Consider the following 101,984-nt stretch of genomic DNA (forward strand, 5'->3'; position numbering starts at 1 on the left):
TTTGAAGTAATCATCAAATATCAATATTTAATTATACTATTTATTGTTGTTTATTTTTACATTATTTCACATCTCACATAACTTTGAATAGATCGGTTCTCGGTTCTATGTTTATGGAAGCATTATTTTTTTTAATTTATTTTCATTTTAAATGTTGTAAAACGTCACAGACCTTGCAGAAAACAAATATTTCTTTTTTATAATGTGACTACGTAAATGCAGACCTCGAAGAAAATACCAAGTTTGCCTGTTTGTAACAATAATTTATCAAATATAATCAGAAAACATTATTGACCATAATAATCGATAGCTTCTTACAACACTTCATGGTACGCAAATCATTTCATAAATATTTTGAAAGCTAATATTATTACTGATGGGTAGCCTTTGAATATTAATGCTAGCTCCTATTGACTGCTAGTTTCACACTAATCATTCTTAAATTATGTTTCAAACAGATATTGCAATATTCAATTCTCTTTATGAGATTTCAATGTTGCATGATATGAATTTGAATTGTCAGTTTGAAATAGGATGTTATGATAAAAACAAATGTATCATGACAAAGGTTTGTCGTGCTTTTTTAATTCCGAAGTAATTAATTAAAACAGACTTTTGCAATACAGTGTATTTTGTTCCCATAAATTTTGCTAGTAATGATAATATTAGGAATATATCTTACTCTGCGATTATTCCACTTGACTAATTTTAATAATTCATTCATTGATAAAATGCATGTTATACCCCGAGGGGTTGACGGCATATTGACAATACAAGTATGTATACATTGCAAACATTGTCAAAACTATATGTATGCAGGTAGTGTGTCCGATGAAAAAAGAAGTAATTATAAATCAATTTTTTATGCAATTTCGAGGATTCTGGGAAAATATTATTTATATCTTTTACAAAATGACTTCGTAAAAATTAATAAATTTTACATGATAAGATAAGATAGGTTTTATTTTCAACCTTATTACTATTACTATGTTTACTAATTCTATTTTCTCTTTGAATTCATTTATATCTACCCCTCCCTATTTTCAAGAAATTGTCGCATTTTACATAATATTTTCGATTTAAGAAATTATTTTTAAGTTGTATTTGTCTATTTCATAATTTGTATCAATTCTAATGTTCAAAAATAAATTTCTTGTTTCATAAATTGTTTTGGTTTGTTCAAGGAGTATATCGTCAACGATTTTCGTATTTCTTTTCTAATATTTTTAGAATAAACTCTTCTATTGTTTATTTATTTCATATCGGTTGAGAATAAGATTCTCTTATTGGACAAAAAGGGGTCACATGACATTCATTATCCTTCAGTAATAAATTCCATCGGTCATTAACAGAAAAAAACGGACCAGAAAACTGGTCGTTAAACAAACTTTTACATGATAATGACCGGTGAGGCGTGGTTTCTGTCTGATAATGACCGTTGGGACATGGTTTCCGTCTGATAGTGACCGTTGGGGCGCTCAGTCATTATCACTATCTTAGTCAATACCACTGTCCTATGGGCAGTCCATATATCACGATAATGACCAGTTTTTCAAGAACTATTATATACATAGTGTACTCTATTTGTGTCTGTTTTCTTTGTATTGGCTTTACTTTCAACATACGAGAACCATACACATGTACCTTTGCTTAACCATTTAGATAAACAGAAAGCATCATTTAATAAAGGGTTGCTTTCATCAATGGATATTGATGCTAAGTACTTCAATGATTATATTTCAATACAAAAAATCTAGGAGATACTGGGCTAGTTGACAGATTATTTACTTAGCCCCTAGTGCATATTTGCCACATCGACAGACAACCATCACTGAACAACATGTTCCTCACTTAGGACAGATGCCAAACAGACGCAGCGGGTTTAAACGTTTTAACAGGTGCCGTTCTTAATCCTAACCAGAAACAGAAGCACAACACTATTACACGGAAATACACTCTATAAAATATTAATTGAAATAGCTTTACTCGATCATAAACATATATTAAAAATACACTTGATCATAAATTTGATCTTTGGCACAATATCAATACAATATGTAAAATAATGCACCAAAAAAATATGTTTAAGAGGCTGTCCAAGTAAATATCAGGCAAATCCTATGGTATGGATGGCACACCATAATTTTGTCCCACTGATTTTTTGGTTCAAATGCAATGTTTATACCATACAAAGGATGTATATATGAAAGATATTTTTAATAAACAGTGGATGGCTCAGAAAATGATTTTAAAGTTCACTATCAATGCAACAAAATTTTGTTCAAAATTTAGAGTTGTCTCCCCTTTTCAATTAATTTTCAGTGCTTTCTATGTATTTTTGTTTTCTCTTTATGTGTTACAGTTAATAAAAAAAAAAAAAAAAATTTCGAGAAAAAATTAATTTGTGATATGAAATAGGTGAGAAAAAAATTGAAAACAAAATATGTCATGTGCCATCCACTGCCTGGTTTTTCTATGGACACCCTCTTAATAGAATAAAGTAACTATAAATATAATAATTTTGTTGTTTGGAGTATGGAAATGTGTTTTACAAAATAATTTAGTTGTTCATAGCAGAACAGTGGTAAAAAAAATAGTTAAATACACTATTTTTACATAAAAAAAATTATTGTATTCTTGTCTTTAAAACGTTTTGTGAATTGAGACAACTAAAATTGTCGCATTGCAAATCATTCCACATCTTTTTTTTTTTATATTTTTTCAATATGCCCTTTTGATTTTGTTTGTTGACATATGTGTTTGTTTTATAGGGATTAAGGTCATAACACAAAAATGACTGCTGCCCCCTATTTTGGACATTTGTACCTATTATGTCTGTTTGTTTTGTTCATACATTGTTGTCAATATAACAGAATGGTATTCGACATGTGAATGGATTAGCTAAATATATAACTTTAAATATTTAAAAAAACTGCAGCAAATTTTAAAAAGAGGATATATTTGGTCTGTTTGTCAGATCTGAAGTACCTGTTTTGGTACATCCGAAGTTACGGGAACCAGTTCTTTCTTATATGCCATGTAAGGTCTGTTGATTTTTTTCAGTAGAAGACACCATAAAGTGTTGCTTTGACATGCAATGATTGCCACTTTATTTGAACTTAAAATGAAAGAGGTGTGCCTGGTTGAAATGGAGGAATTTAACATAGAAAGTAATGGGACCATGAATTAGTGATGTACTTCCTTTATATGGCTAGAGGTATAGGTGGGGGCGATATCGCAAAACATGTGTAACCGTGCCGCAAATCAGGAGCCTCTCGCTTTATGTTGGTGTTTTTTTTAGTTCATTTATTTTATGTTTTGGAGGTAAGTATGATGTCTATTTTCACTGAACTAGTACATATTTTTTGAGAGGCAAGCTGAAGACCAATTCGGGTGCAGGATTTTCTCGCTGCATTGAAGTCCCATTGGTGTCCTTCGGCTGTTATCTGCTCTTTGATCGGATTGTTGTCTCTTTACCATATTCCCTTTTTCCGTTCTCAATTGTATTGAATCGATCGAAATTCACTCGAAATATAATAAGAGTTGAAGGTAGCTAATTAACGACTTTTCCTTTATTCTTATAAGGCTAACTTATAACAGGAACTTCTAAGGCAGAAAGAAAAGAAGTTAGCAATATCTTTTATCTTTACTTTCATCTTTATAGATGATGATCTCACACTAAATAATTTAAAATTTGGTCATCTATCCCATCGAACTAGATATAAAGGATACAACAAACAGTTAATGCTGCTTCATATCATGACTTGCATCTAGAAATTAACAATGAGGGCCGCTTTACGACAAAAGATACGATATCAGCTTCCCAACTTTCCATTTCTTTGTAGCAACATTCCAGCAGCGCCTGCATTAGGAGTATATATCTCTAAATTTATATGCTATTATCGGGCTTGTATTTCCTATCATGATTTCCTTGATAGAGGGTTGCTGCTTGCAATGAAGCTATTAAACGAAGGATTCCAAATGGTGTAGTTGAAATCATTCCTTAGTAAATTTTACGTACGCCATCACGATTTAGTTGACCGTTGTGGATAATCCGTTTCGGATATGATCCTTATGTCGAAACTACAATCCCGTTTCCTTTTCACGAATGTGACCTACCGAATTAGACTATGTACTAGAAGTGTAATAACATGAGCAATATGACAGGTACCTCATGTGAAGCAGGATTCGCTTATCCTACCGGAGCACCTGAGATCAACCCCAGGTTTTGGTGTTTAGTCTTAAGTTTTCTATGTTGTGTCTTGTGTTCTAGCATTTGTCTGTTCGTCTTTTTTATTTTTTAGCCATGGCGTTGTCATTTTATCATCGATCTGTGTACCACTTGTGGCTTATGAATTTTGCTTTTGTCGTATAAGTTGCATGTAGTTATAACAGGAGATGTGGTCTAATGGAATAGAATACTATAAGGACACAACAGTATACAAAACACAAGACGGAAAGTCAAAGACTAACTCTTCAGTTTCAAACTGAAAAAGTCATTGAAAAAAACGAAAGACTACAAAATACAAATAAAAACACTTAATATATAGAAAAAAAACTGGGTAACACGAACCCCACACAATTCGTTTGTAACATCTTCCAAATGGTAACTACATCGTGCTCTTCTAATGGTATCCGTCGAGTCACCCATGCTAAATACAATTATGTGTGGTTACAACAATCGCATCATATTCGTGTTTGTCATAGTCACCAAACTTGCAATATTTAGTGAAATGACATCATCCACAACGTTGAGTTGCAGATAAGGTGGAGTTGAAGATGACGTGGAGTTGATGGATAGAGCTATCATCTTTTCATTCTTCCTTGGAGGCTTCTGTATGAAATCATCCTCATAGAAATGAAGGCGCAAGTCGGCTATATGAGAACCGAAGTTAGTTCACATATGTTTGTCGGTTTTTATTTTAACTATTCAGTGTTATCTAATCACAGAAGTCGGATTGCATCACGATCCAGTTCATGTGCATGTAACACGACATGTGAAAATTATTATACATTAATAGATATTGTGGCATGATGTTTAAATCGAAATCTGATTAGAATAATTGGAAGGTCGTTTCTGTACGATGAGTGCGGAGTAGGGACTGCTTTCACTTTCATTTCACCAGAATTAAATTCTTGGAGTAATGAAGCATTCAACATGATCAATTAATTCATGAAGCACATGCATTAATTATCCAGACTTGCATTGCATTCTATTTCAAGTTTTTATGTTATTTCAATTGGTAACAGTCTGTCCCGTGTCCTGAAATCCTTTTGTTTTTCATTCGAATCTTTCGGTTAAACTTCATGGTTATATCACTTGTAGTTTCTGCATTAGTACATGCCCTAGTGTTAAACAAGAGACGTTCGTTTGATGTGTTTGATTTTGCCATTTGATTGGGGACTTTCTGTTTTGAATTTTCCTCGGAGTTCAGTTTTTTTGGTGCTTTCACTTTCTCCCCACAAACAAGAGACGTTCGTTCGATGTGTTTTATCGTTTGATTTTGCCATTTGATTGGGGACTTTCTGTTTTGAATTAATATATACAAATATTTTCTATGCATTATGGTCTTCGATTGCCACTCCTTGGGGATGATTTTCCTCTTTTAACAAGTACGGTTTACAACTCAGTAGACTTCATTTTGGATTTTGCAACATTTGCTTGATTTAGAAGTCCTGTCTTCATATACCGTATAGTTTCAACTTTTTAAATGTAACCGATGATACTTCAACAATAACAAATGTGTTGATTTTTTTTTCTACAGCTCAGTTTGAGTTAATTATAAGTACATTTCTAACCATTGATAATACACACAATCAGATGAATAATTACAGATAGAAAATAATAATCAAGAAACACTTTGAGAAAACTAAGCCTCTATGTGAGTAGGTTTTTTTTAATCATTGTGTCAGTATACACGATTGTTTCTAAATTCTAATCGATTATGTCTAGAATACAGACTTAGTAATCTTCAGCAAACATTGATCTATTGAAATTGAAGTGAAGAAATTTCTAATGAATATTTTTTTAATTTGTCGCATCAATTCAAATTTTACATAATTTATTGATGTAACTGTAAATACTAGATATATTTTATTTATTATGTTTCATTCTCTTCCTCATGAAGAGGTGGCATGTAAAGTTAGACTTTAATTATTATGTTCACTGTAACGGGAGTTTTTTTTTGTAACGATTTTTACTTGCATGAATTGAAATTGTATAATGTTTTAAAAATCTATTTACATTTGACGTTCGTTTTAATTATGTTTCACAGTATACGGATGCGCAAGCAACAAAAGAAGTCCCAAAAGAGCCTTCATGTTTTCCTTCTATAAACCTGTCAAATATGAAATCAGTAAGGGAGACTAGTGTTTGGTGTGCATTGTATTGCGACGAAGTCTCTTAGAAAAATAATGTCTGTTTTTAAAGTGAGACCCAAAGGTATACTATTCCAATTCCATTTTCCTTTGTACTGGCAGAAACATAAAATACCTGTATTGTTTTATATAATCAGTGTTTAGATACAGATGAAAATTTTTGACACTAATGACGACAATAGAGTTTAACAAGAAGCTGTCAGAGTGACAGCAAACCGAATTTTAATGCATGAAAATAATATTTGCAATTTTGGATCCCCAAACAGAATCAAGTAAACTAGAGGCTATCAAGAGCCTGTGTTGCTCACATGTATCAACTGTGGTTTTTGAAATCATGTAAGATCAAGTTAAACCATAATAAATAGCATTATATACCTTAATAAGCACCACGATGGGTGCCACATGTGGAGCAGGATCTGACTACCCTTCCGGAGCACCTGAGATCGCCACTAGTTTTTTGTGGGGTTCGTGTTGTTAATATTTAAGTTTTTTTCTATGTTGTGTCATGTGTTATATTGTTTGTCTGTTTGTCTTTTTCATTTTTAGCCATGGCGTTGTCAGTTTATTTTCGATTTTTGAGTTTGACTCTCCCTTTGGTATCTTTCATCCCTCTTTTATAAGTTATAAAAGGTAAAATCACTAAAATACTGAACTCCTTTTCGTCCCTCTTGATTGAGAACAAGTTTGGTTAAATTCGGACCAATAGTTAAATTTAAAGCAGGTTATCCCCATTGTAACCATACAGTAGTGACTGTAGACCCCTTATCATTATTTGAATTAATTTTCAAGTTGTGACCATTTGATATTGTTTTTACTATTTTCAAGTTGTGCCCATTATATATTGTTTTTTACAATTTTCTCATAAACTTGTATAATAGTCCTTATATTATGTTCTATTTTAACCCTTGTTGGTTGGATGACAGTGTCATCGGGTGCATTTTACAATCAAGATACCCTATTGAAAATTGCTGCTCAGTTTAATTCTACTAGGCTCAGTAGATTAGGTGGAGAAGATTTTTTTACGAAAAATTGAGAAAAGGTTATGGGCAATAACTCCTTATGGGGTCAATTATCAAAATCAATCCAAGTATCGTTTTTTCCAAAATAAAGGTGTACACGTCAACAACGATAAAAGCTTAAATGATGAAAATTGATTCAGACCTTCATTCCATAGAAAATAACAGATTTCGTCAAAGCGTTTTTAAGTCCTTGCAAGGACAACGCTGGAAGTATCACTTTTCGCTACTAAAAGTTAAACAACACATCAAAGATAAAAGATAAAATCTTGAAAACGAAACTTTACCTTGATTAAGTCACAGAAAACAACATATCTAAATTTAAAAAGATTTCGTCTCAGAGTTTTTAAGTTATTACACAGACAACTACCCAAATATAACGTTTAGATACTTAAAGGTCTACAACTAATTAAACAACGATAAAAGCTTAAATCGTGAAAATTGATTGTTGAACTTTGAGGGGGATTACTTGGCCGTTTTTATAATGATTATTTGATTACCAAACCAAAATCATTTACAGATACATTCTACATAATAAAAGACTTGAACTTTTAGTCTTTTATTACATCAGCGTAATACCTTGATATTACAGAACAGTAGAGAGATATCATCCAGAGGAAACAAGTAACTTGGTTTCTAAAAACGCCATCTTAATAGTAAACGTCCACCAGCAGTGGCATCGACCCAGTGGTGTATATAGTTATCAAATGTACCAGGATTATAAATTAGGACGCAAGACGCGTTTTTCGTTTACACAAGACTCATCAGTGACGCTCAAATCAAAATATTTATAAAGCAAAAAAAGTACAAAGTTGAAGAGCATGGATAATCCAATTTTCCAAAAAGTTGCGCCAAATACGGCTAAGGTTATCTATGCCTGGGATAAGAACATCCTGCTGTTTTCGAAAAATTCAAAGTTTTGTAAACAGGAAATTTATAAAAATGACCACATTATTAATATTCATGTCAACATGGGCAGGTGATACCCTCTGGAACGAAACGTCCACCATCAGTGGCATCGACCCAGTGGTGTAAATAGTTATCAAAGGTACCAGAATTATAATTGAGTACGCCAGGCTCCCGTTTTGTCTACACAAAACAAATCAGTGACGCTCATATAAAAATATTTATAAAGCCAAAAAAGTACAAAGCTGACGAGCCTTGAGGATCCAAGTTTTAAAAACGGTGTGCCAAATACGGCTAAGGTTATCTATGCCTGGGGTACGAAATCCTTAGTTTTTCGAAAAATTCAAAGTTTTGTAAACAGATAATTTATAAAAATTACCACATTATTAATATTCCTGCAACACCGACGTGTGGATTACTGGGCCGGTGATTCCCTCGGGGACGAAACGTCCACCAGTAGTGGCCTCGACCCAGTGGTGTAAATAGTTATCAAATGTACCAGGATTATAATTCAGTACGCCAGATGCGGCTTCACAAGACTCATCAGTGACGCTCATATCAAAATATTCGTAAAGCCAAACAAGTTCAAAGTTGAAGAGCATTGAGGATTCAAAGTTTCCAAAAAATTGTGTCAAGTACGGCTAAGGTTATCTATGTCTGGGATAACAAAAAAAACCTTAGTTAAACTGTAAACCGACATATAAAACCCAGATATTCTAGGCACTCGTTCGACTAAAACTTGAAAACTCATCTGGGGTTTTATTTGGGGGCGAGTTCATCGTCGATTATGCTTATACCACAATAAAATTACCAGCACTAGTAGAAAGTATGACACGAACAAGATTGATGATAATGTACTAGATATCATCATCTTTAGTTTGTTGCGTGTTACCATCATAAACCACAACACACCTTGGGTTAGGGACGACAGATTCACTAGGGAATTATTTTTAATAAAAAAAAAAAAAAAACGTTGACACCAAATTGGATCAATGAAAAGATATAGTTCTAATTCGCACAGTGCTTTTCATTTGGGTTGTGTTACGCAATATATGTTGCTATTTCTTAGCCTACATCAAGGCTGAAATTCTAGAATTGCACGTTTTTTTTAAAAATCGCTGGGTGCTATTCATTTTCGATGTTTAAATACGCAGCAACTGTGTAATTACTTTTCCTTTGTCAAATTTGAAATTGTAATATTAAATCTGCTCAAATTGATCAATGCTATTAATTAGAAATGTATTTCTGTGTAATCCCTGTTGTAATAACTGTTTGTTACCTGTGAAATTTTAGTATTGTACCAGGATATTATACCAGGAACATATGTATACTGTTCCCAGACTGTACCAGATCATATCACACATTACTCTTTACAGTCAGGATTCTACTTCATCAAAATTATCTCCCCCTTACGCCAATTCAATTTCACAATCGTAGAAAAGGAAGCCATTGTAAAGATGACGCGCTGCCAATTTAGCTCTTGAAAACCGATAAACGTATCCACATAGCACCCTTACGATCCTTATATGTCATTTGTATTTTACAGACAAATGCATTTACTGCATTGAGTCAACATCAAACTATTGTCTGATCGGTTGTCAGGTGAAATTTTTTAAAATTCATAAACATTTAAAAAAAAAAACAATTAAATATTTCGTGGAAGGGCAGACTAAAAGTTTTCAGTGGTTGAAGAATATAAACCCTAATTATCACACATAAAAGAATATGTTTTTTTCGAAGATATGCATTTTAACCATCAAACTTAAAAGACTGTTGTCAAGTACTTTTAGTAAAAATTAGCTTTTCGAACAAACCTGCTCTGTTTTTTGTGATTCGTTAGAAAGGAATTTCACTTGTTCCATACATTTCATCTTTTAGTACTGTAAATTTCTTATGTTATAAAATCAATCTGTAGCCTTGATATATAAAAATGATAGAATCTGACGTGGTATAATGTAGCAAAAACTCTTGCTTTATACGTTTTCAAGACGAAATTTTCAACTCAAACACGCCCAAACATAAAAAGGTATGTTTATCGATTCTCTTTTTTCGATACAATTGTTGCCCATTTTTTTTTTTTCTTGAGTCAGATAATGGAAGGGCAGACACGAAAATTAATGAACTAATAGATTGATATGTTTTCCGTCTGTGGTAAAAAAAAATCGGAGGTTATGCATTTTCTACTTCCAACTTGATAGATACCCATGTTGTAGACTTGATATCTGATTGTTCTGCTTACCTTGGTAATAGATCAATTGAAAACTTATGCAAATGGTGTTTATAAAATAAAATACTTCGTTAATGAGCAGAAAAAAATCATTTTATTTGTTTTTATTAACTTTTAAAAATTTTGTTACTACATGTATAGTCAACATTACAGCAAGGATTTTTCTCTAACAAAGAGCTTTGATTTTTTTGGTTGTATTTCAACCGGGTTTCCGCCTGTTTAGAAGCATATCTGAGCAATTTTTTTAAATATGTCATTTTGATTATTTTCAATTATACAGTGAACAGATTTTTTATTGGGAATAAATTGATATGATTCATTGTACATCATCATAATCATACGGATGAAGGTTATCTGTTATCCGGAATATTTAAGATACTTATATTCCAAGTTTCTTTGTATGGTGTACTTGACCGTAATGATCAAATACCCACTTAAGAAAGATATTTGACAAATGGCATTATAAGTATATATACAAAAAAAAAATTATAGTATGAATAATGAGTGCTGCAATCATGTCCACGTTAACAAATGAATAGTCTATTTGTAATTTGGATAACTGTTCGAGCGTCACTGATGAGTCTTTTGTAGACGAAACGTGCGTCTGGCGTAGATACTAAATTTAGTCCTGATATCTATGATGAGTTTATTTACAATAACTGTGTCGATGCCACTGCTGGTGGAGATTTATTTCCCCGAGGATATCACAAGCCCAGTAGTCAGCACTTTTTGTGCTGACATGAATTGTCATTGATATGGTTATATTTATAAATTTGCTGTTTATAAATTTTTGATTTTTTTGAAATACTACGGCTTTTCTACCTCAGGTATAGATTACCTTAGCTGTAGTTGGCAAAACTTTTAGGAATCAATGCTCTTTAACTTCGTACTTTATTTGGCCTTTACTTTTTTTTTATTCGAGCGTCACTGATAAGTAGCAGACGAAACGCGCGTCGGGCGTATATACTAAATTTAGTCCTGGTATTTATGATGAGTTTATTTACATTGTCATAAATCAAACATGAGAATTTGAGTCAAATCGGTGAACATGAATTTGACAGCTTAAACTTATAAACCTTCAATTTTAACTATAGGCACATGTCTTTGAAAGAAATCTTTGTTTTTCTTCAGAGACAAGCAAGTTCCTGTGCTTTTAACAAGTGATTTTATGAATTCGATCTGTTGATACTATTTGTAATGCTTTTTTGTTATTTAATGTTTAATTATTCGAGGTAATATTTCGTCTTTTTATCCGCTTTGATAAGTGTTCGTTTTATCTATAATTTTATATTTCTCCGTACTATAGACAACAAATTCATTTATTTTGTTACAAATATTTCCATTCTTAATTTTAAATTGTATACCTTATAAAAAAATATTGTCATTTACCTGTGTATGCTATTGTATATGGCTGTTTTATTTCAAGATTATTGTTGTTTTTTTTTTAATTGTTTAACATCTCACAGCGGTATACTACTGTTGCTTTTATTTATTCACCCTTTATTTAAGTTTATTGAGTTAGTATTTAAATTGAATAATAGATCAAATTTATTCGTTCAGTGTATGTTCACTTGTGTTAATATGTCTATTGAGCCCAGTAGTCAGCACTTTTTTTGTGCTGTGCTGACATGAATTATCATTGATATGGTTATATTTATAAATTACCTGTCTACCTCAGGCATAGATCACCTTAGCTGTAATTGGCAAAACTTTTATTAATTTTGGTCATCAATGCTCTTCAACTTCGTACTTTATTTGGCCTTTTTTACTTTTTTGGATTCGAACGTCACTGATGAGTCGTTTGTAGACGAAACGCGCGTCTGGCGTATATACAAAATTTACTCCTGGTATCTATGATGAGGTTATTGAATGAATTAAGCCATTACAATTTATTTTTTAAAGTGTGTCTTTCTATTTTTTGATGAAACGCTAATGTTTCAGTACATATAGAATCTTTTGAACCCGCTGCATTTGTTTGCACCTGTCCTTTATATAGCTATTTAGTCAGGAAACTGATGTACAGTAGTTGATGTTTGTTAATGTGGTTAATAAGTGTTTATAGTGTCTCGAGTTTTTTTGTTTTTTTTTATATCAGACCGTTGATTTGTCCGCTTGAATAGTTTACCACTAGTCATGTTGAGGCTTTTTATCGCTTTCTGTTCATTGTGAGCCAAGGCTTGGTGTTAAAGACCGTACTATGACCTATAATGGTTGGCAAAAATTTAAGGAATTTTGGTTCTCAATGCTCTTCAACTTCGTACTTTATTTGGCATTTTTAACTTTTTGGGATTCGAGCGTCACTGATGAGTCTTTTGTAGACGAAAAGCGTGTCTGGCGTATATACTAAATTTAGTCCTGGTATATATGATGAGTTTATTTGCTTTTACACACTGTGACTTGAATGCAAAGTTGTCCCTTTGACACTCATACCACATCTTAAGAATCTTATATCTAGTTCAATGTTTCTGAAGTATGCAAAGGCGATACAATTTTTTTTTTAAAATACCAAGATCCTTGACCATGCAGATAATTCACAAAAAAATGTGATATCATTAATAATTTCGGATACACAATTATTTAAAATCTCTCTTCACGTATACGGCATGTTTTGAAAACGTATGTAGGGAAGATTAAAAGTAATAATCTATTTCACTTATAAATAATTACATTCGATGTATGTTTCATTATAAAACTTTATTTGTATTGGCTAACTGCACATCACGTGTTATTCCGTAAGCAATTGTATCACTCAATAAAACTTTTCGTTCATGATAACACGTGGTCCCACAATAAAGTGCACAGTTGAATAAAATACAAAAAAATATAAAATTCGTATTTTCATGATCATAGCTAAAAAATGTAATTATAAGTATTGAATGCTTCTTTTTGTAACTTTATAGGTTTGTAAAAGCGTTGACCGTGCGCACATTTTTAGTATGAAGCGCTTCCGCGCTTCATACAAAATGTACTTCGGTCAACGCTTTTACACCCCAATAAATTTACAAAAAGAAGCATTCAATTCTTAAATAAACCTAATCATACAGTATTTATATATATATATATATATTATAGGTGGACAGAACTTCTGAATGAAGCAAATGTTGCAAAATTGAAGGAGTAGTCGACTGAGTTGTAAACAGGACTTGTAAAAGAGGGAAACATACCAAAGGAGTGGCAATCAAAGACCATAATGCGTAGAAAATATTTGCATGTTATATATTACACAGTTGAAACTATTTCTTTCCATGTAATTTCAATGCATAACATTTCAACAATAAAAAAATATGTTGATTCTTTTACTGCAGCTCTGTTGGGAGTAATTAAAAGAACATTTCTAACCATTGATAATACACACAATCAGATGAATACCAGGGGCGGATCCAGCCATTTTAAAAAGGGGGGTCTCAACCCAGGACTAAAGGGGAGTCCATCTATATGTCCCCATTCAAATGTATTGATTGGTAAAAAAAAGGAGGGTTCCAACCTCCGGACCCCAAACCCCTCCCCTCCCCCCCCCCCCTCCCCCCCCCCCCCCCCCGACCCCTGGATCCGCCAATGAATAATTATAGATAAAAATTAATATTCAAGAAGGACTTTGAGAAAACTAAGCCTCTATATGAATAGGTTTGTTTTAATCATTGTGTCTGAATACGAGATTGTTTCGAAAATATAATCGATTATGTCTAGAATATAGGCTCAGTAATCTACACCAAACATTGATCTAGTGAAATTAAAGTGAAGAAATTTCTAATAAATATGTTTTTAAATTTGTCGCATCAATTCAAATTTTAAATAATTTATTGATGAATGTGTAAATACCAGATATATTTTATTCAGTGTGTGTCATTCTCTTTCTCATGAAGAGGTGTCGTGTAAAGTTAGACTTTAATTATGATGTTTACTGTAATGGGAGTTATTTGTAACAATTTTTACTTGCATGACTTCAAATTGTATAATGTTTCATAAATCTATAAATTAACTTCGTTTTGATTATGTTTCCCAGTATACGGATGTGCAATCAACAAAAGAAGTCCCAAAAGAGCCTTTATGTTTTTCTTTCTATACACCTGTCAATAAATTAGTAAGGAAAACTGGTGTTTGGTGTGCATGATATTGCGACGGTGTCACTAAGAAACGTGAACTTTGTTATAAAAGTGAGACCGAAGGTATGCTATTCCTATTCCATTTTCCTTTGTACTGGCAGAGACAAAAAATACCTGTATTGTATTATATGTCAGTGATAACGATAAGATATAGATGAACAATTTAGACACTAATGACGACAAAAGAGTTTAACAAGAAGCTGTCAGAGTGACAGCAAACCGGTTTTAGTGCATGACATAGTATTTGCAAATTTTGATCCCCAAACAGAATCAAGTAAACTAGATGCTCTCAAGAGTCTGTGTTGCTTACATGTATCTACTGTGTTTTTTGGAAATCATGTAAGATAAGATTAAAATCATAATAAATAGTATAATAACCTTAATAATGATTGAGAACAAGTTTGATTAAATTCGTCCCAGGAGTTTTAAAACAGGTTATCCACATTGTTTAAATCAATTTTTCAAGTTGTGACCATTTGATACTGTTTTTACAATTTTCCCCGTACACTTCTGTAGATAATAAACCCCTATGTTCTATTTTTTAACCCATGGCTCCCATGTTGGTTGGATCACAGGGTCAATGGATGCATTTTTTTCAATCAAGATACCCTATTGTGGCTTAGTTTAATTTTCTACTTGGCTCAGTAGATAAGGTATTGAAGATTTTTGGAAAAGATTTTAAAAAATCACGAAAAGTTGTGAAAAATTGGGAGGGCAATAACTCCTTATATGGGGTTTATTACCAAAATTAATCCAAGTATTTCGTTTTCCTACATAAATATGTACAAGTGAACAACGATAAAAGGTAAACTCGTGAAAATTGATATAGACCTTCATTTAGTCACAGAAAATAACATATTTCGTCAATGCGTTTTCAAGTCCTGGCACGTACAACGCTTGAAGAATCCCTATTCGCAACTAAAAGGTCAACAACTCATCAAATATAATGCTGAAATCTTGAAAATGTTTTCAAGTTATTGTAGAATACAACTACCCAAGTATCACTTTTCGTGGGCTCCTTAAAGGTCTATAACTAAACAACGCTTAAAGCTTAAATCGTGAAAAATGATTCTAGACCTCAGTTGAGCCTCCTCATGGGGTTTTTGATTTTATGATTACTTGGCCGGTTTTATAATGATTATTTGATTACCAGCTAAAATCATGTACAGAAACATTCTACATAATCAGACACTTGAACTTTAATCTCAGCTTAATACCTTGATATTACAGAACAGTCAAACTGCATATGTAGCCAACAATTAGACGACATAACATCCAAAAGTATCAAGTCACTAGGTTTCCAAAAACGCCTCCTTAAAACAGTAAACCAACATATAAAACCCAGATATGAAAAGCACTCATTAGACTTAAACTTGAATACTCTTCTTTTTTTTGGGGGGGGAGGGGGGGGGGAATATACACAACCGATCCGTATTCAAAATAGAAATGGTCCAACGACGAACTGTTCGGTGTACCTGCAACAAATACCACACTATTGGTAGTGTTTTTTGAATATGCTTACCACAATAAAATTACCAGCACTAACTAGTGGAAAGTAGGATACAATTGATGCTAATGTACCAGATGTCATCATCTTTAGGTTGTTGCTCGTTACCATCATAAACCACAACACAACTTGGTCTAGGGACGACAGATTCACTAGGGAAAGGATCAATGAAAAGATGTAGTTCTAATTCGCACAGTGCGTTTCGTTTTGGGTTGTATTACGCAATATCTGTTGCATTTTCTCTACCTACATCATCTCTGAAATTCTAGAATTGCACATTTTAAATCGCGTGGTGATGTTCATTTGGGATGTATGAATACGCAGCCACTGTGTTATTACTTTTCCTTTGTCAAATTTGAAATTGTAATATTATATCAGCTCAAATTGATAAATGCTATTAATTGGAAATGTATTTCTGTGCAATCTCTGTTGTAATAACTGTTTGTCACCTGTGAAATTTTAGTATTGTACCAGGATATTGTACCAGGAACATATATTTACTGTTCCCAGATTGTACCAGTTCATATCGCACATTAATCTTTAGAAGCATATTTATCTAAAGCAATTTTGATTTTTTTTTAATTATACAAGTGTTCGGTTTTTAATTGTATAACTGTACAGATTTTTTTTATTGGGAATCAATGATATGATTCATTGTACATCATCATAATCATACGGATGAAGATTATCTGTTATCCGGAATATTTAAGATACTTATATATATTCAAAGTTTCTTTTTCATAATACTTGTGTTGTTTTATGCACTTTTACGCGTTTACATAATATATGTATTTTGTACATGACCGTAATGATTCAGTACCCACGTAAGAAAGATAGTTGACAAATGGCGTTATAAATAGGTAACAAATAATAAAGAATAGTATAAATAATGAATGCCACAATCATGTTCACGTTAAAAATTGAATAAGAATGCAAAGTCAGCATATGTTATATGACTATTGATTACTACTGAGAAGAAAAGAAAAGCTTTTGATTATTTATCGTATGTAAAACACAGAGAGTTCTTACTTGTTAACCAATAAAAATCAATTAGACTTTGTAGTTTTACCTGGATACGTACATGTAAGCCAAATTTATAACTAAATTCAAATTCAAAGTTTTCTTTTTAAAGCCGATATTCAATAAACTACTTAAACACAAGTTCTAGTGAGCTTTTCAAATCGACTGATTAACAAAATATGTAGACACATACAAATGTCATGACAAAATACAATTTTAAACATATAGTGCATAGTAAGATATCGTAGATAATATATAAAAGGCATTGACCTAGAATGGTTTATTTAAAAAAAAATGTTATTTGGATGGAGAGTTGTCTCATTGGCACGAACCCCACATCTTCCTATATCTATATGCAGGGGCAATTTAATTTGCCGGCATGCAATGATGCAATGAGATTTCTATTTTTTTAATTTTTTGTTATAACATACAGTTAAAAATTCTGAGTTCTTATTCTTATGCAAACATGCATGTGGCATTTAAAAACTAAAAGTAGAATTGAGAATTGACTGATCAGTTTAGAAATAATTTCAACTACATGTTAAGATATATGATTCCATTGCATCAAATGGGTGCTAAATGTGTTTTTTTCTGTTTTTTTCTTGTTATAAATTCTTAATAAGTATTTACACTTTTGCTGATATTTTTTTTTAACAATTAGATGTGTTTCAAATGTTGTAAGATGTTTTCTTATTTAACTAAGTACTGGTATATCAGTAATTATTTGATTCTTTTATGTTGACAGTGCGGCACATTTTCAGTTATAAAACCAGGTTTGATCCACCATTTTGTATTTGAGAAAATGCTTGTTCCAAGTCAGGAATATGACAGTGGTCATCCATTCGTTTGATGTGTTTGAGCTTTTGATTTTGCCATTTGATTATCATGGACTTTCCGTTTTGAATTTTCCTCGGAGTTCAGTATTTTTGAGATTTTTCTTTTTTATAGTAGTTTTCAAAAGTACATGTAAATATTGACTATTCAAAAAAAGCTGGCAAATAAAATAATCACTATGTTGATAGTGCCAGTAAAATAGTAATTTCTGTAGAAAATCAAATATACTTTTTTACCGGTCTGAATTTAAAAGATATTTTAATCAGAGTCGTCAAAATAGCCACTGCCTATATAAAACGAATCCGCTTCACTAGTAGGACTATCATACCAAGGATTTGTATACTATAACATGTGTATTGCTATATACAATTGTGTCAAATTCTTGATTCTACTATTATTAAACGTCAATAAAGTATAGATCAGTATAATATCCCAAAGTTATCAAAGTGTATGACTCACTAGTAGTCTTGGGACTCGCACGCTTGGGCAATTTGGCTGGACTTTCTACTTAATACAAATTAAATCAAAATTGTCGATACATAGTAAACAAACTGTAACACTGTCACAAGCTCAACTTAGCTTTTAAAATCGACATTATAATAAATAATGTAAGCAAATAACATGCAAACAAACAAAACACACATATTAAGACATTTTTTTTTATTATTTTCTGTCTCCTTTTATTTTCATTATCTTCATTCACTGATATAATTTTGTTCGTGCGTGTCTTTTTTTTTTTTTTATCTCTATAAATATTTTTTCAGTATCGGTGAAGCTTCCCCATTTTTGCTCTTCTTGATTCAATGGAATTTTTTCCGTATTTCACCAACCGGATCCGGTTTTTAATTACATATTACTTATAACAGGTCAAAGGTTAAAAGATGTTGTCGAGGAAATTTTCTGCAGTAAGTTTTCATAATTTACATTTAAAATATGCACTATTGGTACAAACTTTATATGACAATTTGGTCAAAATGTCTCAGGAATTATTTTAATGAAAAAAGTTACTTATTGACACAAAGCAAGCACGGTAAAAAGTTTTATGTTACGTCACCAGTATCAAAAAACTTGGAGCGTGGAAATTTTCCAGAAACTCTTGTATTCTTTGTAAACCGTTTTTTTTTTTTTTTAAATGAAGTACGAAACTTATTAAAGAATACACGAAGACAATGCAATTCATGAAATTTCGTAAAAACAGTCATAAGTTCTTTTAAAACATGCATGTATCATGTATACACTGTTGCCAGCTGGTTTGATACATTTGTGCCTGCACTAAAAAGGGGGATGGGGGCTCCGAGCGGTCCTGATCCAAAAATCCTCCGCCTAAAATCAAGAAATCTTGAGGTCTCAAAGTTGAAGAAATTTAAATCCTGACATTCCGCATTTTGAAAAAAAGAATTCCCAAAACCCTGAAAGGATCAATTCCAAATTCCAAAGCTTTAAACCCCTGATCCCAGAGCCCTGATAAAGGCCATCCTCCGTCTGCACAATAATGCATTTTTACAGATAGTCCAAATAATTATGACCTTGAAAAGCTTTTTTTTTTAGCAACACCTTCCTACGACTGGTCATACAGGGCTCACGCTACCAGGCGACATGGGCAAGGAAGTCGCTTTCCCAACGGTCACTTTGCTTTCCCCAACCACCAAAAGGGAAAACGCCCTGTTCTTGTTGATACTTGCTTTCAGTTTCTGTCATTGGACATTTACAATTTTTACCAAGTTGATGAAACATCAATTTTTTATTGATAATTAAATCTAGATATAAACGATTCATTATCTTTAGAAAAGAGGTTGAAGCATTGTCTTTGCAGTGTGTAGAAGTTTATTTGATAAAAATACAACTTTTTATCACTTCCTGCATTTCTGCAAGTTCTGGTGCTTGTTACTCGAAAACGTACATCAACCTAAATTTCTGCAGCAAAATAAGTTTGTTACTTCATTTAAATGTGATAAAAATGTCTCCAGTAAATGGTTGCGACATTCAGTTACATTTCAATTTTTCTTTTGTCAACCCCACTTCAAATTGTTATGCAGTAAATTCAACAACACGATGGTGTATACAGGGATCTCCATGGCCTGTTTAAAGTCATAAGAAACCTCAAATTAAAAAAAAATATGCATACGTTTTTTATAACTAAATGGATAGTTTTCATTATACAACTTATGTACATATACTTTTTTCTGATGAAAATTCTTTAATTTGTCCACATTTAGAAGAAGTTTACTTAATTTTAATTGCTTGCCTCCAGGAAGCAATTCGCCGACATATTTGCCGTATGCATAGTGACCTGAGCGTAACCCTCCTCGTAAAAATCCGGTGATCGCAATACGCATGATTCTGTCATTGAAATAAAAAAATATCTGACTAAACATGTTAAACACGTGCTCAATACCCATGCTTTTTGTGATTTGTTTACTATAAGGTGACAATTTGGTAAAGCTTGGCTTCAAAACACGGCATTTAATGAGCAGCCATATTTGTTAAATAAAAACAAACAGAGAGAAAAAAAAACTAGTGCACAGAGGACTAAGTTTATGATATATATACATGCATTGGTTCAAGAAACATAAACATGATTTTTCACTGCTCACTCATTTCATATGACTTTAACAATGGCGCACCGCCATCGTTCAAATGTCTTGCGCCATCGTCAAATGTCTTGCGCCATCGTCAAATGACTTGCGCCATCGTTCAATAGTCTTCCGCCATCGTTCAAAACTGTGATCGCTTTTATAGCCTGACGCCATTTTTTTAGCAATTATAATCAAATGCATGTAATTGCATAACCCTCAGGCGTTTTTTATAGTATAATTGAATACAGTTCTATTAAACGCCTGAGAGATATATATGGATGAAGATCGCTAATCACTTGTACCTGAGCTTGTACAGGTAGATCAACAAACCAGACAGAAGATAGACGATTCATATGTTGAATTATTCAACAAAGTTTCCGCAAATGCCTACGATAATTCAGATTAAATAAATAAATTTATAATCCAGTTACAAAGTTTAACAAGTCAAACACATGCTTTTATTTTGACTTACGCAATCAGCATCCCCCTTTTTAAGAAGTACAAAATAAGACATAAAACAGTAATTATTATTTCATCGCAAATATCTCGAGTACTGCTGTATTGTAACCATAATATAGAATTACTTTAAAAGTTGAAAAGTAACAACTTTTAATATTTCCCGTTAAGGAAATATCCTATTGTAATTCCGAATTCATTTCGTAGATTACAATCAAATTGATACATCCGCGTTTCTGGTTTCATTCGTGCGTTTCATTCAGACTCGAAAGATACATGTTGCATAGCATAGATTTGCTAAATAAAGTCATTAAAACCTTTTCATTTGACAACGTTTGCTTTACAAATCTTTTTAACCTTTAACATAACCCGTACAACTCGTTTTGTCGTTGCTGCAAACCAGCTAAACCGGCAATGGGTTCATGACTTCTGAATTTGAGTGTCCGTGAAAAATAAGCTCCATATTATTTTTAACCCCCATAACAATTACTAAGAATAGCAAGAAAACTGCATGGGGACCTTCGTGATAGCTATTGGTTATTCTCGACTAAGGTAAAGGGAGGGGCATGGCTTGGCCTTTGAAGGGTTACAAAACTGCAATTATTGAAAATATAGGGGGTCTCATTGGGGGGTTCTGATCCCAGATCCCGCTTACTGATTTGTCAAATTCCCGTATCCCGCTTACACTGTGTACGTAAGTAATTCTTATTTTTTTTGTCATTTCCCGGGTCCTGCAAGACCTCATTTCCCATTTTCACGCCACAATAATTTGACTTTCACATGTCACGCTTACAAAAATTCTGCAACCCCGCGTCACGCTTAGACCCCAATGAGACCCACAATATATATACTTCTATATAGTTTTTATAATGGAAATTTAGATAAGCAATGAATTAGCATGTTCACCTATTCTTATGTGGAGGGATGAAATAATTTGGATCACGCTACACTGTACGGTGTAGATACGGTTTCTGATTGTGAAAGTTCCTCCATCGTTCAATTTTCATCCATGGAGATCCCTGTGTATACATGTAATATGCCTACCTTTCTTTTTTAGCCAGCCTACCCAAGTATGTCAACTGTTTCATCTGACAACACCTGATTGGAAATATAAGACTTTGTTTGCCTCAACCAAATGTTGTTAAACTTAAACACTACACTTATTCCCACAAAACACTGCTCTTTGGTGGACTTTGGCTGTTGTCTGATCTATGGTCGGGTTGTCTCTTTAACACATTCCCCATTTCCATTCTCAATTTCATGTTGTTCCAAACTGGGTTGCATCATTTTTGCTGTTCATGAGTATATGTTCCGGACCATATCAGTATCTGGACCATACCCGTATGGTCATGACCATATGGGTATATACTCATATGGTCGGGGTAATCAACACGTATATTTTTAAACTCTTCATTAAGTGTGACTTGTTACGTCACTAAAATGTCATTTTATGATATATATTTAAAAAACTTATAAAAAAACAGTTTCACACACTTAATATTACTTACTATTTGTAAGTACAATTATAAGAAGATGTCAAAATCAAATGAACATATTGTAAAAGAAATTTTATTGTTTAAAGTAGGTGACATCACCGGCAAGGATCATGATATTTTTTAAGACATTTTTGATAAGTAAAATAATAAAAGTGTATGTTTCTTTTTATTCCCTCTATTCTTTATTTCTATAATTCTATTTTAATCTTCATTATAAGACCGGTAAAATAGCATTTAAGAGCCATGAAATACCTACTGCCTTTATTAAATTTGATCTGTGATATTCATTTTACGATATATATTGGAGACCTAGAGTTTTTTAAAAACACGGTAGACACATCGGAATTGTCCGAGTCGATATCACTGCACGCAGTCAAAACAAGCAATCACGCTACATGTATGGTACTGTGTGAATGCCATTGCTAAGTTTACAAAAGCATACACGAATACAATTAGCAATGAAAACTAAGATCAACTGACTGTGGCATCAATATTTAATGTTTATGTAGTTCTGAAATGTAAAACTAATACGTATTATTTCTATTGTATATTTGAAAAAAAATACCTATATGGTTCAAATACTCATATGGTCTGGCCCGTTAATAACCAAACAAGTATAATACTCATATGGTCTGACCATATGCCTACGGTCGGACCATACGCGTATAGTTATGGATTAAATTTTAATCCCTGTTTTACTTCACTATTGACTTTTCAAAAAATATTTCAGGCTTTTGGACGGTCTGTCCTGTCAAGGAACAGCCTTCGTCTGCTATGGACAGGAAATGAACCTTTGGCAGAGGATGATCCAGAAATATTGGCAATTATCAAGAATGAAAAGAATAGACAAATTAGAGGTCTTGAACTGATTGCTTCTGAGGTAAGTCATTTTCTTGACACTTGTTGAAGATGCATATACATGTAGATTTAGGTGAGTGACACTCACATGCTTTTTATAGCCTCTAGTTTAGCTCATTGGCCTAAATGCTGGTATTAGCAGAATGCTCAGCTGCATAATTGTACGTGGACTGCCATTACTGGGGTCCATTATAATATGTTGATGATGTTTTCCATGACATAAAACTTCTCCTGAACTTCCAATATTGTTCCATTCATTTTAAATTTGTTCCTGTGTTACATGCGTTGACATGTTCATGTAAGATGGATACACATGTACAAAGAAACATAGATCGAACCCAATTGAGAATTGCCCTGCTCTCCACTGGCACCCTGCCCCTTTCAATTTCTAGCTGGAGCACTGTTGCTGCAGTGTAGTTTAAACATGTATAATATTCTAGCAACACCAACTGTTTTATTTTAATTTCAGAATTTCACAAGTCGAGCTGTAACAGAAGTTTTAGGATCATGTCTGACCAATAAATATTCTGAGGGTTACCCAGGTGCTAGGTAAGTTAGGTCATTTGTACTGTTCATTACTACAGGAAAACACACTCACACACCAAGCAGGTGCACTCTGGGATAAAGCTCTTCCCAATATCCCAGTGACTCATTTATGTTGCCAATTATTAGGTGTCTTAATTACCTGGTAGGTGAACATTTATAAAGTCAAATCCATAAAATATTTTGTATATGGAACCTCATTGTCAGTTGAAATAGCTTAAACCATTTAATTATGATGTTGTATTTCGGTGTACAATAAAAGTTCTTTAATAGTTATCAAAGGTACCAGGATTATAATTTAGTATGCCAGACACACGTTTTGTCTACATAATTCAGGAACTATTAATTTTCTTGAATTTTAATGTTAAATATAACTGCTATTTTCCCATTTGTTCAACAAACATTTGTGTCATACTTATGTAAAAAACTATTTTACAGAATATGACATCTTATTTAATCAGCTGCAGTGCAAATTAATAGTTGTCACCAACAAGCACTTTTTTGTCTGTCAAATACCTATTTCTAGTTTGCAGATATTTTAAATTTCTCAATATGTTAAGTGAACAGAAAAAAAATTGTCACACTTTTTTTACTCTAACTATTGGAACAGTACAGAATAATTTCATATTTGGTCAGTAGTTTGACTGTAAGTTGATTATTATGAAGTCTTTTTGAATATATGTCAAATATCTACTTCCCTTTCATTAGTACTTTTTTCATTGTATCAAATATATCTTATGAACTTAAACATGTTTGTGACACTTTTATTGGATACTGCTATAAAACAGAGTCTTCATATTTGGTCAATCACTTTTTGAATCTGTCAAACAACTGTAGACTGTTTTCCTACATTTTAATTAGGAGTACATGTAGGGGTAGTGACATGAGAATGTGTATCTTTTATGCACTTTTGGATCTGACAAACGCTTCCTGTTTTGTGATAACTTAAATTACAAGTGGGCGTATGCTTAGTATCTTTAACAATATTCCAATTTTTGTTTTAGTGAAACTGTCAAAGTATTTCTTGCGTTTAGCATATTATTTTATTCTGACCTTGATGTATTTACAAAATTCTGAATTTAAAGAAACCTGTTGAAAGAAAATAATGACTGAATAAATTTGTTTCTATCAGATATTATGGAGGTAACTGAATAAATTTGTTTCTATCAGATATTATGGAGGTAACAAGTTTATTGATGATGTAGAGAGACTATGCCAGAAGAGAGCTTTAGAATGTTTCAAGTTAGACCCAGAACAATGGGGTGTCAATGTACAACCGTACTCCGGAAGTCCTGCTAATTTTGAAGTTTTCACTGGACTACTTGAGCCACATGACAGAATTATGGGCCTTGATTTACCAGATGGAGGACAGTAAGTAATTTAATGCTGCAAATCAGGTTTAAATTTATTAATGTTTTAACATCAGACACAAACCTTACAAAACAATGCACAACAACACACTCAATCTTCAATGAAGAAAAAACATTCAAATTTACCTTTATTATATAATATTTAGATGTAAAAATGTAAGCAACATGTTTAATTGTTTTGTTGGGTTGCTGTCTGATTGACATATATTGTTGGTCTCAAGGTATCTGTATTCATATTAAAAAGCGTACAAAACATATTATGTATTTGATGTTTCAAAGATTTTATGTGTAAGGTTCTTTCTAATTTTCAGTTCTATATAGAGAGAAAAAATAATTATTGTTGTATTAATATCTGCCACTTATGTGAATTAGTTTGGTATTTCCTTTTAAATTTTGTGAAGACTATTGTTGTCCATGAGGTCCGAGTACACAGTTATTTCGTAGTGCATTTCTTTTAGACAATAAATGAAAATTAAAAAAATCCCACCTGCGCTTTCTCAATAATATTTTTACAGTGTGTTGTACTACTTTTGGGACATTGAAATTATATCAAAATTATAGAAAATTTCATCAGCTCTAACTCAAAATATGGATAATTTTATGTTAAGGGGGTCTTGAAATCTTTTGACAGCTTCCAAAGTGCTAATTTTTGACATTTTTTCAGACCTTATCACTACTTTTAATTAAAATTTATGACCCAATTTTTTTTACAGTGTCATTTCACCCCCCTACTTGCTATATGAGGCATAAAACATGGAGAAATAAATTTGGAAGGGGTATAAAAAAAATTGACAAGTAACACACTGTCCACACTAAGGACTATATTCGTGGACAACGAAAATCAAAGGACGATAACTGTGTACTCAGACCTAATAGGATAGATAAAGTTGACCAATCTTAATAAAACTTGGTATGACCAAAGCTTAATATATTATAAGACTGCTTACAAAGTTTCATAGCAATAGGATATATATTATAGACTATGATTAATTCTATATTCAACTTTGCGTGTTAAATTTAGTTGTTTAAATTGAGAAAATTCAACTATCAACATTTGGGGCTTTCAAAATTAAAATATTGCAAAAAAATACATATAAAGTGCCTTAATATATAATATATCATGTATCTAAAGCAATAGACTACTAATTTGATATATCAGACTTAGCATTATTATTCAAAAGTCAAATTTATATGAGCCTGTGCCTAAAAATGGAGGTTTTCCAATGAAGAGGGGCCTTACATGAAGATGTTATATTTTCCAGCAATTTTAAATTTGTGAAGCTTTTTTTATTATAAACAATCCTGACATATGTATTTAATATACTTTAAATGGAAAGAAAACTTACAAATAACATATCATATTAGTTTGAAAGTGTCTTAGGCCAAGTAAGACTGAAAATAATTTAGAGTCAATTTAGGCAGTAGCACATATTTACAGTTAAATATGCACATTGAAACTATATGAAATAAAAATGTGTGTCTTTTCTATCATTTCTATACTCAGGTGACATGATACAATAAATCTGGGCACAAAAAGACTCTTACATTTAACTTTTTTTGCAGACAGTATGGTCTGATACTAAGATTTTTCACTTTTTAGTGAAAAACTTGAATGCAATTTTAGTCTCAACAGGCTTATATTTGAACAACATGCTATCCTACAGAAGTAAAGAAACATATTATGTGAAATTGAACAGGTACAAAAGACATAGTTAAGTGCTTTTTATACAAATTTAGTGAGGTCTATATTATGGACTTCAACTTTTATGTGCTATGCTCCTCACATTTAACTTGATCCAAACAGGGTGTTAGAGGAGGGTCATTTATACAACACATTTTGCACATATTATCTGAGATAATCTTCTTTTCTGTAGATTCAGAGTTCACAAATGAGTAATACAACTGGATTAAAGCATAGAAACACAAAAATTGACACATGAAAACCTGTCAGATAGAAAGTCAGAATGCCACTTATGCATCAAAATTGAAAAAGCTATGAAATGCTTATATTGACCATATAATGCCAAAATTGGGGATTTTTGCAGAAATTCATCAAATAAAAGATTAAATCCTTTAGTTTTATGCTATTTGACAAATTGACACCATCAAATCATTCAGGGAAGTTGCCAAAGTACAGATTCCATATTTCCTGTTTTCACCTCTTAGGTCCGAGTACACAGTTATTTCGTAGTGCATTTCTTTTAGACAATAAATGAAAATTAAAAAAATCCCACCTGCGCTTTCTCAATAATATTTTTACAGTGTGTTGTACTACTTTTGGGACAAATTATATTAAAATTATAGAAAATGTCATCAGCTCTAACTCAAAATATGGATAATTTTATGTTAAGGGGGTCTTGAAATCTTTTGACAGCTTCTGAAGTGCTAATTTTTTACCTTTTTCAGCTGGACCTAATCACAACTTTAAATTAATATTTATGACCCAATTTTTTTTACAGTGTCATTTCACCCCCCTACTTGCATTGACTTGCTATATGAGGCAAAAAACATGGAGAAATAAATTTGGAAGGGGTATAAAAAAAATTGGCAAGTAACACACTGTCCACACTAAGGACTATATTCATGGACAACGAAAATAAATCTTAAGCATTTTGAGAAAATCTTACATGGGGCAAAATTACTATATTGTTTTAATTGGTACATGTATCTGTCTGTTTCAACTAGTTTTTTACCAGTCTTGTTCTTGTCTTGATATTTCTCAACCTTGTCTCAAGCCAATCTTAACCATTTCAACATTCTTAAAACAAGTTGTCTAATACTTGTCAAAAACTTGATAGAATGAAACAGCTTATAATTAAACATCCTTGAATAAATGTATTTTATAAACTGATTATAAAGTTTTCACATGCTTTAAGACTTTATTTCAAATTTGAATAAAGGAAGTTAATATCTATTTAAAATCAGAGCAAATCCTCATATTAACTTTTGATGACTTTTAGATTACCGGTACATTTAAATAATCTGGTTTTGAAATGAGTTCATAAATATAATTTTTTAAGTCCAATTACTTATTAAAATGGTTTAATTAAATACATGTGATTCATTTATATGTTAAAATTAATTCCATCTAAATGCTTTTCCTGAATATTATTGGTACAAATAACTATGACTAAGAACTTTAAAATCCTCAACAAACACCAGAAACAATTTGAATCAAAGTTTTAAAATTCTTATAAACTTTGATGGTCAAGATGTTATAATTAATGGATCTGCATTCCATGTTGGATTATCTTGCCTGATACAGTATCATACATTCAAGTACATTTTGCAAAGATCTATTATCTCTTTATCACTTATGTTGAAACTAGGATGTGTCTATAATCTGCATATTATCTTGGTTGATTGTAATTTCTTTTCCATAAACATGATAAAAATTAAGTTATTGATGAGAAGAGTTTTTAAAGTAATGGCATCATTGCTAGCAGCCTGTGTAAGGCATGTCAATTCACTACAGAGAGAGGGATTCCCCAAGTGTTTATGTTCTAAATAAAGTAAAACAGAAACAATGTCAGGTTATTTTTATGGGCATTATGTTTTCTGGTCTGTGCGTCCGTCTGGTCGTCTGTCCATTCATCCCGCTTCAGGTTAAAGATTTTGGTCAAGGTAGTTTTTGAAGAAGTTGAAGTCCAATCAACTTAAAAACTTAGTACATATGTTCCCTATGATATGATCTTGCAAATTTTAATGTCAAATTAGAGATTTTCTCCCATTTTCATGGTCCATTAAACATAGAAAAGTATAGTGCGGATGGGGCATTCGTTTACTGGGGACACATTCTTGTTTCCATGTATATTTTCAATTTTCAAGTTAAGTTTGACTTATTTCAATGTATTCAATCAATTATTTTTTTCAGTTTAACTCATGGTTTTATGACAGACACAAAAAGGATATCAGCTACTTCAATATACTTTGAATCCATGCCATACAAAATAGATGTAAGTGAATACATATAAAAAGATCTTTAATATTCATGGATATCAATTTTGGTAGGTGAGAGGAAGCAATGAATTTAAATGCCAGACAAATACAAATTTTCATTTACTTTCATAAAGGCAAATGATGACTTCACGTACTAATTATGCCTCATAAAATTGGTACAATTGATCACAACGAAAACAACTCAACAGAAATATATATATATACGATAAAAACTGAAATCTTGCATCAAATATTGAGATCAATAATATTGTGTTCAACGTCTGTATACATTTTGATCAAAGTTGTAATATAGAACAAAATTACTCAGTCTTTTAATACAATTTATACCTCTTTCTGAAAATTGTCACATTCAAACAATAATGAACAATATAATATGTAGAGACAACAACATCTGGGTTACCGCTAGGTGATAGTTTTAGTGAGTCGACATGTTTCGCCGCTAATGCGGCATCATCAGGACAATATTACAGAGTTTACATGTTCATAAAGTGTATATAATGCGGTTGTATTAATTATGACGTAAAAGAATATTCTTTTACGTCATAATTAATACAACCGCATTATATACACTTTATGAACATGTAAACTCTGTAATATTGTCCTGATGATGCCGCATTAGCGGCGAAACATGTCGACTCACTAAAACTATCACCTTGCGGTAACCCAGATGTTGTTGTCTCTACATATTATATTTCCATGAGGTTTTAAGACAACCACAGCATACTTCGGTATCCATCTTGGTTACTCTACCAGCTTTTCCATTAGAAGGTGTTGGTTCACTCGTCACATAATAATGAACAATGTTAAATACCTCTTTCCGTTTAAAAATTGTTACATTAAAACAAAGTTAAATAGATTTAAATTTTCTGTCTGTTTAAAATCAATTACATGAAAACAGGTTCAAACACTTGCTTTTAAGATTTCACAAGGAGTCTTGTGAGGATCATATATTACTTATGTCCATAGTTACTGTTGCATACATGTATAAACATGTGTACCAATTATAATTTTATATACTGTTGATTCATTATTATTTGTTGGATACTCATTAACGTGAAATTTGTGGGCACGGAGAAACCACAAATTTAAATGCTAAACAGTAACAAATGTTCCATAGAAATATATGCAGACTAAGATAAATGACATAATCAAATATCCAAGAAAATGGAAGTTTTCCTCAATCCACGGAAAATAGGCACCCATGAATATAAATGAATCCACAGTATTAGTTTAATTTATATCAAAAGATTTGTTGTCTTCGTTTAAACATTATAAAAAATTGCAGTCACTACTTCATGATTCTATACATTGTCATTGAATCAATGATATTGAAAGTATTAATAAGTTTGTCATTTTTGGACAAGATGGAGCTGAATTGAAATCAAAATCTCTCTGACTTTTCACTGCATTTAAGCTATAGTAATATAGTATATTGATCGTAACATTCTATATTATATCATTGAACAGAAATTTATCAATGAAATATATGCTCAGATATTCATGTCACAAAATAATGTTTTACTTGTCAAGAAAAGTACATAAATAGTTATCAAAGGTACCAGGATTATAATTTAATACGCCAGAAGCGTGTTTCGTCCACATAAGACTCATCAGTGACGCTCAGATCAAAACAGTTAAAAAGCCATAACTTGATCATCTTTAAAAATTGGAGTTATCTTTCTTTGTCCAGAACTACAGTTGAATCAACTACAATATTATACAATGCAGTATTTAATTTTACTTCTCATTGATAAATTAAAGCAATCTTTACCCTTCAATGCTTTGAAGCACTTTTATTTGTTCAGTCTCTTGTTTAATATCATGTTTTTTGTTCTCTTAATTGGTATACTCTGATATGTTTGTGTTTATATTTTCAGCCAGTCTCGGGACTGATAGACTATGATGGTATGAGAAACTCAGCCAGATTATTCCGTCCAAAGATTATTATTGCAGGAACAACAGCTTACTCCAGACTTCTAGATTATAAAGTTTATAGACAGGTTAGTTCAGGAATTTATTTTATATAAGTTTTATTATTCACAAGCTAGTGTTACTGAATAATCCATAGCTTGTACACAGACCTTTGTCATTGAACTCATTTCATGATTCAATGCCTATATAAATAACTAAAGATTTTTTTTAACACTTGCTTGAGGGGGTGGGGTTGGGGGTTAGAGGGGTCCTGATCCAAAAATCCCAGGCTTAAAAACATGGAATAGTGAGGTCCCAAATTTAAAGAAATTAAAATCCCGACATCCCAACATTCAACAACAAAAATACCAGATCATGAAAGGATCAATCCTGAAATCCCGAGCTTAAAAACACTGATCTGACTTCCCCATAAAGGTCTTGCCCCCACCCCACCCCTCTTTGTTTTTCCAGGCAAGTAATTTCAGACAGGATACAACTGATTTTTATACGACCGAAAAAAAATTGAAAATTTTTTGGTCATATATTGGTATCACTTTGGAGTTGTCGTCGTCGTCTGAAGACATTTGGTTTTCGCACTCTTACTTGAGTAAAAGTTAATAGAAATCTATGAAATTCTAACACAAGGTTAATGACCACAAAAGGAAGGTTTGGATTGATTTTGGGAGTTTTGGTCCCAACGAAATTAGGGTCCTAAATTAAACTTTGTTTGATTTCATCAAAAAATGAATTATTGGGGTTCTTTGATATGCCAAATCTAACTGTGTATTCAGATTCTTAATTTTTGGTCCTGTTTTTAAATTGGTTTACATTAAGGTCCAAAGGGTCCAAAATTAAACGTAGCTTGATTTTAACAAAAAATGAATTCTTGGGGTTCTTTGATATGCTGAATCTAAACATGTACTTAGATTTTTTATTATGGGCCCAGTTTTCAAGTTGGTCCAAAATTATTATATTGAGTATTGTGCAATAGCAAGAAATTTTCAATTGCACAGTATTGTGCAATAGCAAAAAATCTTCAATTGCACAGTATTGTGCAATAGCAAGAAATCATCATTTGCACAGTATTGCGCAATAGCAAGAAATATCTAATTGCACAATATTGCGCAATAGCAAGAAATTTTCAATTGCACAGTTTTATGAAATATTCTTTGAAAATTAGAGTTATCTTTCTTTGTCCAGAATAGTAGTTGAATCAACTTAAATCATTGTTTTATACAATATACAATGTATATGCACTTTTACTACCAACTAATAAATTAAAACAATCTTTACCATTCAGTGATTACAAGCACTGTTTTTACATTTTAATATTTTATGATGTATTTAAATGAGTAGTTATTGTTGCAAACTCCGTTAGAAATTTGAATTGAAATCAGTTTTGGAATAAGGGAAAGGGGGATTTCATAAATAAAAAGAAAATTTCTTCAAACATTTTTTTGAGAGGATTAATATTCAACAGCATAGTAAATTGCTCAAAGGCAAACAATTTTTTTTAAGCTCATTGGACCACATTCATTCTGTGTCAGAAACCTATGCTGTGTCAACTATTTAATCACAATCCAAATTTAGAGCTGAATCCAGCTTGAATGTTGTGTCCATACTTGCCCCAACCACTCTGGATTCAACTTCTGCAGTCATATAAAGCTGCGCCCTGCAGAGCATCTGTTTTTTTTTCTCAATTGTTTTGACATATTTCAAAAACAACAATCTTTATTTAGAGAGTAACTAGAATATTTATTAATTTATTTGTACAGATCTGTGATGAAGTAAAAGCTGTAATGTTAGCAGACATGTCACATATATCTGGACTTGTAGCTGCTGGTATTATACCATCTCCATTTGATTATTCTGATGTAGTGACCACAACTACACATAAAACACTTAGAGGACCAAGGTAAGTGTTTTTACATACGTTGTTTTCCAAGGTAAGTGTATTTACATACGTTGTTTACCTAGTGAGTGTATTTACATACCTCGTTTAGCAATTTTTCTGGTTATACCTAGATTTTACCTGTAATAACTCTCCCAAGAGATATTTTTACCACAGAAACTTATAGATAGAATGATTATATTTATTCAATTTTTTATTGCATCACCTATGAAGTAGAGTTCAACATTATTGTCTTGTGTCATGTATTGTCGTAACATAGCTCTTAACATAACACAATGGTAATATTTTTTGCATCATCTTTTTAGCAAGTCACTTTGGAAAATTCATCCACTTTTTTAAATATATAGATATTCTCTTTTTTACATTAAACTGCTTTATCATGATCTTAAACCTTTTTGCCATTGAGTCAAAGATTTATTTGGACAAGAAGTTCTTGACCTCCAATTGCCTGAATGTATAATTGCCAAAGAACAATCTATTACTTTAGGACTAGTCAGTATATGTTATATATCTGAATGCTATATATGTGACCTTTATTCCAGTTAAATATTGGAATAAATAGAAAACATACAAAAAATGCTTTAAACTTGTTTTTAAAAAAATCATTTGATTATATAGAATGTGTTGCCAAAATTTCAACCCATGATTAACTAATACAAAGATAAAAAGTTGTTGTTCAAATTATTTTTATCATTGTATTAATTAACCATTGACATGATTGATGTTTATCTTTTCAGGTCTGGCATGATATTCTATAGGAAAGGTCAGAAAGGTGTTGACAAGAAAGGCAACAAAGTCATGTATGATTATGAAAAGCGTATTAACAGTGGTGTATTTCCTGCTCTACAGGGAGGACCACATCAGCATCAGATAGGGGCAGTTGCTGTAGCACTCAGACAGGTTAGACATCAGCTTGTCATATGGTTTGTCTTGTTTTTGTCTTGTGTCCAGAAGGAATAAAGCGAGACATCCTGGTCACAGCACCTATGTTAGGTTTTGAGATGTGTACTTCACTTTGTGATAAGACTAGGTTGACTCTCAAGATAAATACTACTTTATAATTCAATATTATATTCAAACATAAGAATAAACATAGTTACAATAGTACATAGATACCTGACATCATATAGTAAATCGTGATGGCACATATAGTAACTGTAATGCTTTATGTTCCTGCAAACCTCAACATCCGGTGTGCTGCTTCTGACAGATGTCATTTACTCAAATTGACCTCATGTATCTTATTCAGTAAATGCATATAATGTGGTAAATTATTTGGAACAGCCCAAACAAATCATGACATTGCCAATCAGCTGATATACAATTTATACATGGTTTACCATGGATGTGTACTCAAAACCTTTGAAGAACATCATATTAGAATTATTTGTTTAAAGAGATTTGTTTATTTAATTATTATGGTACATTAGTGACTGAAAAAGATAACCTGATGCCACAGAATTAAGATTTTGCCACTTGTATTGGTCAAAGTATCAATGAACAATAAAAATAACTAGTAACTTCTTATTTAAACACTTTAAAATCAAAATCTCTATGCACTTCCTCTCTAAACATGTGCATGTATTGTATTGAGAGGGATTATTGTTTCGCTGTTATCTGAGAGAGAAAAAAACTAAATCAGACCAAAAAAAACAGTGCATTCACTTCTCGATGTAAAGCATTTATATTTATATCACATTTTGAGGCATTAATATATAAATACTCAATCATGCACAAATAAGCATTAAAATTGTGAATGGAAATGGTTAATGTGTCAAAGGGATAATTGAAGTTTGAGATAGCAAACATCACATGTGATATTTTTATGCCCCAACTACGATAGAAGAGGGGCATTATGTTTTCTGGTCTGTGTGTCCATTTGTCAGCCTGTTTGTTTGTCTGTTCATTCGTCCGTTCGTTCGTCCGTCTGTCCCGCTTCAGGTTAAAGTTTTTGGTCAAGGTAGTTTTTGATGAAGCTGAAGTCCAATCAACTTTGTACACATGTTCCTTTTGATATGATCTTTCTAATTTTAAAGCCAAATTAGACTTTTGACCCTAATTTCAGGGTCCACTGAACATAGAAAACGAAAGTGTTAGTTTCAGGTTAAAGTTTTTGGTCAAGGTAGTTTTTGATGATGTTGAAGTCCAATCAACTTGAAACTTAGTACACATGTTCCCTTTGGTATGATCTTTCTAATTTTAATGCCACATTAGACTTTTTACACAATTTCATGGTCCATTGAACATGGAAAATTATAGTGCGAGTGGGGTATCCGTGTACTTTGGACACATTCTTGTTTTTATTGATATATGAATATTTATTACAAAGGTACCAAGTTTTTGAGAAGAGTCTAGCATGGTAAACTTTTGAGGACAAAGATAAGTTTTTCCATTGTTAAAAATAGCATAGTATATATAGATTTATACCATTATAGGCAATGACTGGAGAATTTGTTGAATATCAGAAACAGGTTGTGAAGAATGCTCAGATCATGGCAGCAGAACTTCTGAAGAAAGGTTATGATGTTGTATCAGGTATGTAGTTAATACACAAGAAGGGAGTATTTTATATCTTTGAAATGAAAGAACATGAAGCAGAAAGTAACTCTTTATTTCTAATCAGTATCTGTCCTCTTTTCTGGGCTTAATAAATTATTTAGAATAAGGCATGCAAGTTCCATTCACAATTCTTTTATTCTTACATAATTTCCAATGAAAAATGGATTTGTAAAACATCTTGAAACAATTGTCTTTATACCAAAGTAAAAAAAAACTATATTCTTATTATTTGAGAAGAAAAGTGATCCTATTAATTTATACAATTTGAAATTTGATAAAGGATACTTATTTGAAAAATGCAAGTTTACAGTACAACTATTTTTTCAGTTGCAAAAAACACTTAGACACTTTAAGAGGATTTCAGTATTATCCAAGGCAAGTCTCTAGAAATTGTTTTAAAATCTTAACTTTTCTTAATGCCTGTCCATGGTAGTTTCCTTATGTCATAGGGAGACCTGTAATCAATCCCAATAGACTATAACAGGTTTTACAGTCAGTTCTCGTTGAGAATGAAAACAATGAGAAGATGACATTTTATTGCTATATAACTTACCTTATCATTCTCCACGACAAAATGAGCAAAGAAATGACATCAAATAGGATTATTTTTAAGTTTTAATATAGTGCTCAGTTCATACTACATTATAGTACATGTATCTTTGAAAATGAGGAGTGAAGAAAGATTTTCATGAATGTTGGATTCTTAGACTTGTTTTAGTGAGAACCCTGCAATCAAGGGGAAACAACTCAAATTTACAGGTGGTAAAATCAGATTTTTGAATCCAGTAAATCTGATCTAGTGTTATTGTGGACATCCATCTTGTCTAGAACTTATCTAGAGTTTGTCAGGTTTTTTGATACTTTGTTTGAAATAAAAATTGTTTTTCATGTTTAAAATAAAAAAAATAATTGTTTTTACACATTTTGTATGGTTATCATGCAGTAGCAGTCAATAAGATTTAGAGTTATAACTCTTCTTAGCACTGATATCTAAAAGAAAAATTTAGAAAGAAGGTTATTAACAATGTTTGATTTAATTAGTAAAGGAATGTAACATACATTTATTTCTCATTTAGGTGGAACTGATAATCATCTAGTCTTAGTAGATCTTAGACCTAAAGGAACAGATGGATCAAGAGTAGATAGAGTTCTAGAATTGGTAGAAATCTCAGTAAATAAGAACACATGTGCTGGTGACAAGAGTGCTGTTACACCAGGTGGTCTACGTTTAGGTGAGTGAAGCATGATCAGTAAAAAGTGCCTGAAAGTTTATGTATTGTGTGTTTCATTTTATCATATTATTGTCTTTTGGTAGGATGCTTATCAGGTAATACACAAGTAAATTTCACTCACTTAAATGTCATGTGAGATTCATTTGAAAGTCACATGAGCAAACTTGCCTTTGAATGTGCAGTTATAAGTTTATAAATTATTCCTGGCAACGTCAAACCGACAACTTTTAAATAAGATATGCTAGATCGTCACCAAGTATGCAGCGTTTCAGAGAAAGGACACCTATTGGTGTTCAGAAAAATAAATATTTCTTGATAGGATCTCTTGTTACTGTGTTGAATTTCTGTGCACAAGTATTAGGTATAAATCTATATGCAGCTCTTCATTGGAGATAATTAGGGCCCCGACTAAAAGTCGGGTCGCCCTATAGTGATCAGTCTGTCCGTCCGTCCATCCATCCGTCTGTCCGTCCGTCCGTCTGTCCGTCCGTAACACTTTAACTTTGTGTCCGCTCCATATCTAGAAAACCGTTATGATTTCATACTTTATACTTTACATGTTTATTAACCACCACCAGAGGGCGTGTCATGATGTATGTACAACTTTTTAGGTCAAAGGTCAAGGTAAAAAAACTTTGGTTTCAGTTGACAACCCTGTGTCCTGTGGTGATGATCATGTCCGCTCTATATCTTGAGAACCCTTATGATTTCAAAGTTTATACTTGACATCCATTTTAACAAACACCAGAGGGTGTGTCATGATGTATGTACAACTTCCTAGGTCAAAGGTCAAGGTCAAAAACTTTTGTTTCAGTTGACAACCCCGTGTCCTGTGATGAAGATCATGTCCGCTACATATCTAGATAACCGTTCTGATTTTATACTTAATACTTAACATGTTTATTAACCAACACCAGAGGGTGTGTCATGAGGTATGTACAACTGCCTAGGTCAAAGGTTAAGGTCAAAAACTTTGGTTTCAGTTGACAACCCTGTGTCCTGTGGTAAAGATCGTGTCCGCTCCATATCTGGATAACCTTTATGATTTCAAAGTTTATACTTGACATCCATTTTAACCACCATCAGATGGCGTGTCATGATGTATGTACAACTTCCTAGGTCAAAGGTGAAGGTAAAAAAAACTTTGGTTTTAGTTGACAACCCTGTGTCCTGAGTTGAAGATTGTGTCCGCTCTATATCTTGGGAACCGCTTTGATTTCAAATATTATACTTGACATCCATTTTAACCAACACCAGAGGGTGTGTCATGATGTATGTACAACTTCCTAGGTCAAAGGTCTGTCTATCTGTTGGTCTGTCCATCACTTACAATTTTGATTCACACTATATTTATTTACCCAACGTTATTGACAGCGGGGCCCACAGAGATGGCTTCCATCTCAATGATATCTAGTTAATAATCAATTTAAGCTTGCATAGACTCTAGTCAAGTGGTACTCCACCTTTTTGCAAAATTTATCACATTGTAAGTTCAGAGGTTTTCTTAACCAAATAGAAGAATATTTTATTTTATGCAAGGAATTTTAAATAAGGATATTTCATTTTATGCAAGGAATTTTACTGTAAAATTAATACAAGTGTTAGTCCATAAATAAATGCTTTGTATACAAGGCTGATTTGTTTTGTGCAGTCATTTCTTTATTCTTATGCAGAAGACTTATTTCTTTTGTAGGTGCACCATCTCTTACATCTCGTGGATTAAAAGAAGCTGACTTTAAAAAAGTAATGGAATACCTAGATCGTGGAGTTCATATATGTTTGGATGCACAGAAGCATACAAGTAAGTCTATTACAATTTTCTATACCACATATTGAAATTCCATTAAAAGTGTTATCACAATTAAAGTTTTTGTTACTCTGGATATTATTTTTTTGTTGGCTACCAATTTTTGTGGATTAAGAAAAACTCACATGTGGATGTTTAATTTGGTGGCTTTGCTGAAGTCTGTATACAAGTCTATAGAAAATATGTCATTCATTGAGCATTCAATTTTGTGAATCACCTGTACCCATGAAATTCACAAAAATGTGTATTAGGGATAATAATGAATCCACAGTATTTTATTTTATGAGTACTTTATCTAATAAGGATGTCCTTCCTGTCTTTGCTTTCAGAAGTTAAATTTTTAGTGTCGAAATTATTTATATTATTATATATTAAGCTATTAAAGATGTTTTGCTGAGAGTAAAGATGTGTTATATAATATTTTGATACATGCTTGATGTAGTTATTTTAAAAATCGTGATGAAAGATGAGAAAACACAAGAAAGGAAGATATTATAGATAGCATAAATTTAGGAGAGAAAATTTTAATACACCAAATGATTTTTAAACAGCCATGACAAAGTTTCATTTAGCAAATGGAAATGCATCAAAAATATAAAAATTACAAAAAACTAACACCGCTCTATCATTTCACTTACTTTTTACATGCTCCATGATTCTGTGTTGATTGTTTATCAAGAATAGGATTGATCACCTTTATCAATTTAACCCTTTAGTTGATTATCAGCTAAAGTTCTTGAACAACAATCACAGAATGTTTTTTTCATTTGTTAATTATAGGCTATAGCTTCTCAATAAATGTAAAACATGTGCACAGAGGACTCAGTTTACTATATATGCATAGATTGGTTCAATATTTCATTAACAGAAACACCAGAAACACATTTTATACGATTTTCAATGTAGATGTCCAGATAATTTATTATAATTTTTTTATTTCAGAAACATTAAAGGAATTTAAGGAATTTGTTATAAGTGATGCAGGCATCATTAAACAGCTGGATTCTCTAAGATCTGAAGTTGAGGAATTTGCTGAAGGTTTCCCCATGCCAGGTCTAGCAGATAGATAATCGTAGAACATAGTATAGCAAACCACAGGACTTTCTGAACTAAGATGGAGTTGTTAAAATAAAAGTGTTAACATTTTTAATCAGTTACATGGTATAAGGTTTAAAACATGTCTTTCTTTAAGATTATTTGTTAATACAATAATCATCACTAAAACTTTCTTTTTTTTCAGTTTAGGGAAAAAGTTATTTATTGGTGCTCTTTAATTTTCATGTACCGGTAATAATTCTTTAAATATACAAGCATAAGATGTTTCTGTAGGTGATTAAATGTATACACTGTGTTAAATGTTACTGCCATGTTAATAATTACAAAAGCAGCTGTTTGTTTTTTACATCATTAGTTATTTTAATTTTACATTTGTTTATTATAATGAATTAAGATTTGAGAGGATATTGTCTTTTTTCAGTTAATGGCATATTTTTAATTGTTTTATTACATGAGATTGTATTTTTTATTTAATGTTCAAAAAGATTTTATTTGTTGAAATTACAAATATGAATGTAAAATAGGTGATTTGCCCTGTATAAAATATTATGAGGATTGTACAAAATAAAATGTTGAAAATAATTTTGGAAAGTTGGAAAATAAATTAGACAATTATACAATGAAGCCTTAGGCAGTTTTCTGGTCTTTGGTCAAGTTGTTGTCTCTTTGACACATTGCCTATTTCCAATTCTTAATTTTATGGTATCTTCAGCAAAAAAAAAAATTCATGAGGATTAAATAAGATATTTGTTTTTCAGTCTGATTGATATACAGATCCAGTGTCCTGTTTTTTGTATTTGTTAGTTTGTGCAAATTTTTATTGCATTCATTGTTAAATTTAAAAAATAACTAATAAGGCCAGTCAAATCCTAGTTACTTGCAGATTTTTGGTAGATGTAAAAAGATTGTCACCAACCCTTATGTGCACCAAAATATTTGACTACCTCATGATACATAGATTATTTCATGCCCTTCTGTGGAGTTCCTTTCAAGTTCACATTATATTTTATGAAATTGATAGGATCTTCAATTATTGGAAAGGATATTTATCTCATACATGTACTAAAATGTCATAGAATCTCAGCCAATAAAAGCATTTTATTGTTACATGTATAAATATAATTTTTTTTTAGGGATTTAAACTTGTTAGGAGATAAGTGTATTTTATAAATATCCTGTATTTTTTTACATTCTGATTTATTTATGGAAAAAAAAGAAGTAAATTATAGTCGAGATTTCATTGTGAAAATTTTGTTTGTGAAATTCAAAAGTTGGATGGTTCAAAATGATGTCATACCTTAAATGGATGAAATACACTTTAAAATCATGTGTTAAATTGTTTCTCAGTGATTACTTTGTAAATCTATTATTCTAGAGTACTACTTTGCAAAACAGTTTGTACATTTGAAATCAAATTAAAATCAGTATTATACTTATATATTTTTCAATGAGATAAGTTGCAAAGCTGTAATGGTTTTATATAATATCTAGTTTACATTATTTCTATGAAGACATTTACACAAGTTTTCTCATAAACGTTCATACATCATTAACACCTTATCCCTTAACATTCCAATTTTTTGATACAGCATTTACTATTCTATTCACCCCTGCAAAACACAATAAACAGATTGATCATTTCTTTAATTAGCCAACAAAAACAATATTCAATATACTAAACTTATTATTCCTAGATTTGCATAATTTATTTTAAAATGATGGAGAGTTGTCTCATTGGCAGTCATATCTTCTTATTTTCAAATATGATAGAAAATGCATTTGTTTTTAATGCACATTTTTGCTATTTTTGTAAGACAAGATTACTAGTCATTTTGAAGAAATAATTGAGACTTCATTAATGTAAATGTATTCATGGTAATATCAACACTTTTAGTAGTTTTAGGTAAAATTATAGAATGTATAGACAGATAATTATCGATAATTAGATAACTTATACATGTATAAGTTTTATAGCATTTGTTTTTATGAGTGATAAATGTTTTTGAGTAAGACATTTTGTCTGATTTATTACTTTTAATACTGTTATTTGTGAAATGCTGATGACAGTTTGAAGATAAAACTGAGATTGTTGTGTTACAGATGTTTTATTTGCAGTTATTTCAAATTCATTCACGAGTTAACTTAATTTTGCTGTGTTACAGACGTTTTATAAATCAAATTTATACACGATTTAACATAATTTTAAGATCAAGTATTGCACATATATTTTGATAGTTTTTTTAGCGTGTTGGAATTGTATCAGATAACCTCTACTTCCAATCTAATATGGCCACCCTTACTTTAAATAGACACTTGTTATTATATTCTAAATAGTTACTGATTTTGACTGTTTAATTATGCTTTTAAAAAAACTTGTGAATATAATTGTCTACTTCAATAACTATGCCCTGCATCTAAGATAATTGTCACTACAGAACAAAAAATTTCTTAAAATTTCAAAGGACAGTGCATAAAATAATCTAAAATAGGACAATTTGAACAAAAGCTATATGATGCTTTGCTCATCAGTTTCTGAATACTATCTTGTGATATGGTACGGCTTGAGAGGACATAATTTTATAACACTAGTACTTAAGATTGTACAATGTATTACATTTATTGTTTTTGATCTACATACACAATGTTACATAGATATTATTATTGGTAAGTATTGAAATACCAAAATATTTTCTTCTACCCAATAGATCATTTGGAAATTTATAAAATGAAGTTGAAGTTTTATTGCTTTTTTAAAGGCAGGTTTTTTACTTTTTTGTGCTTATTTTGCTTTGAAATATTCTTTCTCTTTTGATGTGCACAGTTTACTTAACATATGATTTAAGATATATATTTTGGGTTTTTTGTGTTTAATTATTAACCCTCATATGAAATTTAAACTTTTTTTAGATGGAGTTGTGAATATCTGAAATAAAAATCTGATGTGGTTGTTTTCTTTATTTTATCTTATGGTCTTGTCTTCTTATCTTAGAATGGTTTAAAGCTCTATCTTTGCTGTTGCATTGATGAACATGTGCCTTTATTTGCCTTGAAAATTCTGTCAAAGGGTTGTTACTTATAATATGCTGGTGAATTATACTTGATGATGTAGTATTGTTAATTCCGTTAGCTCTTTTATAACATAAGGGCATACAAATTAAAGCAAGGTATTGACAACCTGAGCATTTCCACATTGCTGTTATCCCCGTAAAATCTTACCATGAAAAAAGCAAAATAACAAAATTATCCAACTCCAATGAAAATTCAAAACAGTCCCTAATCAAATGTCAAAACCAAAAGCTCAAACATGTTAAACAAAAGGAAATCAACTGTTATATTCATGACATGGTACAGGCATTTCTTATGTACAAAATGAATTAAACCTGGTTTTATAACTAACTAATCATCTCTGACACTTGTTTGAAAGCCACATAGAATTCCATTAAATTCACAACCCTGAAGATAGTTTTAAAAACATTTTATATCATTAGACATTAAAAATTCATTTTATATCATTAGACATTAAAAATCCATTTTATATCATTAGACATTAAAAATCCATTTTATATCATTAGACATTAAAATTCCATTTTATATCATTAGACATTAAAAATCCATTTTATATCATTAGACATTAAAAATCCATTTTATATCATTAGACATTAAAAATCCCTATGTCCAAATGAAACGAATTGGTTTTTGTCAAGCCTTCAAATGTTGTAGCAGAAAGCTCAACAGAGAAGGTGATCCAGCAGCAGCGGCAGCATTTAACTAACTTCTTAAAAGCTTTATATTTTAGAAAGTGGAAGACCTGGATACTTCATACTTTGTATATAGATGCATAATGTTACTAAGCTTCTGTCTGTCACATGACCATTGACCTTTACCTCATTTTAATGTTTCAGTGACTGCTTGAAAAAAAAGTTTTTTGTTTTTTTTTGTTATCTTCATTTCTCTCTTATGCGTAATAGGTTAACTATATTTAGTACTTGCATACCTTGCAAGGTCCTGAACCCCATCAGACAGTTTTCACTTGACCTCAACCTAATTTCATGGATCAGTGAACAAGGTTAAGTTTTGGTGGTCTAGTTTTCTCATTTGAATTGTTTAACATATGTTGTTTCAGGCCTATTATAGCTGACTATGCGGTATGGACTTTGCTCATTGTTGTATGCTGTATGGTAACCAATAGTTGTTAATTTCTGTGTCATTCATTCTCTTTTGGAGATTTGTCTCATCAGCAATCATACCACGTCTTCTTCTTTATATCTCAGATACTTGTATGGAAGGATTGTAAGGTGTACATGTCCAACTGGCAGGTGTCATCTGACCTTGACCTTATTTTCATGGGTTCAGAGGTAATAGTTTAGTTTGGGTTTTTTCTTACACAGTATGCAAAAGGTACTATATTTGGTGAATGGAATGATGTTAAGGTGAGCATATCCAACTGGCAGGTGCCATCTGACCTTGACCTCATTTTCATGGTTTAGTGTTTTCTTCTAGTTTTGGTTTTTAGGTAAAAAATTAAAAGTTCTCTCTCTTAGTCTAGAGTTGCTGTTAACTCAACTACAGCTAATGCAATATTTAATTTTACTTCCCACTGATAATTTGAAGCAATCTTTACCATCTAGTACTTACAAGCACTTTGATTTTTTCTAATACTATATGCAACTATATTTGGTGTATGGAAATATTTTATGATGTAATTGTCAGTCTGGAAGGTATTATTTGACCTTGACTTCATTTCAGGGTTCATTGAAATGTAATAGTATATCAAGGTCAAATCTAAGTTTAAAAGGGAACAACTGAATTGAAATTGAACTGTATTTCAACAAAATAACCAACAATCAATCTGAATTTACAGTAACTAAAGCAAATTGAATTTTTTGGATTTTATCCTCAGGTTTCTTTAGTTTTTTTGTTTCACAAAGTTTTTTGATTTCAAGAGTGTATCCTTTATTATTTTAGGAATGCGTTGTAAACACTGATTTCTGTATCGTATGTCAATATCGGAATATGAAACCACTAGGCCAATCATTACAAAAGTTCACCAAGGAAAAACTGACAGCTATGAATAGCACAACAATGTTAAAAGTTTTTACTGACTTTATTGGTGTAACTTCAGTAATTTACAATTGCTTTAATTCATTCAATACTGTATTTTACAAGTTAAGTTTTTCGTCTCCACATTCACACTGTTACAATACAAGTATTTTACAATTTTCAAGACAATTCATTCTTTACACATGTTACAGTATCATATGTTGTTTAGCAAGTGGTCATGGTCTATCAGTTCAATGTTAATATTATCAATAAATTTTCTAAGAATTGGACTGTTTCAACAATCTTTATTGGTTTCATAGGTTTAAACAGTTTGATTCAAGTGATTTTTTCATCAGTTTGAGTTTTACATCAGCTTCTTCCTGAACGTTTGATAAAATTATCATATAATTGAACATTTACAAGAAACTCAATAACATATTTTATTGGGTTATCTACTGCAATACAAAACAGATATATTAAACAGTATAGTACCTACTATTGTCTTTTTTTAACAATGATTTAATAGTTTGTAAATAGTATCAGAATTAGCAGGGCGTCATCTCATAAATCATTTATTTCAAGTATACAAAATAGAAATTAAAAAAATAATTTTCATCATGAATCCACTTCCATTTTTTCTACAGGTTTCTTTTCTACTTTTTTCTCTTTAATTTTTGTTGGTTTAGTTTCTGCTGGCTTTTCTTTTTTAACAGTCTTCACATTGAATACTTCTTCTATTGATTGTAATGGCTTTATAAGATTTTCTGTTGTTGTCCATATATAACATAAATCTGGTTTCTGTGATACAGTTGGATAAGGTCCACTTGAACACTTGAAATACTCTGATGGAGCATGACATACAAACTCCATATACTCCATACTCCTGGGTAAATCCTCCTCTGGGCCTAAAATTGGAAAAATAAACAAATAAATTATATGTAGGTCTTTTGTGCAAACATATTTACCCTTCTAGAAAACCTGAAAAAAATCTCTAGTATTATTTTTTAAAACAAGGTGCACATATTCAATGTTTATTCATTCATTCTAGAATTCTAAAGGCTCTGGTAAAAATCAGGAATTATTATGCAAACTGGATACAAATTGATGCTTTCAATTTACAGCAAAAAAAACAATGAGATTTTAATGGCAGTAAGACTTCTGATACACGTACCAATAAACATGATAAATAAAATACTGATCAAAATAACTATAAACAGAAACATGTGTTTCCTACTGTTATAACATTTTTCTCAAGTAACATGTTAATTTCATCAATAATTTTCATATTCATCAACTATACATTGTAATTCCTTTCATTTTCTATGTCAAGACCATCTTGAATATATGTACATGAATTACTATTATTTATACCTTGGACTCTTTCCGCTTGCATTTATTATTGAAATAGTTCCCCTATTACTAGCATCAAACTTTAGAATAGCAAAACATACACATATTTAAAATCTCAGGTTAAGACCCAATACATACCCATTATATATGTGGTTGGATCAAAGTTCCCTTCTCGACTATTCTGTGTTGGTAATAACCATGAGATTACTGCTGACTTTTCATTATACTGGTCCTGCATAAAACCTCTAATCTGTGCGTAATACACAGACAGGTCATGGTCTACTAAGGAGACTACATCCCCAACCTGGTAATACATTCCCTGTAAGATAAATATGGAATACACAGACAGGTCATGGTCTACTAAGGAGACTACATCCCCAACCTGGTAATACATTCCCTGTAAGATAAATATGGAATACACAGACAGGTCATGGTCTACTAAGGAGACTACATCCCCAACCTGGTAATACATTCCCTGTAAGATAAATATGGAATACACAGACAGGTCATGGTCTACTATGGAGACTACATCCCCAACCTGGTAATACATTCCCTGTAAGATAAATGTGGAATACACAGACAGGTCATGGTCCATGCATCCATAATATAGCATGATCATATGAAGCTTGATACCAAATTTGAACCTGACAAAAGTGCTACCAAAAGTGACGGACTTAAGAAACAGATAGTAGGATGAACCGATTAACCAGTATACATGTACATTGTATGCCTATATAGCTACTCCTTTTAAAAAAAGAGGGGTATGATAAGAAAGACCTGAACATAATACATAATTAAATACTCTACATAAATATAAAATGAACCATTCAAAGGGCCCTGTAAAACTAAATAAAAGATTGTGCAATACAAAAATCCTTAAATTTTCTTTCTATTGAGAAATTAATACTTTTGGAGAAGATTTTCATGTATATGTCATGTCATGCATGTGTACTACATGTAGGTAGATTTAGATAAGACAGTTTACTTTGCAATAAAAAAAAAGTTGTATATAAATTGGCTAAATAGACAGAAAAAATTCCTTAAGATCATGAAGATGTTTTAGCAGGCTTTCAGTAAATGCAGTATACCACCATCAAGTACAAACGAATAAAGGGCACCTTAATACAGAGAAATGTGTACCCATTTAATATGCAGTGGTGTCATATGAAACCAATTAATTCAATTAACTTTAATTTTAACATAAAACAGATATTATATTTACAGTTGTGTCATCTATATATATACATTTGTACATGTAGACATTGTATGAAGTATGAACTTACATCATGAAAAACACTTTCTCCAGTTACTACTGTGGCTACTGCAGTTGGCGCTTTGAGAGGTTGCTGAAAGGTAAAAAATCATCATTCAATCAGCATTGGTTTATATGGTATTACGGTAGAAAATTCAATAAAAAAAAAAAAAAAAATCTGGAAAATTTCCCGAAATATTTCATTGTACTAATGAACTCAAAATTATTCAATTTTTTTTTTGCCGCGTTTTTGAATTTCCGGATCGGCGCAGAAATCTACTTCCCTTTCCGGTCTTGTTGACTGCAATTGTTGAATAAAATGTATATTTATCAGTCTAAGAAAGGAACTTATACTAATTCATTTTAAAAAAAATATCTGATGACAGCGTTTCTTTGTTTACATTGAATATGATGTCATAACTTAAATAACGTCACAACTAAAATCCCTGGCTAAAAACAGAACCAAAATCGGAAACGTTACGGTATTTCAGTTTCTCTTTTTAACATTGTTGATTTTTTTAAAAATCAAAGACTTCGTCCCCATTCACAGGTAATTCCTGCCTCATATTAAAAAAAATGAAGGTATTTCAAAAACTTACTATAAGAAATTCAGTACATGTATGTGATCATGAATCGATATTAGTTTACCTGTTTACATGTATCATAAAATCTACTTTTAAGAAGTCTGAAGATGACAGATATGACAGAAGAAATTAATTTATTTTAAAGTTAAGTTTAATTAACTAGTTGCAGATACATGTAATAGACAGAACCAATTTAACTATATTTTGCACTTACACTTTTCTTAAAAACAACACGTCGACTCCTTCCCTTTGTAGCTAGAGCTCTCGTTGCTGATATGAACTTGTGTTTCGATGGCTTTATCCTAGAACTCTTTCTGAGTGTTGGACCATTACCATTTCCATTTGATTTGATGCCTGTTAAAGTTCCATTCTGAATTTCATTCGTCTGAATGCCACTCTCGTTCTGTTTAATGTAACAAGCATTGCATAATGGATCGCCGCTAGTCGCTCTCCTCCACAGCGTCGAAACATTGCACTCACATGAAATGCAGACTGGTTTCGCCCCTAGCGGCATAATAAGCTACAAATTAGTGTTTTCAACAGGCAAAAAAAATTATTGAGAATAAAGAAATAGGGGAGGTAATAATTATAATCAATGTTAACTGAGCGTTTTTAAAAGGAATAGCTTTTCCTTAATTAAAAACGTAACAATGAGTAAGAGTTTTAACATGCAGGACCTGTAATAGGTATGTCTGCTCCGACTTCGACACGTATTTAAAAATATATGATAATGTATTATCAAAGCGGGCCGTGCAATGACAAAGAGATTGAAAATTTCATTTTGAAATAAATTTAAAAAACAATACAAGAATGCTGTAACGAAATACTAAAGTTATAACATAATAGACTAGTGTGTTATTGCTTATCACACCACTCAAGACAAAGCTAACTTAGCTTACTACATTCATATACAAAGATTACAATGATAATTTCAAAATATTTTTTTTTTAAAGGGGGTGGGGGTAACACATCAAAACCAAACAAGCTGGTACATTATTGCATATATAAGGTACAGTCTAAAGGAGCTATCATTTTGATTTTTCTATGATGGGGGGAGGGCTAGGTCAGGACAGGAGTTTTGAGTAAAAAAAAATGCAAGAGGAGTCACGTCACTTTGCCAAAAAAAATGCAGGATGACAATTGAGGTAAATAAAAAGTTAAGATAATATAATGAAAAAGCAGGACTGAATAGAGAGACAATGTTTTATATTTAGATATGGTGCAAATCTAAATATCTGTATGTACGCAATTTAATTTTCTTATTACCATGTTTGAAATAAGAAAAAAAAAAATTTCAAAATATTAATATCTTCACGTGAATATCTTTCCCTCTCAACTGTGAACACATCTTTTTTTTTATATATAGTTTGCAATAATTTTATCAGGATTTAAAACCTTTAAATTGAATCTTTTTTAACCATGAAAATGTTTACTTGTTCATCTAGCCCTGGGGATCCATGCATTGATGCAGATAATCATATATCACTATTTTTAGCTCACCTGGCCCAAAGGCCCAAGTGAGCTTTTCTCATCACTTGGCGTCCGTCGTCCGTCGTCGTTAACTTTTACAAAAATCTGTTCCTCTGAAACTACTGGGCCAAATTGAACCAAACTTGACCACAATCATCATTGGGTATCTAGTTTAAACATTGTGTCCGGTGACCCGCCAAAACCAACCAAGATGGCCACAATGGCTGAAAATAGAACATAGGGGTAAAATGTTTATTTTGGCTTATAACTCTGAAAACAAAACATTTCGAGCAAATCTGACTAGATAAAATTGTTTATTAAGTCAAGACTTATCTGCCCTGAAATTTTCAGATGAATCTGACGATGGATTATTCGGTTGCTGCCCCTGAATTGGTGATTTTAAGAAAATTTTGTCCGTTTTCGGTTATTATCTTGAAAATTATTATAGATAGAGATAAACTGTAAACAACAATAATGTTCAGCAAAGTAAGATCTACAAAAAAGTCAGCATGATCCAAATGGTCAGTTGACCCCTTTATTGGTTATTGCCCTTAATAGTAATTTATTACCAATTTTTCGTAAATTTTTGTAATCTTTTACAAAAATCTTCTCCTCTGAAACTACTGGACTAAATTTAACCAAACTTAGCCACAATCATCATTAGGGTGTGTAGTTTAAAAAATGTGTGCGGTGACCCGGCCAAACAACCAAGATGGCCACCATGGCTAAAAATAGAACATAGTTGTAGATTTTGGCTTATAACAAATTTTACAGGGTTAACTTGTTTATCTAGTATATCTCTATCTGCCCTGAAATTTTCAGATAAATTGGACAACTGGTTGTTGGGTTACTGCCCCCACCCCCACCCCACCCCCCACCCCATAATGGTAATTTTTAAAGAAAATAAGCCGATTTTGGTTATTATCTTGAATACTATTATAGATAGAGATAAACTATAAACAGCAATAATGTTTAGCAAATTAAGATCTACAAATAAGTCAACATGACCAAAATGGTTAGTTGGCCTCTTAAGGAGTTATTGCCCTTTTTAACAATTTTCATTAATTTGGTAAATTTTGGTAATTTTTTACAAAATGTTTTCCTCTGTAGCTAAAGGGGCAAGTTCATTGCAGATAGAGAAATTGTTGGTAGCAAGAATGGTCAGTAAAGTATGATCTACAAACACATCGCCATCACCAAAACACTATTTTGTCAATAATCCATCTGTTTCCTTTGGTTAATATGCACATAGACCAAATGAGTGACACAGGCTCTTAAGAGCCTCTAGTTATAAATTATATTTACTTTCTGTGTGGCACTTTGTCAAAAGCTCAAAAAGTTTGGAGACTAAATGGATTACGGCCACTTTGTCCCTACCCATGCATTTCTTATTAGTAATGTCTCAGTAGCTAAATTTCAAATGATATCAAATGTGTGTGAATAGATCAGAAATATGTTTCACTCCAATGACTAAATGTACACTGGGGTATGTCATGATACCATATCTGCGAATTTGCATTATAAATAAAACTGTCATGACCAATTAGTGTAATGTGTTTGTGATAATAAATATTGCTTGTTGTCCAGTTATCTTTTTCATGATCATATGCTTGTAATGAGTCCTGTGGGTATATGATCAATTTAAAGATCTTTAAACATACATGTACACTGAATTTACGGTTAGATAATGAGAAATGAACATTTGAAAAAGAGTGTGTCTCATTATACAAATCCTTGGTCTCAAGATATAAATCAACAGTAAGTAAGAATTTGCAGGAGTTATAGCAATGACTTAGTTCCATGTGATGTTTTAGCTTGTTATGGAGCAGCCTAGTTCCCTTCTTATAATCTAGTCAAGTTTAGGTTAGTAATCAGAATAGAAGTTCCAGCAATAGTTAAAATAAAAGTCAATCTACAGTTCATGGATGGTATTTAATTACAAGTTCTTCTTCAAATTTCAATAAGATGCATTTCAAGGAAAATTTTATTTATCATCAAAAAACTATTTTTTTTGGACAGAGTATTAAAAGAATGAACAGGAAGACAAAACAACAACTATAAAATCAACAAGATTTTTCAGTGATCATAAAAATAAAAAATTCAGAGGAATCTAAAGGGCTACATCTTGTACTCATTCAAAGTCTTACTAAAAGTGATCCTTATATACTGGTGTCCACAAATGAAAATGAGAAAGAGTATTGAATTTGTGTACATTTTTGCAAAATTAGTTCACATATATAGGTTTCAACAGACTTCTTTACCTCAAGACATTTTGAGTAGAAAGCATGGCTTGTACAACTGAATTCAAGAGGACAGCTTTGAAAGCTACCTTTTGGTTCATATTTACAATGAAGAAAAACGATGTGGAGACATTGGAGGTATATGTAAATGAGACAGCAACTTAATGACAACAAGCATTCTGTGTGTATTGGGTGGCAATATATAGTCCCAAACTGATTAAAAATTCATTGTATTGGAACAAAATTATAACTTTAAAAGTCTCTAACTTGTCACTGTGAAACTATATAACAAATATTAAGTCAATATCTTCAAGCATGTTGAAATAAAGTGTTGAAAACTTATTATTAAAGTAAATTTCGTAAGATCAAGGACCACAACTTTGCACAAAATCATCAAACTGGAACAAAGTCTTAACTTGATTTGTAACTTGTCATGATAAAAGTATATACCAATTTTCAAATCAATATCTTCAATCATGACAAAAAAATATGTATAAAACGGATTATTTGAGTGAACTTTAAAGTCCAAATACCATAACTCTGCACAAAATCATCGTCTGCACTAACTATATCTATTCACTTCTTCTATTGATGTAAATATATAAGATACAACTGTTGACTAAAATTGTGAATAATCCTGAAACATGTATACCTGATTATCTCCACTTCTTAAGTTTGTTCATTTAAAAATAGCACTACAAGCTGAATGTATGACCAAAAATAATGAACATTCAAAGGGACATTCTTATTCATAGTGTACAGACACTACTATTGACAAGAAAAGTGCATGTTTATATTATATACTGTATATAGCTGACTTTCAGGTATGGGCTTAGCTCATTGTTGAAGACCATATGGTGACCTATAGTTGTTAATTTATGTCTCCTTTGGTCTCCTATGGCATCATAAAACATCTGTTTATATATATACACTATGTTTCTTGGTCCTATATGACTAACCAATCTTTTCTTTCACATTCAACAGATCATATCAATTATAAAATGTATGCCAGATAGTCCGTCTTTACAGTACATGTACTAGAAAACTAAATAAGCCATCAAATCTTGTCAACTTGTCAGATTAGAAACACATTACTCATACAAAAGAAAAAACAGAAGTAGTTTTAAATAGCATCTTTTTATTTTGTTCTTTAACAGGCACATTATAGTTTTTTTCACATTCTATGAAATTTATATCATAACAGAATATAAATACACTTACGATGTACAAGTTATGTTTTAACAAGTTGGTATGGTTGTACACTGTACGAAATATTCACACTGTACAATTTGCACAAAGGATGAATTATGTCCTAATGGTATGTGGGAACACTTTGTTTCATATATATATATGAAAAGGTCATAGTTCTATATTTACCCAGTTATGAATAATGTGTCAGGGGTCTAAATAAGGATGATTTAACCTACCCATGAAAAAACACATTTTTTACAAGAACTTGCAGGTCAACGACTTAAAAAGTACTGTATCCACTCAGTAAATCTGCTTAGTTTGATTGGCACATAATAACTATTTTAACTTGTGGACTATGGCAGATTATCTTTATTTCTCAGAGTGTATAAAAATTACGAAAAACAAAATTGAAATTTTGTTCACTTCAAACTTTGAAAACAAATGTACAATCAGAAAGTATAAGCCAGTCAAATTAAGAAGAGAGTGGTGTGTTAATCAAACTAAATGATACAACTCTTATTTTTCAACCAAAAGCTAACATGCTTTATCTAGATTCAAATCCATGTTAAATATATTTTTTCTAAATTATTTTCAGCCCAAGGAAAAATACTAGTATCACTTTTACAAATTAAAAAGGGTGTACTATAATGGGATGTTCTTATATCCCTGAAATCGTGTTAGGTGGTAGACCAATGAAAATCCTTGTTCAAATAATTAGGTAAACTAATAATTCTTCAAGGAAAGACAGATTTCCTAAACATTGAATAACACTTCTTATATCAAATAACCAAATCAATTGGTAAGGCTTATAACTTACATGCTATGTGTCAAGCATTAGCCCCAAAAACATGTATAATGTAGCATGCATTACGACTAAATAAACACAAAAAGTCAATGAAAAATATTGCAACAATAATGCAAGATCACATTTTTGACGAATAAATTAAGTTATGATACAATGATCATGGATGAGATTCATTTTAACAGCATAAATATTCAATAAAAATTCAGAATTTTGAAAATATACAAGTAGGGTCTAAAGATGTGACAAATGGAATATTTTTCATTTTGGTCCCATTTCGCCACAAAATATCAATGAAAAAATAGTTTAGTTGATTACATGTAAATTAGTGTACAAATTTTGTTTGAACTGTGAGAGTCAATAAGACCACTGAAAGGTGGAAATAGGTACCAAAATATTGAAACATAAATTAAATACAGAAATTTCCCTCAGCACAACACTAAGCAGCATAGATTTTAAGATATAGTATTTATTTTCTCATATGACCAAAATGTAAATTTTTCATGGCGTTTTGTATTATTTTTCAATGTCGTATATACCTTTAATGCTTTACCATGTTTCAGTTTTCAAAATTAATATCAAACAAAGTACTTCTTGTTTAAGGCTTAAAAATCAATAATAATTAATAACTTCTGTTTCTGGTTTTTTCTTTTTCAATATTATTCAGCCTCTTGTGGAAAAATATGTTAACAAATGCACATCAAGACATATTATTTTGTGTAGGATATATATACTGGCACAATGGTAACAACATCAACAACATTTGGTTTGACATAATAATCACACATTAATATCACTGCTTAGAAAGACCATTCATTAAATGAGACAACTTAAAACATAACACTTTTAAAAACTTTCATTTCTTAAAAAATTGAAAGCCTCATTGATTAACAATGTAAACATTTCAGAAAAGTTAACTTTTGAGCTGAAGATTTCACAACTCACATTCTTCTTTTTCTATGAATATTTGCTCCCTTGAATAATGTATTTTTTCAGTTCTGGATTATAACAACTGGGATAGTTAAGTCTTCGTCAAGTAAAATATAATATACTACTCCAAAATATGGTAAGCTTGACATAAAAATGGTTCCCACACCACACCTGCTTAATGATTTACTAGGTACAAAGCAAAAAAACATGAATTTCATCCAGCTGATTTACTTTTCCTTTCATTTTTCTGAGGGTTAGTTAACAGGGCATTTTTGTCATTTTATTGCAGGATTTATTCCGACAGATTCATTCTTAATACAATCCTTTTCAGCGAAAGTTGCAAAATAAGAGCAATAGGGAAACAGCCCAATAATTTACTCTGGAATGAAAAGGATAGTTGTACCTGTTTTATTTTTTTATTTTCTCAAAAAGTAGTTCACCAAAAAATGAGTTGACCACTTATTCCCCATTCCTTACATACCTGACATTTTATTTCAGGAAAAGACATTTTGTACATTCTCTGTTAGAAATGAGGGGGAAAGAGTCTTTTTCTAGTATATAAAATATGATGACATATGACAAATACAGATAATTATTGATATATGTATTCATTTTCAGAAATGAAGTAATTACATGTGAATATGACAAGAACATTTGATCCCAAATCTATATATTCAAAAATTGAAAATGAACATCAGAATAAAATCTGGAATGCAGCAGATTGGTATCTTATTTAGAATGGTATGTAATAACAGAGTAATGGCTATGAAATCCAATTAAAACAGAACAATAATGTTGATTAAGCTCAATAGCATGAGGTATTAACTGATAAAGCATTAGAAAGCAAAATAGCTTTGACTAGTTCTCAAAACAATTACTAACCATCCTTCTTTTCAATCCATCTTAACACAACAAATAAAATTACAAAAACTAAAATGGAAATATTGTACTCATAAAAATGGAATAATTTAAAATGAATCTAAAAGAAGATGAAAAGGCACAACAATGAGGTAAAATGAATTGAAATGAAAATCTTTCTGTCTAAACATGTTAGTTTGGTAACATTAAACAAAAACACTATTTCATAACCTTGCCTCCAATTCAAATAAAGCTGGCCTAAACAAAATAATTTTCTTTACTGGTAAAAATAAAATTTATGTACATCATTTTGTCAGTAAACATCATTAATGCTTTAAAATAATTTGAAAAAAAATGTTTACAATTAAAAAACCAAAAATAAACATAAATTTATGACAAGGCTAAGATCCATGGCAGATACTGGTCTAGAATATTACATGAAAAAATAAACAATTAAATAAATGCACAAACAGCAACTGCTGAAAAATATCACAACTTTGAATTTCTTGTGTAGTTAAAACAATTGATATAAATATGTTATTAGCACTAATGTAATAGATTCACTTGTCTGCTATATATATTTCAACATCATCTGAATTGTTTTGCTGCTTTTTCTTCATTGCAGCACGTTTTTCTGCCATCATTTTTTTCCTCGCATCATCACGAGCTTTGGCAAGTTTCAATCTCTCCGTTCTTTCTGGCGATGATTCTGGTGTTTCTTTTGTTTTTGATACTCGCCTTCTGGAACCTAAATGTACAAGACAGTTAACATATATTAAATTGACAAAAATTGAGAAATGCAGTTTTGATCTCCATTACACCTCACTGTTGAACTATTTTCAATATGGATTATCTCCACTTAGTCCAACTATAAAAAAGAAAAAAAGGTTGTTGTATGTGATGCTCACTTAGAAATATGTATGAAAGATAATCTAGTTTTTTGGTGATTTTTTTTCTCAATAAAAATCTAATTTACAGATCTTTTGATGCTATGTAATTTAACTTTAAAATATACAGATGGTTTATATTTGTGCAAAATGTCTAACACAATTTTATGTGTTATTGATGTAACAATTTCAAAAATGTTTTATCATGCCATCGAATTACTGTTGAATCAGTTTCATTCCTGGGATACCAATTTTCGATCATTTCAAAGATGTAGTTTAACCACAAATTTAAATATTCAACGAGATACAAATTTTCAAAAGCCTTGCATGCAGACTTTAGCATAGAAGAAATACTAACTGATGTTACATTTGGTGTACTGGCATATAAATCTTGGAACAGATGAAATACTTCCAAGTGTTACATTTGGTGTACTGTTATTTATTGATATTTTTTTGGGGGAAAGACTTACCTGGTGTGCCTGCTGGTGTACTGGCATTACTAACTGATTTTGGACTAGAACTAATAGAGCTTTCTCTAGACTGAAAAAAAAGTATAGAATAAATATATAAACAAGGAGATCTGGTATGATAACCAACGAGACTAATGACATTACCTGGCATTGAATTTCATACTTTACCATGATTATTTAAAAAATATGATACCAACAAGTCTACCATTACCAATACACAAAAAGAATTTTTCAATCATATAAAAGTTATAAATGAAACATACTGCAGCAGTCTGTATAAATTAGTCAAGAAGCCAGGACACTTAAAAGAATTTTAGGTTTTCACAAAAGTTATGGCAAAACCATTTCACCAATTGACTCTTTTCTCAAGACAAATGAGAATTCTGTAATTATTTTCAAATACTTTTTGTGTTTTTAATCATTTGATGCAAATTTGTGCTCCTTTGTTTTTTACTTTGTTAATGTATTCATATGATAGAAAATCCAATGTTTAGAATGGTTTATGTTTATATTTTTTCTTTAGCCAAAGTAAATAAATAAGTTGGATAACCATGATGACAGTAATAATCCAAACTATATGAAATAGCATATTGAATGGGATACTTCATATTGTATCTCATGTAAACTTTTTTCAAATATTTCATTTTTAATTTATTTATTTACTGATATGCAATCTTCATTCTTTTACCTATCAAATCTAGTTTCATCAATTTATTCAATGATCAATCTTGAAAAAATAATTGACAATGTGTGCATGGAAAATAGTTGAAGCCCCTGCTTGTATATTACTTAATAAAGGAGGCATATCTCCAGAACAGTCAAAGCAAAGCCACCCAAATTCCTACTTTATCTGCGTTTTGCGATAATTAGCATTGTCACCCATACAGTATGGGTTTTTCTCATTGTTGGAGGCTATAAAGTTGCCGATAATAACTTACACCACTTTATTTGAACTTTAGTGGATAGCTGTCTGATTGGCAATCATACCACACCTTCTTATTTTGATATGTTTTGTATAAAGTTCATAACAATTGAATGAGGCAAACTAAAGTTAGAGAATGGAAACAAATTTTGAAATGTACAATGGGACAATCTACAATCTAAGTCTCTGATGTGAAGCTGCTAACCAACTATATGTCCATATATTCAGTAGTTCCTGAGGCCACACTTAAAAATATTTTGGTTTGCCCAAACCCTACCCAAAGGTTGAGACAGTGGGTTGGTAGGTAGGCATTTTCTTTTTTTTTTCAAAAAAAGAAATTGAAGTATCAGATGTTTATTAGTCTTCATGTCTATTTGATTAAAAAAAAAACTTCTTCAAATCAGGACAATAAAAGAATTTGAGTAGGCAGCTTTTTTCTGGGTAGGTAGCGTTTGGGCAAACAAACCTATTATTTATTATGGCCTGAGGTACTTGAGAATTGTGTGACGGGATTTTTTTTAATGGCCGAAAAGCCAAACAAAGGAACAAACAAGTTGATTACCCTTATAGAGAGGAAGTATAATAAAGCCTTTGGTTTCCATATCAGTAACTACACTTACATGCATACAAAGTTCTTTCCAACCATTCTGTCGTATTAACTCTAATTCTGTGAACATTTCCTCCACATTATCTACTTGTATTTTGATCATCTCCCAGAATCCCTGCAGGTCTTCCCATTTCAACAATTTACCATCTACAGTTGGGTTCTGAAAGTAAATAATTACCATACAACAAATACTCATGGGTGTATAATGATTTATACTAACTACAGAAGCACATGCATATTTTTTGGTAAAACATTTTTTTTTATCAACACAATTTTAAGATTATATTTGCATGTTTTGACTGGATTGCTGTAGGTGAGAGCCTTTATATATGCATGACTATTCTATAAAGTCTGATAATGAGCTTATAATGTGTTCAAGAAGTAAAATGTTCCAATAAAATCTTACCATATGTTCATAACATAAGTCTTCAAACTGTTTAAATTTTTGGTTGACCAGTAAATTGGCTTTTCCAACTGCTGCCCGTATTTTGCCACTTGCTGAAAAACAAAACACTCTGACTATAATCAAGTTTTATTATATATTTAGTTACTTCACATTAAAATGAAATTTAAAAAAAAAAAAGAGATGTGTGTTTATATGTCAATATGATAGCAGGCCTAAAAATACCCCCCAAAAAAAGCATTTAAGGTGACCACTTGGATTTTCAATAAAAAAATGAAAGTATCATAAAATACATATCATGTACAGGTATTAATAAGAAGCAGTGGTATGCTTTCCAATGAGACAGCTATCCACCAGAAACAAAATGAATAGGATGTTAACAAATATAGTTAGTCACTGTATACACTTTATAAATAAGTAAAACACATACCACATAGTAATTATAAGCTATAAACATTGTATTTTGAACTTTAAATCACTGGAAATTAAGAAAATCTGTAATTACATTTAAAAGAGACCCCCCAAAAAATGTCATCAGCAATGTCAACACAAAAAACCTTGATAAACATGACAGAACAACTTTTGGATGGTTTCCTGACTTGAAACCCAAATATTACCATATATATAGCTTAATACAGCTAAACAACAACGAATACAATAGTACAATCTAAAGAACAGGACTACTGGTGCTGTCAATGACAAATGAAAAGTCACAAATAAAAAGCAAAATCAACCCATAGTAAATAATTCTCCAAAGTATGATACTAAATGCAAAAAATGTAAACTGCAAATCTCCAACAACTAGGCATATGGAAATATTGCTGTTTTCATGGTCTAATTAAACTCAATCAACATATGTTGTACTTCCATTTAATAGTAAAAAAAAACACATTGAAATACAGTCCTAGATATAGGAAGATGTGGGATGAGTGCCAATGAGACAACTCTCCATCCAAGTCATAATTTATAAAAGTAAACCATTAGGTCATTGTACGGCCTTCAACATGGAGCCTTTGCTCACACCGAACAAAAAGCTATAAAGGGCCCCAAAATTACTAGTGTAAAACTATTCAAACGGGAAAACCAACAGTCTAATTCTTATTACTTGAAACTTAATATCACAACAAAAATCTAGGTACACAAGGTATGTAAATCACTTTAATCAAATTCCTGAATGCAAAACTCAGAAAGCCTTCCTGATATTTGTGTTACTAAGTTTTAACTGATATCGGATCTGTGTTTTATGGTAACACCTATTTCCTAAATTCTACTATTTATAAACTTTGCAAAGATTTCATCCTCTAAAAATATATAATTGGAATTCCAGTACATTGTAGTAATTTAACTTATCTATGTTAACAATTCAACTTCTACAGGTATTATTAAATCTTATAGGAAGTTTTCTTCTTCTAACCCAGTGACCCCTTTCCCATTGATAAACCTTGACCTTTTTATCCCACTAACAGTGAAATCAACAATCAATATTGAACTCACATGCAGCATCATAGAACACAGATCAATAGAAAGACAACCAGCAGAAAATTTGTGTGTGATTTTTTAAATTATATTAATTAACATGCTTCCTCTCAACTGTAACCCAACTATGTTTTTTTCTAATGAATTGAATACTGTATGAAATTATGCTTGATCGACTAGAATCTAATAGTTAGAGCTACTAATCATTGAAATCAATTAGGACCAAACAAATGATATTGGAATGCTTCGGTAATTGATTAGGACAAAAACAATGTAATTTCAAACATGAAGTTGAAAAAAATCAATATGAGCTCAAAGGAAACTACCATTAAGTATAATATATATATGTATTTGATACACCCATGTAGGGGTTAGGCAGATTTGATGCATCTTAAATACCCTGAAGGGTATTTTAACAATTTGACCTGATGTGTTTATGGAAAAGCATGACAACTGCAGGATATCAAATTACATGTTATGACATCTCGATGTAAGTTAAGAAGATAGAGATCTGTTTTGTCATGACAAAAAAATAAACTTTTTTTCTGAACTAGCGATTTTGAAAACTATTCTTATTTTCCTTCAGGGTGGTCATACACATATAATTCAGCCCAAGCCTCCTTCCTGTTATTTAGTAATCAGACTACTGCACAAGACAAAATAGACATAAAATGTACACCTCCCCAGTCTGTCATGTAAAAATACTAAAATCAGTTTTTTTTGTTATGTAATTGTACCAGTAGTTAGAGATATTTTTTGGTAAATCGTTCAGTTGATTTGTCCCACATTCATTCTAGATTAATCAAGTCTATAATTATTATCAAGTTACAAGTTTTAAAAGTTTTACGATGTTAAGAGTTTTGTTAAGTTTCCAATAACAAAACATTGGATTTGCAGCATCTACAAAAGGTGGAAGCCAATTATCTCCAGATAATCTAGATATAAAATATTTACAATTTTTCTCCTATATTACATACCATCTTCAGGGATATCTTGGCAGTATAAATCAGCCTCTATTTGCCGACACAGTGACACAAGATGAACAGCTTCTGTCTTTGTTACATTTAAATAATATTCTCCATCCTGCAAAACATAAAAAATCTCTTTTAAGTACAATGCTTGGACAGTATTGGTTTCAGCCTATGGTTTGAAATGAAATTCAAATACTCTGGGTTCTTTTTTTTTTAAAGTAGAACTAGTAGAGTGCATTAATTAAAATTCAATTTCATGTGTTCTTCAAGTGCTTATTTCTGTTATTTTAGTTTTTAATTTGACCATCATGACCATACATGTATTATATTAAAGAGTTTTCACATCATGATTAAATGTTCATGTAACAATTCATTACAGTATGAACAAACACATTGTTAGTTTGTCTTGGGAGGTAACCTAAATCTTTAATCATTTTGTTAATTGAATCATGCTACAAAGAAGTTCCTTGTGCATCATGTGTATATCTTTGGGGTCAATTCTTGACAAACAATTATCTTACTAACAAAGAAAGGTGATATGTACAATGTATGTATATATTACCATTAGGGCAAAAACTATGTGACTGTGACATTTGTATATTGTGTCTCATTTGAATATAGTTGAGGTAGCTAAGTAAGGATGGGTTGTCTAGTTTATTTTAAAAGTACAAATCTAAAAATTATAGCAAAAAAAAATTCAAGGAAGATGTTCATTTATAGCACAAATTCAGCATGTTCAGGGTATGTAGCTGGAAACCGTAATCTGACATAAGCTTTAAATACAAATTTGTATCAAATATTCAAGTGTTTCAAAGTCACCTAAATGGAAAATGCAGCTTGCAAGATTTTATATCATGACATTTCAATTTTTTGGTTTTAAAAAGCATCCATATTTTTATCTTGACATTACTCTAACAATCTAGTTAATGAATAAAACTTATTGAAGATTTACCTCTGGTATATAAACAAGAGGCTCTCAAGAGCCTGAATCGCTCACCTTAATTCTTTTGGTTAAATCTCTCATCAATGATTATTTTGGCTTTTCAATTTATTTAAATGTTTTTTGGATCGTCCTATTTTCTTCAAAAGCCAAAAAAAATAATCATTTTCTCCTATGTTCTATTTTAGCCATAGTAGCTATGTTTCTTGACATACAAGGAAAAAAAATATAAAATTTATACTAAATACTCTGAAACTCATTTAGCCTAAGTTTGGCTGAAATTGATACAGCAGTTTCAAAGGAGAAGATTTTTTAAAGTAAGTCAACATGATGAACAAATTGCGAAAAAAGTCCTTAAAGGGCAATAACTCCTTAAGGGGTCAATTGACAATTTTGGTCAAATTGACTTAATTGAAGATCTTACTTTGCTGAACATCATTGCTGTTTACAGTTTATTTCTACCTATAATTATATTCAAGATAATAAACAAAAACAGCAAAATTTCCTTAAAATTATCAATTCAGGGGCAGCAACCCAACAACAGGTTGTCAGATTCATCTGAAAATTTCAGGGCAGATACATTGTAGATCTTGACCTGATAAAGAATATAACCCCAGGTCAGATTTGCTCTAAATGCTTTGGTTTTTGAGTTAAAAGCCAAAAACTGCATTTGACCCCTATGTTCTATTTTTAGCAATGGCGACCATGTTTGTTAAAAGATCATAACTTCGGATACAATTTACAATCTAGATACCCTAAGGAACATTCAGTTAAAGTTTGGAAGTATTTGGCCTAGTAGTTTCAGAGGAGAAGAATTTTGTAAAAGATTTTTAAGATTTACGAAAAAAGGTTAAAAATTGACTATAAAGGGCAATAACTCCTAAAGGGGTCATCTGACCATTTCCGTCATGTTGACTTATTTGTAAATCTTACTTTGCTGAACATTATTGCTGTTTACAGTTTATCTCTATCTATAATAATTCATACCACATCTTCCTATATCTACTTCCTCAAAATTTCCACCATAAATAATTATACTTACCAACTTAGGATCTCCTGTTGGGTATTGTGTACCATCCAACACAGAATGTCCATTTATTAAACTAGAATTTACACTGTTCGTTACATTTCTATTGGCTCTATTATACACTAGAGGTTGAGGACGTATTAATCCAAATTCTGAATTACTACTGATACTTGTCCGTTGAACAGGAGACATAACTTTAGCCATCTCCGGAGACATAGGATTTGAACCTAAAGACGAGGAGCTAGAATACGGTGATCTTGTGTCCTTTTTAGATTTATATGCACTGTATTGACTGTAACGACCGTATCCACTCACTGAACAACTAAGTTTAAGATATGATGGTGTTTTTGAATTATCGGGTAACACTATTTCAGCACTATCGGCCAACTTTGGCATCTCAGTATATTCCACATTGTGACTAAGCGGTGTAACAACTGGATTTAATGAAGATTCTGATAATGAATGATCTTTCTTATGACTGTTTAATACTTTACTGTCATTAGACTTGTCTTTTAGGTTGTCCTGTGTACTACTGAACACAACTTTACTGGGTGTAGTCACGTCCCTACTCTCTTCACTCAGAATTGATGGGTCACTGCCTGAAATAAAAATATATCTACAGTAACATTTTGTTTAATAATATTGAAGATTAAGGTTGAATAAAGGAGCATTTTTAATACTGTTTGATCATACCACAAGGTTGTCATTTTTTAATCCATACATAAACCACAGGTCTACATTTTACAAATTACTCATACATATAAGACCTTTTATGTCAATCAAATCAAAAAGTGTCTTACAATACAAGCCTATGTGTACATTCCAGAAGTAAATGATGAGGCAGCACTAATACTTACCGAAACCATGAAATCAATACAAACTCTGTTTAAAATTAAAGCTCAATCATAAAAAGTCTGCCTTTTTATAAACTAACACTTTCAATTTTGAAGTATTAAAATTCAACACATACCAGTGACAATCTAATCAGGTGATATACAATAGATATCATATGACAGGCCACCCTTGTCACTCATTCATGGTAAATTAATTTACATGATAGGTACAAATGTCACTGAATATTAGGAAGACATCTCAATTACTAATGTCAGTCTGCATATTAGGGGATATTTACATCCATTTTCATTGTCAATCTCACAGACCCTTGAGGATTTGAATCTAACCTTAAAAAACACAATGAAAAGATGACTGAAGTATATTTATCTAGATCGTTACAATGACCAGAGGACAGTTATTGTAGGCTATAACTTTTCTGTATAAGGAATAAGGTACAAACCTTTCATTCTGATCCTCAATTAAAGTACAACTTTGTCATGTACAAAGTGAAAGTAAACCATTTACTTACATCATGTACTAGCTACCATCTGGTATGAGTAATAATGATCTATCTTCAGGCAGTTTGACCTTATCATAAGGGTCAAATTATAAATGCAATGCAATATGTCACTGCAGGGGAAAATATGTCAAATGTTTTGTGCTGAAAATGTGCAATAACTGTAGGGAATATGATTGTTTTTGCATGTCAACTGACAATAACATCAGAGTTTACAGTTTCCTGTTTGTATTCACTCAAGTAGGTTCTTGCCTACATTTTATTGTGATTAAACAATAGCAAATTTAATCTAAAGTCCTGTTTGAAATGTTCCTTATATATACACAGTCTGGAATTAAAATTTAGCAGTTCTTTGATTTAGACTAGAAAAAAACTTTGAGGTTGTAGTTCAGACATTGCTTGGATTTGTAGGATTGGAAAACCCTTCTCAGATCCTCACATTTTAATCTATTACAATTAAGATCAAAACTTATTTGTTTAATGCAACATGCAAATATTTATATGGAAATGTTTCTTAAAATGTTATGCTGTTCTTATAAAGGTTGATTTAAATGTTATGTAGTTTGTGTTAAAGCTTGCAGTTATCTTACTTAATCCTCAGTTTACATTTGTTTGCTGATCTGATAATAAATGATAAATTTCAACAAACATTCACAGTATAGAAACTAAAATTAGCTAGCAGATTTAGAAACAAGTTTATTTTTATATCATTGAAATCAAACCACATTTCAAAAACTTTTCCAACTGGCAAAGTTTGCTTTTTGAAGAAGTTCTCAACCTGTAATAGATCTCCCTTGACTGTCTTTAAGTGCTGTCATCATTACACAAGATAAAGTTCTGAATGAATCATTGAATAGGTTTACAAACAAAACAATCGTCTCAGTTCTGCACCCAAAACCTCACTTCAAAAACTACCCTCCACAAAGGTTAGTACCCATATAACTGATGTAATGATAAAATACACAGATTGTTTGATAATTTGAAATGAATGCCTCAATCTCCCTTTATGAATCAGCGGAATACATATTTCTAAATAAGTCTTTATTCAGTGGGTGTTTAAAGTATACACCAATGTCCTGTATACAAACTATTGATATAATCTACAAATTTTAAGCAATTAAATTGGTTGCGGTGAAAAGCATGTTTCAACACTTTAATAATGCTTTGCATTTATTCAAAATTTACTGCTAACATTTTAATGAGATTATTTGGTGGATTGTATTAATCTTACTTATAAATGAAGTGAAATATTTCACAGTAAATAAAGCTTATAAGTATTAGTAAACATTTTAAGTGTTTGAAAAGCCATTACACAGCTGAATAAAAACATCAATTCAATGCAATTTTATTTCCTGCAATATCCAATGATATATGTGTTTTATAAATTCTGAATTTAATTGTCAAAATCAAAGTCAGGTCTTGTTACCATGGCTATTGAAATGATTTTTTCAGTGGACACATCATTTTAACATACCTTTAAACCACTTCAAATATCAACAGAAATAAAAAGTTTGCTTAAGTTTGTTTCATGATATAAACATCTGACAGCAGAACTGTGTGCATTAATGATATTGATAAGAAACATGTTGATAGCCATCAATCATAACCTGCAGCTGACCCCCATTTAACAACCAGACCAGCCTCTTACTCATAACATGTCCAATGGTCTACCAATTCAAAATAGCTTTCAATATAAGGTGAAGGGTGATAGATAAATAGAATTGTTTTGATTATCTCATATTTCACATAAATAATAAGATAATTGACAGCAGTTAGCTTAGTTTCCAGTGGCAAATATTTCATGCATTTTCAGGACAACCATGGAGTATTAAAAAATGTCATAGTTATGTATACAAAGTAATAGTAGCAATCATATAGTTTACTATTCTTATATATTAGTCTTAAGTTCTCTTGTATCAACATCTTATCACTTATTGGAAGTCACATATGGAGTAGGACATTTGCATTCCAAAAAAACCCACTCACTTAACTTTATTTCATAACATTTGAACAAACATTAACACAAACATTATCAGTATCTAAAGGCTGGTTTTCATTCCTTAAACGGCTATTTTCTTTCTTCCTTTAAAGTTTTTTTAACAATAATATATAATGAAAGAATTTGAGTTTTGGGTAAAGGAAGGTTTCAAATTATTTCTGTTTTTACCCACTCCCACTCCAAATGAGATGGATTACTGTAAATCCTGATAATCTATTACAGCTGAAGCTGATAATATTTGTGAGTCCATAGATTGAGCTGACATTGAATTTGTAAAAATTCCATGGAGTTAGTAAGTTGTTTAAAAAGTAACATGCCCTACCTTCATTCAAAGTGCTGATAAATCCACTGATAAAAATACACACACAGCATAAAGAATGACTGAGCTTACAAAAATGTGTAATGAGTTTGCAAATAATTTATATCACTGCAAGATTTATGATTTTTTACGAATCTGCCAAGATCTTATGGTAAACATGATTTAAATACATTGTGTTTTATATACATGATATATCATCTCTGTATTAATGATCAAAAGAATATTAATAAATGTGTAATTTTTATTTGTTAAAAATAATTTCCAGCCATCTGCTTTAACTAATCTTTTGTAACTGTGCCAAGGAGAGACAGGAAAGTTTATATTTATGAACAAGGCAACCCAATTTATTACCCATAGTCCAGAAACTTATCATCCTAATCTGTAGACCCAAATGATGAACTGAATTAATCAATTTCAGAACCTTGGAGGTCTCTATGACCAACAATATATTGTGTCTCAGTTTAGGACCAATGCTTAACTGAACATAATGAAGATATGGTTTTGAGATTCCATTGACCACAATATGCGCATTGTACATGTACATGTGTAAGTGTGAAATTTTCACTTTAAAACAAATCACTTTTTTTTGCTTTGAGCTTTTAACCAAATGTAACCTATTCATAATACACAAAAATACACAAAAACTTACTTTTTTAGAAATATAAAACCAAACATCTATATCAATAGGTCACCTTGATCTAGATTGCATTCCATTGAATAAAATGAACAATCCATGTGAACCTTCATGATGAACAAAACATTAATCTCACTGTTGCATAAAGAAAGTATGAATGATGGTACAAAACAAAACATGCAACACATAAAAGTTATTTTGAGTTTCTGTTTTCTAAAAATATAAACAGCACCAGCAATATCAAGTACCAATGTCTTCAACTTAAATATGCTGAATACCAAGATTGCACTTCAAAGAAAATTGAATCTGTTATTCCTAATCAAACACTTCAACACAAAGCAATTGCATTATTTAATTCCATCTGTTAGCCTACAAAAGTTTAATTCCAGTCTGTCATTCTGTACTAAATGGTACCAGAACTGATTTTTTTAAACAAAATAGTTTAAAATGAACACTAACAGGTGAAAGTGATGAGTCAACAAAAAGAATCAATAGGCTGATATTAATCTATAGAAATATCTCACTTATAAATCAATGGCTGTAAATTAAGGTGTGATAACAAATCTATTTTCCTTATAAAAATTAAAGATTACAACAGCAACAACCTGTCACTCATGTTAGAGATATGGAGGGGGGGGGAGGGGGGGGGGGGGGGGGGGGGGGGGTATCGACCTGAACACACCATTGACACTCATGTTAGAGATATGGAGGGGGAGGTATCAACCTGAACACACCATTGACACTCATGTTAGAGATATGGAGGTGGAGGTATCGACCTGAACATACCATTGACAGGTCTAGAGGTTACTGTAAGTTCTAACAGCGCATCCCCCCCTATTTCTTCTTTTTCCAGTACCAATCATGTGCCAATCAACATCAGCTGAGAATCAAGGAATCACCCATTTTGGAGGTGCCTCTCCCCCTTTTTTTTTAGAATTTCTTGACACCACAGAAAGTTTTACTGTGAGATTGTTGGAAGTAACTCTTCTTATACTATGTATTCTTCAATCCCAAGTTTTCTTTCAATTTGAATGGAAGTGTTTATATTTTTCTTCTTTTTTTCAAATTAAAGTTCATGCACTATATACAATTGTACATGGGAAGCCAAATAAGTTTGGACAGCATCCATAACGGATATAATTGTCCATTTCATTACAGTAAGGTATTGTTCTATATACACAATCAATATATAATACATACATAGATACTTATAATTGCTATCCTTTTCAGTAATTAATCACCTAATGTGATTCCATTATTGTATCAATTTCTCCACAGACTTCAAAGAAGAGAATTAATCAGAATGGCAGATAATAAATTCTAACATATTGGCCATGTAACCAAGAGGCCCCCAGGTATCATGTATGATTGGCTTCCTTCCTGTCTAGCCATTACATCTAAATGTAGGACCTGATGTAACTGATTGTGTCAGATAAATTAATATAATAATCAACCAGGTAACCAGAAATTGTAAAATGCACAGCTGCAATCTTTAAAAGTAACAATTTTTATTGGAAAATGCATGCCTTGATCATTCTCTGAAACAACTTTTACTAGTAACAAATACCTTCTTAAATTATACATCATTGATTTTAAGTTACGTGCTGATTTCCCATATACATACACATGTACAAATATCTACGAAACTTTATTTAACTCTATAAAACGGATATGAGAAATCTTAAAATTTATAATAATATTTCCTGAAATATTTAAAAATTTCAGATTTATCTAAATATTAAGTGGAATTCTTATAACTTAAATTTTGCAAGATCATGCTTTTTTTAAATGCTGGTTGTGTTTATAAAAATATCATATTTCTAACTCTTGGATATGGAAATACAAATATTTATTTTATTGAACCCTAATGGTATTTTCAACATGTTCAATGAAACTTTGAAATTAAACTTGAAAAAGCTTTTAATTTACATTTACCTGAAGTCATTGTAAAAATATCTTATCAGAATTTGAGTCCACATTAAAAATTCCAGAAGTCTTGAGAGATAAATGTATATTTGTAAACACAGCTGGTCCCCTCAGTCCACTAACATGTAGGTACTTGGTCTTTTAACAGGGGTCTATCATTCATTCAAAACAGACTTGTATATAACATGATTTAATCACTGTGTAATATCTAGCATTCAGGTTCATTCATCCGTGAATTGACCCTCATTGATTTCATAAAGTGTAGACATATATATTTTAAATGCCTTAAATACACATATTAACATAATACCCAATGTTTGAATGCAGAATATATCCACCATTTGTTTCAACTAATTAGGTTCCTTTCCAAGTCTTAAGGTCACAATTATTATGATACAATTAACTAATATAACATTAAATACAAATGTACATCATTGTTTGGGGGAATTACTAGTCTGTCCCTTTTACTTTTATCAAGAAACACAAAATTTGAAATAATTGAAAAATTGTAAAATTATGGAAAATATTATGCTCTTATCTTATTCATAAGAAAAATTTATTGTTTTGTTCCTTTTTTTTTTGGCTATTTATATAACTCCATAAAACAAGCATTTTGGTTTACCAATTTCGTTTCTTATTTGCCAAAGGGACTGTGATATTTGAAACTAATTTCATCTTGGAAATAATAAAATTATTAAGTGTTAAAACATCTAGAGATGATTATTTGTTTAAATTCTGTGTTTACGAGTGTCTAGTCATTAATTAGGACAATACTATCATCAAATTAAATGTAATTGTCAAAAGATGGCAGTCTCTGAGATACAGATCTTCACTTTATACCCTCTCTACATACTATAAAAGGGGGAAAATAGAAATTTTGTAAATGCCCCAAATTAATTTTTGTTAAATCCATACACATATGGTCAAACTCATCGCAAAAAAGGTTTTTTAACAAGTAAAACTGTCACATATTTTACACAACAAATATGTACAAAAACTTCCATGAACAGAGAAAATGATAATAAAATCCATACTAACCACGCTTCATGTTATTACAAGTGTCCTGTTCCTGTTAAATACTATACATATTAGGTCAAAAATCCAATTGAGTCATCATCATCACATCAATACAGTCCCAATTAAAATTTAGTAAAGTATTGGAGGGAATGTCCATTTTAACAATGACTGCCTCTGTCAACTACTTGATCTATTTTTAGAAATCTCCTAGAAATATTGATCTGCAGCACATGGCAATAAAAATGAAACAAAAATGCAGAGGTTCAACTGGGGAAACCTCCAGAATGATGAAAAAATTGTGGAAAACTGATTTATAAGTTATTAAGTGAAATTTCTAAGCCCAAGGATCATAACTCTGCACAAAATCATCAGACCAAAACAAAATTTGATCTTGATCTGTAACTTGATTAAACAATAGACCAAATATTAAATCAACATCTTCAAGCATGAAAACAAAAAGTGTGGAAAACTGAAGGATGGACAGACAGACAGACAAAGTGCAAACCTAAAGTCCTTTTCCACTTTGTTGGTAGGGGACTTATAAAACAATTGTTAACAGCAACATAATTTGATAATCATAGTCCATAATGATCACATTAAATGTCTATGATATTCTGTATTTACCATGCTTCATCATAAAATAAGGTCAAAGTACTGAAAGACCCCCCTCATAGGTAAATTAAATACACTAAATGGAGCCAACACCCTTATGGGTGTATCCAATACTTACAAACTAAAGCTGTTCTAAAGTCAACTAGGTGTTCTTAGTCCACAAGCATGACAATTTGGGTTTAGACATGGTTAGGGAGTATAGCTGTTATTTGTGTACCATATATTGCCATGTCTTTTGAAAAGATAGTTTATTTAGGTTATTTTCCTATCAACTAGTTTATATGTGTAAAAGAGAGAAGACAACAGCTTTGATAAAGAGGACTTTCTGATTGTCAGCTTCTATTTTTTATCAGTCTTCAGATCTCTGATTCAATCATATAATCATTTCATCTAAATCAAATGTACCATCATAATCAGGAAGATTGGCCTCATTTTATATAAACAGATGAGGAAATATTTTTTCCTCTTTCCTGTTCATACATGTACTTGTAACAATTATATATATAAGTTCAACTATTGTGAGAATAACTCTGGAATGATTAAACTAAGCTTCCATTCTTTCAATTCATTTTCGAATTAATAATTTGTATGTCCCTTTGGTATTTTTTGTCTCTCTTTTACTTTCATTTTAACAACTTATTATTGGAATGTCCCTTTGGTATCTTTCGTTTGTCTGTGTCTTTCATTTTAACAATTTATTAAAAACATTCAAAACTGGGTGGTCACTTAATCATTTATACAGGGCCCTGTACTAATAGCTACTGTTGAATAAAAGCTTACCAGGTATATTTAATTGTCAAAAAACAACATCATAAATACAAGAGTAACAGAATTTCAAACAGCAAAGGGTGCATAACAATTGAACAATATGATTATATAAATGGTACCATATCAAAATCTTGTGTTAAATTATGAAAATCTTCACTGGGACAAAGAAAAAACTACTGTTCAGAATAATACAGAGACAAAGACTGTAAATGTTTAATCTCATATTACCAAAACAAGCAAACTTATCAGTTAAAACGAACAGTCCATAACTCATTGAAGCATTCAAGTTTTTGTAAAACAACACATCCATAATCAGAAACCAGTAAAACCCATATTACACAGGAATATACAACTTCAGACAACATTTGGAAACTTAGAAACCATAGGCTCTTATCATAAAACATATTCAGATTACATGTGGTGACAACTGGAAACCAATAAACTATATATGTTCTTGTTATTATTGAGTAGGATATTTTATTTTAAATACATGTACTAGAAAGAAGAAAAAAAATCAATGGACAAATTAATTGTGATCAAATATTTATTTCTAGAATTGTAATTTGTTGAAATTTAAAAAATATATATATATATATATATTCATACCAAAATAATTGATTTTTTTTTTTTTTATATTATAACAGTTACGTGTTCCTTACCTTCAGTGTTGAACAAATAAAAGCTGTATTTACTTTACAGGAAACTAAAATTTGTGTTAAACCAATCCTCTGTAGTTTTGTCAAGGAGCTTTGTATTAATAAATTACCTATATACACAAACTACTATAGAATACATTTACATATAGAACTAACCTTTAAGTTTATATACTGTGTATTAAACACATTAAATACTTCCCTTCACACTTTCAGATCAACACTTTACAATTTATTTATGACGTCAGATTACCTATTGCAAATTTTAAAAACTTCATCATTTTTACATATTTATGTCAAGGATGGTGAATTTCGAAAGGAGTGATGTTTTTGAAATATGATTACGATCTGCCCACAATTTTTATTGTTCAGAAACATTACATAAATTTCAATGAGATAAATATTTCAAACACATTTATCCTAATTATCATCAGTTTTATTCGGTCTTCTGTGGCCTAAAGCAAACCAGTTTATTTTTTTACATATTTCATATAAATCTTTTATGTGTAATTTTTATAGTTTATAACTACAAAGTTTCTAAAAGTAACTTCTGTTTGTCCTATGGAAACTTTTGACTAGCACAGCATCTTGATTTGTATGAGATCAAAATTGTGAATTGTTATCTTTTCAAAGACTTATTTATAGATCTTAAAATTTGAAACAACTGAATACTACACATCTACTTTTGCATAGGTACTATTTCTGTACTAAAAAATATGTAGTACTGGAAATTTACTTTTAATATTTAGTACTTTTTCTTTACTTTATAATTATTGTTATATATAGTAAACGGACAGAAAGTCTCAGGACAGTTATTGCATAAAGTCACAAATGTGGTAGGACAATTGTTCGAATATGTATTAAGAGTATAGTCCCATTTCATGTATAAGTTTTACAAGACATACCTAAATGTATAGAGGTTTTGGAGATATAGTCTGATTTCATGTTTAAATTCTAAAAGACAGACCTATAGAGGATATAGTCCAATTTCAAGTTTAAGTTCTACAAGACAGACCTACAGAGGTTAGAAGATATAGTCCCAATTCATGTTTAAGTACTATGAGACATATACCGATAGAGGTTTGTTGATCTATAGATATAGGAAGATGTGGTATGAGTGCCAATGAGACAACTCTCCATCCAAGTAACAATTTATAAAAGTAAACCATTATACATGTAGGTCATTAAGTGACAGCCTTGGCTCACACAGAAAAGCAAGCTATAAAGGACCCCAACAATTACTATTGTAAAACCATTCAAATGGGAATTGCCCAATTTCATGGTTTAAGTTCTACAAGACATACCTATAGAGGTTTGAAGATATAGTCCAATTTCATGTTTTAAGTTCTACAAGACATACCTATAGAGGTTTGAAGATATAGTCCAATTTCATGTTTTAAGTTCTACAAGACATACCTATAGAGGTTTGAAGATATAGTCCAATTTCCTGCATCTCTATACTTTTCCCATTCAATGCTATTATAATCATATCTGCCAATTTTGTCATAATTCCTGCCAAGACTTGATTGTCATATATTTCCAATCAAAAGTATGTAAGATTGTACAATCAGTTAGCCAATTTTAAACAGTAAAATATCTCAATAAAATTATCCTTGTAATCCTTTCTTGGGTAAAATTACTTCAATTATGACATAAAAAATTTTCAATTTATAATAGAAGATAATCTATAAGCCTGAACATTTATCAGATAAGTCAGGACAGGTTTGACTAATTAAATTAATTACATAATTAATCTTTTAATCTGTTGATGATATTAACACTCACATTAATCATCCTGACATAATTTAATTGCCATAATAAATTTTTAATAAAATAATCTGACCATCTGACAGTAACAAAAAATAACCAAGGTGTCTTAGAATAACTGTGTTGTTACTTTTGTTTCTGTCACAAGTATGATCATTTTACTTATATATAAACAACAAAAACCTGGCTATATTGAATATCAAAATAAAACATGACCAGTTAAAAATATCTCCAAACTTTGTGAATAAATCTAAATTGTTTTTGCACTTCTTGAAACTTTATAAATACATTTAAAAGAAAAACTTAATTGGTATTTGTCTTTTACAAGTTCCATTTTGAAAGTGTTTTAGCTTCAGCTAGAACTAAAAGGAAGAAATATTTACTAGATGTCCAAGAAAAATTACAGAAAGTCTTCAACATCTCTTATAGTGGTCTACCATCAAATATAAATATAGGTAGATGTGATATGATTGCCAAAGAAGACCAAAGGATTTGTGCATGTACAACCTACAACATTGAGCAAAACCCATATGTTTTCAGCAAAGAAGTTATTACTTTTTTTAAAAGTATAGCCAATTTTTAGTATTCATGAAAGAATTTAGAACCTATAGGATCTTAGAAGGTCATGGTATTGAAAAACCTGCCACAATAATTTACCAGTTATACATATATATATATATATTGCTTTTACTGAAATTTAAAACTTCACCTATTCAGAAAGTGCTTTACTGTAACATGCAAGAAAGTAACATAATAACTTACTATAAAGATATATTACACACTTAATGGATGGAACCTTAATGCATTACAAAATTTCAAAATAATTAAAATTATTAAAGGATGCATCATAGGCAGTTATGCTTACACATGTATTTAGAATTCAACTTTATAGTGGTGCATGAAACATAACACAGAGAAAACAAAATTAATTCTGAGGGATAAAAGTTTAGTGTACATTAACAAAATAAAACCTGAACAAAATATACCAAGTCTGCATTAATTTTATTTTTAAACTTAAAATTGGCACATACTACACTAATCCAACTACTTTCGTCAAAGGATTTGCTCATAAATACCAACGGATTTAAATTCTTTACATACATTTATGATTTTAAATCTACATGAATTACTGACTATTATTGTGTTATTCAGCCAATTGTTAACTGTGAATCAAATATTTTGTAACATTAAGTGTTTATTTATGTCAATAAATATAACCTGAAATTGATTACACAGCAATTCATATTTATGCAAGTAAGCTAAACTGATATATTTTCAGATTATTTTCTTTAAGCCATTTACTGCTATTCTATATCCAATGTAGTATTGTATTTTCATAATGTAAGAAATCTGCCATTTTAATTCATTCATTTATGAATAAAAAAGATGCAAACTATTTTTTTTTATTAATGACAAAATTTAGTTCAAAGGCAACAGAGTAGTCTCCCCTTGTGATTCCAATAATATTGCTAGAATAACTTCCCTTTGATTGCTTATGTATTGTCAAATGAAAATAGATGTACAAGAAACCATTGTTTCAGTTGAGAAAAATCAAGTTGAAGAATAAGTTGTTTTTCTAAACTGACATTATTTGAAATTTAAAAAAAATGTGCAGCTTAAAAGTTCAAGAAGCCTGTGTAACCACTCATTTAGATATATATGAGTAATTCTGACTATGTACCTGTCAGATTTTCCACAAAGAAAAGAGTTTGTACTTTGACAGCTCCTTTAATCCTGATCTAGTCCTTTAAACTTTTTGGGGTTTTGGTACATATGATGTTCACAGCAATTTTGTCCAGATCTAATGCCCAATGTTTAAATATTGTATATTTTAATTTGAACATAGAAGTTATTAAAGTGAAAGTTGATTGAGATTCATGTCTTGGTGTCAGACAAATAAACTGTTAAAAAATATCCTTCCTCAGAACTCGTTGAAGAAATAATTATGTTTCTAAAATCCTACACAAGTAAACTGGCTCACTGGAGTTCTCCATACAGATCACTATACCTTATGTCTGTTAACTGACATTTCATTCAAAGTCTTTTCCTTTCTGGTGCTGAACATATTTAATAGCAAAGAAAAGTACACAACAAACTTGCTTTAACCGTGTTAACCTTTTACATTTCTATGTAACTTCCAAAAATTATACAGACATTAGAGATTTCAAAAGGTAACAATCCCTTAATCCTTCAAGCTGAACTTATCCTTATCCTGAAGTGTTATGCTTTTTCTTGCAACACATTAGATAACGATTTATTATAAATCAATACACAACAGACAGATCAATCTGTTATTATAGAGATGTCTGTATCTTACAGAAATATGTCAATCAAGGACACCTCTCTCCTTCCCTGTCTCAAGTTATCATCACATTGCTCTCCTTATCAGACAAATCACTGTGGAAACTTTTATCCCACCAAAATTTAATGTCAGTTAGAGATAATATTTGGATTTTTTGCCTGATTTTTTAGTGTAAATTTTTGCAGACAGATAATGTCTTTTCATTGAGTTTACATTTCAATTGATATTATACAGTGTGTCTTTCTATGTAGTGATGTTACAGTGACAGTTACACTATTGTTTCAGATAAGGGTGAAGGTTTGGTACCATTAAAACGTTTAACCCGCAGCAATTGTTTGCACCTGTCTTAAGTCAGAAATCTGATGTTTAGTAGTTGTCCTTTGTTGATTTGGTTTCTAGTTTCTCATTTTCTATAAAGATTAGACAATTGGTGTTTTAGTTTGAATGGTTTTACACTAGTAATTTTCAGGGCCATTTATACAGTCTGCTTTATAGCTTGCTGTTCAGTGTGAGCCAAGGCTCAGTGTTGAAGACTGTACTTTGACCTATAATGGTTTATTTTTATAAATTGTGGCTTGGATGGAGAGCTGTCTCATTGGCACTCATACCACATCTTCTTATATCTATATAAGACATGTACTCTTAACCTTACCTGTAAAGTTCACATCCAGAGAGCAGTCTCCAATAGATTCATCTGCAGACATGGAAGACGTCAATACCCTTTGTAGAGACTTCCCTGACTTCGGCACCATTTGAACATTGAGGCTAGCTGAGGGATCTGATTGACGTTTAACCTTCTGGTCCCTTGAACTATTCTGTTCATTATTTGATGGAGGAGACCATTGTTTCTGTTCCCTGTTTCTACTGACTTGTTCCCTGTCTCTCTGAACTGGTTCTCTATTTTCTACTCCTCTGTATGCAGATCTAGGAGATTCTACTCTGATCTGAACGTTTGTTGGAGACACGGCTTTCATGGCTTGAGGTCGGTTATTATGCTCCATATCAGAGGGTGATCTATCATTCTCAATTTGTTTCTCTTTAAACCTATTATACACCTCTCGCTCAGACATATTGTTCTGTTCAATGGATCTGAGTATACGATTAGAAGTGGCATCAGATTTAAAACCACCATCAGTATCATCATGATTGAGACCATGGTCTTCTTTGCTAACTGAACCTGATTTAGACTTAGGACGTTTCAATAGGTTGAGGAATGACTGTCTGACTTTGCCACGAGAAAATTGTTGATTAGATCCTGTTTCCGAGTCCCTGCTCATCTGGCTACTTAGACTTGTTTTTGAACCTCTCTCTTTTCGTTGTTTTCTTGACATACGAGGTGACATTCTCCTAAAAAAGTTGCTGATACTACCACTTATTGTTCTTTTATGAGGAGTTAATTTATTACTATCCATTCCATCACGTGATGGTACAGAATTTGATCTCTCTGCCCTAATACCAATGTTTTGTGGTTCAGAAGCATAACGTTCATCGACAATGTTATCAGCACGCTGTTTGATTTCCGTAGAATAATTATCACGAATTGCATGGCGATAGCTTATTGTTCTATCATTTTCCTCCTTAGGTAAAACCTGTTTGGGCAGACTCCTTTGTTTATTCATTGGTACTCGACCATTGGGAGCACCATTTTTCACAGCCCCACTATTTCTCTTTGGTGCATCATTTACAAATTGCCCATCTACATTCTCCTTTTCTGGAGAGGAATATTCCTTGACAATCATCTCGGACATCTCTCTGATACGAGATTGATAATCTGTACTGTTATTGGCCATTTCGTTCTTATCTTCACCTGATAATGTTTGAACTTCGTAAGAATTCGAGCGTCTTACTGTCACAACTGAATCATAAGTAACATGTTTTGGACTTAATTTTCTAGTTAATGGACTTTTTGATCTACACCTATTAGATTTCAGACTAGAAATAGTAGGTGCAGGACTAGTTGACCTACTTGTTGACCTACTTCTGTCGCGTCTCTCAAGGGTTGTTACTGCACTGAAACTTGTTCTATATGGTTGAGGAACCCTATTTATAATTTCGTCCTGCTCAAACTCTGAATCAAAGGTTAATGAATTTTGTCTTGCTGGACTTTTTCCACGTGTTATATGATCGGCTATAATATGAGTGTCTTTGTTTTGTCTTCTGTCTAAAACAGACTGAGGAGACAGGGTGTCCATTGTGTTCTAGCCTGCTGGTCACACTTGTGGACACATTGTTGATGTTTGGTGGTGTAAGCCATCTTGACTGTTTATCTAGAAAAATAAAATAAATAAAATAATAATTAAACATATGTTATTGTATGTGACATTACAGTACCTAAAAATTTATACACTTTGAACCACTCTTGGTGAATAACTAAAATAATATCATCCTGCTTTGTACCTGATAAAGTAACTCCATCTTTGTTTTTTTCTTTTCTTATTTTTTAGTTTCCACACACAAATATAATATATAAGTTTTAATCTCTGATGCATGCATATGTAGAAATAAACATACATGAAGAGAAGTGAGAAAACCTTGTAAGTTGTGCAAACTTTTGTCTCACTCTTTTTCATAATCATTGTTACAACAAAATATGATTAATCTAATCTTACAAGTAGAACTGAGATATAAGCAGACCTCTACAAATATGACTCAGAATTTATAAACATTTTCAACTGTCATGCTTCCTATTTATCTCTGTTAACATGATAAGTTATCACCGCTGACAATATCATAGATAGTGAGGGAAAAAGTAGCTAATATTGACATCAGCTATGATCAGCTATAGTACAAATTGAAAACTCAACATCAAAAGCACAATTGCAAGAGCACCAACTATTTAAAATTAATTCTATATATGAAAAAAAGTTGTGTCATAAATATGTACATCATATCCATTCTTTTCCTTTTAAACATTGAAAGAAGTCATCTCTTGTACTGTGAGGGCTGCAAAAATTGTATCATACCTAAAGAATATGGGTTTATTAGAAAGGTTTCTATGCAATGGTCCATTATTAATAACATATTTGGAAGTTTTGTGCTAAAATAAGGTCATTTGGAAATGAAAACGAGTGTGGAAACAGTATAATAATAAATATTTTCTATTCATTCATCCTTTCATTCCTAATTATCTAACAGTTACATTATTACCTAAATCTCTATATTGTTAATGCATTTGTCAGCTTATTTCCTTGCGATATGATGTGGGCCATCTGTGCAGTGAGTGTTTTAGTGTTAATGGCCTATGAGAAATAAAATAATTTGTCTTCTATTGTTCTTTGTGTTGTGAATTAATGCTATATGTCCTTACTTTTCCATCAAAACAGAATATTAAAATATTGTTGTAACAAATCTTACTGATCATTATTTCCCTCCTATAATTAACATGATCTATTGTAACTTGTTTGACACTGCCAACTGGATTATAAACTACCATTGTATTACTGCCCTAAGCAATGTATGTACAAGAGATGATCATTTGCTTTGTTCTCCACACATTTATGTCAATTTCCCCCCCAAAAAATTATAATTAAATTACTTACATTGTACTTAGTGATTGTTTAAGTTTGCAGTATCAGAATCCAATTGTTACCGGTAAATAAAAATGAAAAGTTGACATAAAATTTTGGTAATTGTATGAAATCTGCTGGCAAGTAAAGAGCTGATTATCTTATCAATCATGTATTTCCACTTTTGGTATCTAGCTAAATTTTGCTCTGAATGACCTTACATCTGCTCCAATCAATTTTCTATGATCAAACTTTTTAATTGTGATGTCAAATTTTACAGGAACTTGTGTGATTTTACATAGGCGGACAAATTTGCATACAAGTGTAAATACATCTATTGTCTTCTAACTTGTTATCCTAATTTACCACCTGTCATTATAACCAACCAGGTATATCTAACAAATTGTTTCATCTACTCATGTTGTAAAACCATCTTTTAATGGACGACTAAAAAGCTTGATCTTAATGAAAAATCTAATTTCAAAAAGATCTAATGCAGAAAAGCTTGTGGGAGTAACAAACAAACTAATTTGAATTAAACAAAAAGATGTCTCCAAACAGATATATTATAACCAGAATATCCCCTCCCCTCCTTCAAGAGGGAGCTGTTATTAAAACAATTATAACAACAGAAAATAACCTAATTTCAAGACCTGAATTGTTGGCCTCTGCACATAAGTTAATAGTAGGGTGGCAAAAGTTTAAGACTGGTGAGAACATGAGGTTAAGGTCAGTGATGCAACACTAGTTAGACTGGTGAGAACATGAAGTTAAAGTCAGTGAGGTAACACTAGTAAGACATAAGTGAGAACATGAGGTTAAGGTCAGTGAGGTAACACTAGTTAGACTGGTGAGAACATGAGGTTAAGGTCAGTGAGGTAACACTAGTAAGACTTAAGTGAGAACATGAGGTTAAGGTCAGTGAGGTAACACTAGTAAGACTTAAGTGAGAACATGAGGTTAAGGTCAGTGAGGTAATACTAGTAAGACTGGTGAGAACATGAGGTTAAGGTCAGTGAGGTAACACTAGTAAGACTTAAGTGAGAACATGAGGTTAAGGTCAGTGAAGTAACACCAGTAAACTAGTGAGAATATGAGGTTAAGGTCAGTGAGGTAACACTAGTAAACTAGTGAGAACATGAGGTTAAGGTCAGTGAAGTAACACCAGTAAACTAGTAAGAACATGAGGTTAAGGTCAGTGAGGTAACACTAGTAAACTAGTGAGAACATGAGGTTAAGGTCAGTGAGGTAACACTAGTAAACTAGTGAGAACATGAGGTTAAGGTCAGTGAAGTAACACCAGTAAACTAGTGAGAACATGAGGTTAAGGTCAGTGAAGGAATATAGTAAGATTGGTGAGTCTATAGTCTATAGTTATCAAAGGTACCACCAGACTTATAATTTGATACTACAGAAGCATGACAATGCATCTACATAAGACATAAAAGTGATGTCAGATCAAATTAGTTTCAAAGCCAAAAAGTACAAAGTTGGTGATAATTAATGGTGGTCCCAAATTTTCAAAATGTTGTGCCAAATACAGCTTAGGTAATCTAAGCCTGGTTCTATCCTTGGGGATGAAACATCCCCCAGCGGTGGCATCGACCCAGGTGTAAATATTTATCATCATTTACAATACTGGTGAGGGTTCCTTCCCCTGAATTTTAAACATTACTACCATGACTACAGAGATAATATTGAAGTATTACATAACTTGTAACATATTGCATTATTATATGTGATCTACAAATCAATCTTCTCAATTATTCATACTTACAAACAAGGTGTGGTTCTTAAACAAATTTAGTCATTCAACAGTAAATTCGCAAATTAAGTATTAAACACTTTTACTCCAAATTCTGTTAAACAAAATCATTGGTTCTAATAAAATCTACTTTGAGTGTAAGATTTTGTTTTTTTCTTATCTTAACATAAATCAGCAATGACTGTATCTATCAATTACTTTTGTAACATTCCTTATCAAATGCATCAGGCTATCAATTTGGGGGGAAATTATGATGCATAGTCACAAATGTTAAAAGTTTTTTTTAACCATTTAGAATTTTAAAAATACTCTCTAAAAGTAATAACTATGACAACTGTTCACTAACCTCATGTTTAATATTGTACATTAAATCCTTGCACAGAAAAATCCTGCATTATCCATATACTACACATATATACATAGCAAGGCGACTGTCTCATTGAAAAAATATCATTAGCAATTCATAAACCACAAAGCCAATGTCAACAAAAGAACACTACAAAGGACCTGTTATGCCCTGTCTAAAGGATTAGGAAATTTAACAAAAGACTGAATATTTCATACATTCCATACTAATGTTTGAGTTCTTAAAATATAGGTGTACTTTTCATTAAATCACCAATATGTCAATTTCTACATGATAATGTTTGTGTATTTTAATGTTCATCCTTCATTTCACAGCTGACATCTAAAATTTATTTTGAGTCAGCATATTTTCTTAATCGTGACTAACAAATTGTTACTTTCTTTTTTAATATAATCTTGTTTTGAAATCAAGGGGAGAAAGGGAGAAAAAATGTACATTAAGCAATCTTTACCCAGAAACAACAACAAAACAAAAGTGTACTCTGAAATGTCTGGCCTGCTTTACTGACCTTGATTTATTATTTTATGAAAGTCTTAAATGTAAGTATCACACACAAAAAATCAAGTGAAACTGTGAGCTACTGCTGACTGATGATACCCTCACCACAATACTTGACCGTAAACAGGAAAGTTGTTGAGTAAATTGAATCTTAAAACGCATCGCACCATAATGCTGACTTATAAACCTTGACACCAAATTTCAGGAATCCTTGTAATGTAGTTCCTGAGAAAAATGTGCAAAAATATTCATGGGATGGATGGATGGATGGACTGGCGGATGGATGGTTGGACAGACAGACATATGTAAAGCAGTAGTCCACCCCTGTTTTAAAAAATTGGGGGATGGACTGACCAATGGACTGACTGACAGAGGTTATACAGTAGACCCCACTTTTAACAATTGAGGGTATAATTAAACAATACTTTTCTTATATTTTTGACATGCAATTTAATTTGCAACTTACAATATCTTCCTAATTTTAACTATCACCTACTATATATTTTCTTTTTTGACCAGGCAACTTTGAGAGGGCAGCCAAAATAGCAGTTGTTCTAAAACACTTTGAACAAACAGTTTATCTTACAGTAAAAAAACAAGAATGCAGGCATTGTGCTGCTAAACAAACCCCACTTGTAAATCAAAGCACATGTACTGGAAAACAGGAAGTAGGCATCTAAGACCGATCACAATAGGGCACACACAAAGCAATGTTTCTATACCAAAAAATACAGCTAGAATGAAACCTTTTCATTTATCAATGCCAAATTTTTAATTTTCAGACTAAAAATTGATGTTTCAGAAACCTGACATTATTTACCATATGAATATATCTTAGAAGCCATTTGTTTAGGGGTAAGTCATAAAAGTTAAGAATCCAAAGACATAGCAAGGAAATTGATGCATGTATGTGCATGAGACATCATTTAATGAATTTGAACTTTGGTATAATCTTTTAAAATTGATAACCCTGTACGCTTTTTTAGAATAAATCTAACAAAAGTCAAGAAAAAATATAATGAAAGCAATTTGTTGAAGATGGGATATCATATTAGCACTTATCCTGACCTTCTCATGTATACAATATATATATACGTATCTGAAATGACCAGTTGCAATTACTTTTAAACAAATATGGAAACTGTGAAGAAAAACTTACTTTTTCCTGTGAGAAAATTTCTTTTGTGAATGACTCCTATTACACTGAATCAGCAAATGTTTACATTATTACCTATAGATGTGAACACCTGGGTGTGCTGTAAATAATGGATTTTTAATTTTTGAATTATCTACCTTTTCTCTCAACCTTGCTTAAACAGCTTCTAACAAAATGGAAACAATTGGAAATTGATCATGGTGTGGTGGTAAACTTTAAAGCAAATTTCAAATACGAATATAAGTCAAATTAAGCTGAACCATATAAAAGTAAATGGTATAATTTTTACAAGTTTCAATTCCCTCAGGCAAATCATAAGGGTGCTCTGATGATAAACAAAACTACACAAATTATGAAGAAAATTGACTGCATGGCAGACTGTAGTAGGAGAACAAATTTCCTTCATCAAGCTGGCTTATGCTAATGCATTATCAATCCTTTATCATCTTTTTTTTTTTGGGTGGAGGGGGATTCTATCTTTCGATACTTAAAGTATCCATACTAGTGCATATGTTTCATATTAATCTAAGATCTTTTTTCATAGATTACGTTTTCCACCATTTCATTGCTCTATTTCACATTCAATTTCTCCTCCCCAAGCCATTGTTCTCTCAAAAGTTTTTAATAATGCACAATATGTTCAAGTATAAGTATGTCAACATTTTACTTCATGCCAATACAGATTCATAACAAAATACCTTAAATATTTGTGATAATAGTACAGACAATTAACTGATAATTAAATCTATATGACCTCAGGTCAAAACAGTTATCAATATACCATACTGTTCTATATTTGGAAAGGGTGTTTTAAATCTAAATGTTTAAGAAAGTGTTTTCCCTAAATAATGCATTTTTTCCACAGTACTTTACAGAAATTGTAAACGTAAAAATTTCAAGTCTCCAATTAATATACACAAGTCATTTCTAGCATGAAAATCTTCTGAGGATAATTACCACCCCCTGATCAAATTCTTATTGCAAAGTGTAGCATTCCATAAGATAGAGTATAATATAATTAGAATATCCTGATATCCAGCCAAATTCTCATCATCAAAATAAAAATTCTGTTAAATCTGAGTTTATTTGTCTGTAACCATGCAAGCATTTCCAAAATAATAACTTTAATCAAACCTCAACCACTATCCTCTAAAAATTAATGACAATTAGAATCTCTGATAAATACACAGTACCGGGAACTCAAACTGAATGTAATTCTTTATATTACTGATGATCAGTAACTGTCTACTGCCAAAAACAAACCTCCAATTTCGACTGACTTATACGCGGGTCAAGACAGTTAATCCTCAAAGGAGCAGGTCCGGTAAGGGCTGGGCTGATTTTGGCCTCAAATTTCAAGTTCATCTAACGAAAGATTTTAGACAATTTTTAAAAACTTAAGTGTCTATTTAAATTGATTCGAATAGTTTATGTTAAAGATTTAAACTGATTTAGTCATTAAAAACGCTCAAATTCAAACTTAAATATGAAAAATCTATCAAATATATGCCAAAAAATGTCACTTTTTCAGATGTTTTTTTTCAAAAATGAAAGTCGCCTTATCCGTGTTCATCCTCAACCTGTATATATTACGTATGTATAATCATCAAATACAATACATTTCAATATTATGAATGAACACGAATACGGCCACTTTCATTTAAGACGGAAACCGTCCAAAAATTTACCTAGAATGCTAAAAATGTGAAGATTTCAGTAATTTAGTATGACTTAATGATGCTAGCACCCGAAATATATGTATTGTATGGTCAAAAACAGCCCATATTTATGTAGCAGAAGCATTCTACTTTCCAATAGATAGCTTAAAAATTACATTTTCACAATTTTGTAAAACTGCTATATTTTGGGGCCAGAAACGGGTCTTACTGAATCCAGGAGAGGGGGGGGGGCTCCAGTCATGGTTCAGTGATTCTTTATATAATCAACCAAATTTCTCCAACGTAAGGGCACCCCCCCCCCCTGGATCCGCCTATGGCAGTAGATTATTTGTTTATATTTCTTAAAGCATCAAACATATAAAAGGAAAAGAAAAGAGATGATGTTTTAAAGTTCTGCAGACAAAATCCCAATGAACAGACACTTAACAAAACCAAATGCAAACGAACATAGCTAGTACATATATATATGTGTTGCAGCTCTTCATCTCAAAGTCACAATGAGGCCTTTATACACATTGGAGCTAAAGATCTCAACTAGTTGAACATACATGATGACCCTTGAAATGGTATTAAGAAGAAATATTGGCTAAATGTTGTTTATGCTTACATAGATCTGTGTTATAATTGACTTACACAGCTGCATTGATATCAACAAACTCATAACTACCATATTTTTATGTCATATTTTGTTCATGGTTTGGACCTAAGAATGTGTACATTGTTTGTAGCCTAATCAATGCAGCTAAATGATCACTGATGTTATGTATAGAGGGGTAATTTTGTAGTAAGATGTCTAACCCAGTAAAAATATTTATGAAAATGATATATATGGTAATTAAAGAACAGGACAAAGTTCTGAAGCAAAACAAACAGTTAGATAACCTAATAGGCATTACAAGTAATTATGTTAGAACAGGGAAACAATTCTAGCAGACAAAGAAAAGCATTTGTTATTTATGATAAATGAATTGGCCAAAAGAGAGATGATAAAGCAGCACTCAGAAGAGAAAAAACTCATAAATAAATGTTTATTAATGTGCCAAAGTAAAGATAAATGGAAGATGCTAGAACCATTGTAAAATTTGGATGGTATGCTGTACATAAGTGCACGAACCATAGATCAATATCCCCTCTAGCAGGCCCTGTGACCTTCAGGCTGATATTGATCTCTCAGGTGATTCAGTATAGGATACACATTATGCCATAAACTTTTCTCTGTATAATTCAATATAGTGTGATGTATGAAAAGAACAGAGAATAAATCAAAGTACATTTAATGCTTTTTGTACACAAACTTATTTTAAGGATCAATTTTGAATATTTTATCTAGCTGCATATGATTTTGATACATTTAAGTGAGATTGTTAACTTATTGTATCAAACAGCTTCTTAAAAAATAAGCAGATTTCTTATAAATATCTATCAGATATTACACTTGATATTATACATCTCAACAAATGCATTTTTTTAGTTGTGTTTATATATATATATGCATTTCAACTTTTTTGTAAGACAAGCTGATAATTCATTCTTCCAAGAGTTTTATCATTTATCGATAAACAAAAAAATATGTTATCAACTATCATCCATCCAAGCTGTTACAACAAAGACGAATAACTGCATCTAATGCTAACCTTGATTCTGTCCTCTTTTGATTGATTGTTGGTGTTTTATGTTTTTAATACCACTTTGGGCTATTTCGTGGTGGCCTGTTTTTATTTGTGGAGGAAGCTGGAGTGCCAAGAGAATACCATCGACCTTAAGACAGCAAAACTGAAAATCCTAGTCAATTAAGATTGGAGTCAAGTGCACCCCCACAAGCAGAGTTCAAACTCACAACCTTATTGTTGACAAGTTAGTGATTACAGAAGTAGAACTACATACTAATATAGACCACTTGGACACTGAGGCCATGTTCTATTTTGAAGTCAACACTCTACCAAAAACAACACAGCAAATTTATTATTCAATTATAAAATGTTTTCCTATCAACCTCAAACACAAATTCAAGAAGCATATATGCAAGTTCCTTAATCAAATGTCAAAACTATTTTGTTATACATGTATTAGCAAACAAACCTTGAATCTGGCTCCATTTCCTTCTCCCTCACTCCTACACTATAATAACAGTACCTAATCTTAATGTATAGGTATCATACCTACAATCTAATTATTCACACATACTGTGATAATTAAGTACTGTTAATTAGGCATTACAGATAATAGTCTTTACTCCTGGGTATATGGGAAAACTCATTGGCATTTACATGTTCTGATTATACATGTAGTAAAAGATGAGACCAGTATTTGAACAAAAAGGGTGAAAATTGAGCCTTCTTTTATATTTACATTTTACAAAATACTAAGGGACAACAGGAAAATGGAATGAATGGCAAAATGTTGGAAGACTATATAGCTAGAGCACTATTGAGTATTGTCCACAAGCACACCAAAATAGGCATTGAAATTATTTTCACATTTTACCTGAAATAATCAAACCTTATAAGAGAAATTTAAAGAACACAGAAACAAAGTGAATAATTTAAAAATTACTTAACAATTCTTCTTTTCTGAATCTAGTTACAAATGTATTTCCAGAAAATATTTTCAAGGGACAAGGGCATGTCCTAATCATTATTTTAGGATACATGTAGCTGTATGAAAAACAAACCAAAATACCCACAATCCTTTTGACTGAGTTTGCAAATTGATTTTCAAATATATGATGAAAAGCACAGATGCCTAGAAATGATGAGATAATTAAACTTGTTCACTTTATACTTGATGTAACAGCAACATAATTACTTGACTGATAGTGTGTCTTAAGGATGCTTGACTTTATGAATAAATCTTTCCTTCTGTAAAGTGCTGAATTAAGAAATAGAAAGGAAATTATTACTGGGATGGGCCCGTATATCTGATAAACATACTAGACTAAGAATACCTTGCAAATGTTAAAAGGGAAGGGTGAAATTATGAAGAAATGAGTGAGTATGACCAGGCATCAGAATTTAATTCAGTTCTGTTTTGTTGGCAAAAGACAGAAAAGAACAGTTATGAGTCTTCCATGTTTGAAAATTTTAAGGTTAATTTAGAATGAAAAGATCGATCACAACACTGATGTGTACATCATATAGATATAGGAAGATGTGGTTCTAAGAGTGCCAATGAGACAACTCTCCATGCAAGTAACAATTTATAAAAGTAAACTATTATAGGTCAAGGTACAGCCTTCAACACTACCGAGTAAGCCTTGGCTCACACCGAACAGCAAGCTATAATGGGCCCCAAAAATTACTAGTGCAAAACCATTCAACGTAAAACCAACGGGCTAATCTATATAAAACAAGAAACAAGAAATATTTTTCACAACATTGTTACATCTAAGATGAGTATGGTAAAGAAGCTGTGGTATGAATGCCAAAGAGACAACAATCCATCAGAAACCAAATGATAAAGTTGTTAACAACTGATAATTCAAGGCTTGAAATATTGGATGTATTATTCAAATGATAATCATTTTCTGTATTGATTTCTTTTTTTTTCTATCCTGTTGCTTAGTTGCCATCTCCTTGATAAATATCCCATACTCTCTTTAAAAGCTAACAATTTCAAAACATTCAATATCCTATATATAGCAGTTTCTAAATTAGACTGTCATCTTTGGCCAAGAGACTATCAAGATCTTCTAATAGAAAGAAATTGTCCCCTCTGGTATAGTTCCAATAATCTGACAAAAACAATATTCAGTAAGAGAACGCAGACCCTCCCCTGATACTTATCTTTACAACATTCATCATATAAAACAAAGGCTGACGGGCAAAATTTTGGCTAAAAATATATAATGTTATCTTTCTTGGAGACTAGACACTGCAAGTTTTGTAAATGCCAATATTCTCTTATGGTTGTGGCCTGATATTTATTTCTTGCATAAAAAGATATTTCTCAATGCAATCACAGTTTTTAATTTAAATAGTATCTAAACTCATTGGAAGGCTTGTTTATTATCATATTGAAATTAGATAACTCAAGTTGATGTCGAGTGATATCCAATTCTCACTTGTTAAGAGCCTATCAATATTGCATTCTATATTAACTCAGAAAGTTAGCTACCTTCAAAAATGCAGATATTGCTACAATACATAGATAATGATGATACCTTGCAAAAAATACATCAGCATGTATTCGTTTTTTCTATTTAAATTCATTAACCCATTTGATTTAAAAATCAACAATTGTATGTTTGAAAAACCATGGTAACAGAATACTAACCTTGGGAATTAAATGTTTGCTTTGCAGTATAATATCCATTTTATATTTGATATCAATATTTCCACAAAAGGCTGATTGTATGTGAATGTGTTTGTACTCTATAAAGCTGATCAAGGTAAAACTATGGCAATTCACTAAAATCCAATCATACAGAATGATTTTATTCGATAAACAGGTGTAAATGCATCCAAGCTTTAAAAAAGAAACTGTATAATTATCCTTCTAAAAATTGTGTTTAGATAGAGTATCCACCACTGATAGAATCAATGCAATAATATATGTTTTCATCAGGAAAATCAAATACACATCAGCAATAAAAATCACCAATTATTAATCGCAATATATTATTTGTGAAGATGCGCTGCTGATGAGTCTTCAAGTAATTATTTGGCTCCAGATGCTGCAAGGCAAATTTATTTGGCAAAGAGATGAAGAGCTCTCACCAACGCAATTTACACTAGGATAGTTTAATGATGGTAAAATCTGACAAGAAAAACTGTCAAAATTGTATCTTCTCTATATCCATTCAATACTTTACTGTGCAGAAATTGTAACATGTATATATAATGAATAAAATAGACTGCACAAGAGAGAGATCAATACCTTTAGCCAGCTGTTGAGAAAATAAGAATGTTAATAATTCAAATGGGGACTCCCATGGGGAACGACAATACAAAACTGAGATTATCCTATTATCTTCTCAGTAGGGTTACTTTAATGAATGGACACTGGAACATTTAACCAGTATTGATAGTTGATTAATGTGTTCAGGCTAAAATTAATTTTAACATCCAGCCATTCACCTTAGGGAGGGAAATCAGTCTTTCTACCTGAGCTGTTTAACATTTATATACTTATTATCAATTAACTCCCACTATTTCCCATCTGTTATATAATAGGGGTAGACCAGAGACATGTCACTTTTTGCCAAAGTTTCTTACTTATTTGATTTTTTCTAGGATACTGTTTAATACACAAAAAACTTCACTATTTATTTTGAAGCATCAGTTCTCAGCATGTATTTGTCAAATTTTTACATGATGACAGTACACATTATACTAGTACATGTAACTAACTAAAATTCTCAGTTTAATAGAAGTATATATCATATTTTTGAATATCAACAGTAACAATAAAACATATCAAACATGTGTATATACTTGTCCTTAGAAATTATAGACACATTCATGACTATTGAGAGGACAAAGAATCTTTTTGAATGTTTACAGGGGAAACTAAGAATAAGTACTGGTATGCAAAACCATCTTATCTTAATTAAAAGTTAATATTACAAAATCTCTGATCAAATATTGATAGAACAAGGACGGTATCTAGGCATACCAAGCCAGAACCATTTCATTCGTACTAAATGTTCTATAAAATAAGTTTGAGGATGATATTCATTTCTTATTCTTCAGTAGAAATTATAAGCATACACAGAACATAAATTATCTACTTTATTTGATTCCAGATAAATGTAAAAATTGTATGAACTTGTGGGACCATGACAAATTGAACTGGCTAATGAAAAATTATTTATAATATAGAAAAGGAAATGGAGAATGTGTCAAAACAGGCAACCCAAAGAAAGCAAAGGCTCTTCAACACAGCAAAAATACTACAAGAGGAGGCAAATTCAGATGAAATCACATATGACAAGATGAACAAAGGCTAGAGGTTCCTGACTTCTGTCAGATGCAAAAAATGCCTCAGGGTTTATTATGTTTTATGAGATAAAACATGAAACACTTTGAAAACTTTGTTGTAATTACTGTATATATCAAGTAATAAAGACTAATCATATATATGTTATATATGTTATATATGTTATCATTATTTATTATGATATTTTAGGTCAATGTAAGGTCCTAAATGACATGTTTCTTGTTTTATAAACATAAAATATAGAAAAAACATACAATCAAAATCAGGACAGGAAAAGAACTAAACTCTATATTAAAAGAACAAATAAATTTTGGGGCTCTTTAAAGCTTGCTGTCCTGTGTACATGTGAGCCTTGAGGCTCCGTGTTGAAGGCCATACCTTGTCCTATAATGGTTTACTTTTATATATTGTTACTTGGACAGAGAAATGTCTCATTGGCACTCATACCACATCTATCTTTATCTATAGATGGTAACGAAAACATTACTACATGTACAACTATAAAGTTAAACACTTGCAGATATATCGGGAAAACAAGCTTAAATATTGATTGAAAATTTAGTCTTAGATGCAGGATTTTCTTTATTAGTTAAAGTTGTTAGAGGCTTTGAACTAGCTGTCAGTTAACTGTGAGTACTCTTTTTTGGATGATCCATGTATCTTAATGGGGACATATATATACATTGTAGTTAGAACCCTCCCTTTATATCCTTGGTTGGGAACACCCTCCCCTTCATATCTTTGATTGGGAACACACACACACACACACATTTTGAATATGGCTGGTTCCGCCCCATGCACATTGCTGCTATGAAATATGAAATTATTGGTATAAATTATTGCATTTCAAATAAATAAATGTGACATTTTATATTAATTTTTTTTAAAGATACATAGTTGAGTTTTACTATACATTAACATTCTCACATTTACAACAGATATATCACTTTTCATTACTTTTATTTTATTATACATGTACATCTCTAATTGACACACATGCTCATTTATCCTCAAGTAAATGTGTATAATAATATGTTTGGTTGAATCATACCCAATGATATTTTGAGCCCATTTGATTCTAACATTAATTTTTCAAGCAACAATTCTCTTCTCCACTAGAAACAAAACTAATTGATTGTTTACACTTCTCTATGACTATCCACTGTTATGCCATTACACTGTACACACATTATTTATTAATCAGTGCCATTATTGACAAAAATGTTATCAACACGGGGTTACATCAAGTATGCACATGGTCAAACATTGTTCAGGTTAGTAACAACTCTGCAAATGAGCCTTCCGAGCATGTGTATATTTTGAATGTCAGAAATATTTTTGTTTGTGGGTGTAACCCTTCATGCAAAGAGTGTTATCAATCAATATTGACAGAGAAAGTTAAAACAAACAACAGATAACACAAGGTGGAAAGGCATTATCATCTAATGAAAGTCAGGAAGTCATTATAAAACCTCATATACATGTATCTGCTTATTATTTGGCAATTGTTGTATCAAAGTTATTTTTGTATGTAACTTAAATTCCCTCTTGTGTTGGAATGAAATAATGAACTCTGCCCTCAGTCTGGTTCTATAAAATACCATATTTTGTCCTTCACTGGGCTATTTGAAAGGGTGAATGAAAGTCTACGAAAAGTTGAATTCACAAAGTATGAAATGTGAAGTCTAACTGTGAACTGGAGCTTAAAACTACATATTGATACATATACCAGCTGATTAAATAACATTTTTGTGTAGTTTGTACATTAAGAATACAAGTTGTGCCATGGTATAGAGTACTGCATTTTTAGTACTTATACTGAATAAACATTTTGAAAGCTGTAATCTTCACATCTTTGAGTAAAAACATTGTCAATTCTGTGAAACCAGTTGCACACAATTTTTTTAATTTCTATCAGAAATATATAGGAATTGAGATCAATACTCTTATCTTTTTCAAAGGATCTGATAATTATTATATATGGCTATTTATTGGAACTGGAAGAATCTGGTCTAGCTCCCCAAGTATGTACAGATCAACTGGATTTGCCTCCCTTAAACAGCGTCTGGATATTTGTCATGTCTCATGAAAAAAAAGTTTTCTTCCTAACTAAGTGCAATGAATAGCAATGAAAAAGTTGAATATTGACAAATGTAAACATAAAAAGATTAAGAAATAAGTTTCATCATAAAATCTCTTATCAGCTTAATGAATAACAAATATCTTCAAAATTATGCAGAAATATATGTTAAGCAGTTGCACATTTTTTTTTTGTTCAGAATATAACCAACGCCACATGTTGGAAGAAGCAACATGGATGAGAAGTTTTGAAAAGTTTCCACTTCATAGATTCAAATGCTAGAAAAATGCCCTTAGTAAATACATGTATACACATTATAACTATATGATTAGGTTGTGTTCTGCCAAGAGGAAACAAGCTAATTTTGAAAACTTTAATTAACATGCAACATGGTAAAAATCAACTCTTCTTCTAAACTAAATTGTAATTCTTACGGGATGTGCTGATTTTTAAAACATTTTCTTGAATTCTTGGAAATGTTTCAAGTTTTGATTGCTTTCATTCAAATTAAAAAAAATTATAGCTTACATAGTGGACAAAAATAGAAAACTTTTACTGTTAAAACAAGAGTAAGCTGCCAATCTCCAGCACTGCACTTAATGCATATTTACTGTTCAAATAATAACCAAATCTTTCGATCTGTTTTGTGTACATGCTGTTCTCTTTCGAGAACTACAAAGTCATAAGGTCCATTTCTAAGTAAAAATAAGACAGGGCCTTCCAAGGAATCAACAAAAACTTATGAACAAAATTGTTCTATGAAATTCAAAGCAAGTGGTATGTACATGATAGATATATATATATAGGAAGTTGTGGTGTGAGTGTCAATGAGACAACTCTCCAACCAAATTTTTACTATATTAAAGTTCTAAAATAATCATCAGTTTCAAGAAAGTTACAATACACAGACTTTAGTTGGAACTACATTATTTCATACTTAAAATATAGAAAGTAAAAGCTGATGTTTATCTGATCCTAAAAATGCACTTGGTACATACTTTTAAAATTTAAAAAAAAAAAGACTTCAAGAATAAAGCTAAATTCCAAATGCAACATCTATTTCTTATTGAACCTGAAAGTTATTAAGAAGCATTCAGTAAAGTATGGCTGTGAACTCTGACCTCTGTTGCCTCAAAATTGTGTGCCATGTGCTTGGACTTTGCCAATGTGTATCATTTTCTTGGTTAGAAAAACAATTATAAATCTGTCTCTGAGAAATTATTATATATCTAGAAGGTATATTTGTTATTATTTCATTAAAAGTAATGAATCATAGTGATTTGAGAGTAAAACTAAAGGCACAGAAGAGCCTATGGAGCTTACTGAAAATATTTGCAACTTCAAATATGTAGGCGTCTATCCAACATTGCAGTTTTTTCTTCATTTACCAAAATTGGACAAAAATCATTATTACCACCAATACAGCTGAGCAATAAATTAAAGATTTGACTGACAATTTCCAAATGACACTTTTCTATTTACCTTTCTTAAAATATTCTGAAAAGTTCAAACTCTTTTAAATACTTTTTGAAAGATTTAAAATGGAAATTCTATACAAAATTGGGGCTTATCATGGTTGCATATAAAGTACTAAATGGTGGCCCCATTTGGCCATTGCCGGCAATGCTATTTTTAGCAATTATCTCCTTTAAAGGCGTTTTTAATAAACTAATTATATATAACTACAAAAACTGCTGTTGTCTAATTGGAGCTCGATATCTATTTGTGATTTTACCGCACTCAAATAAATATGGTCTCATGGCCTTTCTTGGTGAATTTTGTTTATTTTACAATACCTTACAATTTCGCAGAAAATTTTCCTTAATTTTGATCAACATAAAAAAATATTTTCTGCCCTTCAACATATGTATGAAAGGACAAATTTGTGCTTGCATGAAACTTTATTCATAATGCTTTCCAGAAGAAAAATATATAAATGATATCTATTTTTATCTCTATGTCATGTTCCTTTCATAAAATGGCTGTGCCCATGTAATTTTATTTGGTACATTGTAATTGGCTGTCCAGTTTTGTTTACCAAAAACTGCAAGAACCAATCAACATTTAGAATAAATATGCTTAAATGTCTGATCCATTTTTCATATGTACTTTTTAATTTGCTTATTAAAATGATTTCTGTGTTCTAGTATAGATTACTTAAATGAGAAATGAGAAATCTCATCAATATCTGACTAGAAAAAGAAAAATTTGTATCTGATTTCCTGCACCTGGCCTTGGGTTAGTCAGTTTCTAGGATCAATGTGTTATGAAATATATATGAACTGGCTGTTTCTAGTTACCGATTCATTCACAAGTAGAACTGTGAGATATTGCTTACCAACATACCCTTGCTATTAGAATCTTGTTAACTGGAAGGAGTTAAAAATGAATTATACAGTAAAGACTGAGACTTATACATGTACATGATGTACTGAGTATACAAACTGAAACCCGAAAAGTACCATACACAAACAAGATTAGACCAGCATCCTGTCCAGAGATTCATCTCGTGAAAGATTAACGTGTTAAAGGTGGTACCCAACACCTTCACTAAAATTAATTTGGCTCATAAAATTTTGACAAAAACATTTTCTTTAACCCTTTGACAAAAATTAAAAATATCAAAAAATTTGAACCAACCATTTTATCAGAAAAATTACAATGGTTATATAGTAGTTTGACAAACACTTATTTTGATCATTGAGAAGCTTAATATTCGTTCACAACCCAACATAATTAAAAAAACATTTAGCTGGTTTTACAGAGTTATTTCCCTGTGGTGTTAGGTACCACCTTAAGTGCCAACCATGTTTATGATGGTTTCATTTACTTTTTGCTATCAGAGGAAGTAATTTAAATATGAGAGGATAGCATATGAATATTTGGCCAGATTAAACTTCTTATATAGACAATAAAATCTCCACCCTCCTCTTTCTAATTTTGATCATTACAGAGCTCCCTACAGACACATAAAAGAACAAACGTTTAATGCACTTACTTGCAATCTGTAAGTCTGTATATGCAAGTTAAGTTAATTCCAGAATTTGAATTATTTCCAATACTGGACAAATGACCTGAAATGAAATGGTAATCATAAGTTAAACAAAAATGGAGAACAAATGAACTTAATGAAGGTGCCCTATGACTTATATCTAATTAATGTAAATAGTATTCTAATAAATTGATTGGTGTTGGTGATTAAATGCCATTTTTTAACTCTACTTATTGCTGGTGGAGGAAGCAACCGACCTTCAAAAGGAAAACTTGACAATCCTAATAGTCAATTAAAATGAATTAGGCCATTTAAGGTTTTTTTGGTCCAATGGTTTTCCTAAAACTCAACGGACGATGATGTACGATAGACAATGGACGGGAAGTGATGAGAAAAGCTCACTTGAAAGGAGGTGAGCTTAAATAAGGATTTTTTTTTAGACACAAACAACATTTACACCTTTAAATTACCTTTTGATAATTTTCAAATTTTGTTCTAAAATAACACCCATTCCCTTATTGTAATCCTAATACAAACACAAGAAAAAATAATGAGAACTTTCTAATTTCTTATTAAGAAATAGTTCATGGGGGCTTGAATATATCGTGATTTTACCACGGATTGCCCCTTTAGGACAAATATTGATAGTGAGGGGTAAAATATCAGCATAAAGGGACAAACGATATATATTCAAGCCCCCATGAATTATTTCGATTCTAATAGGACAAATACGGCAATTGTTTAAGATTGAAGCTCTATGTGATGGCATTTTTTGCCGTTCCCGTAAATAAACTCACTTTTAAATTGACATAAAATAATGGAGCAAACTGAACAAAAGAGGATTCTTAAACTTTTTACAATAACATATTTAGATATGTTTGGATGAATCAAAATGATTATTGTACTTATGTCTCATATGTATACAAAAATGGCTAATTAATATAATATAACACATTTTAGCATCATTTGATTACGTTTCCTTGTTGAGATGATTTTCGGTTTCCCAAGCATGTATTTTTCCGTAAAATGTTCTATGACGTCGGGAACCTCATTCATAAAAACACATATGACCTGAGAGTACAATCAGAACAGCTATATATGCATAACAATATATTCATATTTTACCACGGGTGTGTACTTTTGAAGCATTTGAAGGACATCATGTTAGAATTATAAATTAAACAACTGTATAATGCAGTAAGCAGGTTATGGATGCATAGCATTACATGTATGTAACCAGAGGCTGTGAATATCATTGTCAGTAACAACTACTGAACTAGGTTTATCCCAAAATCTGCTAAATTAAGTAGAGTTATCTCCCATTGTATACAAGAAACCTTGATTTCTCTTCCCATGACAAACTCTGCCTATATATAACACAATGAGTCTTACAAAATCGGACTAAGCAATCACAGACGTCACTATTAAAATAAACTTGGACTACCAGAAGATACATATAATTGAAGGACTTATTTTACGCATTTTACAAGCAAGAAAAATAAATAACATAATCTAAATAAATGTATACATGGTATCAAAGAACAATGAGAGACAAATTTCAATTGACAATGAAAATTTACCACTTATTTGGCTTTTTTCTTCTCTTATTTTGAAGTCCTTTTTTAAAATATTAATTCTATATATATATATATGCATATGGTGTTTTTTTGGTTGAATTAGGAATATGGACCATAATTTGCTATTGGGCTCCGTTTCCTATAACTATAGAAAAGTGATAAAATGTGAATTACTGTAAGAAAAGTTGTAACTACATCTAAAGATGCCATTATTTTTATCAACATACAAGTGTATGCTACTCTTCCCTAGAAAAAAAATTGAAATATACGACTTTCAAAGATTCTACAACCGTATTTTTGTGTCGTTTCTCGCGTTACTTTTTGCTTCCAAAGAGCATAACGCTGACTGATTTATAGATAATCGTCACCGGCAAATTCGTAACTTTTGCTTTCAAATAACAAAGAACATCGACCAATAAGAATAGTGAGAAGAAAATGCTGAGAACTATAAGTATTTATGTAGCAGATGTAAGAACAGTGGCGTGACTTTTGTGTCTGATTTCGTAACGCAAATTTTAGATGATGTAATCTGCTTTGTTGTAATAGAATTCTTAAAAACAATATGCAAATATGAACTCTCGCGAGATGTTCAAACAGGTTAATCAGAGATGATTTACATTCTTGTTTTGATCTTCGTAATAATTAAGTAAGAAAATGACGTTATCATTATGCGTTACATTTTACACGAAACAGGAAGTCCAGTTATTTATTAAAATTGTTTTTGTCCTTAAGTTCTAATCATTTCCGGTCATACGTGAAACATGTGACTAACATGTGATAACGCCATTACAGCCGGATGTACGAAATACTAGGTCTAAACATTGTTTTTGTTTCCAACGGGATGTTAGCAAACATAATCTGTAGACTTGTTTCGTCTTGTTTAAAAGAGGAAAATACAATTGTCAAAGAGATTGCGCCGGTGGTCTGTTATTTTTCCTATGTGCATAATGTTACATACAATTCTGTGTGAAAACAAATGCCCAATGACTTGACAAAATCGATTTCATATTTGACAGACGTTAGAACACACTTCGTTTCCCGATAATGACGTGAAGATTCCTTGGAAAAATCAATCGAAATTTCGTCTCTTATCATTGTACCAATGCTCGTTGGATTGATTTAACTTCAGCAGTAAATATTACTGGATATTTTAGATGAATAAATATAATTTAATAAAAAATACATGTTAATATACCGTTACACTTGGAATGTACAAAGTTGGCATCTTTGTCACAGTTTTTAATTAATATTTTTTATTCATATTCTGCAAACACTTATCAGAAACGTAATGAACTTGTCAAAGGAGAAGTAAACTTTTACCATGCATGACTTGAAAGGAAGTACTTTATTGATTTTAGCCCACTAAAGTAGGTTAAAATGTGGAAACCATGTAGATGGTGTACAGGTCACAAGTATCACATTGTGCCTATTTTAAAGATTTTAATTCCAAGTTAAAAGTTTTTTTCTTTACTGGATTTAAAGAATGTTACATTGCCAATGATTTGGAATAAATTGTATATAACTGGAATATCAAAACCAAAAATAAAGACATTTTTTTGGCTTAAACATCAAGATACAACGATTTATATGGTATCCTGTATCAATGAAGAAAATATGGAAAATTCTGAATAAATTGCACTAATTGTTTTCAAAACAAGCACATATTTAGGAGTTTTATAATACTGTTACATTTAAGATGGATTTTAAGAAAAAGTATACTGTTCAGATTATTTTAAGCAGAAAATTTTGCAATAAAATAAAACTAAAAAAATGCTTTCGGTTTCTTATGGTTTCCTGTCAGGTTTAAAAAAAACTTTAATATAACATTGAAAATAGATTTTAAATATTAACATGAAGCAAGTAACACTAGTAATGGTGTTTATTTATTTCCTGTTTGGTTTCATGTCACGTAAACAGTGAATCAAAATGTATTAATTTTTTCTCGAAAAACTCAATTGTTCCATTCATACTATTCTTACACCAACACAACCCACAAAATAAAAGTTAAAATTTTAGAACTTATAAAAAAGGATACAAAAAGAAACCAAAGGCCGAATACCAAATTATGGTCCATATACATGTATATGTCACCATACTACCACATGATAAGATAGAGACATGTATTGGTGACACCTTTTTAAAATCACCTAAATTTAAACTTGTGACCGGCATATGTACATGTACTGTCGACACTTTTTTTAATCAGCTAAGTGAGAACATTACTACATGTACCTGTAATTACATGAAATCCTAGAAAAGTCAAATGATTATAAATTTTGTGGAAATGCTGATCTCCATATTTTGTCCGTACTATGTACAATCTTTTATGAGGTTCTGCTTTGAGGTTTCAGAGGAGTTGTGATGTCAAACTGTTGAAGAAGTATATATTTAAGCCAAAATTATTGAGTTCAAGGGGTCATTACTTCAAGACAAAGATAAAGAATAATAATTTCCTGTGGATTTGCACATCTAGAATCCATGACAAATCGACCCACTGGCAAATCGGCTCACACCTAATCGCCCCACTTTTTTACCAACTCGCCCCGCTTAAAAAAAACCGCCCCAAACTGGTTTACCAAATTGCCCCACTTTTTAGAAAATGATGTATATATGTATACATGTTCCTGATTCTGATTTGATACATATTACATCTTAGGTTTATTTTTTAAGACACATTTTTATTCATTTGATTTTTTTTAGAAATATTTACCATTGTCTCATTAATAATGATTAATTGGTAAATAAAGTTATAAAATTATATAAAATCAAAAATAACAAATTCTACAAATCTTACTCTTAGGCCACGTTTGTTCACTTTTCTTTCTTTGTTATGGTCCGAGTTTATGATAGGCCGAGTTGATTTATAAACTCAAAGGCCCACTCATATATGACTTATGCAAAGCCAAAGACTATCGATATAATGTTCAAAACACATGGCTAGAGTATGAAGAAAAGTTAGTCCAAATAATAATGACGTCTTGAAAGGCTAGCCTTTCAAGACGTAATAATTATTTGGACTAGAAGAAAAGTGTAACATGTTAGTACAATTTATTTTATAGTTGGAAAATTGAACTGAACGACTCTTCGCAACTTTTATAAATAATACACCTTATAGTTTATATTTTTAAGTAATAAGATATTTGAAAATTATCATTATTAACAGTTTTTAGAATTGCCCTTTTTAAATACTTTTAAATAAGTTGCTCCTCTTTTGTTTTTTTTCTTCAATTCAAGTGCAAACTCATAGTTTGAATGAACTTGTAACTGTCTTGTTGGTCATCAGCGCGCCTGTCAGAGATACTATTTAGGTTCAGCTAAAATCATGTGCACTAAACCGAGCATGTAACTTTACATCGCGATTTACATAGAGTTTTGGTATTTGGCTGGTCTGACTTTAACTTTAGATTTTCAGTATATTAATACATCGAAAGTATTATATTTCATTTCACTTCATTGTTTAATATAAATAGAATAGTAAGAAATAAAAAAAGACACACACTTAATATATTCGGTAGACAAAACATACATATTTAATTGATATTTGGATCTGATTTTGACCAATGCTAATACACATTTACATGTACATTCTGATGTTTATTTTCTGTAATTATCAATTAAGTCAATCAATTGTTACAAATTTTATGTGGGACTATACTGTTAGTATATGATAGTTCCAGATCTCACGGATTCCCTGTATGGGCTCTGTAATTTTAGAAATTAAAATATTCTATTGTATTCTTATTTTAGTTCATCCCATCAGATCATGTTCAAATACATTTTAATACGAAGTCTTAAAACAATATCAGCTATCCGACGTGAGCTTAATTCGTCTCGTTTCCTCGTTTGAATTGCTTTAAATTGTTATTTCGGGGACTTTTCCGGATAGCTGACTATGCCGGGTCATGATGGGCTTTGCTCATTGTTGAAGGCCG

The 101,984-nt window shown here is 31.3% G+C and overlaps 3 protein-coding genes across 5 annotated transcripts; 1 reads left to right on the forward strand and 2 right to left on the reverse strand.

Annotated features, from left to right (window-relative positions):
* Positions 1 to 18,807: 18,807 nt before the first annotated feature.
* LOC134707033 (serine hydroxymethyltransferase, mitochondrial-like) lies at positions 18,808 to 42,684 on the forward strand. Its single transcript, XM_063566511.1, has 12 exons — positions 18,808 to 18,896; positions 23,250 to 23,399; positions 23,847 to 23,926; positions 25,091 to 25,291; positions 29,165 to 29,246; positions 31,128 to 31,250; positions 32,937 to 33,076; positions 33,811 to 33,973; positions 35,509 to 35,608; positions 36,709 to 36,864; positions 38,558 to 38,665; positions 39,614 to 42,684. Exons 1-12 carry the CDS (start codon positions 18,873 to 18,875, stop codon positions 39,739 to 39,741), a joined length of 1,455 nt encoding a protein of 484 aa, XP_063422581.1. The 5' UTR covers positions 18,808 to 18,872; the 3' UTR covers positions 39,742 to 42,684.
* A 2,132-nt stretch (positions 42,685 to 44,816) lies between these two features.
* On the reverse strand, positions 44,817 to 48,550 carry LOC134707034 (GATA zinc finger domain-containing protein 1-like). The gene is made up of 4 exons (XM_063566512.1): positions 48,168 to 48,550; positions 47,401 to 47,463; positions 46,256 to 46,436; positions 44,817 to 45,672 (listed from the first exon to the last, which is right to left on the reverse strand). The coding sequence occupies exons 1-4, from the start codon at positions 48,465 to 48,467 to the stop codon at positions 45,383 to 45,385; spliced, it is 834 nt and encodes a 277-aa protein (XP_063422582.1). The 5' UTR covers positions 48,468 to 48,550; the 3' UTR covers positions 44,817 to 45,382.
* Positions 48,551 to 52,781: 4,231 nt separating this feature from the next.
* LOC134707035 (uncharacterized) lies at positions 52,782 to 101,351 on the reverse strand. Of its 3 annotated transcripts, XM_063566513.1 has the most exons (9): positions 101,242 to 101,351; positions 96,482 to 96,557; positions 77,148 to 78,762; positions 63,163 to 63,746; positions 61,187 to 61,292; positions 58,737 to 58,828; positions 58,344 to 58,490; positions 56,802 to 56,871; positions 52,782 to 56,192 (listed from the first exon to the last, which is right to left on the reverse strand). In XM_063566513.1, exons 3-9 carry the CDS (start codon positions 78,685 to 78,687, stop codon positions 56,005 to 56,007), a joined length of 2,727 nt encoding a protein of 908 aa, XP_063422583.1. In that variant the 5' UTR covers positions 78,688 to 78,762; positions 96,482 to 96,557; positions 101,242 to 101,351; the 3' UTR covers positions 52,782 to 56,004. The 3 variants fall into 3 exon arrangements, with proteins under 3 accessions (XP_063422583.1, XP_063422585.1, XP_063422584.1); XM_063566515.1 differs by lacking the exons at positions 96,482 to 96,557; positions 101,242 to 101,351 and adding an exon at positions 89,739 to 89,862; XM_063566514.1 differs by lacking the exons at positions 96,482 to 96,557; positions 101,242 to 101,351 and adding an exon at positions 83,791 to 83,901.
* Positions 101,352 to 101,984: the final 633 nt, after the last annotated feature.

This window comes from Mytilus trossulus, chromosome 2, assembly GCF_036588685.1.
Source record: "Mytilus trossulus isolate FHL-02 chromosome 2, PNRI_Mtr1.1.1.hap1, whole genome shotgun sequence".
NCBI lineage: Eukaryota > Metazoa > Mollusca > Bivalvia > Mytilida > Mytilidae > Mytilus > Mytilus trossulus.

Bases quoted from the DNA above. Each gene is read 5' to 3' on its own strand.
- LOC134707033 (XM_063566511.1), top strand. From the start codon at position 18,873: ATGTTGTCGAGGAAATTTTCTGCA. The intron at 29,247-31,127 runs GTAAGTGAATAC...TTATATTTTCAG, and splicing joins CCATGCCATACAAAATAGAT to CCAGTCTCGGGACTGATAGA. The intron at 33,077-33,810 runs GTAAGTGTTTTT...TTATCTTTTCAG, and splicing joins AAAACACTTAGAGGACCAAG to GTCTGGCATGATATTCTATA.
- LOC134707034 (XM_063566512.1), bottom strand. From the start codon at position 48,467: ATGCCGCTAGGGGCGAAACCAGTCTGCATTTCATGTGAGTGCAATGTT. The intron at 47,464-48,167 runs GTAAGTGCAAAA...TTTACCTTTCAG, and splicing joins GTGTTGTTTTTAAGAAAAGT to CAACCTCTCAAAGCGCCAAC. The intron at 45,673-46,255 runs GTATGTATTGGG...TTCCAATTTTAG, and splicing joins TCCAACCACATATATAATGG to GCCCAGAGGAGGATTTACCC.
- LOC134707035 (XM_063566513.1), bottom strand. From the start codon at position 78,687: ATGGACACCCTGTCTCCTCAGTCTGTTTTAGACAGAAGACAAAACAAA. The intron at 63,747-77,147 runs GTAAGGTTAAGA...TTTTTATTTCAG, and splicing joins TCTGGATGTGAACTTTACAG to GCAGTGACCCATCAATTCTG. The intron at 58,491-58,736 runs GTAAGATTTTAT...ATTTACTTTCAG, and splicing joins ACTTATGTTATGAACATATG to AACCCAACTGTAGATGGTAA.